The following is a 144,179-nucleotide window of genomic DNA, read 5'->3' on the forward strand; positions in this document are numbered from 1 at the left end:
ATGATGGCAACAAAGGATTGTCAGGTACTGAAACAGATACAATTGGACCAAAGCAAAATATGTAGACAGTGGAAACTGTGATAGCCGAAGATGGCCATGTATTATTTCTCATGAGGATTTGCCTCTTGATACTGTGGCTCAATGTTAAAAAGCTACATTTTGCTTTATTTTTGATAACAAAGTGCATTTTCGATTGGCCAGGGGAAAGAGTAGTCTCAGGTTTATGCATTAGGACATCAAAAGCCTTCCACTAACGCCAAGAAGGCCCCTGGAGACATGCAGTATCAGTGTAATTAATGCTTTCTCACCAGAAATACCTGTTTCTAGTGTGTGGAAGTAGCATCAGTCTCTGGTCAGCACCAGTGGATGGCAGCATAATATCAGGAAATGAAAATGCTAATTATCATTTTAAGCATATTTCTAGCGGAATCTGAATTCCTGTGTAAGTTTTACCAGAGTGATCTTGCAATTAATTAGATGATTGTCCCTTTTGCCCCAAAAGAATGAGTTCAATTTAGTTTATTGTTTTTAATTTTCCACACCCTCAAATGAACAGACCTCTACATTAATGTTACAAATAGAAGTGAACTGAAATTGAAATATTCTCTTAACCTTCAGAAGCGATAACTAAGGGCATAACCTTCAGCTTGCCAGTGCTTACTGTGAGATGTATCTCCATATACGTAACAGCCAATCACAAATTGTGATTTAGAAACCTTTCTTTCACAGTGACAGTGACTGAATAAAAGAGCAGAGAACCTAATCAGTTTTCTAACTAAGTAGTTGTTGTTACCTAGAATTACGGCTGAAAAAGACGTTCTAGCACAATCTCCTCTGGCTGGTTCAGCTTACATATACCCTTACTCGGTAATTTTGAGAGCCTTTTGGAACACTTCCATTCACAGAAACTCACAGCCCTTTTCTGACAGTTTCTTCTGTTTTGCTTTATCAATTCAAGTGACAACTGAACAGAAAGTAATGCACAAGGTCAATGACCCTGCCCCTTGTAATGGAAGCTCATGCTTTCAACATTTATATGAAAGCAAGTATCTTTAACAGGAAACATTTCCCATTTCTGGCATTACCCAAATTTGTTTAAACAGCAACGTCACTCACTGATCGTTACCAAATCTTTACCGTAGCGGCAACTGACGGGCAGGGGGTTATGGTTCTGTTCTGGTAGCTCTCTTCATGTGGTACATGACCAAATCCTCAGTTTTGTAACTGCAATGCAGCTGGGGCAAACTTGCCTCTGCAACTTTCCAGAATAAACTGTTAACAACAGATAAGATACAAAGCTACTGTAGTTGTCTTTGTCTAACCCCTCTTATCAGGTTATTCATCCATGTCAGCGGCAGCCAGGTACAAACCGGGTGTGGTGTGTTCCCCTCTGGCGACCCGCTCCTTACTATTCCCTGTCACCCTAAGTGTCCCATATCTCAACTGCATACGTGAAAACCGTCTTCTTGGGTGCTTATAGCTCACGAGAAGAAAAAAAAAAAAAAAGCATTAGAAGACACCAGCACAAAAAATGCTTTTTATTTCAGCTATCCCCAATCTGTCCCCACCTCGATTTCCCTGATGTACTTGTTACCCATCGCATTAAGGCCTCGTCCGGCTTTCAGGACGTCTAACCCCCCCCCCGCTTTCCTCTCACCCGCAGGCTGCCTCCCTAACGCCTAACCCCGGCGGACACCCCGCGGCCCGGCCCGGCCCTGCCCGCCCCCGACGCCGCCGCCGCCGCCGCCTCGGGGCGCCCCTCCCGGCCGCGGCGGGGCGGGGCGGGCCCTGCCGGAGCCCAGCCGAGCGCAGCGCAGCGGCAGGCGCAAGCCGCGGGCGGGGCTGCCGCCGCCTCCTCCCCAACCGCCGCCTGCGCCAGCGCGGCCCGCGGCGGCGCCCACCATGGGGCTCTGCCTGCCCTGCATGGGCGGCGCCGTCAAGGACGTGGTGGAGACGCCCGACCCGGTGAGTGCGGGGCCGCAGGAGCAGCGCCCTTTCCCCGCTCCCACCCGCGATCCACACGGCGCCCCGCGGTTTTCAGGCGCGCCGCTCCCCATTGGGAAAGCGGGGCGACGAGCCCCCTCCCGCGGCTCTAGCCGCCATTTCCGCCGGCGGAAGCGGCCGGGGGCGGGGGGCTGCGCTGCGCGCCCGACCAAAATGGAGGCCGGCAGCCGCCCGCCTCGGCCCAGTGCGCAGGCGCCGCCGCTGCGGTGTCGGTATCGGTGTGGGGGCGGCCTCGCCCGTCACCCTACGTTAACGGCTTCTGTGGCTCAGGGTTTGTTTGTTTTTGTGTGTTGTGCGCCCCAGAAGGAGTGCTGGAGGGATCGCCAGTAAAAGGGGAACAGGCCCGCGCAAGTGGCTGGCCTCGGCGGCAGGCAGCGGCCTCGCACCTCGCGGCCTGCCACCGCCTTCGCTCCCGAGCTGCCTCTCCTCTCGCTTGCTGTGCAGGGCCCCGGGGATTTAGTGTAAATAGGGCTCGGGCTGTAACCGAGGACGGGATGGCGCTGATCTTAACTGGAAAGGGGGGGGCGGGGGGGAAACGCACTTCAGCTCCTCGGCAGCGATGCTTGCTTCTGATTTGCTCGCGGGTAGCGACGTCTGCCCTGCACAGTCACAAACCTGGCTGTAGTTGCTCCGTAAACAAAATGGGAATAGTTACCAGTTTCCACGTATTTGAACCCCTCCCCTGAGATTTTTATCGGGTGGAAGAAGAACACAAAGCAGCTTCACCCTGAAAGCTCTGCCTTTTCTTTTCTCATACACCAGAAGTTTCATGCGTCATGCCCCCTTCTCTTTGCAGCTTGAATTTTTTGGAGTGAAGGCGTTGTACAGACAGCATAATACAGACTGCTGGTGGGGGTTGACTGCAGATAAGTCAGCAGCTACTCTTGCAGCATATTAGTCATTAAAAACATTTTGTTCTTACAGACTGGTAATGGAGGGAAAGATGATGTTTATTGACTTAAGGATGGCATTTTCTGACAGTTCACGTTACAGTTCTGAGTATTTAAGAACAGATCTGAGTCATTTAAAAATTCAGACTTCATAAAAAATGTGCAGACTATTTATTGAAGAATTTCACTGTCTTTCACTTTTTATTTAGGAAATAAAAAGAAGACAGCTAGCAGAAGCTGCCGAAAAGAGACAGATGGAGGTAATGTTTGTTAAAATGCCATTTAGTCAGAATATGCTTAGGTAACAACTAGCTTATGTGGAAAATAGTGAAGACTTGCAGGAACGCAGGTTGATAGTATGCATGGATTGTAGGCAAGAGATCATTAAATATTTTCAAAGTACTAATATTGGACCTGTATTTATGTATTTATTTGCCATAGATTTTCAAAGTGAGGTATTTGAATATCATTGCAAGACAGTTGAGCTTGTTTTGGTGGAAAAAGGTTTACAATAGTTAGAAAACAATCTAAGCATTGAAGAGTAAGTTTACCGTTCTTTTTTGATAAGACCTGAAAACAAGAGATACACAACTCTACTTTTAAATATTTCTCATACAATTGTTTTGTTGGTAATTTCAAGTGGTAATGCATTTTAATACTTTTACAAATGCAGATTGTGGGCACTTGTAAGTTCCATTTCTTAGTATAGAAACAATTGAGCAAGTTTTTTGGATCCAATCTCAGTAAAGACAAAGGAGTATACGAACTTGTTCTTTTTTTAAGGTTTCTAAGCTTTAGCTACTTCAATATCCTTAAAGTTAGAAAAGGTAGGATGCAAATGTTCTAGGAGAAAAGAAATGACAGTTAGAAGAGGGAAATTCATCACATTTGAAGCAAGTGCCTTAGCCTGTTTCTTCCTTTCCAGCCTTCTCTAAAAAAAGTTTTTAACATACAAAATCGAAAACCAGCAGAAAATAAATCTTAAAGAAATACAGCTGAACTGTGAAGAGTTATTTGTATGAGTGTTAGTGATTTTATATGTCAAATAAAAAATTCATCATTATTGATGAGGAACACATTGATCTGGTTCTAATGGCTGTAGCAACAGCTGAGTGACACCTCGGAGTCCTGTAAAAACACTTAGCTTTGTATCAGGCTACTTATTAAAAGCATTCCATATGTAATTTCCTTAAATCTCAAAGTTTTTTTTTTTAAGAATAGCTATTTAAAATACACTTCCTGAGAAGTGTGTAAAAGTGGAGTGTCCTCATCTAGATCTTAAGTTGCTAAAACCCTTTCCTGGGAGGAAGGAAATCTGAAGCAATGTATGGATGGTTTTGAAGCTCTGTGGTAGCCATTAAGCTACTAAAGAGATAAGTATTACTCTCTCTCTTACTTTTTTTTTCCTTTAAAGACAAAGAGGTAAGCATCTACCGAAACTTTTCAGGACTGTCTTTGAGAGAGTTTTGGCCTCTGAACGTTGAGTAACAGAAATAGCTTGCCAGCAGCCTAATTCGGTTTCCTCATTGGGAGGGGAAAGGTAGTATACCAGATGTCTTTCTTTGCTTAGTGTTCTCCTGTGCATGCTTCTTAACTACTCTCTGTTCAGCATGAACTTCCTTTTTGGTGTGCTGTAGAGTGTGTCTGGTTACCTTGCTCACTCAGAACGCCTAAAAACTAGAAATTATGGGGTCTAAGTAATTTACTGTTCATTGATAAGTTTTATCTTAGTAGTGTAAGGTGAATTGTGCTCATCATCAGTGCCTTGGATTTCAAGTGATGGCATTTCTGTTTTCCCATGGTAGCAGTCAGTTAATAGGTTGCTCATTTGAGCACTTCTACAGGACACAGTGCTGCTATCCACACATGCATATGGAGTTTGAAGGGTAGATCATCACTTAGGATATTTGTCACAGACCAGGATTTAACCTTGGGTTTCTCACAGCCTAGGTTAGCAATAATAATGGGACCATTTTTTTTCTCATGCATGTAAAATTCCCATTGATTTCTCTAGTAACTCTGCAGAGTTTGTGACCTTCTCTCATCCACTTATTCAATGTTAGAATAGAAAACCTCACTACAGTTTCTATCAGATGTGTCCTACCTCCAGGCAGCCGTTTGATAAGAGGATGGAGAAGTGATGAGATCACGGAACAGCTTGGGTTCTTGGAAATCCTAACTGCCTGAATCATCTTTTCCCGGTTAGCTCTGTTTTTAAGGACAAGAATGGGGAACCCCTAACACTGGAAAAAAACAGTATAAAAATTTGGGGGGCTTTTGGGATGGGAAGTTCTGGCTCAAAATCTGGACTGTGAACCAGGTGCACTTAACTGTGTTAAAGTATGTTCACCTGGATATAGTAGTAATATAAAATTAAAAACACCCTCACATAGCTACAGAACCAAGAGTTTACAGTATGAAAAAAATATCCTGAAAGGCCCAGTTTTACACAACAGTAGCTTGAGTTACTGTTTCAAATTTATCTCAAAAACAAAAATTCACAAAGTGGTGTTGCCAACAAAACTTCCAGTTTTGTTTCTGTCCAAAAAATAATTAACTGGTCTTCCTCAAATGTATTTTTTCCCAGGCTTCCTCTCGCGGTATTAAGAATGTTTATTCTGTAGAGCAAAAGAAAAAGAAGCAAGAAGAACTAGAGAAAAGAATTGCAGCTTCAGGTTCAGGAGGAGAAGGAGGAGGATTGAGAGTAAGTTTAAAAGAGAAACAAGTTAATATGATACAACTGTCTTAATAAAGTGGCATTTTCTTAGTGAATATAATGTTGATATATATCATCTGCAAAACTGGTAACCCAAGGAAGAACCAAAAGGAATGGAAATGGAAGCGTGTTTTCATCACAGTGTTTTCAGTGAGATTTCATTTCTAGGACATAAGGATGGCAGAGAGCTTCCAGTTTTTCTTTCTCTCCGATTCCTGCATCAGCAGTGCATCCAAATCTCTCCAGTTTTATCATACTGGCAGCACTGGGGATCCTCCTCATCGAGTTGACCTGTACTCAGCGCCCCTTTTTACTACTAGTTGAGATTTTCTATAAGCTTCGAGTGAGGAGAGAATGTTTGAACTAAGGAGCTGCATAGCTTTGGATTTCATGTATAAATCTCCTCACAAAAGCCCTGCAGTGTTGACATGTGTACTGATGAACCTTTCTACTACTCCTGCTACTCCTTCCCTAAAGTAAACTTTGTCTCAGAAGGCCAGGTGGCGATTTAATTGAGAAGCAGAATCTCCTCAGGACAGTGCACGCATCCAGTTTAGATACAGGCTTCATAAGGCCTTAATCATTTCCCCTCCCTGCTCTGTTTGACTCTGGGAAGGGAGTTTGTATAAGCTATGGCTCGTGGGCTGAACCTCCATCAGTTGTTGAATATGACAGCTGAACTATGATAGGCTGGGGAGTTGGTTGTCTTTACACAACCATTTGGTGTGTTTGGGGTTTTTTTTCTGCCTCTGCATAACCGTGTGGTTTTTTGTTTTGTTTTTTTCCCTTTAGTGGCAGGTTGGGTAAAGAGTATGACTTCTGAGCAGAAGAGGATTGATGTTTACTGCCAATAACTTGCCAGTTTCTGCAGCTGAGCAGCACTTTTCACATGGCTTTTGCTGTTTGTGGCTTTTGTATGAAGACTCAACAGTACTTTGCCATTGTAGCAGGGCAGACGGTGGAAGCGTTTACTAAGAAAGCTAAGGACTCAAGCCTCTGAACATGGAGTTTTGGCCAATTTTTGTTTTTCGTTTGATGTGCATGTTTTATTGCTTCCTCAGCAAGGCAGTGAGATAAGCGTTCTCATGCAGAAGTGACCTCCTTACCTGTAGTCAGTCAGTGTATGCCGTCTTGTCAGTTGATGTCTGTCTTTGACCAGCTTAGGCACAGTTCAGGTGACCGCTTGTTTTTGATGTTTATTTCAAGCTGTGCAGTTAAAACTTCTGTCTTCATACAGAAAGTTTTTCTTGACTAGGTATTCAAATATATGGATGACAGCATTTCTCTTCAGTTTCCTAATGATTTTTGAACTGCTTATGGATTTAGTGCCTTTTTTAAAAGAAAGATTAATGATGGCTGTTATAAATGGAAGCATTTTGTGACACTATTTAAAAAAGCATCCTTTGTAAACCCTGTACACTCATACTAAGAACACTGTTTTATTGAGTCTAACTATTGTTCTCCTCATTTTCTGATGTGAATTTCTTTTGAGTCTTTAAGTATTTATAGTGTATACTGGAAGTTAAACACTAAATTAAAAATGCTCTTCGTTTTTCTTCTTTGTAACACAAGGGGGCAGTGCTGCACTTTTGAGGATTTTGAAAAAACAAAAAGCAAGAGACCTATTACATCATCTCTTGGATGGTTGATTTCCTAAAGTTTCTGTACTATCTGGGTGGGTTTCTTACAGTACAGTAATATTTGCCAAATGCCAGAAGCTCTGTTGCTTTTTTCTACATCCAGGAATGTCCATAATCCCTTTCCCAAATGTGAAACTGCCTTTGATTATTTACAGCTAGCTAAACTATGGTGTTATAACTAGACTTCCAAACCAGTGGCCTCAAGCTACTGCTGTAATAGATGAGGGAAGTTTGTTGCAGCATGATCAACACTAGGAATCTAGCTCTTATCTTCCCTGAGAGGGCGTTATGTTTGGCCTTAGTATGTCACTGACCCCATTCTTGACCTAGTTTGGGCTATAACACGTGTTGTTGGTTCTTTTGTTTGTTTGTTTTTTAAAAAAGCTAAATGTTTCTTTTTTACCTCCCTAAATAGCGACTCACACTGTTAGGAGCCCAGTCCTGACACAACTAGTTTCCTGGCCTGGCATTCCTAATTCAGTTGAGAAGGGAGACTTTTCAATATTAGTATATAAGTGTTAGGGCTAAAAATAACTGTTCCCTTGGTAGCTGAATACCTTCAGTTTCACTTGATTGTTAGTACTTGTTCTCTTCACTGTATTAATTGGTCTTAGTGATTTTTTATTTTTTTTGAATCTAATGAAAATGCATTGAAATGTAATAAAATGCACTAAATATTATTTTGGGATGTGGATTTCAGTCCAACGTATGTCACAGCAGGTGTCCTACAAAGACATATCATTTAAGTTCCACCTATCTTCTGGGGTTTGTCACTTGAGATATTCCAAACTAATACTTTTTTTTTTTTTTTTTGCTCTCCCTCCTCCTCCTCCCACAAAACCAAAGGGAGAAATAACTTGGTTTGCCATCAGCTTGCATGAGATCATTAGCTGCAAAGTTGTTTTCTCCTCCAAGCTCCTTCCGTATGAAAGCTGGCCAACTGACCCAGCTGAAGTAACTGACCTAACTCTGTGCTTGGACTAATGCCATGAAGACATACCATTGATATAACCTAGTCAAATAAGTCAGAGTTACTAAGCCACCCATTGAAGTTTTGATGTTGTCAAGATGAGAGGAACTTCCACCATGAAGCAGTCATACTGTGCTGCCCATCCTCAGTAGGTAGCCCAAGGGAAGCTTGTTTTGTTCTGCTTCAAGCGCTGTCACCAGTAAAGGTGCTCTGCGCTTAGTTAAAAGATTACCACCGTATCTGAATTCACCCAGAGTGCTAGTCTTCTGGCTCTGTTAATCTCGCAAGAGGGTTGGCATGCTTGTGGCCCTCTGCTTAGCAGCTTTCCTGGAAGGTGGGAATGTGGATCTGAATCTCTTCAGATTGAGTGACCCTTGTGTTAAAAAGGTGATTCTTACAATTCAGAGTTACTGTAGAAGAAAATAATGCTTCTTTCTCCCTCATTTAAGAAAAAAAGCAGTTATGTCTGCTTCTTAAGAGTCCTAGTCCTGAATATCAAGTTTATTCCTCCAGCTGATAAAACACTCCAGAGGATTGTATAATACAAGTCACTGGTTGATAAAGCTGGTTTTAAAGAGATTCCTACATCATGTTGATATAACAGTTTGGGTGACCACACTCTAAACTGAGTTAAAATGAGGGGAATGATGAGTTAATAAAAACACCTCTTGTTCTCATAAGCTTTTTTGCTACTAAGTTTTGTAAAATTAATTTCAGTTCAGAGTGAAAGCAGAACAGACTGCAGTTCAGTAGCGTACAAATGATAGTTGCTTGAAGAGTATCATTAAATGGTAAAGCTTAAAGCTACCTGGATTAGAGCTGCACTGTATCTGTAGAAATAAACACGTCCCCTCCCTTACCACCCACATACAAATCTGTGCTGTACTAAGATATTAAACACAGTAGGAATTTTGTCCGTATTTCGTCCAAGGGAAAGCGTTTACTTCACTTTAGAGACTGTTAAGACACGTTTGAGTAGATTAGTGTAAGTGGTTGGCATTTTGTTCGCTTTACAGCGGTATGACTACACCTCTCCTGAAAGCATTTTCAGTTTCTTGCAGAACACTTGGAAAAACTCATAGAAGTTAAAGCACAGTGCTCATAAGCTGAAACGAAAGGACTGACTTGCAGTGACTAGAACAGTATAATCTTTGCTGTAGCAATAGTTGGAAAATGAAACAGATTGCTACTCCGCTGCATTAAAATAGATGGATTATGCCAGAGAGAAAGTGTTTGGGGCAGAACTTCCAGAGGTTTGGGAGGACACAGAAGTTGTGTCCTCCAGTAGCAGTAGTGTAGAAACACTGCAGCACAGTGGGCTCTGAGGAAAACAGATGACTTCAGCATGTGGAGTTGGCATAGTGACAGACTAAGTAGTTGGGACACAGCTCATCAGGAAGAAGCAGTGCCAGCAGTTTGACTGGAATGGAAGAACCTCTCTGGCCCCATAAATGCATGATCCAACATGTGTGTTTCACCTTACTTTAGATTCTCAGCATACCCACAGGCTAAGAAGTAGGAGAGACAAAGCAAAGAAGAAAATCCTGTACTTCACTATTAGCAATCACTGCATGGTAGCAGCCAACAAGACAGTACCGAATTTAAGCTCGTAAAGAACAAAACCCTTATCAGCTTCCCTAACAGATGCTTCTGTAATGCCATGGTGTGGCAAACAGCTCATCTCCTTCATCTAAAATGAAGACACATAATGAATTCAGTGTTGGATCTTAAGTTATAACAAACTTGCTATACCTTCCCACACACATATTGACACCTCTATATTTTAATCATCAGCCAACAGCCCTTGAACTAGTTTACATAGATTTTAGATACCCTCTCCAAATTGCTGTTGGAAAAAAAGGTGGAATAAATAAAGGAGTAATTTCACTGTAATAAAGATAAGAAAAAAAATTTGTTATATAGATTATCCGGCTTGGAAAAAAAAACCTCTAGCTAATGCATGAACAGACAGGTGACAGAAGATACCTGCTGTAATGAGCAATGACAAATGTCACAATTAGGTTTTCAAACTAATTCTTAGTTGCTTCCAGCGTGGTGACATTTGACATTACACAATACTAATAATTTTAAAAAGTGGTCTTACATAAGTTAACTTTAACCATCTTGAGTTTTCAGCACAGTTATTTGCAGCCAGCAAGAGCATCCCTATTGCTTTTTCTGTGATGCAACTAGAACTTCAGGAGAGATTCCTCTGCTGCTTGTAGCAGATGAATTTTGTGCAGCTTCCATCCTCCCCAATACTCACAGTCAGTTGAGTCATACAGTGTTGAAGGAGGCTAAAAATCACCTCAATGCACTCTTCCAGGTATCTTCTATGGCTAGTTCAACATTTCAACATCTCATCACCTGCCCTCCTAACAAGAAACTATTTTACAGTCTCAGCAGACACCTCTCTCATTTGGGAGCTGCAGGTCTTCCCTGTTGGTTTTCTGCCATTCAGTTCAGCCACCTAGGAGTCTACACCAGATACCTGAATATCATACATTACAGCTTAGAAACTTCAAATATCATCTGCTATCCCTAGTTGCTCATACAAGTTTTGTTTTTTTTTTTTTTCCCCTCTCCACATCCTTTCTACATGAAGGACTCCATTCTGTCCTTATCACTCCAACAAGCAGCAAGGACCACACTTCTTTAAGCAAGATTTTGCCACTCAGCTATTGTTTCAGGCTTTGTAATTCAAGTCTCAGGCTCTGAACTCCTCTGAGCAGGACTGACTCACAATAAATCCCTTAACTTTTATGTCTCTACAGGGTCTATCACACTGAAAGAACACCACCTACCTAATAATCTACACCTACCTTCCAAATAAGATATTCCAGCCCTTCCCTCCCAAGTTACAGTTTTTTGGATGCTCCTGTTTTATCTTCTTCTTTGCCATACACACCTATACCAGGTGCAGCAAATACAATCACTTCCCTTTCTAGCAACCTTATAAGCTCCACCTGCAAGCTTTTTACTCTAACTAGGTGGCAAGCGGGCATTACCTTAAGTTGTCTTTTATAGATCTCCCATTTTGGACCTGACTGAGAAACCAGGAAGTACTTCAATGTGATTTTAACAAGCACCCAAAAAAGAATTCTGAAAGCTCCTGTCCAAATGTATAAAACACAGTTCATGTTAAAGATCTTGGTTTAGGTTTACCAGGGTTATTTGTGTAATATATTTGAAGTTTAATATTAAAATAAAATCAGGAATACTTTTTTATAATTATTAGTGTCTGCTCTTGATTTATTAACATGTAAACATCTTTAAATATTTTAAAGGCGAAACCTTAATCTTTATTGATGGAAAGGTAACAACTATTTATGCTTCTATTTAAGTTTAAAAGAGTAACCGTTATTTCAAAATGAACATCTGACAGTTGCACAAGTGATTTTTTTTGTTCTCTGTTCATTTGACAACAGATCTCTTAGTGCATATATTAAGAAAACAATTTTTTCAGCTGTGCTGCATTTTTACACTAATGGTGTTTACGTTCTCTTCTACCCTCCTATAAGGGCTGCATACGTTGCTTCTAGGAGAACTGGGTCTTTCTATGGTGTTTCAAAGGATTTACTGCTAAAGTATATATTTAATCTTCCTAGAAAATTTCTCAAAATAAGAATGAAAGGCTACCATTTTTCTTTCTAAGAAATATTTTTGGAATTATATACTGCTACTTAGTACTGTGCACCAGGCAACTGTGTACTGTTTATATTTAGCAGATATTTATGGGCACTGAGGAAGGATGGTTCCACTTAAGTGAGATAAAACAAGCTGATTTTAATAAGGCCAAGGCTACATCCAGCATGAAGGATTAGTCGTGGACCTATTTTGCTATGGTCAATAGAAATTTTGCCTTTAATTTTAAAGACCACAAGAGCTGATCTTAGAGATATGTTTTAAAATTAAATTTGTAAACAAACAAACATCCTGGAAAAATACCAACTACTACTTTTAAAAATTATTTCAAGAACATTTTCAAATCTTTCCTGTTTTCCCTACAAGGGAAATTTGATTTTGAACAAATCCAGCTATTTTCTGTGCTATCCGTAGTAAATGAACACCTGCACTGTTTGCTGTTTCCCTTACTATCAAGTTAGTAAGTAGTCCTATATTGTAGGCATCCAGCCAGTAGCAGCAAAGTGCAAGAATATAGATTACAAATAATAAATAAGACTTTCAATATGTATGAGTATTTTAAAAAAATTCTGTTTATTTCATTGCTAATGAAACAACTGAGTTCTGCTCAAATTTATACAGTCAGTCAAATAATCCTATAAAATGCTTTTTCTAGGACGTTACAAAGCACATAAATTACCAAATATAGACAAAGAAAAGTAGCCACAATTATGAACCAAGCCCCAATATGCCTTTAGCTATTTTAGAGGTGTGTGAATGATTTACAAGAATGTGAATCACTCTACTGACAGGGTAATGAATATTTTACATTTGGCATGACTAACTGAATTAGAAAAAGGAGGAAGAAAAAGCTCAGATTCAAGAACAGTGTAGTGTTTTCTGATGCAGGAAGGACTAGCGTCTTCTGAAGCTCCCACCCGGTGAAAGGAAGGCTGTGCAGCTTTCACTGCTTCCGTCATGGGTTGCAGCGCCTCACCCTGCTGGGACAACTGGCCACCTCTATTGTCTGATAGAGGAAGGGGCAACCTCTCGACTTCCCTTTGGTTCTATATTGGGCAAATGTGTAAAAATCAGGAAGGCTCTACATACAGATCTGGCACTTAGCATTGTCTTTAGCTATAGAGAGTATAAAGGGGTTATTTTCTTGGGCTTTTTGTTAAGTGCTCAGTTTGGGAAATTGCTTGGCATGCAATAATAATTCTTTTCATATTTTCTTCTCTTGCTTAAGAAAATCTTGCAACCCATAAAAATAGACAATTTTGATTTCATTTGAGGAGGCATTACCAAATAATTTCCACAAATACTCATTTTCTACCTGCATAGATATTTTTCAACTAGCCTAACAGTCAAGGATTCAATGTCATAAGAGTTTCATACTAATATATTGTACTGTGTATTTTCTTCCGTTAACATGATCCACTCCTTTATGTAATTCTAAGTATACATTCACATATTAAAGAGTAATAATTTGGCTAAAAATATATGTCTGTTTCTTATCTGATTGTAGTAATTAGCCTATCAAGGGTAATTTGCTATAAAAGGTACAGTACTAGAAATAAATAGTTCTACAATTCAAAGATCTTCAAAATGGGTTGCCATTTTCAGTCTGTCTTAAATTTTCTGAAGTCCTTTTAAAGCATAAACTAAATTTACTACACTTGAGAAAATAATTTGGACCTACATACATAAAGTCCCAATCACATGAGAAGCATATTTCACTTTATCTCCTTCTTGGTTTTGTAATGGGCAGAAACAACAAGATAATTGTCTGGATTCATGTCCCTGAGGGTTGGAGACTTGCTCTGGATTGGAGAAGTTTTTCCATCTACTCGTGAGATCTGCAACATTCGGCATGGGTCGTGCTTCAGCAAGTAACCTGCAAAAGTCTCCCATCCTCCTCCAACACGAACCATCACGTGTTTGTTGTGCAGCATCTGGAATTACATATACAGAACAAAATATGAAATCTTGAAGGTGAACCATTCACTGGAAAATCACACTTCTGTTGGAAAAATTGTGCTTACTTTAATTACGAGACCACAGATACCTGTTAGCAATCTGCTTTACCACAGAAGGAAAGGAAAAAACCAGAATTATTTGTACTTCAGTTTAATAACTAAGTAAACTAATAGAAACTGTAAGAAAATGAGGTAGTACTTAAAACTAAAGATTTTCATATTTTATGTAAACATTGCTATATGTTTTCCCATAGCAGTGAGTGATGCTGTTCTTCATGTGCTTCGTATAAACATGTTAGGGAACCTGGAGATGTTTTTCAGATGAATTTCTTGAAACCTTGTTAGTAAAGACACCATTTTGTATGTCTTGAAACTGCCTTTTCCCTATAGGAAAGGGATCCATATAAAAGGACTAGTGAATGGCAAACAACCAGCACAATCTCCTCTGTCTCCTAAAATATCCAAAAGTTATTTAAGAAAATGAAGTACCATTTGTTTTAACAAATTAACATTGCTGACGTATATTGTAACTAAAGCAGTCTAATGAGGGACGTAAGAAATAAAATACCCTGAACCGTTTGGAGATACGTGAATTTACGTTGAATTGTAAATGAAAGTACAAGAAAGGTCTCCAGGTTGTTATTAGTGGGAAGTTTCACCACTGTTTATGCTTGCTGTCTTTATTCCAGAAACACTGGGGCCTGACCCATAAAGCAATCTTAAGTTATCCAGGTATGCAGCTAACCTAAAGCCAGTATGTAGGACTTAGGTACATGAACACAACTACTTAGGACATAAGGATCGAACCGCTAAATTAGGTACCTATCTCTAAAATACATATCCTCAAGATCCACACCCAATTTCTGCCTAAACTCAAATAAAATCTTTCACAAAGTAAACATGTAACTTCTCTAATGTCTGCACCTGTGATTTCAGTTGGCAATTTCTCTCATCCAGTTTTCCACTCAGAACGGTAAAATAAATACCAGCTGAGTATCATAAAATAGCATTTTCTATGAAAGCCACATTGTAATTCAGGTAGTGAAAAATGCTTTGATTAATGCATCTCATGAAATGGCAAACATCTTTTAGCCATAGCTCAAGAAATTAAAAATTTGCCTTGTAAAAGCTCCACCTCCATGCAGACATCCTCAGACAGAATGTATGAATGCCAGAATGTATTTATCATAGTCTGGATAATGACATTTGAATTTATGGCTGTGATGTATATATGGATTATTCTACACATCTGAAATTCCCCTGAAGGTTGACAGCTCTGAGACTTATGCGTCACATAAACTTTTTGTAACATAGAGCAATTTAGATTAGTACATGAAGTATAGACAATAAAACAAAAAAAAAAAAAACCAAACAAACAAAATCCTAGATAATAAAATGCAACAATTTTAGTTTTCAAAAAAAAAAAACCTGAAAAATGTATGGTTTGACTTTTGTTACATGAGGTAGACGGATTCGGTTGGAGTGAAAAAAGCATAGGAATTAATACAACTAGTATTGGTAGAACTTTCTGAAGTTTGAAAATTAGGATAAGTTTAAAATGAATCAAACTCTCCATTCAAATAAGCAGCTGCAGATGAAATCATGTTTGAAAATTTTCCCTTTAAAAGGTTTTTACGTGAAGAAAATTATTGTTTCAACATTTTGGCTTTTTATATACACTGTAGGAAGTCAATTTGGTTTTATAGATAGTGAAAAATGAAGTTAATTCTGATCCATCCTAAATAACTGAGGGCATAGTCAAATACTCTGAGTTCACTTAACATCTCTCAAATACTATGACTGTATGCTGCGTGCAGTAGGAAAGTTAGCTTCTCCGCCATACACAGTGAAGTTTTTCTCTAGATTTACATTGGTATGAAAGCAGAATCAGACTGGCATCTTCATCAATCATACCTTTTCCTCTCAAGCTCTGTTCTTTAGTTTCAGGACTTCATTTTGAACTTACAGCGGTATGATCAGACTTCAATGGTATGAGATTTGAATCAAGTCTTTAGTCTGCACAATATATCACAAAAAAAGTAAATGTTTTTTACATCAAGTTTGAAAACTGCAGTTCAAATGGTGACACAGGCTTGAGACAACAGAGTTTACAGAGTTTTATTTAGCAGCTTTCTCCTCTTTAAATGCCTAAAAAAGTATTTGAGAAATGCCCCAAAACTTTTGAAGTAAAAGCACTTTAAAGGCTACTTTTGGCCCCTTTACAACATGACATGCTGCCGTGGGAAGGAGTTCACTGTTGCTGCAGTACCGTAGCTCCTCCATATTGTCACAGAGGGGTTCGCATTCCACCAGCAGCTCGTATCTGGGCTTTTGATTAAGAGGTAGGTATGGAAAGTTTGTAAAAAGCATATTGGGTTCAACTACCCTTCGGGACTACTGCACAGACAAATAAAACCTCCTGCTGGTATGTTATTTCCTGATGCTCAGGTTAAATATACGTCTTCCGTCTTTCCTCTCTTTTTTGTATTATTATAATACAAAATTCATTGAATGCTTGCTTTTTATATAGACTGGGTTTTCCTACAGCCTAAATTTGGTCATTTGTTCATGCTGTGCTGTGGCACAAAAGCACCATTATACTCCTATAGCTGCATTTTGATTTCACTAACACCAGCACAAATCTAGAATAATTCTGCCAGCTTCAAAATTGCTTCAGATTCACGGAAGTACAAAGGAGCTCTAAAAAAAAAATTAAAAACTAATAAAATATATATGACATAGTCTACTTTCTAACTAAAAAAGCAGTTTCCACCCCAACATATTTCAGCTGAAGATCAAAATTTTGAGATTTTATAATCCACTCAATTCAGCTTTTCCATTGCAGGAAGAACTTTGTGAAAAAAAAGGTTTGGATATGACATAAACAAAGTTTATTAGTCAGTAATCAGTGGAAAATTAATTCATGACATTCATGTATTTTCACAGTGCTACGCAGCCAATCAAAACTGAGAAAACCCTTCAGGTAAAATAAAATCCAACATTTGTTTACAGCTGACATAAATCATTATTTCTGTTAACTATGAAGTAGGGCTGTCACAAGAGCTGTTTTCTCTAGAATTTGTCTTTAAATTAGAACAGTAGAATCCGTGGTTAAGTGAAAATATGAGAGAAAACAGAGTACCAGACAATAGCATCACAGAGGGAGAAATTATGGAGTGTTTTGGTATGCATTAAGGTTATATCATGAGATAACATGAAAAATGTTTCACGAAAGTTAGATGAACTTAGCTGTCATTACACAGGACTTCAGAATCAAAATGTAATGGAGTTTAAGTGGTTCTGACTTTCACATAAATGAGTTCATAGAGAGCTTTATGGCTTATTAAAGAGATATTAGGCCGTATCTTAGCTCATGTAAGTGAGCATAGTTTTACTGACTTGAAGAAATCTGTTGTTTTATAGGAACTGAAAACCTGGCTCAATATGGTTATTCTTCAGATTATATTACAACTTTCTTTAAGAATATCTGGGGAGGGGGGGAGAGGAGAGCAGGAATTACACACTTTGGATCTCAGCCAAGTCCTGTAAAAGCCAAGGGAAAGAATCCTACCGACTTTAATGGAACCTGGGCTGGGCTCTGAAAGCCAAATTCAGCAACCTAAAGCAAAGCATAGTCTGGAGTCAGTTGGTGTGATTTTAGGCCAACTTCAGAAATGATGTAGGCTACATACTGAGAGTATATCGACTATAAAATCCAAAAGCGTTTGTCAAAATAACACAGTGCATCACACCAATGGCTGTGCAAAGAAAAATTTGCACTTTAACAGTGAAAAAATAGTGATATTGTGAAAGATAATGATTGAGTACCTTCCATTTAGTTTTTACTGATTATGAGCCATTTAGAGAGGTGTTCAGAAGTACATCATAAAATGGGCTTCTAGAATACTGTATTTTCACACTGACCTCCAGAGACCTGACACAGGTTAACACTGAGGAAAGCCCTGCGTTATTCAAGAGATATCACATTACTATGTCAGCACCCTACCCATAGCAAGCTGGAACACCTCATCCGTACCTCCATGCAGGCTTGTGGGCCTGCAATAAGTACAACTGTCGCACAGCAGCACACATGTAGTGCACTTGGACACGGCTCTTCTGCTTCATGACTTTGCTGCAACTGCAGCTGATGCTAAGGATCATTCTGCTCCAGCTTGTCTGTACCATCCACTTGGGTGATCTACCCTCTTGTCTAAACAAAACAAAATCTTTCCAAAATGTCAGCATTGTTCACTAGTTATTCTCAGTAACAAGAATGTGAGAGAGGGTACAAAACCCAGACCAGGACCTGGACCCAGACCTGTGCTACCAGCCTTCCACAGGGAGTCTCTGACTCTGTATCTAGAATACAACAGTGTAGAGTAGTGAGAACTTATTCCACAGGGCACAGCTCATGGGGACATCTTGATGGAGTAGGACATCTCTCCTGTACAAGTGCCTGTGGTCTTCCTCAGCATTGTCCTAATGTGGCACCTGAAGAAGGAGTAGAGAACTTGCAACCTGGGGCTGTCTATCTGGCTGACAGAACATTACCTCTTCTTGGATTTTGGTGTGCATATCTATATGAAAGAGGAAAAGGTATAATTTCGGGACTTGAGCTACCAACAAGGCCATTGCATCAGAAAACAAGGCATGTGGTCAAGCGTTACAATTTTTATTCCTGCTCTGGGCAAAATACTGTTAATGGTAAAGCACTAAGCCATCAGGGTCAGCCCGCAAAGTCCCCTGCAATTTTAATGCTTTGCAGTCACCTGGGTCCACTTGAAGTTTGCCACTTAAAATTCTCACATTTATCACTTACTCTGGAGCCAGGCCTAGCCTCATGGGGCCCTGAGAAAGACTCTATGAAAGAGTGGCAATGTGCAGAGCAGTCCGTCTAGCTGTTTGCCTTCACAGAAGGTCCAAAAGAAACTGTGACCTTCAGCCAACAGTATTAGTTCAACATCCCTGACACCCACCACAATATACAAAAGTTAATGTTAACAGGTAATGCTAATACTCTGTTTAAACAGGTGATGACTGGTGGCTCGTCAAGAAGAGGACACTGAGGAGAGCTGAATGAGCACTGATCCGGTACTCTGATACAGGATAAATTGAGGGAAACTGTGCACAGCTGGGTAGCACGTGCTGAGAACGGCTGGCTGCTGATGAGGCTGGCTATTAGCACATTTGGGTTAGGATTCCTACTTGCGCCATGCAGTTTGAGGAGGCATGACTTGAATAGCGCAAGGATACTGGACAAAGGAAAATGAGGAGCTGCATTGCTGCCCATGGTTTAGCAACTTCCTATTTCCATTATCATGAATGTGTTATCAAAGCGAGAGTGTACTCATTTCTAGTCCAGGCCTGTACTAGGTATTTACACTGAGTTTTCTAAAGATATGGGGAAGTGAATTTTCAAAATATGTAGGTAATCATTGCTATATGGATTTTTTCACTTCCCTGAGAAGTCAGTGACCTGAAAATGCTAGCAATGCGTAATTGTCTGCTGATTAATTGCTGCAAGCCACATAGTTGCAGACATTAAAAATACCTTGTTAGCAGAGATTATGCAAATTCACCTCTACAATTCATCACAAAATGTATAGCAATACCTGCAATACCATCAGATTTAAACACCACATTTGGATAGGCTGCTATTTTTAAAAGTTTTCAGCCAGTGTAACATATATTTTATATGAGACATTACCGTTGCTACATACATAGAGTTCACCCATAGGATGTAAGACAAGTTACTAGGAATTACCAAGCAGAGGTGCAAATACACATAAGGCATAACAGCAGATGAGTGGGAAGATACAGTATTTCTCTCTCTCCCTCCCACCCATATATGTCTTGAATAGAAGCAAATGCTAACATTATATTATCCAAAGAGAACGATAGTGCTAATGTAAACTTAAGGGATGCAGAAGACCGAAAAGAAACAGGATCTTGTTAGGCTGAGATGCTAAGGAAGAGCAGTGATAGTAATATCTCAAGAACGAGGACAGTTTGAGGGAAGAGGGCACAAGGGATCATGGAAGAAATTCCCAGGAGTATATGGAAGGAAAACAACTTCCACTTGGAAAGCTAGAAAGCTTCCCTGAAAATATTTTTCCTGGCTTTCATTCTCCTTTTGTCATTGAATTGGTGTGTGTTAATGTCTTCTTGTAGAAAAGTCTGAGTTTAGCAAAACGTAAATCTCATTTTAAATGTATTAAAAAATCACTTAAGTGCATGTCTAGGAAATTCAACTTAAACCACAACTCTGCAAATCTGAAAAAGTGCAAATTCTGTAGCAAATTCCAGATATTAATTATTCATCCATGCTGAAGAAAACTACTTACAGTATACTACCATGCATTTTGGCAGACAACATTGTATTGGTCCCCTCCAACCTGAATTACCATATGACCCTATTATATTAAGAAAAAAAATATTTTCCCACCTGAAAAACAGGAAGAATGCACTCCTCATTTTTCTTTGTCATCCCTCATTACATTACATTTTGTCTAACCTTCTTGTAACATAGGATTATGCAAAACTGTTTTGCGCTATGTCTGCTGGTTTTAAAAGTTCCAAATGATGCAACTTCTATCCCTCCATATATTACATATTGGTTGTATCAAATATTTTTTAAGGACTTCCTCAGAGTTTTTGTGTTGTAGTTCCAAAACCCCAGTAAAGGAGCCTGCGCTTCCCCTCTCTGTAGACACCATGATAATGATATAGAAAATAACCAACTCGCTGGATTAACATTTCCAGCTCATCTTTAGGGATTATATGTAGTAAATCACACTAAATAAATCTCACTTAGATGGAAAATGCATTATAATGAAGCTCTGCTTGAAAAAAAGATGTCAAGAGCTCACGGTAATTGCTTGTCATAATATTTCTAGCTACCTCAGAGCTGATTTTTATAATTAACACTTCTCTAAATTACGAAGAATTTTATATTAATGTTAGATCATGGGCTGTATCAAACACACTAACAGGTATCTGTCCTGTTTATTGAAACAAAATGACTTACAGTTCTGAGCAGCTCACGCTATGTCATATAAACAAAGAAAGGGCCTGGAAAGATATATTATAAATGATTTAGGACTCAGCTTCATTGGTTTAAGTCAATATTCCCAGAACAAATAAAATGCAAACATTCTTGATTTTATAGTAAATATTTCTGGTGGAAAATAAATCAGAATGGGGGCATTCTTCAGATTTCCTAAGCCTCCATTTCTGTGCAGAATAACCTGTATTATTATATGTCAAGTGATGTTTGTCACTGAGCAAGGAGCTCAGTTTTCGTGTAGAACCTAGGAACCTAATAAGCTCCCAACTGCTTCAGCAACACCAGCACACTCATATTCTCCGTGTCTGTTGACTGACATACAAAAAAAGAAAACCTTAGAGAAATATTGATTTAAATAGGTGCTACAAAAATTGTTGCCACATAGTTCCAGCTGGCATGAGTTTCAGAGGCTGCTGATACACTGAAGCTTTATAGCTTTTCCAGGTAAGACAGCCATAGAGGCTGGCAGCAGAAGAGCCTTCTGACTATTTTATATAGAGTATATATAGATCAGGCAACTCAGAAGCCTCCTTTAATTTACTAAGTCATTTGACATTTTTTCAAAGTTTGTTTTAGGCCAAAAGAACAAACAGAATTTGTATGTGCAAATACAACAGGCACCTAAATAATCACTTGCACATGTAAATACCTACAATGCCCATCTAAACATGGGAAGTATGAAGCAGCAGACGGCAGGTAAAAATATCTGCTTTCCTCCTTTTCAATATTTGGCTATAACTTCACTTAATCAGGCTAAGAGGATTGCAGACTGTTTTGTTTCTGCAGACAGCAGTTTCATTTAGGACATCAGTCACGGTAAAGAAGAAAGTCCTGTGGTTTTAAGCTTATCCTTATCTCATCAGAAGTTAAATACAATCTATCATATGAGGCTTTCTGCAAAACTGAGCTGAGTACTAATTTCTATACCTTTTTCTAGGCAGGAAGTGTTTTTATATTATAGTGCTAAAGATAAAAGAATGATATTAGTGATAAAATACCTTGCACATAGTAACATCTTTGAGACAAATGCCATCTTTCATCACACCTATGGCAGGATTCTGATTTGTGCCTGGGGCCCAAAGACGTTATCCCACAGCGAATAAGAATTGCAGGGCACAGTGATATATTTTGATACCATTTAGCTTATTCAACTCCAAAGTGCTTCAGATACACAAACTACACTCACATTTGTAGTGCTTTATTTTCTGCATTCCTTTTCAGAAACAAGAATGAGATAATAGTATGAAACATGAAATACAGTATGAAAAATGTCTTCAAGCACAGATACTGTTATACCTTCAAAGATAACCCACAGTTCTTTAAAGAAGCCACTTACCTTCAACTAAATTAAGACATAACGAAAGATGTGTAAGGCTTAGTGGGCAATCAGCAGACTTCTGTAGCAGTCCCTGTTTTACCAAGGAAGAACGCTTGGCTTTTGAATTGTTATAACTGTATTTTCATCAAATTGGCTTTCCTCCCCAGACACTTGACAGTTTTCTATTACATAGCTAGCCTTGAATAATAATGTTGGAATTCTTTAGTATTTGTAAAGTGATAGTAGATTACCGTAAGGTATTAAATAGGTATTACCTATTGTTTCACATTAAAAAAATCTTTTAATGGATTTTACAATACAGTAGAAATGGAACTGTGTATATACACATACACACACACACACACAAAGAAAGTGAAGGTTCTCTCTCCCAATTCTGGACACCTACTGAATTCCTGTCAACAACTAAATTAGTTAATAACAGATACACTCATGTCTCCTACTCCTTTTTCAAGATTAGAAGGACTTTGTATCTGTCTCCATTCGTCATCAAAAAAGGCCAAAACAAAATGAATTCCAACAGGAATAAAAGTTTTGTAACAATGAGGTTGATGCTTCTCTCTAGTTAAGGGAAAAGGATATTCTTCTTTTATTCTTCTTCTTTAATCCTTAGAAAGAACTAAACTAGGAAAGAGTAAATTGAAAATTTGGCACAGAAAGTAATGAAGTGGGGTAGAGTTACATAGAGGGTTTTTTTTTTTTTTTCTGCTATTCAGATTTCAATTTCTACTATTCACATTTGACCTGAAACATGTAATTCTTTATCAGTTTTACAAAATGGCTAGCGGTCTCAATGCTCATAATGCTCAATGGTTTTAGACCCAGGGCCCAATTGTAAATCATCAGTCTTCTTTTTGATGACCTTTATGAAAAGATTAGAGACTTAGTTAGCTTGAACAAATGACTACATTCATTCCTCAACGTGATTTGGCCAGTTCAGGCATCTGCCAGCACGACTCGGGAATTTTTGGAAGCTAATGATGTATTTGATTTTTTTGGGAATACTGTGTAGCAAAGGTGGCCATTGCAGGTATTAAAATTATTTGGCTTTATTATTTATGTATGTCTCTTCCCTTGCTCACAGGATTTTCTGTGATAATAGAAACTGGCTTCTTAAGATTGCTCCAGATACACATGAAAATGCCAGTGTTCATTTTGAAGGGAGAGGTGGTGCAAACACGCTCGGATACAGATACACATTACTTTGCCACAAAACTAGAATGCTCATTAACAATACTTAGAGTATAATGTTTGGAAACTTCTAAATACTTAAACATTGATAATCAAATGACCATGTGAGGTAGGTGCATAAACACTATTAACTCCTGACAATCTAACATATGCACCAGGAGGTCTCAAAGGAAACATAAAGAAATCTAATAAAACTGAATGACACTTGTTATACAACATTTTCACTTGGTGACTGATCTAGCTCCTGCTGAAGTCAATGAGAATTTATCTAATTCTTGAAAATATGCTTTGAATCATAATTTTCCAAAATCTAAACCTGACCCTTTTGCTCAGATCAGAAAGTATTTTCTTCTTCTCTGAAAAAGCCCTTAAGGATAAACATGTAAAACTCTATCTACCCTGTCCTTTCTTAATTAAATCTACTTCTTACAAAGAAGCCCTCCCAATCTCCTTTTCATCTCACTAATATTTCTGTGAAAAGATGCATAATAATAGCGAATTCTTTACTTCACAAAACCACACTGCAGAATGCAAGTGTGCAGAGCGTGCAGATTTCTCGTCTTTTAGAAAACAAGCATTTCCCCAAGTGAAATTTTATTGCTTTCACCAAACTCATATTTATTATATTTAATTGATGAATAGTCTTTCTACTTTTAGGCTGCTTTCTATTTTTTTTTTTTCCCTAGAAGTGTCCTTTCAGCAACTGCTTTCACTTGCAAAAAAACTCTAAAAGTAACATCTTTACGAAAAGGAGCACAGGGAAAGCTTACCTAAAATCAGAGCACCTTTGCCTCTTAGGACTCTGTGTCTTTTCAAACCTTTTAAATTCCATTTGCAAGTTCCCTTTAGAGAATCTCTGGACCTCGTTTGAGATTTCCAGCCCACAAATTTTCAGTTTATTTTTCCAACATTTACACAACTGTTAAACTACCTTATCAGTCAGCACTGTTTCTCTACAGCGCTTATGAAACAGTGTTATGTCACATTTGCAGCACAGGGCTGTTGATGCAGCTGGGAACTGAAGACATCTGCATCCTGCTGAAGACAGAGCGGCACAAAAATAGCGCCTAGTGCTTCAAGTGAAACCAGACTTTGGGAGCTCACAAAAAAAGGCTCTGTATGTTAACATACATTGTAGGTATGACCTATATTACCTGGTCACCTAATAAAGACAGTTAAAAAGTTATAACAGTGCTTAACTGACCATATAATTCATACCCGATTATAACTTCTTAATTTTAGCTCCTTGACAGGAAGGCAAGTTGAATTGTGTAACTCATTAAAAATCTGTATCTTTGGGGACAGTACTAACAAGTTGCTCAATTCTCTGTTTGTCACCCTTATATTGAGCTAAACAGTGCTCCTATGTTACTGTTTGTGCAGGAGGCAAATCCTTCTCACAGTAACACGGAATGAAAACAAAAATTCATTTAAGTTTAGTCACCACAGTGGTCAGTAAAATAGTTTGTTATGGGATTACAAACCCAATACTAAGGGGAAAGACATTATAAAATTGCCTGTTGCTACAGCTTTCCTCTAGTGGATGTATATACACGGAAAAGTTAAGATGGCTCTTTGGTTACATCCTGGTTTATTAAAAAAAAACAGCTGCTCAGACTGGACAGTTTATAAAGGTCTGAAAGAAGCCAAGGAACATGCACTGAGCTTAGACATAGGGTGTTTGAAATTACTGAAAGGCTATTTAGCAATGCCAAGGACAAATTGAGGGTATGACTGATAACACTATGCCATAAACTATGGGATCTAGCACAGAGACCATTTTAGCTGACACACAGTTATCTGAAGAGATAGCAGATATTGAAATTATGGAGCAATGAGAGAGAGAACTGTATGTGAGACCTACATCAGGAGCTGAGGTGCGTACATGTACATAAGCGGAATATATATGCAGACAGCAAGTAGAGGCCTGGTTTGCAAAGGTCTAGATTGTAACAGAGCAGGAGCCTAGCCAGTTTCCATGTACTTGAAGACGCCAGGATTTGGCTTAGAGGGTGAAACTAAAGCCACGTTAATCCTGCACGATGCGGACAACTTTAGGTCAATGGCCAGTTCACCTCTGGAGGTTAAGGAGATGGCAAAGTTGCATAAAACACTTTTACAAAAGAAAAGTACTAGGGAAGGTCAAATTACAGTATTGTCTGTATTACAAATATTGCACTTAATGAAGGTTAAGTCTTCATTTCTCTTTTCGGAGTATAACTTACTAAAGTAATTACTCAAGGTATTCCTGAATAACTGTCTGAAACCAAGATATGTCTTTGAATGTGAACCGATTAACTCTTGATTAAATTTTCCTTTGAGCCTTGCTTCTTGTTTCTGTCTGACACAATTGTATGGAATTTGGGAATAGCATGCTTTTGGTTTCTAATTAACAGTAGACATTGGTTGCTGTTTGAAAAAAAAAGAATTCTGTGTAGGCGAGCATTTTGTATGTGAGAAATGAGTCAGATATAGAAAGAAGTAAACACACTTGTTTATTCATTAGGAAACAAGTGAATTTCTGTCAAGTGGAGGCTTTTGTTTCTTGGGTCAGGAGGAATAATGTCAAGGAAAAGTAATTAGATGTGGTAGTCACATGTTCAGAATGGCATTTTCCATTTCTTAAATACTTGACAGCATCATGTAGGTGAAGGGAATGTGCGTTTGCAAGCACTTTGGATGAGACCCTGCATCAGCATGACCCGAGGGCAATAAGGGCGGCAGAGTTTCTTGTTGCTTCCCTTCCAGATATTTACACAGGGACCAGCCACAAAGTAGACTACTTTTTATCAACTTTTTGAAATGTGGGATTTTAACAGAAACCCAGCTGCTGATCAGTTCTAGTGAGAGGGCTGACTCATAACAAATATTTTACACAAAGCTCAGCAGCAAAGATGATATGACAAATAGATTAAATAGGAAAAAAGAAATCACGCAGAGTTTGTAAGGTTAAATGGAAGAAAAAGTATAAACTGGAATATGCTATCTCTGGGTGTAGACACGGAAAACCAGATGTTCTAAAGTCAAATAAATGGAGGGAGGGGAAGATTGCATCTTTCAGAAAAAGCAGGTCAGAAACATGAGCGGGAAACTCGCAAAATGAATGTGCATAAGCATGTGCCAGCATAAGTGATTGCTTAAAAAGAAGAAAAAAGCTTTACTTTTATCTTTGAATCAAAACATTTATGAATCTTAATTGTAAATACTTAATGTTAATTAAAATTCCTATAAGCACAAAGCCTTGGAAAGTCTCTCTTAAAAACAAATAGCTAAGATGATGATTCTGTCTCACTTACTAAGCCAAGCAAGTTTTTTCTCCTCAAGGAATGCCACTGAAATTAAATATTGGAACAGTGAGATACTACTCAGAATGAGCCGGAGAGGTGATATCTAATAATAAATAAAATATATGTAGGTAGGCTAATAAACAATGCACCAATTTAAAACAAAATTCTGTTAAAACCAAAAGGAATTTATTTTACCCAGACTATTAAAATTCCCCTAATTTACTGTCCCTTCAAGATATTAAATCTTCTACAGAGTGTATGGAGTGATAATCAATTTAGATCTTGCCACTGACTTCACTGAACCTAGGATTTCACCATACAAACGTGTGGGTTGCATGTGAGCACATTTGTATTACAGAATTTCAGAAGTACATGAAAATGTTCTTTTGAACCGTGAGGTGACATCTGCTTCCTAGCTATTTTCTCAAGACTCATTCTGTCTCTCATTTCTGAATAACGGCCTCAAAACAGCCAAATAAAGGAAATCAATCTTTTCCTCAAACAAATTAAAAAAAAAAAATCCTGTTCCCTGAAATACAGAATTCTTCTCAATGCGTGCCTAAGGAAGCGATACAAACATAAATAGTGTCATAGACATGTTACAAATCTCGCACAGATTGATTTATCACATGCACTCAAGTGCAGCAACCTGTACATAACCCTAACTCCCCTTGTATTTATTTTAACATTGCAGATCGCTTGAAACAGCTTTTTTGTTGTTACTTTTCAGTGTATTTAAGATTAACACAGAAGCTAGAGTCAAAGTGCTTAGTTTGCTTCCTTCATTGTTCATCCTCAGGGATACCAGTACAGCAAAGCCAGCAATAACTTTCCTTTAGCTGTGATCTTTGTAACATTTGTCATGAAATTGACTGTAAGTTGTTTTTTGCAAACCAGTGTTTTCCCTCAACGGGCAAGAGCGGATTAAATGTCACAGAACCACTCTTACCTCTACATTTAGCAAACCTAGAATAATGTTTTCAGAACCAGTGTTACAGCAAGAGTGTACTCGAAGTAAAGAAAAACAAATGAGTGGAATGTGGTTTCCCATAAGTGCATAGGAAGACAGACAGAAGGGATATTTCATTACTAGAAGTCATTCTTTCCCTTCAAATCATTTGACAGTCAGGCACATTATACAGATCAGGAAGTCCTTGAGCAGATCCACATTTAAGTAAAGTAGTTGAGCATATTTGTTGAGATAAAGCTTTCAGGAGCTGTAATTACATTTTTCCTCCCATACTGAGATACTGATATCAAGTGTGCATGAACACAGATTGCTCAGAGCCAGGGGGCGAAATCTCCATCTAACCTCCAACAATGGGAGTTTGAACTGCATTTCACATAGAATTTAGTTTTCTAGAGGATGTTTAACATCACACACGTCTAAATGCAGTTTACCTGCTCCCCATAGCTCTGGTCCCCAAATTTCTTTTCTGCTTGCATGCCTGCGTTTTCTTCCAGTTGAAACTATGTTTTGCTGGAGAATAATATGCCCAACTATCACCTCTTATTGACTTTAAGATGGTGTCAGCTAGTAAGAAACCAATAAGAAATGTGACCCAGAAATTCTAAAATTATCTTTAAAATATTTTGATTTATCCAATATTCAAAATTAATTTCAATTGCGATAGGTATAGTAATGGCCTCAAGTTGGCTTTTAGTATTTCAGTTTACCATGCTGAACAAATATCATAATATTTTGAAAAAAAAAAAAATCAAAACCCCACACCCTGACATTAAGCAGAATCCCAGCAATGGTGCCTACAAACATGTCTTCTTCGCTGGGTTCCTGAGCTTCTACAGACTTGGCGTCAAAGTGGGTCAGTGAGACAGGATGGATCAAAAGCTGGGTATATGACTGGCCGTTATTCAGGTCTGTATGACTGACCTTCTCCATAACATTGATAAATTTATTCCGCTAACACATACTTTTCTATCTCACACCCTTCCATTTACTTTATCTAATCTCATCGTCTGAAAATCTAAACAAAATCAGCTTTTAGTATGAGTTTGTACGATGTATAGCACAAGAGAACTGATCTCAGCTAGTTTTTACAGACTTCTCTACAGAACAAAATCAGAAGGTATAATGTTAATGAGTTCTAAAACATAAATGCTCCATTTTCTTACACTGCAAATTGAATGTGCAAAAATATCATCACTCTGCCGTAATCTTTAAATAAACTGATGTATAACAGAATAATTTTTTCAGGATTTTCTAAATTTGGATCTGGTTCCAATCAGTTCATTTTCAACCTTTTTCAGCTAAGGCATGATTTCCATAGCTGTGCTTCCCATGCTACAAATACAAAAGTACTTAAAATAGAAAAAGCTGTTGCCTAGAGCTGCGAAAAGCCGTGCACAAGACGACGACAGTTTCAGTACAGCATAATATCTTACTGAGTCACAAAATTTAACACTTAGTCAGCAACGGTAAGGTATGACAGCATCAGCTATCACTTACACAAAGAAACATGATGACAACACACAGAAGCATGCTCATCTGTTCATTAATGAGCATCTCCAGTGTTTCACTCTTATAAGTGTTCCTGGAAAAAAAAATAAGAAATTGCATGTCTAGAGTCATCACAATATGACTAAACTGATTAGCATAGCCTATAAAAAAAACTCACATCAGGATCGCAATTATAACGAAAATCACAGGGAGGCAGACAAACGCTGTCACCAATTATTTACATGAGAGAAAGGAACAGAAAAGGAGGTTCAGGACAATAGAAGATCTCAGAAGAGATGGTTAGAACTTTTTCATTTGGTCATATAAACAAATTTTACTAATTTTACTATGGAAGCTAAACATTTCCAGACACCTTAACAGATTACAAGAAACTGAATGCTATGTCTGCCGTTCTGTCTTAGTGGAAAAACTAAAAGGTATTTGACACTGTGTAGCTCTTCTGCACTTCTCAGCATAACCAGATTTTCGCTTTAGACAATTTTCTGCAGCTGATGAACCCTTTTAGTACTAGCACCTCCCTCACATGGTTTGAGGCTATTAAGTAGGCTAAAGGAAAAACAATGGCCTAAGGTGGTTTAATAGACTGGAGCAAGGAAGCCAGCTACAGCAGTGTCCTGAAAAGTAAGTATGGTGGGTGGCCAGTGGCAACCTGGGGCACAGACTTGTAGCTGCGAGGTAGAAACAAAGATGACTGAATGCTCCTAGGGTGGAAAAGAGGGCATAATTTCTGTTTCATCATTGGAAATACAGGAAAACCTAGCCTCTGGGTTTAAGGCAGAACACAGACCTGTTGTTTCCAGTATGGTTATCTAAAAGGCTAGGCACGTCCCTATTTTCAGTTTCTTTTCAGGCTTACCTTTAGTTTGGAGAGATTTTGGAGGAGAAAAAAAAAAAATCATTTGTCTCTTCCTACACCCACAGACTTGATTTCCACAACCTGAATTGTGACACAAGTGGGAATTACCACTGGAGAATAGTTACACTAGAACTCTAAGCTGACAGCAACAACCGCTAGTGCATCTGTCTGGCTTAGATACCCACCATGAAAAGCCTGCTGCTGGATCAAGGGAAGTTCTCAGAACCATAATGTCCACTGCTCCATCTGACAACATCGCTATATCACCTCCAATCTGTACTTTAAGGAGATGACCTTGCCTTTAGAATTTACATATGAAGTTATTTCATCTTTTTCTAGGAAAACAACAATAACACTCAGAAAAGAAAAACTGCAAAGCACTAAATCCCTCTCCAATAAGGGCCGCAACACAAGAACGCCAGTAAGAATTGTATTTTTCTGGACATTCTCAGAATATACACTTTCAGGAGAAGAACTTGCCTAGAATCTTTTTGATGAAGAGGTCAATAGGGTCAGACCCTAACTCTTCAGAGTACTACCTTCAAGGATGGTACAGGGCTGAGGTGTCTGATCCAGCCCATGGGATTAGAAAACATATACAACAGCAATAATACATTCCATTTCATTCTACTTCCTCAAATTTATGCAAGATATCGAGTTTTAATTATATGCGCTAATATATATACACACTTCTTGCATGACATTCAGCAAGTAAGCGTACCTCAATTCTATATGTCACATAAAAAGACTTTTTTTTTTCATTCCTGTACACTGAACTGCAGGCTACTCAGACACTGGATCTTCAAATACATACAAATAAAACACCTTCATTAGAAACCAGAGTTTCTAATAACTGCTGTAAACTAGTCGTCGGTGTATCTATGGTTGAAACTAAAACAGTTTTTAAGGCCCTTCTAAGAAATACACGCATTTTCATGCCTTCTCTCTGAAGACTGTCAGATAAAATTAGACTGTGCTTACTAATCATCTAGCTACCTACATGTGTCTGAAGATGCAGAAGCACAACTGTACTGCACAATTCCAGTGCGCACTAAGCCCCCATTTCAGTGGGAAAGCAGCTTATTAAAAAACAGACAAACAAACAAAAAACACTGGAATTACAGTGATGATAGTGATAATGGTTATGAACATAAAGTGAGAAGTCTAAAACTGGGGAAGCCCCAGGCATGGGAGTACACTGGCCTGGCTGAGTTCACGTGCCAAAAAATAGAAATGATTTGAGAAGAGCTGTAATACACTCAGATTCCATTTATTCCTGGGCCAAAGAACTAGCGTTCTTTTAAAAACCTTTTAAAGGCAATACAATATACCACATAGACATAAAGCCATTTGTCCTTGGTTGCTTAGTGATCTGCAAATGGAGGCACAAAGAAATTCATTGGGCCTTTATTCTGTCTAATTCACAAGGTTATGTATTACTGTCAAGTCCCATCATTAAATATATTTAACAATTCAGTCAGTTAGAAGGAAACAATCCTTTTGCGCTATTCTCTAAGAAAAAGATTCATTAGAATGTGGATACATCGTCCATATTGCTTTCAAAACCTCTTCTAATGGCAACAGAATTTATTAAACACCACTAGGGTACATGTATCATATTTAAGAGTGGGTTACATCTCAATAATTTGACCCATCCTTTTTCTCCTTCCCCTTTCCTCTATAGCATGTTTTTTTCCTTCACTTTCCACATCTTGTGGCTATTGAGAAATCTGTTCTCTGTATTATAGGTGAGAAAAATTGAGCACTGCCTAAAACAACCAAGGCACAAAGGAAAAGTACAGAAAAGGACACAGGTGCAAGCCTTCTGTTTACAAATGCCCCACGACAACCTAATATTCCAAAAGGGCAAGGAGAAGACAAGAGGGTACCGTTCTTGCCACACTATCCTAGCACTCTGGTAATCTGAGGCCAGAATACTCCTCAAATAGGTGCAATACTTCTTTGCCATCAATGTAGTAGGGACAGTTGCTTAACGCTTATCCTAAGGTAAAAGACTGCACAGGACCAATTGTTGTGGAGTAACTGCCATCCTGCTAATGCATACCCTACTCTGTCACAAAGTAACCTGTTCATTTGCCCCAAAATCTTACTAGCATAATCTAGCTCTATGGAGAGATAAATTAATTCCCAATATACTGAAACAATTCTTCTATTCTAACTCTCCTCCAAGAAATCCTGGACTATGGAGTGATGGCCTCTGATTGCTTCCACCCACGGTGTAGTACAGCAGGAGCTGTAACTCCATCTCCTTCCATTTTCTCTGTCTCCAATAGGAACTTTTCCATCACTCCAGGCTCCATCTCATTCCCTTGATGAGTTCCAGAGGAGCACCACGCTCTGTTAAGCGCCTTTTATCCTCACGACTTATCACAAGCAGTAAGGAAGCTTTGCATAGTTACTCTGGACTCAAGACCAGTACCGTTTCTGCCTCATCTGCTGTATATCACACCTGGATTTCCAAAGGACAAAAAAAAAAAAAAAAAAAAAAAGACAGAACAGCTAGGCAAAGAAAAAGTATTTTTCCCCACAATGCGTACACTTCAATTTCTACACCATTTGGCTAGGTGTCCTTTCTCTGATGAAAAATGCCCCTCCTAAATTCATTAACCCTATAGGCAGAGTATGGTGAGGTAAAAAAAAAAAAAAAAAAAAACAAACCACACAACACGAGTTGACCATTTAAGATTAAATGGTCATATGTAGATCTCTACATTCTGCATTTCCCCTATTATTCGTCACGCACGTGGTGACTTTATAGTAGTTCAACTGACATTTAACAATACTCAATTATACTGAATAACATGATGTATCATATAGTAATTCTAACAACTAATGTTATTAGAGTAATTCCCGTTCAAATGTATATAGGCTTTTTTACATATGCAGCAGTTGTCTTTGAAACAATGCAGCATCTGTATGCTTTATTTCACTCTTTCTCACACTAAGTTTCTGATATAGCCCTAAGCTTCAGCAGGGCACTGCGCTATAATTATCATATATGCATCCTGCTCTAATGTCAACTCATAGAGATCAACCCTTATCATTTCTTTCAGTAACACAACGTTCTCACTGCTGTCAAATTTTCGCTCAATTTGTTTTCAGATTACAATATGCCTTTACTTACGTAGTACAGTCTTATATACAAAGAATCTTTAAATTTATGTAAATTGGAAGTAAACAACACAATAAGAGCATAAATATTATCTAAAATAGGGAAACTAAGATCCGAAGTGGCAAGTAACTTGTGTGGTAAGTGGTAAGCCAGCTTTACCTTGCAGTATTACTGTTTACAATGACCTACACTACAAGTGGCACAGCTATAGCTTTTATGGGAAAATTATCCTGAAGAAGAATCCTTTGATTACTAGCACATATAACTGAGAGAAAAGGCTTAAGAAAAATATCTATGATCTTATAATATTCAGAAAATATTACTGCAACTATCACTGGCAAATTTTATTCATAAGAACTGTCAGAATTCTCTTAAGATACTTGAGAAAACCAATGGAAAGCACAAATAGTCCAAGATACTGATTGGCCACGTACAAAGTGCCTCAAATTCCTTCTGTTTATTGATTTTTAATTACACTGGAAATCTTAGTCTGCATGCTTTTAGACAAGATCCAAAAGACAGAACACACAAGTCTCAACATTTCTTTTCCACAAATGTACATAAGAACACCTTAGGGCAAGAGCAAAATTATCAAAACAACTACAGATGTCCCAAAGAAAAATGCAGAGATTTCTCTGCCCTCTACCCCAGCCTATTTTTTAAATCAACAGAGCTATTTGTATAACCAAAAAAATTACATTCGGAAAGCATCTAGAGACACAGTCTCTTATCAGATCCTGCTCAGATTAAGACCAGGTATTACTCTTTTAAATAAACAAGCCTGATTTAAATTTGTTCAACTCCATGGGTTTCATTACAGTATCTTCTGATTTACACTGGTGTAAATGAGGGGAGAACTAAGGCAGCATGATTTCAAAAATGTTTATATTTAGGCCTAATTTCCTTCAAATAGTACAAAGCATCCTCTGAAAGTTTTCAGAATGATGTCAGTGCAAGTCTGTGGGGTATGATGTTACAAGGTCGGAATGAAATGATGTCAGTACAAATCTATGAAAGCAACATTGTAAGCAATAACCTAAAGTTATATTAATATATTTAAAAAAATTAAAAAAGCAACAATCTGAATGCAATAACAATTTGAATAAATCTGAATAAAATTAAGATGCTATTACAGACCAGAAATTATTTATCTGACACATAGCAATCATCAGTCTTGACTACAGATACTGAGCCAAACCCAGTCAAGCGCAATCTGTAGTAGATTAGCCAAATTCAAATACAGCAAAGCTCAAGTGATTGCAGCTTGTATGAAAATATTTAGGTCAAATTTAGTGGAACACTGGAAAGTACACACTAGGTGCAACTCAAACTAGAGAAGAGTACAAATGGTTTATTTTAACTTGCATCTTATGTGGCTAAAATTTACTCCTGATAGAAGGCGGAAGCAGGAAATACACGTGTACTGGTTTCTAAAAATAGTCTTCCAAACATAAATTAGAGATGACTGAATTGCATTGATGAGCACATGTTAACATGTAATGAAAGGGCTGCCATATCTTTCACTATTAGCTGCTTTTCTTGTTCTACCTTTCTCCTTTCTGGGACCAGATTTGCACCAACAGGCATGTTAATTCAAAATTCCAGTGCATTTGAACTTTAAATGGGTTTACTCTGAATTTACAGTTATGTAGCAGAATGAAGGATCTGCATTTCAACTTTTAAACAGTTACATAATAAAAGGATCTGCATTTCAACTTATAAACAGTTACATAATAAATTACATAATTTTACATATTGAAGCTGTCAATTTTGTATCACACAGAACTACTTTGTCACTGTCAGGACATTTATTTTCGGACCACCTTACCAGCATCCTATACTGGAAATTCAGCTGCTCAACTGCTTTGGTGTGAAATGCTGACTTTTTAAACTGGTTTTGACACAAGACAATACATTTTAAATGGATATGAAAGTGGCAAGATTAAGCCTTCTTAATTTGGGTGACAAAAGAGAAAACACTGATCGTTTTGTTCTCTTCATGTCTGCTTTGACAGCATGTATGACATTAGCTTTCTGCCTAATCCTCACTTTTCCATGAGAGGGATCCAGGAAAAATCATGGTAATACTATTTTGTTCTGCAGAATTCCAAGTTTATCTTTGGAATGAGTTTTAGGACAGCTTACTGTACTATATTTTTGTGGAACTCATGAGTGGCTGACAAGGTGCCAAGCCCTGAAATCCATTACCAAAATTAGCTACCCAAAAGCCACTTCCTTGGTGTGGAAGTTATGATAAAGAATTAATGTAGTCAAAGGGAAAAGTAATCTAACTTAAGCAGCATGCAGTACTCTTCTTACTCTTTCGGATATTTAATAACTTAAAGACTTTGATAACTCTCTCGACACAAGACTGAATTATCTGAATTTTGTATTAGTAATCTAGTTCGGTTTTGATAGCTGCCAGCTGTAACCTGATGGGACTTAGGTTTAGTCACATGGAAATCCCCTGTTGTAGATATTCTGGTATGTTGGATCTCTTTGCACTCATCAGTTTTATATCTTTTTGCAAATACCAGAAGAAAGTTCTTTTTTAGGCTCTGGCAAAGATCTTGGAATGGGAAAATGTATAAGTTGCCAAAAAGGTACTGATTACTGTAACAGAGTATCCTGGAATCTCTACCCTTTTCCTTTTAATATCAAAACTTGATTCTGATTTAGAACTGAGCCTTCTGACAGAAGGTATTTCTTCAGTGCTAATTTGTGCATAGGTTGACTACATGTGACTCTTCTGTCTCAGAGTACAAGCCAAGTTTCAGTTACTTGGAATCACAAATAAATCAATTTCAGTTTTATATCATTTACTCCTAAATTACAGGTGTCACAGTGGGTACACACAGAACACGTGGACAAAAATAGTACTTCTATTGCATGTACGCTTTTTAACCATGATTTCCATAGGAGGAACTACAGGAAACTACTTTAATTGTTTCTTTCGGAGGAAGAGAGCTACCTGTAGACAAACCCAGTATGCCACTGCTTCTCTACCTACTCAGTCTTTAGCTTTCCCTTCCTTCAGAGAATTATCTTTTGCTTACTGTCAGCATAATGGATTTTCCTTTGATAATTCTTTGATAGAGAATTTCATGAATGTTTTCTAGAAGATCTTGTACAGTGATTATGTTTATTTGTATGACTGGTTGTAGTATTGGTGAAGTGATCTTTATCCAGAAGTGCCCCAGTAAAGCCTGAAAAGGTTACGGAAACATTCTTGGCTGAAATGCCTTCTCCAGTATTCTCTCATTCACTGTTGCTACATCTGAACTGTGGGATACAAAGCACTTCCTCTATTCCAGATCTGTGTGGTGTGCCCTGACGAGATCTCAATCCATGTAAAGACAAAAACTTTTTTTTTTACGCTCATCTCATCTTTTGCATTCTGGTTTCCATAGGAAAGAAGCTACAACAAGGTCCAGCTGCATACTCAACCAGGACAGTTAAGAAACCATATGTGTTCAAAACTACATTTCAGAACCTAACTATGGTCAGAGCTGACTAGAATGAACTAGCTGTTGCATTTCTTAAAACGTTACTTCACGTTATAGATCTGTTAAATCCCTAAAGCTTTATTGCATCTTACTGTGCTCTATTAGTCCATCCACAGAGAATGAAGTAGTATAAAGAAATATATAATCTAAGCATGAAGTATGACAATTCCTGACTTCTTGGAACTGCACATGGAAATCCTACAGATGTAACTTATTATTAAAGTTGAACAATGAAAATGAAGTGCTTCTTTCAAAAGAGATACTAAAATCCAAAAATCTTCAAGCCTAGATTCCTGTAAAGAAATCGATTGCAACTGCATCACAAGGTAGATATAGATACTAAGATCATATGCAGTGTGGAATTCCAGTAAGATGTACATAAATACCAGTGAATTCAGGTCTTTCCAGCCATATGTGCATCAATATCTGCGATGCTTTCCCTTTGAAAAACAAAAAAACCAGATCCTACTTCAAGGATGCTGTTTATGAGAAGTCATTTTCGCTGCTGGTACTGGACATATTCATTTCTACTGAATTCTTGGGCACTGATCTTTGTCTTAACAACATCTCTCACCATATACTATTTTGTAATTGCTTCTTTTCACTATAATGAGTATGTTCTCTGTTTGCATAAATTTGACTAGATTAGAAAGTAGCACATAGACATAAATATTCCCAAATCAGTGCCAAAACCCACAAGATCAAATCCGCATTCACTTTCTACATTCACAGTGTTTCCTAAAGGGTGCACTTCTCCCTTTTAATTCTCCCTGGATGTCTCACTAACATAAATACCCACATAATGCATACCCCAAAATATAGATACCAGAAATGGTAAGATGAGTGTATTGAATTCAGTTGCTTGTAATTTCTATAAAGGTAGGTTGCAGCAAAGCTTCTGTGAAGTAACTGTGATTAAGTGTTTCTTAATGTCACTGTCCTTGAATAGTGTAAAATATTAACAAAAGTATACTGAAGTGAAGGAGGGAGAGAAAAAAAATCAAAACATGAAATTTCACAACTTGCTTTTCAAGGCAAGGATTTGGTGGGATCACACCATGCCAAGAGCAGGGGGACACGTTCAGGTGAGTTTATCTTTGGGCCCAGCTCCAAAGTGGCACCTGATCAGCCTATGTGTGGCAGCAGAAGCTTAGCTAGCCTGAATTTGCTTGAAGCCATGGGCCTTTTTGTGGCGCAGTTAAAGCAGTAATTACACGATTAGGGTGAGTGAAGAGCTGATTCTCAGAAGGAGTAGGCTTGGGAGGTTGGGGGCATGGCTAAAAGTCAATGGTAAACATTGGAGAAGGTTTAGTAAATCTTAACCACCAAGAAAAGGCAAGGGCATCATTCTGGATTTGCACCAACTTACCTTCTCATCCTTTATCCTATGTAGTCGACAACCGGACCTACAGACTTTGCCGCTCCCAAGGTATGGCACAGAATGGAAACATATAACCACCCATTGGACACAGGAATTATACCTGGAAGCATATGTAAGTGTGCACACACGCTAAGTGAAGCTGCAATCTGACATTCAATTCCAGCGCAGTGACTCCTCTATACTTTGATCCGAACAACAGTCATTGTTCAATAAATCAAGTGATCAGTTGATTCTACAGCTCTTTAATGTATTTGGAGCTGATATCATATAAATTTTAGTTAGGCTATGGTTTCACTGAAAGAAGACTGTGGCACGTGGGTTTATACCCCCTCCAATACAGACCTAAATAATAAATAGACAAAATTCACTGTGATTAAACATGGTTTATAAAGCAGACGAGTTCCTAAATGCAAAAATGTGTGTTTGGATGGTGGGTCAAGGGGTTCATAAGATATTTTCATAACATTTTTTCAGTTCCATATTACTGCTAAAGCCAAAGAATTGAACTCAGTTGTAAAACAAAGCTTTTTTAAGACTGGGAAATCTATAAAGCTAATTTCAGCTTTCATTCTAAAAACACTTAAAAGATTAAAAAGATTTTTTTTTTCTTTAAAAACAATTCTTCCTATTAGGATAACCTCGAAAATGGAAACCAGTTGTTAGAAAAAGACTCTGTTAGTTTTAACTTCTTTTATGGTTAAAGATAACCCCCAAACAGCAGCCTTAGATAGATACAAAGTCACAGAGATCTTCCCCTTAGATTAGCACTGATAATGTGGGAGGAAGTTCTCCATGCTTAGCATTATTTTCTGCTCAAAACATATCTTGAGCAGGTATTGTGAATTTGTAACAGTTCAGAAGCAGGAACGACTCCCTCTGTTGAAGATGACAATATACAAAAAATTAAGGATATCTATTTCATCAGCCCTGATCACCTGTATAGTCTTATTTTTCTATCGGATTCTTGAACTCTGTTTTGGCAAAACACGGATATTATGTAACAATTCTTAAACTATTAAATGTCAGTATCTTAATATTCACTAGAATCTGTAAAAAATTACTTGATGGCTCTAAGCCAAATACAGCCAGACTCTTGGCTTCACAGGAGAACGCATTGACCAAGAGTTAAAAATGTTTTATATAGGTATAGATATCTTGCCAGACCTGGATCAAATACTAGCTCTCCACGTTTCCTGCAGCAAAGATTTCATACAACAGACACCATACTACACAGTAAAAAACTCTGAGCATGAAGACATCTCATCTGGCTAAAGCTCAGGCCAGCTTTTTGGACAAAATTGGCACAGCAGAGGAAAGACAGAGGAGTTAAAGAACAATAGTCAGTATATTAAAGACATTTTGCAAATAAAATACTTTTCACTAGCTGAAACAAGGGATCTGAATACACAGCACATTTAACACAAGGTCTTTCACCTACTATTCTACACGTATTCAGACAATATGCTCCTCATTTACTGGCAGATTATTTATCCTTACTAGTTTTATTGTATGGATGGGATTTTCTGAAACACTAAGAGGTGGCAGCTTAACTCTACAGAGATTTTTACCACTGATTGCTAGAGAAACATAGTTTGATCAAGACTAAATATTTAAATTACAGTATCTGATCAAAAATTTTAAAGTTTTCTATTACCTTTTCTTCATCAGAAAATGCATTCAAAAATGAGGCCAGCGAGACAGCAACCCTAAGCAAGCTAACAGCATGATACCTGAATCCAGAAAATACCAAACAGAAGTCTCTAGGCTTGACCAGGCTTTCAATGACTCCTTCAGAATAAGGGTTTATGCTCAGAGTTGTCTTGTTGCAGGGCTTTGTTTCCTACAGCATATGTTGCAAACACTGTATTTGCTTTAAACAAAAAACTACAAAGAACAGACTAAAGAGAAGGAGGGAGACTTGAGAACAATGTACACTTTCAGCATGAAAACACCATGATATCATTCGTTGGCTTGCTAATTTATATATATATACATTTTGGGAGAGATGGGGAGGGGGGTGAGGAGCAGAAACAGGGTTCTTTGTACCCTTATGAAATGCCAAATGACTCCTCCTCCCTTTTGCCCCTCAGTAAATCACAGGAAAGCAGTTAAGTAACATGAACAAAGCAGCAAGAAATGAGCACAAGCAGCATAGTCATTTCTGAAAAACTGGTTTAACTAAAATGCCAGACTGTCATTTTACCTGATTTGTTTGACTCTAGTTAAAAGATTCTACACAGGATTCTGAAAGCCACTGCAGCTCTAGACCTTAGAATCAACAAGCGTAGTGATATGTAAAAAGGCATACGTTTTGCAAAAAAGGCTTTTCAGGCCAGCCAGGATTTTCCCTACTGTCTTCATAACAGATCTGTGTGTTTTATGTGTATACACGGAAAAGGAATAAATCATAGTATTGGCTATGTGCTGACACTATAGGCTCTTATTGTTTGTTTTTATCTCTCATTGTAAATTGGCTTGGAATACACTTCTAGGTATTAATTTTACTTCCTACTTGCTGATCTCATTTGTCTTCTACATTTTTTGTGTGTTTCAACATGGAACAGACTGGAAATACGCTTGATAAAATACAGAAAATTCACATTATTCTAATCATGCCAAGAGAGAGAAATTGACCTTATTTGTAAGTTGAAATTATGACATATTAGCATTTAACAGGCTGCTGCACTGCCAGAAATACTAAGCAGCCCAAAGTTAACATGCTTCCCCATACACATCAAAATTAAACAGCGCAATTAAATATGGTCCAATTAAGTTTTTTTTTTTTTAATTGCTGATATGATAGGAGTTTGGCAACAAGATTAGTGAATAGCTGTTTCTGTTTCCAGAATGAAAATTTTCCCTGGCAGAAAAGGAATAATTTTAAAAAGCTCGAGAAATCTGCTTGAAACTTTTATAGTAACACAAAGGGGAAAGAAATGGGGGGAGGGGGGAAGCGCAAAGGAAAATAGTGCACAGAAAAAAGCATAAAGAAAAAAAAGAAGAGCTGCTTATGCTCACCTTATGTTTACATTTATCTAATTAACATGTTCCAGAGTTGTACATCACCTCCCCTGCTTCCTTTATAAATCTCAGCTAGCTTTCAGAGTATCAGATCAGGAATACAGGTAATCCTGATGGATTTATCCTGGCTTCTACTTTTATCTGCATGTAAGTATCCCTTATAGACTCACTTATTTCATGTTTTTAATAGTGAACATAACTGACCTATGTTAAGATTATAAGACTTTTTATTGAATTCTTCCTTTCTTTTAAGTCCAACTTAACTGCCTGCTGGTCCCAAATTATAATACTGTAGGATGTCAGCATTGTCCATCTTAATTAGTTGGAAAGCATACCCTATAATGCAGAAAAACAATAAGAATAATTGTGAAGGACTTTATTGTGGACTTTACCTAACTTACTCTGCATCTGGCTTTTAGGTGTCCAGGGAATCAAATGATTCCTTTTAATTGTCCATGTAATCTTGCTAAGGGTCAGCTTCACCGAAACACCCCTCCCCATGACTCTTTCACTAAGATTCTCATTCCTGCAATTTAAAACAGGATTTAAATACACCTATACAAAGAACAAGAAACACAGAAAGGACTAGGAAAACCTGAATAATTTTGTAAGATTGTCTAAACAGCTAGTTTAGTCAGAAACATTATAAATCAGATCCTCAGTAAGTCAGTCAGAATTCCGCAGAATTATTGACTGCTTTTGTTTGCTGTTAAAAAAAAATCTTGCCCATCCAAGATGGATGAAGAAATGAAACAATACAGATCACTGCCTTGTTGAATAGATAAGAAAAATACATAAGAAGAAGTGGCAGCAGGATAAATCTAGGATTTTTTTTGAATGGGAATTTTTTTTAAGGTTAGAAATTTCTAAATACCATCATATAATTAAAAGCATTCAGTTTACTTTTCATAACAGGATTCAAATATCGTTAACTACAGTGTGTGAAACCAGCTGATCTATAAAAGTTTAATTAATTGGGAAATAGGATAGCTAATGGTAAAAGGTTTCTTGGGTCCAACATGGAAAGAGAAAACTGAGCTGTAGCAAGAATAACTACTACAGTTTTAAATGTTTTTAAATGTGTTCCCTTAAAGACAACAAATTGAGAGATGTTGGAACCTGAAGCTATACCATATACAGTATCAGCTAACTTGACTTCAAATGTCTTCCACTGAAAGCAGTTTGTTGCACCAAAACGGTATCAAAGTATTAGAAGTGTCTGCGGAGGCTTCACAAAATTTGACAACAGAAATTCTTATTTTGTGACTCAGCTGTTTATAAGATTCTCTAAGTGGTCTATTAACATGCTGCATTTAAAATAATACTTGTGTAAGGGCACTCTGAAATGGTCAGTTACTAAGAGAAAAGGCCATATTTCCAACCAACTGCTGTGGTAGTCTTTGGGCCTCAGTGTCATACCAGAATCATTGGCACCAAGCAGATCTATGTAAAAGCATTCTTGCTCTAAACAGAGAGGATTCCAAATTGTGTTTGGGATCTGAGGCTGAGATTCAGATGTGTAGAGATTAAGAACGCTGCTTGGGGTCACCTCTGATACCTCTATGTCATTCAAACAAAAAACTAAAAAATTCAGAAAAAGAAAAGGTGTCAGCCTGGGGCCTGCTGGGGTAAAACAGAAGTGAGGTAGAAAGTATATTTTTATCACACAAAGCATAAGTAGTTTAACATCTGTAGAACTTTGAGACTGAGGCACAAAATCACTTATATTTAGAAAGTCTTTGAGATCGTTGTGTCTTCCTTCAAACGACAGAGTCATTTGTTATGGTGATACATTTCCCAAATAAACAAGTATCCTTATGAATACTTAATTACTCTTAACTCACGAATGTAATTAAATTTAAGATGAACACACAATTGTGTTTAACATGATATTATGAGAAAAGCTGGACTGCTAAAGCCTTTCTGTAGTAAATCTAGTAGAGGAAGCAGCTCCTTCTAACTATTTTATAGTGATAGAATTTAAAGGAAGATCTGCCTGCAAATCAAAAACTTCCCTAATGTTATTTTAGTGTTATTTAAGAAAGAATTCACAACTTAATAATCAACGATAAATAGCTTACTTAGGACAATGGTTCTGGTACTCTTTCAGCTTTTAAAAAAGTACTAATTAGTTTGCATCTAGTTGTGTAGTCAAAAGATATTTTTAACAGTGAAACTTGAAATGACCAGACGAGCTCTGATTTCACCTTGTGTTTATCTAGATGGAGTGTTCATAAGAACTAAATAAGAATTTCAGCATTTGTGGCCATGATTGAAATGCTAACTTGATAAAATAGAATTTTAATGATCTAGTACACATCTTTTTTCTTAAGTTAAATCCATTCTGCAGGATTAAAAAATAAGGCATGACAGCATGCCATAAAACAATCTGAATCAGCTGATGCTGATTTACAACTTGGGGAACACTGTTTCTGGCCTTCAGTTTTACAGTTCCTGTTTTTGGAAAACACCTTTCAGATAAGCAGTTCAGTCTGGGATATCCCTAGCTTACTCATCTTTCCCAAAAGAAAATGTTTGTTGTATTTAATACTTCCTTGCAGCACCAGATTCTTGTTGTTTTGCTCTGGATTTCCAAAATTAATGACCAAAAAAGAGAATATGAGATGCTCCTAGATTTCCAGTAAAACATGCAATACTCATCTTTTAAAAAAAAATCTAAATCAATTTTACATAGATCAGGTCTTGATGAGATTTGCAAAACAAGCTGAATTTCACAAACTGGTCCTAGGAACTTGTGCATTTACCATTTTTGATCAAAATCTATGGGAAAATTTGTTTTCACATACATATGCCCCTCAATGAAATAGTTCTTTACTGCAAGACCATCGTGAATAATCACTTCTGGATTTAGATTAAGGAAACTGTTATTTTCAGAAGACGACAAATAATGGCACTGGGTATTGGCTATAATAAAATCTAATACCCTATTTTAATTCCAAATTCGACATTTGGAGAAGCTGGAAGTTTTATCCCTTAGCATCTGTGGGCTATCGTTGTCTTCAGTATTTGTCTACCAATTGACATTTGTCTCCTTAAGTTATAGCTTACTCTTTAGCATTCATATGATGATTAACAGGCTTCTCAAAAAGGCAAAAGGACAGTAATTATTGCTTTTTAAAGGTTGCATTACAAAAGGAATAAAACTATTTAGAAAGTAACTCTTGTGAAAATTCATTGATTGATGGACAAAGCTTGGAATCGGACTCATTAATTTCTTTTTGGCATTGAAAGTAGCATTTAAGAAAAATACAGAAAATGAAATCAGGCTCAGATGTTGATCTTGGTTGCACACTTGCAATTTCTATTGATTTGAACAGGAGACATGGACGAATAATTTTGGCCCCATGTGAGCTAGGGTAGTGAACTAGGGTAGTCACTTGCCACAACTCTTTCAATTTCTGGCATGCAGAGAGGTCATACGTCCAAGAAGTAATACAGTTCTTAATTTTTTTTTTTTTGGGGGGTGGGGGGCAGGGAGAGGAGGTTACATCTTTTAATAGCAAAAGAAGTTTACTATGGTGTGATTTCATACTTCCCTAGCCACCTCCTTCACATTTCTCCACATGTTTCAGCTAAATCTCATTTTATGTCCTTGAGATAAGAGGTCTTACTAACATACAACAAACAAATCAGGAAATGAAAGGGCTGAATAGAATTACCAGTCAAAATTATTAACTTTATCTAAGTCGAAAAGGAGTATTAAAAAAAAAAAAATTAACCATGAGACCATTTTACTTTATCAACAACAAATAACATATATCATGACATCGCAATGCACTTAAGAGTAGAACTACAGACAAAAAGAATCTTAGGACTTCAGTGTGCTTGACACTGTTTGTACATAAATTAGTCACAGTCCTTTTTCCTGAAGAACTTCAGAAGTATACAGAGAAAACAGTATTGTTATCTCTAACTTTACTTGAAATATTCCAGCAGAGTAAGTAATATCCTTATATCTTTATGAGCCTGAGAATTTTGCCACTGACTTCAGTGGGGAGGCTAAGTTTTCCCTAAATATGTAAATACTTAGCTAATAACTTACAGTTTAAAGCAGGGTTAGCTATAAGGTCAGACCAGGTTATTTAGCACTTGATCTATTTGGGTCTTGAAACCCTCCAAGGATAGAGATTGCACAGCCTCTCTGTGCAACTTAACTGTCTGCACGGGGAAGAAGCTTTTCCATACATAAGAAAAATTTTACTCTCATGCAACAGTTAACTGAAGTTAAAAGGATTTCCTGTGTGAATAGAAGTTTGCTATCAAGGGAATAACTTAAGCCAAGAACATGAATGAATGCAAAATGTAATTGGACTCAACAGGAGGGAAAAAAAAACAACACTGGTTTTGCATTGATAAGAGTATGACAAAGTAAAAGAAATAAAACAACCTTTTAAAATACAATTTAACATGTTCAAGTTATTTCAGGAATTGAAAAGGCCAAACTATGTTGTATTAAATATTCCAAAGCTAAACCACAGCCAATTCAGTTCTTTGTAGAACCACTGTTTCCCAGTCAAAATATAAAGCCCAGTTGGAAACTCCTATGTAAGCTACGTGTTCTTTAAGAACGTTACCCTACTACTAAAGAATATTGCAACAGGCAGTAAATATACATTTATGCCTAGGTCCAAATGCCTAATGATAATCTCTGATGAAGAATGTAGAAACTTTGGTTTAAAATAAATGAGGCTTATGTGGCATCAGTAATTTCTCTCGATAGCAGCATTATAATGAGTTATACTTACAGTATAAAAGTACTCTCTTGCAATATACTGTACACAGTGGAAATCTCAGCTTAAAGAATCAGATGTTTTTAAATTGACGTAGGATACTAATTATCCAGAGCTACAGTGAAGGGTATTAACTTCCATTTAGCACATAAAATATTGCGGCGTAACCCTGTAATAGATAGATGTACCACTTTCACTGTATTCAATATCGGTCACATTAATTTCATGAGACCTTTCACCTCATCAGTAGAGGTGAGGAAGGTGAAAGGAAGGTGAGGAAGACCTTTCACCTCACCAAGATGTTTAAATAAGAAAACGCAAAGCTCAGTGTTACCCTCCTTAACAAACACCAGAAATACAGCATTCCCAGGTCTAATAAATCAGGCTTAACTAATTCCAAACTGCAAACATTACCTGTTCTCTCATCCCTAATACAAAACCAATTGTTGTCTAATAAGCGTAAAATGTATTCTTACCAGATGATTAAGTTATGATGCTGCACAAGAAAACAACTGAACAAAAAGGAAACACTCTCCCTTGTTAACTCTTTCAGTATAAACTTATGGGACCCAATCTGTAGCTCTTAATAATAAGCTAAGAAAAGACTTTTCTATTTTGCAAATTATTTCTTTGTGTGTAGACTACTGGTTGAATGGATCAGCTGTCCATTAGGGCTTTTAGATATGCAAATAGTAATCCAGTACCTTTCATATAAGATGAAAGTTGAGTCCGAGGGACAGCAATCCTTCATATCATCACAAAAAAGAGAGGAAAAGGAAGAGAGAAGTTACATAATTTGGTCTATTTTGTATTCTCATCACCTCAAGGGGAAAGAAAAAAAAAGCCTGAAATAATGAAAACATCTATAATACTTCCCATATTTATCTAGCTCAGTTACCCAGCTTCGTTTAACCTTTTAAGTTTTGAGAAATTTTTTGTATGATTAGTTACCACATAGAAAGTACTGCCAACACACTGGCACACAGGCAGATTTTACTCTGCAATATTCCCACCAGCTGCTTCAGAGAGGGAATTGCAGTGCCCAGGGAGGTCTCTGTCTTCAACTCTTCCAGGTGGTGGCTGCATTTGGTATACACCAAAGGGCTCCTAAGGCCTTTAGCACAGTGCTAAGGAAGCCAGTGAAGTCTGTAGGTGCTGCTTTCAATATATCATAGAGGTATTTCAAAGACATTGCAGATGGAGCTTCAGAACACTCTACCATGGCATCCAGCTTTGAGCTACCTCCTGAGGGAGTTTTGTGTTTCCACTGAATACACAGGGAAGCTAACATGATCACAATTTAACTCTAGGAGCCTAAAATATGAATACTGGGGTAGGAAGTTACCATAAGTGTAATTTAGTCATTTCAAGAATTAGAATGCAACACTCCATGAAGATGTGTCATATTCTAGAAAAGCACAATATAATTTGCTAAAGATTTTTCAAATATCCAAATGGAGTTATCAAGAAATATTGCACAGAGGGAGTCACTGGGAATTAAAGACAACACAATATTTAACTGTATACTGAAGGAGACTAAGGCAAATGGGTCTAAACTGGCAGGAAAAAGAACTAGGTTACTGAATAGCCTGTCAATGTCACTGAATCAGAATATTGCATCAAAGAGGCATTCTACTAGAAAATTTTTAGTCAAGTCCAATGTGAACACCCTTTGAGTGAAAGTAAAAAGTAATAATTACCTCACTCTTCCATTAAAATAGCATCTACAGAATTTGACTTACATAGCTTTTTGGGAAGAAAAAGTTTACAAACAGCACTTTTACTTACAATATGCATTCTAAAACATACCTGATAAATGTTAAGTTTTAGACCTTAAATTAACATGAATGGCTACATAAATAATAAAAGTGTCAAGGGACAAACATATGAAATGAGATCAAGAGGGAGAAAAAAGAAGAATTATTTAGTTTCTAACACTTTACGTGTTTGCCTAAAACTCACGGAAACTCTGTTAGCCATTTAAATTAACTAGAAATGGCTAGTCTTCTTTATAGAACTAGTTATTTGAACTATACCTGTTTGGCCCTCAACAGAAACACAGCATCATAAAAATATAACATAAACAGAGAGATGTCTACGAACTTCTGTTCCATCAAGGTCGGCAGGCTTAAAAAAGAGGGGCCAAAGGCAGTAAACAAAACAAAAACAAAAAAAAAACACCAAAAAAAAAAAAGTAAAAGCCAGAGAAGCAGGACAGAAAGTAACTATGAGAACAAGCATGCTGTAACTTAAGCCAAGGGGGAAAAAAGTGGGTCTGCCTAATGTCACTCAGCAGATTAATGGCAAAGTAAAGAAGAAAACAGATTTCCTGACTGCTTGTTCTATAGGCAGCACTGGACTGTAGTTATCCCACTGACACATGTTCAGTCTCACTGTCTGTCTAAGACCTTTGGAGTGCTGTGGACTGAATTTTACTGCTCCTTTAAGGAATTTTTTTTTTTTTTTTTTAAAAACTACAAGACAGTTGAGAAGAATTCCATGTTCCTTCTGTGCATGAGTAAAACTGAAATGTGTCAACTATTCAGGGAGAATAAAGTAGTCAGAGGAATGGCACATAGTGAAGAAACGTCCAGCCACCTACTGCTGGAAGATCTCCAGAAAACTTTATGCAAGGGATATAAATTAAGGCTAGACTGTATACATGCATTTTACAGCACCTCTTGCAGTATAGCTAGAGTTGAGAATTAATGTATTTGCCTAAAAGTGCTAGCAGACAGAGATGCAGGAGGCCAGCGACTGCCACTACCCTTCTGTGGCCCAAGACACATTTTTAGAATTCACTTGCTAAATGGCTCTCTCTTCCCAGGTATCCTGCTATTTCTCCCATTCTGTTAAGGGGAACTAATTTTTTCCCCATTCATAAGGAGAAATGAATCAAAAACAAACAAACAAAAGTAGAGGCTTTCCCCTGATCCACTAATGTTTTTGATATTTTGAGATCTCTCTGCTAGGTGTTTGATACAGATGAATTTTCACGGAAGGAATTTCAGCAACAAAAAGGGGGGCCCGGGAAAGACAGAACTACTGCTACAGTCGTCCTTATAGTAAAGGACAGAACAAAAAACAGGTAAATAGTACTGAAGAAAAACATAAACACATACACACTGAACAAAATCCGATAATAAAACTTATGCATTTGGAACAGAAGAGCAGAACAATACATTTGAGTCATGCAAATGGTATAATCAGTCTGCTTTCTATTTTCCCTTATTTCCACTACTTAGCTGGTACATCATCCCTACCTGGATGGTTTGGACTAGCATGTACTTGTATAAGTACATGCATGTACTAGCATGTACTTAGACAACTACATTTTTCTCACCATGAAGGGGCAGTAATGTACATCAGATTGTTGTTTACAAAGCAATCATATATACACTCACACATTTGATAGCAAATCCCAAAAGAAAATTTCTACACAGTTTCTACAGAACCAAACAATGCCTTCCATTACCCAGGATTTAGAGGGAGCTAGTATTAAACAACTATTTTATTATTACTACAAGACAACAACTAAGTGGTATCAAAGTTAAAAACGGTAAGAGCAATTGCACGCTTATCATTCGGTCTGCCAGGTATAGAGCACCTGTAAGTCACAAGAAGAATCACAGGTTTTAAAGCCAAGAACCATTATGTCACCTAACTTGACTCTAGTTTCACAAAGACGACAAATTTTCACTGTGCAGAACTCAGTGATTGTATGTTATTAAGGATATGGGCCAACAGATGTTCCTTCGGGAGAGAAGCTTGCTAGTCTGCAGAAAGTGTACATCCTTATGTTCATACTGTATATTAAATGCAAGGTAGTTTGAAGTAAAGGTATTTCTATCACTGAAATTCAAAGCTTAAAAAACTACCTTTTTCTAAGCTGAACGGGCCTGACTGACTTTCTTGCAATAAAATTCTCTATTAATCTAAAAAACTTCTTTACTGCCTTCTGCAAGGAATAAGCACTTCACACTCACTGACTCCATCTTCCAAGTTACAAAACATGCCTTTTTGTGCAATGGAAGTTTTCACATCTTGTTATTCTTTTTACTTTTAAAAATAGGTTTATTACTTCAATTACTTCGAAGGATTGAGGCCTATCTGTTCCCTACCACAAAGCCACTTAATGGCATAACAGTGGGATCTAATGAATGAGTATGCAAATAATTAATTGGAGATGGCAAACACAGATCACATCTAAACTTAACGTTCTTATCAGCAGACTTGAGGTCTCTTAACGGTTGCATGACTTCCATTATTTACATTTCGCTTCTTCATGCTTTTTCAAAAGTGCACACAGAAGGATTGAGAATTTTCAACCTTTTTCCATATGAAAAAATTATTACTCTAATTTTAAAGCAACCATTCACTGGAGAAAATACTACTATATGAGAAAAGTTTTGAAGAACTATCTCCTTTGAATTTGTTACTTATTCCAAAGTTTTTTTTTCATCACATGACATAATCATAGCATCATTAAAACTATTCCTGATTTTCAGACATCATCTCTGTCAGTAGGGAGTCCTACATAGGTCACTGGAGAAAGCTGGTATCTAATACAGACAAGGATAGGTATACTCGACAAACTTCAAACAAAAAAACTTAACTTTTTCCATGTTCTGTGGAACAGGTATGCTTTAGAAGCAAAGATGCCATTTCCAAGGAGATGTGGGCATCAACAGCCATATATTTAAAAAAAATCAGCACTCCCCCTTCACCCCAAAACCATACTTACTAGGTAGGTACATGTCTCATAGAAGGGAAGAACAGACCTTTCCAACACAAATACTTAGTACCTCTTCTATTTTGTGGGCCAATTGTAACTTTTGTAAATTTTACACTGATACCTGATGCAATCAATGAAAAGCAGAATTAAGGATAAGAAGGTTGAACAAGCTGTCATTTAAGAAATCAATTCTGTAATATTAGGCGTTTGCAGTAAGATCAGTAAGGTAACTACAGCAGTGAGACTCAAAAAATCATCACCAGGTTAAAGTTTATTTCTTAGTTGTACTTTGATCTCAGCTGTTAAAACTATGGCCAACCACAAACTCACTGTGCCTGCAGATGTGACTGTTGCCTAAAAGTGCCTGATAATCACAGAATCATTTAGGTTGGAAGGGACCTCTGGAGATCATTTAGTCCAACCTCCCTGTTCAAGCAGGGTCACCTAGAGCATATTGCCCAGGATCACATCCAGACGGCTTTTGAATATCTCCAGGGAAGGAGACTCCACTACCTCTCTGGGCAACCTGTTCCAATGCTCTGTCACCCTCACAGTGAAGAAGTTTTTTCTCAGGTTCAGATGGAACTTCCTGTGGTTCAGTTTGTGCCCATTGCCTCTTGTCCTGTTGCTGGGCACCACGGAGAAGAGGCTGGCCTCATCCTCTTGACACTCCCCCTTCAGATACTTGTACACGTTGATGAGATCGCCTCTCAGTCTTCTCTTCTCCAGGCTGAACAGGCCCAGCTCTTGCAGTCTTTCTTCAGAGGAGAGATGCTCCAGCCCTCTAATCATCTTGGTAGCCCTCCGCTGGACTCTCTCCAGGAGTGCCATGTCTCTCTTGTACTGGGGAGCCCAGAGCTGGACACAGTACTCCAGGTGAGGCCTCCCCAGGGCTGAGTAGAGGGGCAGGATCACCTCCCTCGTCCTGCTGGCAACACTCTGCCTAATGCACCCCAGGATCCCATTGGCCTTCTTGGCCACAAGGGCACACTGCTGGCTCATGTTTAACTTGTTGTCCACCAGCACTCCCAGGTCCTTCTCGGCAGAGCTACTTTCCAACAGGTCAACCCCCAGCCTGTACTGGTGCATGGGATAATTCCTGCCTAGGTGCAGGACCTTGCACTTGCCTTTGTTGAACTTCATGAACTAATCAATCACACTAGAAAGGGGTACTTCCAGGTTACGAAAACGTTAAAGAAAAACCACACACTGAATGCGCCCATGAAAGGAGTAAGTCCTAGACTTTCCTCCAGGCTTTCCTGCACAGATAGAACACAGAAATCCTGAGCTCTCCAACACTGGAACAAGCCTGGGAATAAACCTCCATAGTGACTTGCTTCATCAAAATCATATCGTTTTTTAAAGAATATTGCAGTTCCAGCTGAAAGGTGTATTTGACCAGCTATACCATTCACAGGTAGCCATGTTCATCAATCAGTACAGAAATGGTCGAGTAAAGGGGGCAGGAGAGCTGCATGGATGAACAAGAAACACCTGGCAAAACTCAAACAGAAGAAGGAAGCGTACAGAAGGTGGAAGCACAGAAAGGCCACTTGGGATGAATACAAGGATGTCATTCAAGCAGGCAGGGATGGGACTAGGAAGAATGGGCTCCAAGGCCCATTTGGAGTTTGATCTGGCAAGGCGTGTCAAGGACAGCAAGAAGGCTTCTTTAAATATATCAGCCACAAAAGGAAGAAGAAAGGGAATGTGGGCCCGCTGCTGAACAGGGCAGGGGCCTTGGTGACAAAGGATACAGAGAAGGCAGAGATACTGAAGGCCCTCTTTGTCTCAGTCTTTACTGCTAAAGCCAGCCCTCAGGAATTCCCAGACCCTGAAGACCAAGGAGAAAGTCCGGAGAAAGGAAGACTTTCCCTTGGTTCAGGAGGATCCAAGGGTTAGAGATCATTTAAGCAAACCTGACACCCACAAGTCCATGGTCCCTGATGGGATGCACCAAGGAATGCTGAGGGAGCTGGCAGATGTCATTGCTAGGCCACTCTTGATCATCTTTGAAAGGTCCTGGAGATCAGGAGAGGTGCCTGAGGACTGGAGAAAAGTCCAGCCTTCAAAAAGGACAAGAAAGAGGACCCAGGGAACTACAGGACTGTCAGCCTCACCTCCATCCCTGGAAAGGTAATGAAACAGCTCATCCTGGAGGCCATCTCCATGCATGTGAAGGATACGAAGGTGATCAGGAGTAGTCAGCATGGATTCACAAAGGGAAATCATGCTTAACCAACCTGATAGCCTTCTATGATGGGGCAACTGGCTGGATACACAAGGAGAGCAGTGGATGTTGCCTACCTGGACTTCAGCAAGGCTTCTGACACTGTCTCCCATCACATCCTCACAGGCAAGCTCAGGAAGTGTGGGCTGGATGAGTGGCCAGTGAGGTGGACTGAGAACTGCCTGAATAGCAGAGCTCAGAGGATTATCAGTGGCACAAAGTCTAGCTGGAGGCCTGGAGCTAGCGGTGTCCCCCAGGAGTCAGTACTGGGTCCAGTCTTGTCCAACTTATTCATCAATGACCTGGATGAAGGGATAGAGTGCCTCCTCAGCAAGTTTGCTGATAATACAAAAATGGGAGGAGTAGATGATACCCCAGAGGGCTACACTGCCATTCAGAGGGACCTCGACAGGCTGGAGAGATAAGCAAAGAGGAACGTCATGAAGCTCAACACAGGCAAGTGCAGGGTCCTGCACCTAGGGAGGAATAACCCCAGGCACCAATACAGGCTTGAGGCTGGCCTGCTGGAAAGCAGCTCTGCAGAGAAGGACCTGGGAGTCCTGGTGGACGCCAAGTTGACCATGAGCCAGCAATACGCCCTTGTGGCCAAGAAGGCCAATGGGATCCTGGGGTGCACGAGGAAGAGCGTTGCCAGCAGGTCAAAGGAGGTAATTCTCCCCCTCTGCTCAGCCCTGGTGAGGCCTCACCTGGAGTACTATGTCCAATTCTGGGCTCCCCAATACAAAAGAGACACTGAAGCAAGTCCAGCGAAGGGCTACAAAGATGGTTAAGGTTATGGAGTATCTCTAACATAAGGAAAGGCTGAGAGAGCTGGGCCAGTTTAGCCTGGAGAAGAGAAGACTGAGGGCGGGGGGATCTGATCAATGTGTGTAAGTATCTGAAGGGAAGGGAAGGTGTAAAGAGGATGGGCACTTCTCAGCAGTGCTCAACGATAGGACGAGAGGCAACAGGCACAAACCAAAACACAGGAAGTTCTGTCTGAACGCGTGGAAAAACTTCTTTCCTGTGAGGGTGACTGAGCACTAGAACAGGTTGCCCAGAGAGGTTGTAGAGTCTCCTTCCCCGGAGATATTCAAAAGCTGTCTGGACATCCTGGGCACTGTGCTCTAGATGACCCTGCTTGAGCAGGGGGTTGGACTAGATGATCTCCAGAGGTCCCCTCCAACCTCAACCATTCTGTGCAACTCTGTGGTACAGAGCTGACCTACAGAAATTAGTAAAAACTTTCATCTCGATTCAGCTGGAACAGGTTGGATTCTAAACAAGCAGACAATATCTGCGCAGCAGTAACTTATAAGGTTATTCGAGAAATACCATCTCTAATCTGTTATTTCACAGGCAAGGCATAATTGATAAAAAAAATGTCCAGAAAAAAACCTTACTCTGCTATGTATGGAACATACAAGGTAGAGGAACTCTCTCAGTAGCATCAAACGAGGGTGCCAATTGGCCAACAAAATTAAGTGTCAGCTATGCATCCCTCTAATGCGTTTCCTCATAAGGAATTGCCCAAAAAATTTCAAAGAAAGACTCATAAATCTATTCATGTACCAAATAAAAATATGTAGAATGAAGGGTGAAAACTTACTGCAATCCAGGGGAGTGTTTCATAATGAGACTCTAACTAACCAAAACCAAGGATGTTAAAACCTAGGAATACGTGCTTGCTCCCATTGAAGTTAATAGCCAATTTCCATTGATAATAATATAGAATAACCATTAAACTACAGTGTTAGAGATCTTACAGTATTGCTGTTATATTTTTTGGCACAATTCTACTTGGAATGCAGTAGTGCGATATGAAAAGGGTGATTTGTTTGCAAACTTGGAATGAAATCTGATTTAGACTAGATTGCATAATAAAGGAGCCAGCAAAAGAGACACCATTCTGGTGGGGTGGGGGGAACACTTAGTTTATCAAAACTTGAAGATTTTAAGCACTTTGTTATTTAAAATTAAAAGTAAAAGGAAGAGAGCAGAAGTGTTAAACTGTGCCAGATTACTAAATAGCCATTTAGTACAAGAATGTTTTAAATGTGCAGCTCAAAAGCTGCACCTACATTCCATTTAGAATCTAACTTCCAGTTTTCATGAAATAAAACAAACAACAAAATTACTACAAATGATAAACAGAAACGAAGATCTGGAACCTTTAGTTAAGGAACATTAACTGCTTCTTCAAAGTGGTTCAAAGCTACTAGGTTCAATACCCTCCAAATACTTCAGAATTAAAAAGAAGTTTCACTGGCTATGAAATATAAAAACTACTAATCCTTTATATTAGCATGTAAAATCTCAAACCATGTGATTAATCCTATATTTCGTCTTCTTCCAGAGCTACTACTGAATTAACTGCAAGTTTTCAATCCCTATTCAGCACAGTACTTAAACATGTTCTCAACTTTATGCACAAAGGACTACCTAAACCCTTATCTAAATTTTACTTCAATGGAACTTAAGCATATAGGTTTATGATAGAGCAAGCACTCCAATGTTTTACTCAGCTGGGGACTTGACTTCCACAGTTGGGATGGACTCCCTTTGACTTCTGCTGTTCTCATAACAAGTGCTAAATCACATCAGCGTTTTATCACATCAGGGTTGCGTGCCTTGAGGAAAACAGGGATAACATAGTTCTTTGGAGAGTAAGAGCTATAATTTTGCCAGAATGGCATACGTGGAAAGAAAAGTGGAAAACAGAAGGAAGCATAACATGAATCAAATCCTACTATTATAAAATCAGATTATTAGAATATTTTCACATTTATCAGTGTAAGCATACATACAAAAGATCAAGAGTATGAAAATGAAGTTTGGATAATATATTTGTGCTAAATTCAGCCAAATAATAATGCTAGCAAATATTTATATTCACAGCTAACTTTGTGGTATGAGAGATTATATACTACATATGAAATCTACATATGCAACACTGGGATTTGAAGTAGTATGGACGTTACTGTTTTGCTCACCATCCTTTAGCAATATGTCTTAGTCATGACTTGGCAACTCAGTGATCATGAAGTCTTTGATCTCTTTCCTGACCCATCAAATATCAATGCAAAGTGTGAGGCTACTATGATGAAGTGGATGTTCTTTCAAATAGAACCGAGAAGAAGCCATCATCTCAGTCTCTGAAGACTTTCGGTTGTCATTGATCAAAGACAGGGCAACTGCAATGACTTAAGAGTTAGGAGGATCTAACTAACTCTTAACTCGCATGCTATTAATTCCTTGGGCCAGTTAACCCACTGCGGTTTCTTTATTCCCTAACAGTGTCATAAAACTGAGTCAGTGCTGGTCAAAAAGGGAATACTTTCTCCTACTAATCAGTGATATCATTTCCAAAGGAGAAGGAAGCAGATACTAGCAATTCTCTATAAAATAGAAAATAGAACCTTTACCCTAATAAAGAGAATCTTCTCTCCAACTCTGTATCTTCCTTGTGAAAGGCGCTCCACACAGAATTTGTTAGGGCATTTACAAGGTGGATCTTCAGAAATGTGCTTAACCTGAAAAATCAAGAAAATTGTTATAGAAACTAAGGTAACATATCCATAGCCAAACATTCAAGAAGATACTTGCCCATAATGCGATATTGCTAAATCTTCATTTTTGATACTTCCTAAAATTTGTCCTTAATTTTTCTTTCAACTTTAATAGTTTTAATAGTTTGGCACTGAATGATTTTTTTGGGCGACAGTATTCAGTATACCACTGCTTCGAAGGGAAAATTGTAGACCCTTCACTCAGGCCAAAATTCTACTGAATTTCATGAGAGTTTTACATGAACTATGAATGAAGAAAACCTGAATGAGGACTCAAGATTTGGCTCATCTTGCATAGATCTGAATGCCACGGTTATATATTAAATGGTCTTCAGAGGATAAAAAGGGTTCTTTACTTCTTTGGAAACTTTGGGGAAGGAAAAAATCTAGCAATGGTTCACTGTCTTCTCAGATTATTCACTGGCCAAGCAGATCTAGTGCAACCTCAGAACACATACACAGTCCTACAGATCACTATACAAGGGAACTTTTGCATTAGCACCCTTTACTTCTCAGCAAGGTCAGTACAAATTGCTTGAGCAAACCCTTCAAGATTTGGATCAAATTTAGCCAGACTCAACAACTGGCCATACTTGAACTATAAGCTATATAAATTCAATTAAAGAAAATGCTAACATTAAATACGCTTGTATGCTCAGTTCCTTAAGGCTAAATATATTAAAATGGAACAAGTATGCTAGTGTTTTAAACTATTTCTGCAGTGCCAGACTGGGGGGCTTCTAATGTCAAAAAGGAGTTCCCAGCTGTGAAGAGACAAAACAGAGACGAGCGTCACAGTTCAACCTGAAATTCGCCCTGTTCAACAGAGAAAAGTAGCCTGACAATAGTTTGGCAATCCGAGTTCAGTGTCAATCTTTTGTAGGTGTGTACTCAGTATTTTATGAAAAAAACAGCTGAAGTGACAGAGTTGCTATGTATGGCTGACAGACAAAATGAAAGTGTCACAACAATGTACTCTCCCTTCTAAATAAATATAGTAGATACAGAAGTAATTCTGCTTATTGGTAAAAGGCCATGTCCAGTAACTTCGCTTTACTCTTTCAAATAGTGTACTTGCACCTTAATAAAAGTAAACAAAGAATACTGTGACACGATCAGAAATCATGGCCCAAGTTAACCTCACCGTCATTCAGAAGGGTTGTAAGGAGAAAGATGCAATTAAAAATTCATGCCCATGTGCCTAGTCTCTGCCAGTCAACTCCATGCCAAGATACTCCCCAGTACTGCTGCTACCCTTTGATGATCTCCAGCTTAGGGAACTAGTGCAATCAAACATAACTTAAAGGAGGCTCAAGAGTACTCTACTCTTTCAATGACAAACCTGACTACAGCACCCCACCAATAAGGGCTCAGAAGAGACAGATGAAAGCTACTTTTTTCAGCTACATCAGGTTGACTGCAGCCTCTTGTGAAAATTCAGACTTTCTGGCACTACCAAAGGCATTAATGTTTAGTAACAGTATATTCTGAACTTTTAGGTGATCTGGAAGAAACACAGCCATCAATGCCAAAGAGCAGATCTGGTTGAGCAAATTCTTATTTGACATTCAATTTGCATTTCTGTTAAGGAACAACAATGACAAATATAATATTTTCATATACTTCACTTTACTTCAGTGGAAACTGACCTAGTATGGTGGTGACAAACAACATAAAAAGCTGAAAGAACTTCCCAAAGATTTTGTCCACCTCAGGTAATATTCCAAAGACCTTTTCAGATACCGTTTGTAAACTAAAGCCCTGTAAAAAAAATAGACTGAGGACTGAGAAAGAATATTCTCAGAACAGCTAACATGAAAGTCTTAAACTGTTTTAGGGAAGAAAAAAGAAAAACAGGGCAAAGCTATGGGATTCTGATACATATTTTGCCTATCTTGAGTGAATACTCAAGAATACAAATCAGAAGCAGGAAAGGTTTCTAAAGTACAAAGAATAAAGCTTTCCATTAACAGCAGATCTGAAAATCAATGTATTAAATAAAGTGGAAAGTTGTTAAAAAATTAACCAAAATTACTCTTTCTATACGACACATGGAGGGCAAAGATGCTTTTGAAACTAGCCTTCTTAATTGATTTGAAGGCTTTCAAATTATTTCTGAAATGATTCAGTGTTGTTATCTAAATAACTTTATTACCTTGTGGACTAACTAACCAATAATAACTAATAAGGCAGGATATCTTTGTGAAAAATATTTCATTTTAAACTAAGCCGAGGGACTGTGAAGGTTTTTGACATATAAAAATGATTCTCAAGTATCAGATGAATTTTCCTCAATTTGGATGTACTGAATAATTTTAAGATGAATTATTCCAGTAATTCCTATGAAGAAATAGGTGAGAGTTAGGCTCAGTTTCTGGAGAATCAAACTGTTTAGACAGTCATTGTACAATAGAAATAGCTTCAATGAAAGCAGCAGATGATGACTTAAATCCAGTATAGGTTGCTGAGGGTGCAAAAGGTGCATTCCTATGTTTCTTCAAATACAGTACAAAGTCCTCTAAAAGCAAACTCCACCTATCTGGCAATAGCCCTCTGAGCGTTCCCTGATAATCAGGGATTTCTGACATTATATGCTATGGTAGTTATCGCTTCTGGAGACACTCCTGAAATTTGAAGCCAAGAGATGAGCAGTGTGAAAAATGCCTTAGTAACTCTATCTACAAGGGTTCATCTAAGCGTGCAAAAACCCAGAGTAGCTGGGCCTAACTGGTTCAAGGTTGTTTTGCACTGTGTGAGCAAAATAGAGCCCTTTCAGTGCTGTGGAGGATGAAAGCCAACAGATTTATAATGGTGTAAAACAGAGGATAACGACACCTTCACTGCTGATCTGCTGTTGAGGCTTCCATTACCTTACTATCCCAAAGGACACAGAAGTATTATTGAGTGGAATTTGGAAATCAAATAAGGAAGCAGAGTGAAGAACTATATCCTATTTTATTTCGTGTCTGGACTATACGAGCACTGCTGCTATTTTATGTTGCAAGTGTCTGGGGCAGTGAGGGTCAGGAATCTAGCTGGATGAATTCCATTCTGTTTTTATTCCTACTGCTTTCTAAATTAAAAGAGGTGGTTGGAGACAACCTTCATCCTCTCTGCTCCTTTCCTGCAAGGTACACAATCATATCCCTCCTTCTACACATAGCCTTTCTCTCTCTGTTCTCCTAAAGCATAAGTGAGGCTTCTGGAAAGTTGAGGAAAAAATATAAAGTGTAAGAAAAGTTAAATGTAATTATTTGCATCAAATAATACAAAGTATTTCAATAAAATGACCAAACATTATATTCCATCTGCTCATTGTAACAAAAAGAGTGGCACATGGACTTTTCAAGAAGTGCTTTGTAACTCCCAGGTGGCACATCTACCATGTAATATAGCAGTTACTATAGTAACTGCTTCTTTTTATAGAATATATTTGTACTTTTCAAGTTTAACCTCTTCGTGGTCTCAAAATGTGTCCTTTTCCTCTGAATCCAGCTGTTTCAAATGAACTCCTCTAGGGTTTACAACAGAAATGAGCACTACAGTATAGTGCAAAGAGCTTAACGCAATTCAAAGAAAAATACTTTCTTGCTAACAATGAGAAAAAAAATGCTGTGTGATTTTTACTGTGTGAGAAACACGCAGAACTGCAGCACAGAAATTAGGCTGAGAGAACTAAGATTGTTAAGTTTGTTAACAATCTGTACAAGTCAGTATGGGCCAAATCTCATATTCCTGATTCAGTCCTTTCTCAGACATAACACCAAGTGGGAGTTGATGAATAACAACTGAACAAAAAAAGAAAATGGAGTAATAAGAAGGGAACTTGGCCCTAAGCACAAAGCTAGGCTAAACTGCAGATCTCCTACACAATGCTACATTTTTTCCAAACTTCAAGCATAAATAATTGTGGTCAAAAGTAAATTAACTCTAGCAGCCTGCAAATATCTAAATAAATAGTGAGATGTTAAACTCAGGCTTCTGGGTGCTTTGCAAGTAAGTGCATACCAGGATGGATCAGAGAAGGAGAAGCTTCCCCACACACTTACAGCGTCATCCAACAGTTTCCCTGTGCTCTTTTTCCCAGGAGACTTTGTTGGTGAGGGTGAAGGAGATGGAAGGGGGGCTGAAAGTGTTTCCTCTTGTTCAATCTCTTTTTCCAACTTTATTAATCCAGGAGGCTCCACCCCAAACCTTTTGAAAACATGCAAACAAATTACTAGTCCTTATAAAGTATTTCATATTTTAACACAAAATGGTGGATATAATTTATGCTTTCTATATTGCACTACTATGCAATAAAAAATTCCTAAGTACATTAACAAAGGAGTACAAAGTAGATCAGTTGTTGATGCCATCATTCTAAATTAATACAAAGAATGAAACTAAATGGCATCTCTCAGTCAACCAAGTTTGCACCAAATATAGTTTTTACTCAGCTTCTCTGTATCACAACCTATATATTGGTGAATAACTTACGAACAACAAAAGCCTCAAAAATTGCTATACCATGTAGATGTGATTCAAGTTCAGCACATTAGCATTTTTATTTTTGAATATCCTTTCAAATTATTTGACGTCTTATACCTTCTGCTCACAGTTTTCAAAGAAACCCATATGAAAAGGGGTTAAAGACCCAAGATTATCCTGGGCACAGGTATTGCATACAATTTACAGATAAATTGAGACGTTTAAGGCCAATATTTTTCAGGAGTGGCTAATGTTTTTTTAAACCTTATATTTGACTGCCAGTCTTCAGATCTCTGTTTACAGTGGCAAAATACTTGTAGCTCCAACTAAAACAAATGCATGCAATTTTGGCATGGAGTGTCTCAAACACAGCACTTAAGAGTGAGGTTCTTAAAAACAGTGCCTGCTTTTGAAAGCTTTATGGCAAATGCTTAAGTCAGTATCTCAGCAAGAAGCAGAGCTTGGAAAGATGTCAGGAGCCCAAAGGCCCATCCTATTTTCCTAATCACTGATAATTCCCTTCTGTTTCTTTCTTCGCCAACACTGAACAAAAACAGAAAAATCAAGAGATCTCCTTTCCCAGACAAAGGCTTCAGCTTCAAAAAGTTATCATTCTACATATACTTTTCATAGCAAACTACTTGTATAAATGAAACTATTTTCTTCTGTAGTAGGAAAGTCTATAGGGCAGATGCAGAACTATGCTGGCTTATCCTAGCTCAAGAGTTGGACACTAAAATATTGAGCAGTACTTAAAAAATTATGAAAACTTAAGCTAAATATCATAATAATGTTAAAATCATAAAGAGAAAGGGCATAAGTGTATATACTGCCTCTAGTATTTTTACAATAAATTTTAATTTAGTCACGCTAGTGCCCAGTAAATTAATATAAAGAAAACTAAGAACCAAATCTGTGCTTGTATTGGCTTCTAACTGGTGCAGTCTGCCTAATGAAAAGTCAGCCAACATTGAAGCAAGCACTTATATACAATCCATTTACTTCCTGTCTGTCTGCAGATGCCGACAGGCTGTAAATCATTAAATTCCCACTGGGCTCTAAGCCTACACCTGCATTCAGCCTTACTCATCAAATAAACCTCTTCTACTCTAAGCAATGCTGCTTCTTTGCTTCTGCTGCTTTTCATAATCTCCAGTTTTTATCATTGTGACAGACTATTAACGTTCTCTGTAATTTCAATATTCTAAATTTCTTGTGCTGAGGAACTGAATAAAATAAACAATACTGCATCAACCTGAAGCAAAGTCACTGGAAAGCTGAAATGGTAGAAACAAATCTCTGAGAGGGGTTTGTCATGCAATAAGGGTACAAATTCTGTTCTGGAAGGTATGCTGAGAATTTCCTTTGTTGCTCTTTCCTAGCCTGCCTTCCCATAACTACAAATGAAACAGCATCAGACTGTAACATGATCTCCAGTAGACTTCCAAGAGCACCACTTTCCAATTTTTCCCGAGGAAAAATTGAATACAATAACAGAAGGATCTTGAAATTGCTCAGACTAATTTTGTACAAAAATCATCTGGTGGTTGTTTAGCCTCCTAAAGTTTAATACCTACGTGAGAACTTCATTCCTTCTGCAGAAAGGGTAACTTAAGCTGTTGTCCATCATAAATCACACTCCCTATACATACACAGACAGCACATACCCATCTACTAGCAAATAATTAACTTTTCCATCAAGTGCTGATTATGAAGATTACACAGAGAAGTGACTGATTTGGCGCTTGCATCACTTCAGTGGAAATGATTCACTCAAACTTTAAAATACTGTGCAAGAATGCGGGACATGTGCAACGCACTACTGTAGTGCTGTATATTGCCAATGCACAATTTTATCCCATAAGAGTCTTCCTTCCTCCTCTCATAAACGTTCTCATTCTACCCACATGAAATCTACCGGAGCGCACAATGCCCCATGTTATGTATTCAAAGTTCATAAGATGATTTCAGAATTTTGTGTTCATAAACAACCAAAATCCAGCAGTTTATCAGGCTACTCTATTTTGATTAGCACCTATGTCTTTCAGGATCACAGAACAATTTAGGTTGGAAGGGACCTCTGGAAATCAGCTGTTCCAAACCCAAGCCGAAGGCAGGGCCAAAGTTAGAACAAGTTGTGCAAGGCCTTGTCCAGGTGAGTTCTGAACAGCTCCAAGGCTGAAAGTTCCACAGCCTCACTGGGAAAGCTGTTCCAATACTTCTCCATTCTCACTGTGAACTTTTTTTCCTTATGTGTAGTCAGAATTTCCCTTGCTGCCGTTTTTGAATGCTGCCTCTCATTCTTTCAGTGGTGCTTCTTAAACAGTCTGGAACCCCCCACTGGGTAGAGGAAGACAGCAACTTTATCTCCTTCTTCTACAGCCTTCTATCCTCCTTCTTTGCTCCTACTAATGCAGTCCAATCTTCCTAATGCAGGTCAGCCTCCACTGCAACAAGGGCACCCTGCCGCTCACATTCTACTTATTGTCCACTTCCGAGTGGCCTCTCAGATCCTTTCCTGCAAGGCTGCTGCTGAGACAGTCAGGACCTAACCTGCACTGCTGCACAAGGGCATTCCAACCTCGGTGCACAATTTTGTATTTAAGTTTCACAAGGCTTTTGTCAGCTTATTTTTTTCAAGTTATCATTGCCCTTCTGGATGACAGTCCTACCCTGTAGCACCCTGCAGATTATTCTGCCCAAAGCTTCCTGTCGTCTATGAAATTGCTGAAGGTGCACTCCATCCCATTATCTAGATCATAAATAAAAACACTGAGCAATAACTGACCACTGTATAACTCTTGTGGTAAGTGCCACTAGTAAGTGCCAGCTGTCAGTTGGGTTTTGAACAGCTACTCTTTGAGCCAAGCGGTCACACCAGTTTACCATGCACCATGTAGTCCACCCAGCAAGTGCATATCTCTCTAATTTGGCTGAGAGGATTCAATGGGAGATGACATCAAAAACATTGCTAAAGTCAAATAATAGTTGTCTTCCTTCATCCACATGGCTAGCTGGTTCATCATATAAGGCAACCAGGTTAGTCAGACACAGCCTGACCTTTGAATATCTGTGCTGACTGCTAAGGGACTGGAAATAGCTTCTAGAAGAACGTGGTCTATTGGATTGGTCCCAGGGACTGAGGTGAGGTGGAATAGCCCATGGTTTTCTGGATCCTCCTTCTTACTCTTCAAGAATGGCATGACATCTGCATTTTTCCAGTCAACGGGAACCTCAACAAATTGCAATGGCTTTTTAAAGATGGGTGGCTTCGCAGTGATATCAGCCAGCTTCCTCAGTACCCTCAAATATACCCCATCTCATCCCATTAACCTGTGTATGTCCAGTTTGCTTAAGTGGTCCCTTGTTGACCCCAAGCTAAAAATAAAAAACATATTAATATATTTTATATATTACAACATATGTGTATTTATAAAGAATATACATATATTATATATACAAATAAAATTGTTATTTGTAAAGGCAAAAGGGATAGATGTGCTTAATAAAGGGAAGTATAATATCCTTCAAGATTTGTTTCCATGCCTTGAACACGGCGAGTATCTGAGACATGGAAGCTTAAGACAAAAGACAAATATAACAGGCAAGATTCTATATTAATTCCCTTGTATACCTAACGAGAAATCAGGAAAAAAACGCTAGTGGATTAAATGCATACTTTTATGGAAGTACATCTAACTCAATCAACTTTAGCAGGATCCGACACTGCCTAACCACTGAAGCGTGCTCCCTGAGGAAGTTGGATACTGCCAAGTTCTCAGACCAAGGACAGACATGCTGAAGAGCCACACCTGTAGGGGCTAGCGCCTTTGGAAACTGGAAGCTCTACCTCCAGCCTGGGTGTCTTGGGACCCCAATACATCTGCATAGGTAAGGTAACGCTCCTGAAGATGACTTTCAGCGAGTGCCTACAGGATCAGAAGACTTTCTTGTTCATGGAAAATTAAATTTAAAAAAATCATTTTTGGTCCATGTTGGACTAAATCCAGATTTTAGAGAAAAAAAAAAGAAAATTCCCTACAAACTGAAAATATTTTTTCTCCTCCCATCCCTTCTTTGCCAATTTCATTCTCATACAAACTTCCACTGAAAACAAAGGAGTTTTTAGAAACTCTAAGAGAGAAATTTACTTAAGTAGCTTCTCAAGTGAGTTGTACCTAAAAATATCAATACTTATAATGCAATCCTAATACGAAAATATTAGACCTCTATTTGTTTCTATTTTGATTTCTTTCACCTTTATTGTAACCAGAAGGAATTCTACTGAAATTAATGAGACTACTAGAACAGAAAGGCACTCCAGTTCAACACTCAGGGATGCATACAACTGCAGTTTATATGCAGGACTGGGGAGCAGCACTGTTGTTCATACATTTTGTGACAAATCTGATCGACGGCACCGGTATATCTGTTTTTGCAAAAAGGGGTATCACATTCTAATTACCATCATTTGGGCTATCTAGCAAGAGTCACAGTTATCTTGACAGTGAAGATAACTATACAACTTACTGAGGGTCCAGCCTGGTTAGAAACCGCTGACAGGCAGCCCTGGTGAAAATCAGGCTATGTCCACTTAAATCAATGAGATAAGAGTCAGTGTTACTTGTCAGATTTAGGTCATCTGAAGATCACCTTATTATCAGTTAAGTTAATGAAGTCTCTGTTGTTTATAGACACATAAGATTGTTAGAAGGAGAAAGCTCAAAGATTTGGAAAACAAATCCCTCTTTCCTTCTAATATGAAGATAGCCAACAAATACTGTCACTGTGCTAATACAGATTTCCTTATATTGCTTAAACAACTGCCCACAACATGTTTTTGAGTAACATCTAGACAAACGTTTTCCTTGAACTTCATTGGTGTAAAATTTAGCTTGAGATGCACTGATTTAGTAAGTCTCTCAACTGTCACTGCTGTAAAAAATAAATATTTAACACTTTAAATATTTTCACCTACCTTGCTGCAATCCTTCCAAGTTCCAGTAAACAAAGGCACACTTCTCTTGGCTGCTTGTGGAGAACTGGAAAAGAAAAATAAAGATGGAAAATATTTACAGTGAAAGTTATTTTAGAGATCTTAGTGATAAACAGAACTTAATCACCAGCATCTAAACTCTTGACCCAGCTAAAGCTTGGTTTCTTTTTCCTTCTGTGGAGTTTTACCTGAATAAAAAGGATGGGATTAAAGATCAAGGTAAGGTCTCAGAGTACAAATGATTCAGTAAATTCCTACTCAATTATCCTTTAGTTCCTCTGAAAATAATTCTTCAGTGATTTAGGCTTATATTTGGGCTATTTCATAACCTGCAAGCAGTTCATAACTACTTAAAAATAAATCAAGAGCTCTGACACAACACTAGTAGAATATCAAGAATAAATTAATGACATGAAAATAATGCTTTTCTTTCTACAAAGTAAGAGTATTCTTAACCTTCAGATCACTCCTATCTACTTAAATCAGAAAATTATCAAAATCGCATTATGAAGCTATCTCTTACTATAAATTTGGTCCTAAATTCTTTATACATCTATTCTTAAAGAAAAAACAAATTTAGGACACTTTAGGAACTCAGCTCATCATAAAGAAATTACTTTTTTCTGTATATGTACACATATAGGCAAATTTTTATTCTTGGATTCAGCACAAGATGAGGGAAGAACTCCTTCAGTTTTTTAGCTTCATAAGAAGCTGCGCACCCAGCATGAATTTCTCTTTCAGAAACACCAACATAATCCATAATCAATTCTTTTTTCAAAATTCAGATAAGCAATGTTTTGTAGAGAAGTCCAATAAAATATATAACAAAACCCAAAATCAACATATGAGGAAAGGTCAGTGGCTGTTTAGATAGGCAACTCCCCCTCCAAAGTGAAAAAAATAAAAAGAATTATGGGTACATTGCCGCCTTCTCTCCAGAATACCTCTTGCAGAAAAACCCTCATGTTTTGGATAAAATTCAGGCTCTGAAAGTCTCCACAATACTGAAAGATTTGTGCCTTATACTTTCAAATTGAATTGACCCCTGAAAAATAAATGTGTCAATATTTGTGTAAATCTTAAAAAAAAAAAAAAAAGATGGAAACGGAAGCAAAATTAGCTTGTTCTTAATGAATTAAAAGTTGAGACATTTGTTGTATAAACACTCTGGTTACTTAAAGACTCACCTAACTCAAACAAATGAAGAAAAATATCATACCTGAAAAAGATATTTCAATGACTAGTTAAAGCTCTGAAAGCCATTGCTTTGTCCTATATTGTATTCACGGGACCCAGGATGGCAATCCAGAGTTAAGCATCTCAAAGTAAGTAATGTGTAGTAGGGCAGATCTTCAGCTTCTGTAACTTCAGCTTCTTATAGTTCCACTGACTTGAACAGATCTATAAGTTACATAAGCTGAATCCTCACCCCACTGTCTTTTACTACTGTGTATGTAGCGCTTTGAGACATATGCATTCTCCCCCTCTAATCCCATCCAAATATATTTCAAGAAGTAAAACTGCAGAGCATAAAAAATAAAATGGCAAGGCACTAGGAAAAGTATTTTCATCCTACAGCTATCTTATTAGGAACAAAAGAGATGCAGATCTGGAGATTCAGTTTTTCCCAGTATTCTTTCTTGCCACAAAAGAGTATTTTTATGAAATATTTAACTAGCAATCAGTATTTTTTAAGTGTTAGGTTCACGATCCATGAAATATACTCTTCTGCTTTGGTTTCAGAACAGTTGGGACTGTACCAAAATAAAAATCGATAGCAAGAAATAGATATCGCCCAAAATATAAACAACATATAACAATTTTAAGATCGTCAAAATATTTCTGAGTTCCAGTTCACATGTATACCCATTTGAAGAACTTTTGGAGGGGAGGGGAAAGAGAGGCTCAAGCAATGATGTTTTCAAAAGGATCCATACGTAGAACCAAAAGATTTGACCACGAAATGCTGAAGCTGTCAATGCTGAAGTTCTTCTACCCAAGCAAAATCCAAAGTCCTTTACTGAATCTGACTCAGCATACTCTAGACACACTCCATGCACTTCTCGATGAAGAATGTGAAAGAGTGAAATCATTGTTAGAGGATGAGAAGCTGTGCAGGCAATAACCAATCATGAAAACAAACACCTGGTCAGGTGATAACAACACAGGGACACAGTGCTAACAGGAAAATGCTAGCCTTCCTGAGGACTATACCAGCATGCGTGTTTGGGAACTTTAGGGAAAAACAAGTATTTCGAATAGTGCAACCCCCCCCGGAAATAATTTAGATTCTCAAAGAGATTTAAGAGTTTGGGTTTTTTTTATTTTGTTTTTTTGGTTTGGGGGGTTTTGTTTTGTTTTTTTGAGCACAGCTGTTTCATGGGCTACCAGCTAACAAGAGCATGTTTAGGAATTAAAGCAAAAGCTGTGGAGACAGACACAAGGCTACATTTCCATCCCTATCTTGGTCTCAAACTTTCAGTATAACCTTGAGTGAGCAAATAAGATCATAGCCTTTTGAACATGTATGCTTTCAAATGCCTTGATTTCTGAGAGCTCATTTTGAGATATTTGATGTCTTGAGCTAGTCCACAGTAAGTGAAAGAACCTGATATTAAGTCACTTTCAAAAAGCTACCTCCCATTCTGTAGGTGACAAAAGTGTAAAGTTTGGAAGAGCAACATCTCTTCCTCTTCCTTTTTTAATTTCACACAAAGAAGCTGTACTTTCATTGATATTTTTAAAGCACTTGGAGAAATCTCATAGAAGAGGTGGCAAAAGTAATTTCAGAGACACTGCAGTGTGCAATTCACTTACTTAGTTATTTGCCATAAATATAGAACTGAAAAAGAAAATTTGTGGCAGTCCTCAATTCTAGTTTAAATTCTCACTTCCTGGCTGTGCTGCAGTTCATTGATAACTGCCTGCTCACATACATGTACACTCAGTTTTATAAACATAATTGTACACATACGTACAATTCCACTGTACACAGTAACAACTAATAGTATTTGCTAATTAGAGAAAATTCATTCCAAAAGGAATGATTATAGGCTCAGGTTGAAATTTAACACCTGTACCTATGGCATTCTATTACTTCCTGTGGGAGCTGCATCCATCATTTTCTGAATTACTTACTACAGTCTATATACCTATTATTGAAAAGAAAATACGACCACCTCCACTTTTTGACCTGGCAAGTCACTCCATCCCAAGTGCATTAAAAGGCACATACATATACGTTTGCTAAGCAACACACTTTCTGCAATTGTAGCAACTTACATGCAGTTTGACAAGGCAAGTACTGGAAGCAGAAAAATAAAATTTGAGGAAACACTCACTTCTAATACAGCTTCACTTATGTGGAATCATTTTGTCTTTAGTTAGAGACAAACGATCATTTCTCATCAGTTATTCATTCAGTGTATTTTACAGAAGTTTACCTACCACTTAGAAAATGGAAGTGTCATGTTTTTAGATAGCTTTTTTTTTTTTTAAAATAACACTTGAATTCCTCCAGTAATTTGTCTATACAATCAAGTAAACATTTCCTGGGGGATTCTAATTAACATATGTGAGATACTTCAATTTTTAAAAACATCCTTTCTGGTCGTCAGTCACTTCTTCCTCACTTCATACATTGAAACTGCTTCTAACAGTAGCATGCTGCTCTTAGATACTTTCATGTGACTTTCAAGCAGACTATATTAATTAACCACTACACACACTTGCAAAAAGAAAGCCAAGTAAAACATTCAGGGAAAGGGACAGGGACCTTTGTGCACTTACATTGTAACATACGGGACTAGAACCTCATTCCCTACTCCACATAGGTAAGGCTTATTTGACAGGTAGTTAATCATCAGGTTTTTAGAAATCCTCTTCATTCTGTGTATGGCCACATACATCATTCACCGTACACTGGTTTAGGTCTACACTGAGCACAGCATGAGTCGTTTCCACAAGAGTGCCTCTGTAAGTTGTGAAGCACTCACAGAGACAGAAAACACGAAATTTATCTAACACTCCTATGAGGCAAGTTGTATTATCATCTTCATCTTACACACATGGAGTTAAGCAATAGATATTAGACACAAAAATACCCAGTAATCTATGTGCTATTTTGAAATATATACTTCCTGACCTTCAAAATACTTTGTTGAGTTTCCTACTGCTCACTTTATATGAAAGTAAAGTCTACACAACTAGTGATCCCATCATGAAATCTGATGCAGATCCTCCTGCAGCACATGGGAGCTATACAATAGAGCCATGGATAAAACTAGTTCTCCAGTGCCATTCAACAGTAACATCAAAATACAATCCTTCAACATCTTGCATCGTTCCCAAACATACAAGCATCCACGACCACATAAAGACATGCTGAACCGTAACAGTTAAATGGATTTAATTAAGGTGGTTCTCCTTTCCTATATTTCATTTCTTTCCTATCTGCAGCTCATCTCATTTCTGCATTTGTTTCATGTCTCCCTTCCTCAGTGCTTGTATGATACCAAGACAAGCACAGAGTGTGCAGGAGGAAGAGCCCCTGCTGTGAGTTATGCCCAGCCCTTGGGCGTGAAGAGACAGAGAAGGCACCTACACACGGAGTCTCGGAGAGCCATCACAAGCTGCAATGGCACCTATGCTGAACACATACAAACTAAGATTTTCCAGAGAAAGAAACTTTGGGGGGGGGGGGGGGGGGGTTGGTTGTTTGTTTAAAATTTCAGAATAGCAAAATGCACATCCATGATAGAGGAACACCACTCTTACCTCCCTGTCAAGTTTCAAGCCTTTTTCTCCTAACAATTTATAAACCATTGTTACTAGAATCAGTTATGCTACTCTTAACATAAAAATATGCTTGTTTGTTTTAATCTCAGGCCTAGCTGAATCAAAAAAATGAGTAAGATTTCGGCTTCTAAAGCATTCTTTAGTTCACTGGAAGAGAAGAGATTTTCAGGAGTTTGCTACCTACTATACTAGACTTCCAATTACCATCATAATTCATCCAGGTTTAGGAAAGTTTTTTCAAAAAATGATCTTTCTTCCTATCACCTTTCATTTTGTTCTTTAATACTTTCCTCCTATCCTACAGGAGTCATGTTTTCCAATGTTTTTACAGCAGTTATTCTGCTCAGCTTACCCCAAACCTATCCTTGCTTCTGCATCAAAAGAGTTACAGTAGGACGTAACTAAATCAAGAGATTATGTTTGTCTCCTCCCCAGACCATAGTCAACATTGTCTGTAACAGAAGTCTCAAATTAGGTAACTTTTCATATACAGTAGATACATTAATAGTAGAGAATTAATCTAGAATGAATCTACAGATCATCTAAACATTAAGAATTTACTGGAATTCAGTAATTTAAGATGCTAATCCAGTCATAACAACAGTGTCCAGGATGCTTCTATAGTCCTCAAAGCAACACAACATACTCAACGGCACTGGATTGTTTAGTAAAATGCTGTGAAAGACAGGACAAAGCCTTATTCTGATGCAACCAGACATAAAATTTAACACCCTATTATAAGCTGTAAATGTTTCACTGAGGGGTAAAGAACGTACTTCCTTCTTGTAATACGAATTTAAAATACCCAGAGCATTAATACAAAACATTTTGTCACTAAACATGAAACACAAGCAATCAGCATTTGAGGTTTTCTTCTGAGGTTTTTTTTTGTTTTTCTTTTCAATGTGAAAACATAGCATTAGAATGGAGAGCAGAAGTGTTTGCATTTGAGTCTATTATTCACCCTAAAATACTAAATGCCTTGGTTTAGGCAACCTGCTCCGTTAAACTCTGATCAATGAAGTTGCATCAAAAGAAGTCCATGTCACACAGTGTACACACATACACACAGTTACAGAATATACAAGCACAAAAGATGAATACAATATCTAACACTCCTAAAACAAGTGACACACATTAGCATGCTGGCACACTTGGTGGCAAACCCTTTTCTTGTCGGATGGATTCTTTGTCACAGACGAGACGCAGAATATTCATTGGTTCCAGATCCTATAATTATCCAAAAACACTACGTTACCAACAAAGAGTTCATAACTTTAATTAAGTTCACCTAGCTAAGGCAATCATAGAAAATCTTACCATTCCTACTATTTGGCCAAGAAGAGCTTTCTCCAAGTATTATACTCTTCAGGCTTGAGCCTCATAGCTATAAAAATCTCCATCAAAAGTGCTTCCATAAACTGAATTACCATTCACCAGCTGTGTGGATCTGCTGCCCTGAAACCTACAAAGGGGAACTTGCAAAACATACAGAATACATGGAAATAGAGGAGTTACAAACAGTATGACATTTCTTAGACTGCAGATGATTAACACATCAGGTTCCAAGTCCTCGATATGGGGCAAATCATGACCTCTGATATATCCAAGAACCCCACTCAAAGACTGTACTCCTCAAGATTTGCCCAGAAGATGAAAATTTGGGCTTCAGATCACAGTTACTGGACAAAGGTAATTCACTAAAAGTGATGATTATGAAAAACATACTAAATTGGTGAACAAGCACAGAGCACATACAAAAAGCCACTGTCTATCGGGAGGATGTACTAGAGCTTTTCAGCATTCCCTATATATTGTGTTGCCATAGTTATAAAATAAATGCTCACGATTTTTTGTGGCTTATACAACAGGCACACTATCTGCCTTTTCTTTTCAGATACATTAACTCTTGAGACTTTCCTGTCATACCTCTGCATTAAGATAAGAGCAAAGGACACTACAGGAATTTTTTTTTTTTAAAACTACATTAAATCATCACAATATTCGGTAAGACAAAATATGTCATATTGTGCATCATTAACTTAACATGTAACATTGTAAAAAAATGATACAAATATAGAAATAAAGGAGCAGGATATATTTTAGAATCTGGTTTTGAAGTAAAATTATTTTCCTGGCAGGAAATATTCCTTTTTATTTTAGGAGATTTTACAAAAGTATTGGTTTCTATTAGAAGCTTATCCCAAACAGATTTTGAAATCAAAACTGCAACATCAACCCATTTTTTCTGATTTTCCTCTGAAGCAAATCACCATCTAAAAACAAAAACAACAACAAAGCTAACAAAGATTGCTGTGTACTAAATCAGCATACCCCCACAAAACGCAAAATACTGCCAATTTATTCTTATCAGAATAAAACATTATTTTCTAGTAACTTCTCAAGTCTATGGTGTTGCTGCTCAGATGGAAGTGAAATCTGGATTAAATCTAGTTGATTATTTTCAAACTTTTGATTTTTTTCTTAAAAACAAAGCTCTTTCAAAGATCTTTAAAGGAATTCTTCTAATTAAAGATGTTTCAAGGTATAATCATATTTAGCAACATAACAAATATCATGATTTTTCATCTTCTATTTATTTTGAAGAAAGACTTTGATCCTGTCTTCTTGTTCAGCCCTAATCTAACAAAATATTTAAACTTGTGCTTAGCTTTAAGCATTTCAGTAGTCCCACTTTCTCCTTAAAACACACAAGATACCTGAAGAAGAGAGGAAGCAGTAGTAATTCATTTTCATTTCTACTTTGGAAAAAAAATCCTGAAGAGTAAATGTTTTCTTTAGTCCAATATGATCATCACTATATATTTTTGCTAATTAGAAAAATAGAGATGCTATGCACACACTTCCAATTAATAAATCAGTCCACAACACACACGGACTCAGGAACTGACAGGAGTAGGCCTACTCACCTGCTTGTTTGGATCAACCTTAGAGTCATCAACACTTGGCAGAAAAGAGCCTCTAAGAACATACAAAATTCCATTTAACAGCAAGAGTCTGCAGGCTTTTCAGATATGGACTACACCTGTCTGATTTAGTGCCCATTTGATACACTCCCATTCCACTGAGGAATAGCTCCATATAACTTCAGTCTAAATGCTAAAAAAAAAAAAAATCAGGAGTGTTGGATGCCTTGCTGTGCAGTTATACTTGCATGATTTTGAAGACTTCACACTTCATCAGGAAGAGCACGTATTTTTTTTAAAAAGTAATTAGAAATAATAGTAATTAATAATTTCTTAGATAGCATATGTTTAATTTTACTACTCTGACTAGACTTGGAACTTTTTATCAGTAATTTGTCATAAATACATTTTTCAAATGTTTCAGTGCAATAAAACTTCTCAGTAAAATTTCTCTCAATATTACAGTAGAATTTTGCCAGAAAAAGAGACCTCAGGAATACTTTAGGCAATACAATGGCATGAAGAAAACATCCCTATGTGCATCTAATTAAACAATAAAGTATTTACGTATGATAAGGTAGGTAGAACAGAGTATACAGAAGAACAACAAAAATTAGGTAAATTCAGAACATTAACACAGTGAGGTTCCTCAATAAGTAGAGAAAATATTTGCTTTATCACTGTCTCCTACTCCCTTCTTGTGTTTGTAGCTTTCCTTGTCCTAGGTAATGCTGCAGTTCTCCATCATTTCATATCTGTGGAAATGTGATCCTTCTCTGTCTTCTATATGATTTACCATGCACTAGAATAATTTCATCCTGAGGATTCAATTAACAGAATAGAGACCATACATACATCCTCAATACTGTTTGTCAGTTTTGTGATTCTAAGCTCTTCTCTGTCAAGTATTTTCTCCTGGAGAAATAAAATGACTTCATTTAATAAAAAAATAAAAATAAATTAATAAAAAACACACACTCAAAGGATAAAGTAACAGACAGGTGAAAAATACTGCTTCACAAATAACAGTGCAAACAGTGCAAGACTGTAAAAGAAGAGAATAGATCAGCTGCAACACAGAAAACTTCAGCTGAACAGTAAAAGACCTTTTGAGTAACAGAACAAAGCAGCATCTTGATACAGTACAGTGTGTTCATTTATCCTCCATGCAAACTGAATTGTCTATCATCACAACACTTTCATCTGAGTTCAGATAACAAATGGACAATTGATTCTCTTCATTTCGTGATATTCAACTGAAATACAATCTTGCGGTAAGGAAGAGTCCTAAATTTTCCTTTGAAAGGAGAAGAGTAAAAATCATGAAGTATACGCGCTATTAGAAAGATGTTTTCCTAAATAGTCCAATTCTTTTGACAGAGCATCCTAAAGCATGAACATTGGATAATTATCCCGAGCTGCACATGGGAATCAGTTAGAAAAAAAAAGGTCAGTGTAGGATGCAGAGAAAAGTTTCATATATACTCCTTTCCCAAGCAACCCAGTTAATCTGTACTGATAACTAAATGTCTACAGTCAACACTGAGTACCCAATTGTATCCTACTCTCCTGAAACAAGAGAGGATTGCCTTATTCGCTGTACTAAGGAGCAGCATTCCATGGAATTTTGCTGATCAAAAAGCGCACACAGGATGAAAAATCTTCTGGTGTGCAAGGGAACATTGCAAGATTTTTGTCCTGTTTAAATTCCTCATAAATTTGTCTTAAATGAATTTTCAAAATGTTTACTTAACCTGTTCACGTTTCAGATAAAGGTCAAAATTGACAGAGTCAAATAAAGGTCAAATGTGGAGTCAGGATCTATTAAAGGAGCCATTCTCTCCTTCAAGGAGAGAATACAAATACAAACAGATAATTATTTATAATGCCAACTGCTACACAAACAAATACATACCCAAACCTTCCGATTCAAACAGGCAGGTATCATCCACTCCTACATCTCTGCACCAGGATAAGAAATTTGCTGTGTTGTCTCGTGCAAAAAAAGACCCTGAAGGTGCATTGGCTTTGCATGGAATCTTCCGCACTGGTAAGGTCTGAAAAACAAAAGCTCTCTACTTACATACCTGCTAGCATAACATTTATGTACAAGTATTATGAAATCAGTACACAGGTTCTGTGCAGAGCCATCGACGTATTTCTTTTTTATGAAAGAATTCCAAACAAAGAAGAATGAAAAGAGAAATCAATGGCACAAAGCGGTTAACCACAAGTTTAGATCTGAGTCAGTATTAGCAGCTTTCTTCCAGATTTGGGAATTGGTGTTTGCTATATATATGCATACATATATATATATATATGTATGTATGTATGTATTATATATACGTGTGTGTGTGTATAAATAAAATGAAGAATGACTTCAGACTAGGAACTGAATTTTCCTAAAATTACCGATGACTTGAAGTCTAGTTTCAGAGCTACATTAAGAGGGAATCACACAGTTTTGAACCTTTTCCTCTAGTTTCGTAATGGGTGTCAAGCTACATGGGTCAGAATCTTAACATTTTAGAAACGCCACCGTCTCCAGTCTAACAGCACCCCAAGTCCCCTAAGGAAAACACAGAAATGTAATCCAGTAGATACAAGAGCAAGGTCTATCACAGAGCCAGATTGCCATCTCAGTTGTACCAGATTAGTTCTATTTACATAACTTTGATATCAGAGGAGCTGCTACTGATGTAACACATCTTAGAATCTGACCCAAACAGAATAATTACCACAGCAAAATTTTTGCTTGTGTTTTGCTTGTACATTTTCTAATCTGTGGTACAGACACATACAAAGAACACTCTAGGATTCAGTTCTCATTTGAGGTTTGTTTTCCTCACATGAAAAAATAGCTGTCATCTGCAACAAAAAGGCAGAATGAAACATTGTTACTCCATAACTTCAAAAATCTCCACACTGTGGAGGAATTCAGATCCCACGTTGATTTTGAGCATGCTGCTTTTCTATCATGCTGATTTATGAAATGTTTGTTTCTGCTCTGGAGTCTGTAGTTAGTCAATAGCAAGTGACCCAAGAGGCAGAAAACCGAAAATTCTGTCTCTATTCGGTCTTAGATTATGTCCAAAATTCACTTTTAGCAGTTCAAAAGTCTTGGAAATACAGGGAGGGGAGAAAAGAGAAAGTAAGCTTCCCCTTACTGCAGCTTCTGGTAGCATACTAATTTCAGTATTCAGACTGTTCAGGAAGATTTATGGTTTTATATTAGAGATAAGTAAGCAGCAATATAATTGCAAAATACATATATGCACACAAAATTCATGATCTCTATATGCCTGATAAATCAAAAAAACCTGCAAATACAGTAGCTACAGGGATAAACAGCATTCTGTTTATTTTATCAATATGTTTACGGAAGCTTGTAATTTACCCTATACAACAAATACTTAGACATATTCCTTAGATCTTCATCTAGCTCTCATTTCTCCAAGATTCTTCCTCCAAATGCACTTTGTTTTCCCATTTTATTCCCTTATTTTGCAAAAATAATGCACATTGTTCAAAATATTTACCAGAAGAGATTAATATTTCTCTATACTGTATTATGAGAAAAGATTGACCATTTATATATATTTTAAAGAAAATGAAAGTTAACCCTAAGTCACAGATATCACATCACCTCCTAGACAATCCAACTAGGGAAGGGAAGAAGGAAGGAAGAGAAAGTGGAGGAGGAAAGACGGCACTATTCACTACACCCAAAATAAGTTAAAAAATAAAAATAAAAAAGGAAACCTAAATTCTTACAGGAGGATCTAGATGCAGAAAAACCATACAGGTCGGAGCACATGAAAGTTGTTAACCATTATTTTAAACCCCTCTCCATCCTTTTATAAGTGTCTTTTTTTGAATTAACAGTGATGTCTTCTCCTTTGGATTTAGGTCCCCAAACTCCTAAGAGTTCAGTTGTAGATTATAAAAACTGTAAAATGGCTCAGTTCCTCATAGACCAGAGCTGTTTTACTCTATTGGCACTAGACATATTTCTAGAGTAACATCCTTTTCATATCATACCAAGTTCTTCAAAGACAATAAGTATCTGCATCCTGAGGCGAATTCACACAATACAGTAGTGCTTCACACTTTCAACCTTCCCTTGTGACTTACAACCTTTAGAAAGAAGCAATGAAGCACTGGTCCATCTTTGCTCCCTCCTACATCTTTTATCAGGAGGATTTAATTGGACTGTGGAGAAAGCTAATAAGCTTCTTGAAAGAATATCCACTTCTGTTAAGAGGAGTTGCTCAAAGTTCTGTGGTAGCCTGCCTGAGTGAAGTCAGCTAGTACAGTCTGCATTCAGAGAAAAGCTGTCAAAACAAGCATTTTGTTTCATGATTTTCTTCTAAAATCTTACACAAAATGCTTTATGAAAAGTATCTTCAAAACAATTTCCACAATGATGTACAGAGAGCCTAACCTGACCTTATTTCCTCCAGTGTAGAACAGCAATATCTAGCATCATCAGTGATGTTAAACTGGCTATCATCAGCATTAGCAAAATTAGGAACTGTCAGAGAGCAACAAGAGCAGGGCTGCTCCAAAAGGGAAAATGAGCCGGGAGCCAAGGACGACCACAGCACAGGCAGGGGCAGTGCCTTCACCCACTAAGACACAGTCCCACAGTACTCATGCAGAGGGCAGCACTGGTGATGGTAACAGGCTCTGGCAACTGTCCCGCGATCATCACAAAAGGTGCAGTGATGAGCCTGGTCCAGGTCCATCCAGAAAGCCCAATCAGGAAGAGCAGGAGACGAGGCTCAACATGGGTTGAGGCTGCAGCCACAAAGCTCAGCCAGCAAGTCAGGACAGCAGGAAACAGGGCCAGAGACAGGGCCACTTATGATTCAGCTCAGACAAGAAACAGGGCTGAAGTTAAATGAAGCTCCCAGGAAACGGGCAGAAGGTGTGGGTGGGGGTCCCAGGTGAGGCTGGTCAGGACTATTAATGCCTTTTGGTGCCTTCAGATCCTGACAGCAACTATTCTGTACATAATTTGAGAAGAATTAGTCCCTTCAGAAATATATTGCTAGTTTACATTAACATTTAACTAGTCAGTAGATCCAGAGAGGTGCCATTTGATAGTACTGAATCTTAAACTCACTACAAAAAACATATGCTGTATGTACAACATACTTGATTATATTCTTACAGAACCAAATTACCAGCAGCTATGAATTGGTTTAACTCCATCAAAGTCAAAAGCAACGAAGTTCTTTGGATCCCCTGTACCTCTGGACTGACTATGTTATGTCAGGTGATACACGGATATTAGACCAACCGATTTAAGGGTCAATGCAAAAAGACCAAACAGATTCTGTCTGGAAAAATCTATTCTTTGTCATTTTTAAACAACTAAGTTCAATTTAAAGCACAAATTTTAGATGACCTTAAAATGTATTAGCAGCATAGTGACAGGAATAAGGTGACAGAAGTCATCTCCAGTATTCCTGCGCTTGCAGGTTTGTGCATAAGCTACCTTAGAGAGCAAGTAAAAGAGACAAAACTACAGCTACTTCTCCTTTGAAAGTATACGTGCCCTGTCAAACCAATCTAGGCTCCCAGTTCACTCCTGCATTCTCATCTCTGTATTTTCCACAGTACATAACATGTTATTTTGCTCTCAGGCTCTCCTTCAGAGTAAACAAGCTAGTCCTCTCCAAGACAAACATGTTATAACTCAAGAAAGAGCTCCCTGGGCCTTATGGGTGAAACCAGGTTTGTTTCCTTACACTCAATTCTCCAACACCTGCCCAGCCAATTCCGTATCTTGAAACTACTCTGTCATGCCATGCCACACCCCATGATAAGCAACCTCTATCCTTTGATGTCATGCTAAGGATATTAACAGGTGTTCTGGAAATTTGAATTGAAAAAAAAAAAACACACACACAAAAAGAAATATTGTACTATAGAGCTGGTGGGTGCCAGCTGGAACTCCAAGGGCCCAGGTGGACACGGGCCTAGTGGGGGCATGACCAATCTGCTCCACTCCGTCCTGAGTACTCTTCTTATAAGGGCTGTTGGGAAGGCAGTGTGCCTGGCTGGAACACAGAATTTTCTGTAGTTTTTTTTTCTGTAGTTCTGTAATTTTCTGTAGCATGATTGCGCTCCAGTATTAATAACATTTGAATAAATCTAGTTCTAACTGTTTTGTATCTTCTGATTTAGGTATATGGTTATAACTGAAAATAAGTGTTTTCAAGAAAAGCAAATCAGAAGACATGGATAATGTGTCAGACGCACGTGCAGTTAGTATCAGTAAATAAATAAATGATGTTGTAGATGGTTTATCAGGATATCCATAAATTACACATCTACACCTTGACAACTGAGACAGACCTTTAAACACGTCAGTCCCCCTAACTCCATTTGCGAAACTTAGACACGGAGCTAGTAAAATTTCTTTTAGCATAATAAAGACTGCAGTGTCTTTTAGACACTACATTTTTCAGTAACATGTACTGCAAGCAAATAATAGCAGTCCAGGTAGAGAACTGTCATGCCTTTAAGTAGTCAGTCTGTAATACTCTCTAGTTTAACAGTGACACAGACAAGATGGCCGATTCACAGGTATTCTAAACAACTCAGAAGTGACAAACGTCTGAATGTAAAAATGAGACGTGCTGGACTGAAGAAGGGAAAAATGTACAATTATATTATAAAAAACTTGAAATCCTTTTATGGAACAGGTACTAGACAATTATTTGCAGCATCATATGATTTCACTAATATATGGCATCCTATATATCATCTAATTTCTCAGAATCTTAGGGTTTTGCTGAAAAGAGCAAAAAAATAACCCTCACTCAAAAAACCCAAACTCTCTTGATTCAACAGTATAATCTAGCAGATCATAGAAATCATAAGGAAATAGTCCTATTTTCTTATCACCTAATAAGTCTCCTCACTACCTTTTAAATATAAGTCTATTTAATATTTTCAAAACGATCACTGCAATGCTCAGCCTACAACACATGAAAGCTCTTATTTAAGAAAGATTTCATGCACAAATGTTCTTTACTGATTTGTATAAATGGCCTAAATATCTCAGAAGTGCTTTCTAACAGGTCATTCTCAAGTAATTAGGTTTCCATATGGCAAAAGTGACTTTTGTTGACATAGTATAGTATAACCACAGTTGCTTTGAAACAGCAGTGCCCGCAATTACTCCTATCAAATATCATGAAAACAGTTCCCCAGTTACACTCCTTTTACAATCTTGTCTTGTTGATGTGCATGCATGTGGTTTAATGCAGGATGTGAAAGTGTGAGTGAAACACATGACGCAATCCTGGAAAAATGCTGTCAGGTTCACTTCTAACCCAAAAGGGACTCTCTTACACTGACGCTCTGAAATCACATGGAAAAAGAAATGTATTTCTGTACTTTCCCCCCACCCCCACCGGGGGTCCACGAATACATGTTCAAAAAAATAAAAAAGTTTATACCAGACTTGCACCATATCTTGAAGACTTATGGAGTCTGTAGTACCTGACTGCAGCAGTGTGTTTCATGTAACTATTCATTGCTACATATACACAATAAATTCACACTGAAATTTAAGAATATCAGCTAGATAGAACATATATAATTTCCACAACTTTTTACAAATTTGCCACTGACCACAGAGATATTCCTTATCTTTTTAAATCCTTCCTTTGTTTTGCTCGAGTAGTCTTATAAAAATCCCCCTCCCCTGCATGACCTCTGACCTAGCTCTTCAGGGCAGGGGATACAAAATAGAAGTTTTGCCCAATCTTCTCTTGTAAATTGGATTTTTCTCCTTGTCTTTTGCTAATTTGTTAAACGTAAGTGAACTGAAGCTCCTGAAATTTAGTTCATTGCAGAGTGACAGTACACCTAGCCAACCATTGTTTAGTCAGTTGCTATTCTTAATTCCTCAAAAACTCTCCCCAAATGTTTCACTTCTTGTTCATAAACCACAGAAGCGTTGTCCCAGACACTCACTTCAGCAAAAGAAGGCTAAGTTTACTCCAGACTGCTCTGCAGTGCCTATATTCGGACACAGTGAATAGCCATGCCATCAAGCATGGGCAAATATGAACTGACAATACCTACTAGGGCAATTTACTCTTCGACAAGCTGGACCCAGTTCTCTCTTTCCCTTCCCCACTTATCATGGAACAGAGTACTTTCCAAATATAACAAAGGGATCAACAACCAAAAGAATGTACTAAACACATATGGAAAATGGATGCAGTGAACTCCGTGAATATAGAAATATATATATCAGACTAGAAAATGAGACATCTCCTACCACAAAAATAAAACTTAAGAAAAAAATCCAATGCCCCTAGCCCTCCCAAAGATGAAATAAAAATTTATAGCTAGGAAAATTTAACAAACAAAAACTCAACATGGAAATTTTTTAAGGCTTTGGAGAGATATCAATAAAATCGTCAAACTTGTCAACAAACATGGGACCAGAAACAGCTTCCAGACTAAGGAAAAATGATATTGCACTTGCAACAAAGAAAACGCATAGCAAATACAATAACTGGTCAAACATTACATGTATTTCAGTGAAAGTACTGCAAAGAGACATCATTCTGATAGAAGAGCAAGTGGATTTCAAGTTTAAAGATCATATGTTGATCAGATTTTCACCGTACACAATCACTGAAGATCTCATCAAAAGCCAAAAAAACACTCATCATCTTCCTAGATTCTAAGAAAGTATTTGTGGTCACTTCGCTGACATACCATAAATCCATTAGGTATTCCAAAAACAGTTAACATAATGAGGGCTTTATATCAAGGTACAAGGTACACCATTAAAATAAATATAGACCTAAGTTTAGTCACAATATTTGTATCAAAATAGAATGTATTCTCTCACTTCTTCCATGTGGCATTAGCTTTGACTTCTTAAGAGGAAGCGCAGATAGATAATAAGCTTAATTTTACAACAACATAGTTTTAAAAGCTAAGATTTTGTTCATAGCAGAGCTTTAAGTGACAGCTTACTGATTATACAAAAAAAGAAGAAAACATTGGCTATCATTCCAAGAGGACAAGGTTAATAATTAATTATGAAAAACCAAACCCAAGCAAGTCACAGCTCTAGCAGGGCATTAGAAAGCCAAGAAACACAAGAGATGATTCAATTTACATACTTCGGCAGCAACACACCAGTCAATAGGGATATCCAAAAGGAAGTAACGTCACAACCTGGCAAGGCAGAAGCTTCATTCACTAGCTTAAACACATATGACTATTGAAAAAAAAAAAAATCTTAACTTAGAATTGAATCAATGGACATTTCTCTTACAATGTATGGAGGCAAAAGTCAGAATGTCTGCCCAAATAAGTGACATCTAAAGTAAAGCAAAATGAAAAGCTCAGTAAAATATGACATGGAATGAATTTCTGTTTAAGATTCATCAGACATTCAGCAGTTGAATCACTTCGAAATATCTGGAAAAAGAAACAAAAGGAGGAAATGTGTAGGACATATTATGAATGAACCAAAGGACTTCCTATGATGGGCTGGCTATTGGGCAGCTGGATAACACATCAAGGAGATCAACAACTAGACACCTTCCATCAGAGAGCAGGTGAGACAAAACCAATGGAATCTGACAACAAAGGGCCCATTTAAACAGATGTCGAGGATTTGCCACTGGATCTGCATAAATGAGAATGGGATTAAGTCACCACAGTTCAGTGTTTTGGGGAGGTCCATATGTTGACTTCCAAAATTCCCAGACATCTGTATAACATATCTAAGCCTACTGACAAGTTCACTTTTCTTGATTGTCTTTCAAAGACCTTTTAGAAGTAATTCACAAATTACTTTGTATGTCCCACAGATTAAAAGCCATGACTTTTACTTACCTACATTGTGAGAATGTCAGTAGGCCAAAAGCAAAATCAAAGGGTTTTTTTTTTTAAATGTAGTAAGATAATTTCTAAAGAGAGAGACTATGATCTAAACAGACAAGAAAAAGAAAAAATTAAGATTTTAGAATCAGAGAAACTGAGATAGAGACACTAAAGCAAGTCATAGCAAAGATCTCTTTGCAGTGTTCCTGAAAACAAATGCAAGGGGCAAAGCCTGGGATCCAGTAGATCATTCCCATTCAATAAGTATTTCGACCATCGTCTTTAGATCTTTGTTTATCAGAATTTACACTTTTACTAGGATTTTTAAAAAGTGGACATTTCATGTTAAGTTTCCTAGATAATACCCAGTCAGAACAGAACGTGGCTGAGGTTTTCCCCTACCACAAAAGCCAGAGCAGAACCAGTGTACAGTTAGCTGAGGCTGAAGAATCTTAGCTTCTGAATTTCACTTTTGCATATTGTAATTTCTGGGGAAAAACAGGAGGATTGCATCTGAATAAGTCCTTTGTGGCTATATCACAACCATGCAGCAAGGCCTGCAAATGAGCATTCCAACTACGTGTACAAGCAGTAATTTTTCAATGAGATATAAACTGATCACAGCTAAATGGATTTTCATGGGATATCTTTCAAAAGGCAACTTTTTGACTCTGGATAATCTCTTACCAAATATCATGTTCTTGAAGTGGAGATGATGATTCTCTTGAAATGAAGTTAAATATGAAAAATATTAAACTTTGGCAGAAACAACTTATTTTGGTCTCAGAAATTACAAAATCACTTTTTCCCCTCTAATTATTCCAGAAAAGTCCAAGCTAAGGCAGTGACAATACTTAGAAGTTTTCAGACTGAACAGCTGAAGTCCATCAAATTATATTATAGTTTCTAATGTTTCCTTTCAAAAAAAGGTTTCCATACTTCCACTTACAGTACGGAATAATACAGTTCAATCTGTGTACAATCAAAACAATTCAATTATTCCAAGTATTTCTTTGATTTACAGAACTATAGGAGGTTAACTTTTCACTGGCAGCCTGAATAACAAATGTAAGAACCTATTCAAATTCCTAAATGTAATTATTGTTACACTGGGTATACTGCCATATTATAGCTATGTCTCTTCTCCTTCCTTGTCTTCCCATTTTTCTCTCAGTGATAAATCCCATACTTTGGGATCTTTCAAAAGATCACAATGTGGGAAGGAGGGAAGGAAGATCCCAGCACTTCCTACAAGATTAGTTCCAAACGGCGCTTTACCTAACATGAGCCAAGTGTCGCGGATGACTGAGATAAAGATCTACGCAGTCTAAAGGAAGACAGAATTTTTTTCCAGTTGCTTTATCTGTTTGCTTTTTGGTTTTCCAGATGTTTAGCGAAGACAATTTTTTATGCAGATGCTGAAAACATTCAGAGAGAATTTCACATGTAGCTCACTGCAGGGAAGTATGACTCTCCAAAACCCTTGTATGTTCATTTTTAAGAAAAATTACATCTTTGCCTTTATGATAAAGGCTCTGAATTTCTGTGAGTTTTCCAATTAGAAACCACAAGGAAACTGCTCAAGTCCTGGGAATTCTAAGCTGGCGTAAAATTTAAAAGTGTCCATGATTTGAAAAACATGTTGGAATGTTAATCTATACAGCCAAATTTCCAAACCAGTCTTAAATCAGTCTCTAAAGTTATGAACAAAGCTTTATGACATATGTAAATTCACCCAAAATGGTTCAAGTATACAAGCCCAACTACATGTTTATTCAAATAAATTCATCAGACACTATTATACTATATACAAATTAGTGTCTACGCTTGAAAGTCTGACTAATGTACTCTCCTGCGTTGGAGTCATCACTTACGGCAGTATATTTGCTACTCCTGTCTTTTCAGAAATTTCCATCCCGTTTTCAGCTCCAGCATCGCTATTAGTAAAAGGCCCAAACTCTGTACTTCTTGCTCGTTCATTATTTACTTCAAACTACTAACACTAAGCCTGAACTACCCGAGAACTGAAAAATTAAGCCAAAAGCAAGGTGCTACTGTAAATTATATTTTCCTCAAGAATTTAAAATGTGTGCTAATTTGCATTTAAATTTCTAATCTTATATTCCTGTTCCAGACTATTTCATAATAATCTGAATAAAAAGGCCTGCAGTAAGAACTGTTACAAAGTTATAAATATATTTACACGGTGCTTTAAAAACTTAACAAAACCCATAACAGTAATGTTACAATGTATTTCGTATAAGAAGTAAAACATAATTTCTAGCAACAAATTAAAAAATGGCTGTATATGTATCCCTCTGAGAAAATATATCATGTATATCTGTAACAGCTAGACTGGAATAATAGTAGAATTTTATGAAGATTTCCAGGTTCAGTAGAAATTTTATGAAGAGTCCCAGCATTAGCGTTCCATATAAGAACAATACTAATTAAGTACCTATGAGGAAACATAACTTCAGATATACCTTCTAGTTAAATGATATTATTAGAAGTCAAGTTTTGGTGTTCTTTTTCTTGACCTAACCTGCAGTCTGAATCATTAGGCTATTCTCAAAAGTAGGAGTTAACTGCTTACATGACTACTGCTTTTTCAATGATTATGCTGAGATGTAGATTCTGAGTTTTTCTGCAAGGTCAAATAGGGGTGGAAAGGTATGCAGGAAAATCCCTACCACAGGTTTGCTGACATTAGCACAGTCAGTTCACCTGGAGAATAAAGTTGCCACAATCAACGGAGGGAGCAAATCATGCTTTTCCAGGGACAAAAAGTAACAACAGAGAATGATCTCAGAGAGACGTGATGTCTCAGTGCTCTTTTCAAAGTTGTGTAGCTCTGCACCTAACAGAGTACATGGTTTAAATGCACTGACTACAACTAGAAGTTTATAAGTACTTCAACATATTCAGCTGGAAGGTGCCAAGCAGGCAATCACAGAATATCCTAAATTTGTCCAAAAATCTCCTGTCATGGTCTGGTAGGAAGAACAACTCTTTACTACTATGCAGTCCTCTTGCAGATAGAGGGGGGGGGAAGGAAAAAAAAAAAAAAAAAAAAAAAAAAACCTCACACACGTACCACTTCCTAAGAATTATTTGCTGACACTTACAGGGTTTGTCCATACCACCTTTTGCAGGCAAATCTTACAGTGCCTGCCAGAAACCTGGTAGTAATCCAGTCTGTACGAACATGAGCTCAGCAAGCTATTGACAGGACTGGAGAAGGTATAAGGAATTCTCTAACAAACAGCTTTACAGTCTTGTGGGAATGATTCCTTCCAGATGGATTAGCACTTGCGAGTCACTTCTCAAGATTACTCTTTTCCTCTTGTATCCATGTCAGTGTGTCATTATAACGATTAATATACAAAAAGACAATGTCCCTCCAGTAACTGAGGACAATACCTATACTCTTGTGATTAGAAATTGGCTCCATGAGCACTAACTGCAGAACAAAAATCTTCAGAAAGTCTAAGTGCAGAGACACCCAAGGTGCTGTCACAAACCAGAGAGAATCTGATCACAGCACAAGCGCTTTCATACAATTTCTCATTGGAGAGTAAAGTTTACTAGCTAACATAGCTAAGGGCAGACCGGACCTGCTAAGGCCACCACGTGATTTCCTGTGTCATGCAGATTTTTCTAGCTGGATCAGTGGCAGCTGAGGAATCTTTATACTGGGCATGTGGGCTTCAAGACATCAAGCCTACAGGATACTGTATTTAACCTGAACACATCCTGCCTACAGGACATATATGATCTTGAGAAACTGAAGCTTACAGTAAAAACAAAAAACGAACAAACAAAAAACCACACACACAACAACCCACACCCTGCTATGTTGATCAGGTCAGAGGTCTAGCATCCAGGGCTTAAGGGGAGCCAGATCCATGTGCTTCAAAGGAAGACACAGGACAAATATATGAGATGAAGAGGACAAAGATAAAAGAAACTGCTGAATGAGAAAAGTTATTCTTAGCACTTTCCATTCTGAGGTGAATTATACCTTGAGGCATGAAAATGTATATCCTTTCCAAATTAAAAAAACAAGAACAGAGATTCTGTCTGTTACATTTACGGATGTTCTCATAATAAGCATACATATGTGATTCTATTTAGAAAACTGTCAGCCTCTTATTCTCAACTGAGAATAGTTCATGGCAGTAAGTTTGAAAAGTATTACTATATTTCAGAAAGACCTAATGAAAGGAAATTATAAATTTACTGGTTTTCATTGCATAGCACCTCAGCCATTCATTGAGAAGAATGATTTCATTGGGGCTGGACTTCTTTTTTTCTTCTTTGGAGGGAAAAAAAAAAAAAAAAGAGTTATCTGTTTTGGCTCAACTTTTACATTCTAATAACCTGAAAAATTTTATTGCCCACCCACACTTTCACAACTCTAGTAAGGGAAGTCTGAATGGCTTCACTCTAGATTTTAGAAACCATACCTCTTGCCTGAAGATTTTTTTTTTAAACTGTTCTCCTCATTTTTAAGAGCCTTTCAAAAATATTGTGGTCTTTACTACTTATCTCAGGTTTTGTTAGGCCTTTAACCAGCTACTGAGTCTTAGAACGAGACCGAGCACAGTCTGCCTTCTTGTACACTAGCTAAGCTAGTTTCCTTAGGAAATTTGCATTTTCCTAGCTCTTCCTAATTTGATATTTGATCAGTTCAGGTTCAGCTATTAAACCCTTTTCCTCTACAATTTGTCAGATTTGTGCACCGTCTTCTATAAACAAAAAAAGCAATTTAGCAGTATCTGTACACATTTTTCCCTTTTCAACAACTTAAACTGATATTTCTAGATTACTTACAGATGTAGGTTACAGTAACATATTAATTTTTGTCATTTAACTTAGCGTTTGAAAAGATAGAACAAGAATGAACACATCTTTTGTTCTCATAAATTGTTAGAACAACCCCAGCGCTGTTACTCACTCCCGACTCCCACTAGTTTGGGAAATAAGTTAAATCTTGAACCAGTAGTCCAGATCCTCTAACACAGGAATACTAGATTTACTATATTTGCCTGTGGTCCTGTTGGGAAGCAGACACAAAGCTCTTTGAAGGAAGAGAGACACAAGCAAAGGTAGGTTTGAATACATGAACAAAGAAGCTGCCTCCTGCTTGTATTTAGAGAAACATAATCTCCAAGTTTCTCCTAAACGAGCAGGGTCAAATATCAATTTCTTTTAATAATGGAAGCTACCTAATGCTTGTAACAGCTCAGCAAATAGGATAACAATACAGTCTGGCACCTACGATGAGATGATCTCAAAGCACTATACAATGTCCACAAATTAAGCCTCAAAGCAATAGTGTACAGTGAACAGTATTCCCAGGTTACAGATGTGGGAAATGAAAGCGCAGAGACATATTTTCCCAAGATCAAACACTAAGGTTACAGCTGAAACAGGTAATGAACTTAGGTCTCCAGATCTATGATCTTTTTCTTTAGTCACTACCCCCTTCTTTCAACATTGAGAGAATTTAAGTCAAACCCTTGGATACATGAGTGTTTTAGTTTCCAAGGTTCTGCTCCTACTTACCTAGATACATAATTCCCTTTAGAATCAAAAACATTTTGAAAATTTAGAACAAACTACATATTTTCAGCTATAGACGTGACAAAATGCTTCACATTTGAGATCCAACTTCAATACTAGAGCTTAATTAAGGGCAAAAAATCCCTCCAAACCAAAGTTCAGTTTAGATCTCTTAAGTGTAACTCTTAAAGTGCATACAGTGCACTCACTAGGCCAAAACCTCATCTTATGCAAATCTGCACGACTCCATGGAAACCAACGCTGTAACAGTGATCTGCACCTACCAAGCACCATCTTATTCATTACGCATATTTTGAAGGGGCACGTGAAAGCTTCCGATATGAAGCAACTACAAAGTACGCTTCAGATACTAGGACTATGGGTAAGAGGTGGACAGAATCTCTTAACATCTGCAAATATATTCACTTACCTATGCATTAGCGACTGTTTTCATAGACAATTTCAATGAAAGTGCACATGCACATCCAAGGGCAAAATTTACTCAGTGTTATACATAATAGTTTTATTTCAGTACATGCTCAGTTTAATCTTCTTAAGTCATCTTAATCTCAGCTACCACTGGAAAAATAAAATTAAATGCATATTTGAATTAAACATGCTAGGACTTAAAAATATTTGCACCCGGATTTATTTGTACTTACCTCTACTTCTTTTATAGGCCAAACCAAATCTAGATCCTGGCTTCCTGAAAATGGGATTTAATTTTAGATTCAGTTTCATTATTCAAGAGTATTTCTAAAAGAGATTTGAGCTGAGATTAATCTGATTAACCTCTGAGAGTCTGGAGAAAAAGAATGGTTCAGTTTCAGTCTGTTTTCCTTCATTTTCTACGAAAACATTGTTTTCAGTGGAATATTCAAAAATATATTTTCAGCTTCAAGTGTGGTGGGCAGTCTATTATGCCCCGTCTATTAAATGGTGATAACTATTAACATACTTTGTTTATTTTAAAATCTTAATTAGTGGGCTTACTAAACTAAGTCCAAGCAAATGTGGACTCTGTACATACCATACCTGCCTTGATGCTTTAAATTTGTTTGTACAGCTGTGAAATTCTCAAATTAACTATCTGTCAGGAAAAGTAAAATACTGCCAGGAGAGCATGGAGATGAAATCCAAGCCAATGGGAGAAAATTACAAAACGGCATCCTGTGACATGAATCACTTATGAAATAACTTCTGCTATAATAAGAAGTCTGTAGTTTCTAGACAGTAGATCATTAGCAGCAGCACTGGTAGTTCCAGCAGCTTACTACCATACAAATTTCAGCATTTGTTAAGATTGCTATCAGTCAGCTCCTGAACGTTTTATAGATGCATATGATTATGATTCATTTAATATTGTAAATATCTCCAAGAAGGGGAAGGAGATGCTTCTTTTAAAGAACGTACACCACCGTCACAATAGCCTAATACTGCACTCCCTACTCAAAATTCTCACAAACACCACGAAGCTTCATCTGTTTGAAGCAAAGGATCAGATATACCACCAACCACATTTTCAGAACCATCAACTTTTGAGAGATGGTTTAGCTGCTTCACAATAAAAAATTGTGTTCTGGGATTTGAAAAAGTACTCAGCACCTAACATCCTTTGAAACGAACAACTGAAATTCTTCATCTTTAGAAACTCAAATGCTTTTAACAATCTATTCCTGAGTGATTAACAAATATAATCCCACTGGGCTAGGGAACTAGTGTCACAAAAAGTACATTCAGAGTATCCAATATGACATCTAAAAGTACCTACTACGGCATTAAGCTCAGAAAGGCAATGAGCAGAGACTGCATTTTAAATGGAATCAAAGGCTGCCAAACCCTAGTGCTCCCAATCACGCACCACTCCCCTGGATACAGATACCAAAGTAGAGTCTGACTCAGGTGCTATTTTTAGCTGTTTGGATTCAGCTCTGAATGGGCATCTGTAAGCAAAACAAAAATCACGCACTTCAAAGAAATTATTTTAAATTAAGTTTGACCGTTGTGATGATAGATTTGTCCATCTGCACAAACAGCAAGGTATTCAGCCCCAAGAAGCAATAACCTACATAACACAAGAATGACCCTTCCCGATCAGCCCATCCAGCCCAGACTGGCCATAAGTAGGTAACCAGGGAAGACTAAGACCATAGCTAACGTATGTTACACCCCTCAATACTCTCCCAGGCCCTAACCATTTTCAGCTATAGGGATGTCTTAGGCCAAATGGAGTTTCTGTGCATTTAAACTTCTCAGGGATTTCTCTCCGTTATCTTATTCAGGTAAACTTTAAGAATCAGTAACATTCATTGTCAAGGAGATTCCAACCACTGTGAAAACAAATATCCCCTTTGCTCGGCTACTTCATTTGATGCACTCTAGCTTTTGTATAGAAGATTTTGTCAGCGTCTACAATGCCATTCACAATTTCATAGACTTCTATCATATGCTTCCACGTTGTCTCTTTCCACGCTAAAGAACCCTAACCTACTCGGTCATTCCCCATAAAAAGTTACTCCATTGATCTCCTTTGCTGCCTTCCTCCAGATCTTAAGTAAGACTTTTTGCTTTTGCATCATATACCTTTTTATTTCCTTTTCAGTACCTTAAAGCTTTCCTCCCAAGCTATATCACCAGTAGCTTCCCAAATCTTTTGGAAATGCCTCTAGTATCCAAAAATGTCCCCTCAAGATACATAAGGAAGGGTTTCTATTAATACAACCATCTTTCCAAAGCAGGATAACCTTATATTCCAAGAAGCACGATCTTTTTAGTTTATGCTTTTCTGATTTACTCCACGCTCAAAAAGGCTGATGCCAACCTACACGGTGTCCCAGGAAGCCAAAGAAAGTTCACTGCTCCCTAAGACGACAGGGGATGATGTAGTTCTGTTAAGAACCAAACTACAACACTGATGTTGAACAGAAGCTTGCTGCACAAGCAATTCATTTAAACTCAATGAGATTTTATCTTTGTCATACTGCAGAGTACTGCAATATGACCTTAAGCAATTACAGTGTACAACTGATGAGTCAATGTACGCAATGTTAGTTTTCAAATGTGTTATTGAATGTGTTGCTATAGCTGGTAAACAAGACAGACAGGCCCAAAGAGGTTTAAAAGTGGTTCATGATCAGCAGTACATATCAAACAGAACAGGATATATAGTCTTCCCTTAATTGAGACAAAACTAAAACCAAAGTATTTTATGAAGACTTGCCATCTAGGAAGTAGCACATTTATGAGGAAAACCTCCTCTTATGAACGCGAAGCAAATCTTCAAGGCTTGTGGAGGGACTTGGTAAGATCTCCCTTCACCATTAGCTCTGTCCTCAACCTTACCCCGTCTCCCTCACTCAGCTGCAGCCTGGTGCTGCCTACAAGCTGAGCCTTCTGACAGTCATTCACTTTATATCAGTCTGTGTCTATCTTAAAAAAAAAAAAAAAAAAAAAAAAAAGATATATATGGATAAAAGAGCATGCTATCAATTCTAATAGAGGGTAGACTCTACTGAACTTTCAGCTGCCAATAAAGTCATCTGCAGCAGGGCACCTGTGTGGAAGACCATGTTTTCCTGTGAAGGGAGAAATGGCTCCAGAATTCCACGTGCATTATTAACACAGTCCATAATAATGATTCAAGGGAGGACTGTGGAATGCTTACTATGCTAAATTTCATACAATATAATCTTCTTATAAATTTCCTTGGCACTACAAGACAGATTTGCCAATGCACAGACTAGTTCTATTGCCTAGGACTGCTACACAGGGAATTACAATCTGAAAGGATAAATAGTTCACTAATAGTCTGCAACAACACACAGCTATTACTCCGCCATTTCTTTGAATTCTTACTAAGTATGAAATAATATACATTGAGAAAAGAGCAGTGGGGCAGAATTTTTCCATTTAATTGCATTGCCTGCTGTACCAGTTTGACAAATAAAAGACTAACAAATCTAAGTAATTACAACATATGGGATTACAAATGTCTAACTGGCTTCTAATATAACTTAGGTTCAGAAAAAGGGGGGGATTAGCTAACTGAAGTTAGAAAGCCCGCATTCTCAGCTGAGTAAGTTAATACAAGAAAGAAATTCTGCTTCTTTTCAGCAGCAGAATACAGAAGTACCAAATATTGGAACATTTCTCGTTTACCTCTCCAAATGGCTGCTCTCTCAAAACAAGCCACCAGACAAGTCTGTGATGATACAAAACAAAAAAACCCAAAAGACAGTAGTTAGATATCTAATAAAAGTGTTGTTTGAATTTCCGAATGAATATTCACTAGAATTTTGTAGATGTTGATAAATCCTTCTTCATTAGGTATTACCAAGAAAAAAATCCTGAGAATTCTGTTAAACGCACATGGTTTTCCGAGATGTCAATCTTTAAAAATATTTTGCACTTTCTCATTTGATTGACTGCATTTCTTATCTTTCTTCCCAGCTCTTTCTTCCCTCTTTTCTCCTCTTTAAAAAGGACAGAAGGTGCAAGAAAAAAAACTGTCAGTCCAAACAATTTCTTCAGCAGAAACAGTACTATTGCTTCTGCAGAAAACAGTATTACGAGGCTGGAACCAAGAAAAACAACTTACACAGCTGCTGCTGACACAAGGTGGTCAGTTCTCTAATTTGTCCCATAGACAAGTTATGACAACACCAAAAATAGAAGATGCAGTTTGTGTTTTCTGTTCTTAGGTTCTTTTTCCCCTTGTGTATTTGTCTGTTTTAGCTTTACAGGTAGATGTATCTGAATTTAACAAGACTAATAAAGAAGTTTCAGAGCAACCGAATTAATGTAAATGTTGACCATTTCAATTAACTTCCCCCCAAAAGGGGACTTGCTGTGTTCTTTAATCTCTTCTAGTATGATTGTCCTATGAAAATTATTTAAGCTAAAGGGAAAATATATAGTTCATAGGAAAAAAGATTTGCTGAATAATTCCCATTTTATATTCTTTAATTCTTTTTATTTTCTGTCTCTACAAGAACAAACATATGTTAGTGCTGTATTTGCCATGAGAGAAGCGGAATGTGATTTCTAGCTCTGAAAACCTGAAGCTTGTTTTAATCATTCAATGCGGCGCATTAACAAGGATATGAACCCAGCAGTTGCTGGTTGAGCTAGACATCCAATACTTTTTCTGAACCGCAAAACACATAAGTGATGAAGAATCAACCACATTACTAATTAAGTTGCTCTAATAATTATTCTTCCACTACCATTTTTGCTTGCCTTTTTTGTAGCCTCAACTTGTCTTGTTTCAGTTTTCATCTAGTTTCAGTTCTCATTTCTAAGGACTGTTTCTAGTACCTATTTCTAATGACTTGCCTAAGTGGTAAAGGACAGTGCACAACAGGATCTTTTCTCTCCACATACTTGCAGGCTGCAATCAAGCAAAATCTTAACCTGGTCTCTGCAAAATCTTCCATATCTCTTGGAAGATCACATTTTCCACATCTCACATCCTCCCTGCAGCTCTTCTCTGAATGCTTTCCAAAATATCAACAGGATCTTTAAATTCTAGACATCATAACTAACTATAGAATTTTATTATTGGCCTCACTAAAGCTGTTTATGGAAGAAGTGGCAACTCCCACAGCTACTCAATAGTCCCCCTGCATATGAATACAAGGATCACATTTTCTCCATTTGCTACCACATCACACCGCTAGATCTTATTCAGTGTCTTATCTTCCACACTACAAGTCATTTTTGAGTAAACTCCTTACAAAACACAATGCATCCCTCTGTAAACAACATTACATATAATTGGTTCTTAGCCATATAGCATGCATTTAGCTTTATTAAACTATGGTGATGAAAATGGGGGGGGAGGGGAAGGAGGAAGAGAGGGAACCACTTAATTTTCATATTTCAGATTTGCAGAACAGAAGGTTTCAAGGGATGGAGGAGATTGTTTAATGATGTTTTAACTTATGAACTGAATAAGCAAATATTGGGAGTCAGAGGCACAAAGAACATCTAGGAATACTACATAAATATCAGCTATTCTCAGGCCCAGGATACAGGCAAAACATTTGATCCTGCCTCTAATTTTTTCTTGTAACATAGCATATTGGTTCCTTTTGATCTTTTATTATTTTTACAAGAGTGTAGGATACGGGGAAGCTTTCTGTGGTCTGAGACGGGTAATGGAATCAGGGAGGTCAAATTCTATGACCCAAATTATCTTTTCTCTTTTAATAACCCTAAAATTTGCTGCTTTTATAAGGGCACTTTTCAGAGTAGAATCATACTTTAGCAGGTAACTAAAACTCACTGAAATGACTGGAAGGGCTTCCACTATCTACAACAGACCAGGAAGAAACCAGTCATGTTTCTAAAAACAACGTGCTGTTATGCTGCCACGCCTGAGCTGCTGTTACATACCTTCTTTACAGTGGATGCAATATATTCTCCAGGACATTAGAACTACTTCCTTAACGGAATGGTTTTGTATAAAATAAGTAAATGATAGTTTCTGAAAAAATTTATTACTCTGATTTTAAATTGTCTTTTTTCTATGTAGAGCAATTACCTCCCTGCCTATTTGCAGAGCCTCCACAAATGAAGCCTCTTAACTGCTCAAAGAAATTCAGCACCAGAACAGTCAAACACCTCAGATACTGATAACACATGCTAGAACATTTACCAACACTTACTTTGCCAGGCTTGTTTGCATCAAAGCTGTTTTCTTTAAACTTCTCCTGCAGGGTCTCAGCTAACCGACAAAGCAAGGCACCATTATCCAATTTCTCCATAAATGTTTCTGCTGTTATTTCTCTACCTGAACAGCAAACAGAAAATTAGCATGGCAAGAAGTGTCGAACAGTGTAGGTTGCATTTGTAAAGAAAAAGAACATGAATCAAATGCACTGAAATCAACAGAAATCTTTATAACGATTTGAAACATGCCTTAGTTGAAAAACTTATACTACTTAGTTTAGTGAATGATCTTACTACTATTTTACTGGCACAGGTACAACAAACTGTCCAAAGAAATAGGCTTTCTCTGGGAGGGTATGTGTTATGCGAAAAACAATTCGAACATATCAGAATCTGCACATCTCATTTTACTTGTGTAATTCCAGTGTTTTTATCGTACCATTTTAAAGGACAGAGTGCACCAGGCAAATGGTGCCACACACTAGTGTGGGGGGGGGTATTATAGCTAAATATCACTAACACTTTCACTGAAGCTTATTTCCTAACAGAAGTAGCCAACCATGTCTAGAAAGAAAAGAGATATTTCTTTAGCATTACTTTAAGACTTGATCCTACAAGAAGTTGACAAAATACTGAAGTGACTGCTACGCTCCTACAAAAGAGCTTTTCAGAAGAAAAAGTTAGATTCTTTAAAAAAAACAAACAAACCAACCAACCCACCCACCCACCCACACACGGTAAGTGTCTACTTGCCATACAAATTAAAACTTTCACCCAAAGAACAAAATCAAAATATTCTGATTTGGCAATATATCATTGTGCCTCAATACTGCAGTTCAGCTGCTGCGTACGCTCTTCTTTTGCTACTGCTGGCCTCCCCGACCAAACTGTCCACCATGACACTGTAATTACATTTTCCTAGAGGAGAGATCACAAAAGGCCTGTTATGAGATATGCAGTCTGACCAGGCTAAATGAGAAGGGAATCATCTACCACCAAACTAAACCTGGAGCATTATGACAGCATTTCCAAATTAAAGAAAAAAAAAAATCTATTTCGTGAAGCTTTTCTGTTTTCACATGCCTACTGGAAAATTTATCTTCTCTTTAGGCACTTTTTTGAGCAGCAGCTGTATTTTTCCAACGTTCTTAATGTCTACCAACGTCAAGAGAGCATCAAGGACTAATTCTTGCTCTTCTTATTAAGACAGGACCTTTTACCCCCTCCAGAATATTTACATATGTCATTTGGGAACTGGAATAACAATATGAGCTCAGTTTTCATAGGCTGTTGGACAGCAATCATAAGGTAACAGTTTTCTATACTGCCAAAAAAAAAAAAAAAAACTTCAACGAGAATGATTCCCTCTCCCATTCCTACACCCATTCCTCCCAAAACTGAGTTCTTTACAAGAACTAGAACAATAGGTTGAAGTTTGTCCACTGCTGGTTGATCTTTTTTTTTTTTTTTTTTTTTTTTGCGCCACAGACAGCAGCTATCTGAGTAAAGCAACCTTCCAGAAAGATTTTAGGAGCTTATGTTCAATAAGAGATCTGGAAACAGAGAACACTAATCTTGTTAGAAGAGGCTCACAATATTTTTGTCAAAAAAAACAGACAAAACAGGAAAACTATGGCTCTCGTATACTTTTCCATTCAAAAAGAAAAAAAAAAAATACAAAAAACAAGAAAAATGAAGAAGATAGTAAAAAGTGAACATTAAACCTCTGTAATATATTATTTGGTACCTTGTAATCTGATGATCAATGTCACTTGTAACACTGAAAACAGCAGTGTTTTCCAAAAGCAATATAATAAAAAAAAAGCTAAAGGAAAGTTGTCTAGGCCCTTGTTTGAAAATTGCTAGATATCAACATCAATGTAAAATCCTTTGGGCAAAAATTTGCCAGTCATTTTAGTCTAGTCAGTTAAGCACAACAATTAAGGTAATAACATCTTTGCAGCAAATCATCTTCAGATGCAATAGCAGACTTACATTTCTGGTTGAAGTTAAACCTGATTTTTCTAATACATTTCACATCAAACAGATGTTTCTGAAGTAGAAGTTATTTTTTCCCCTTTTTTCCCTCCCAGTTTCTTCTTTTTTGCCTCTCTTCTCTCTGCCATACAGCCCACGCTGTAGTCCCCAGATACATAATGACTTGTGCAGGCAGCAGCAGAACAGTAGCAGCACTGCAAACATTCATCACAATGGTAGCATATGCATAACCGGCATTATTTTTGCAGTGCCTCCAATTCAGCTAAGGCCAGGATTGAAACTATAATAGCTCCCAGATACAAAAATGCAACATCTCGGCACCTCAAATGCTTTTATCACCATTCTAGCCTGCCTATTTCTCATTATTAATAATAAAATATTTTCTGTTTTGCCTCATCAGCATTTTTGGCAAAAGGTATAAAGCCAGAAAGCTAAATATGTAAAATGACTATATTCTAGAGACTGCTCTATTTTTAATACAATGTTGTATTTTATTAGAGATGCATTTTCTTTTTAAAAAATAAATGTATTTCAGATATTTTTACCCTACAGGGTAGGGCTGTTGTTGTTTTGGAAAGCAGAAGGATACACACAAAGTTCCCCGCTGGCAAAAGAATCACACTCTACATATCTACTCTGCCCTATGACTTATAGATCTGTTATTTTCCTGGTCAAGTCTTAAAAAACCCAAAAACCTATTTAAAGGTATTTACTCTTTAAACAGACAGGAAAAAATATTCTCTCTCTGCTGCTATTTAACAATACATTTACATTATTTTTAATGCTGAATTGCATTAGTGGTTTGGTCACTACATAATGTACATTAAGCTAGAGTATTTCAGTTCTGCTCTCCTTTTATGAAAGCTGAAAAAATGAGTTTCGCATCGAACATCTGTATCCAATGAAAAATATATTAGGTGTCAGCTTTCAATTCACTGTATTTTATGGCTCCAAAAGGTGGCATTTCTTTGCTAAAACAGACACTGACATATTTAACAGTTGAAATGTATTGATTCAAATGAGAGTAATGCTCATAGCCTGAGGAAAAAAAAAGGCTCTGTATATTTGTATGGAAAAAACATTAAACGCCATTAAAAATGTATAACTCCCCCTGTAATTACAAGAAAACAGTTGCAATGTTTTTATAGAATGGTAATAACATACATAATAAAAAGCAACACTAAATGTATGAAAAAACAGGAATATAAAGGCTTTCCCCAACCTTGCAAACATTGCTTACCCTTTCTTTTAATACAACAATCAGATGCCCCTTAAAAAGAGGCATCTTTATGCCTAGATGCCTATTATTTTGCAGCTGTGGGCAGCTGTCTATAAGGCCACCTAGTCCTGGGGGCCCTATTGCAGGCAGACTGGGAGGTCTGAAGGAATGACAAAATGAATGTGGAGGGATCCAAAAGCTAAAATAAAGTACCAAAATCTAGCTGATTCTTTTATTACTGCAGTGTTTAGCCATTACAATACAAGACCCCGACTCCAGCCTCATAACTAGCTGATCAACTCTAATAATTGTATTTTTCCATGAGAGCATAAAACTAACAGTTTACAATTGGAAACATTTCACTCAGGCAAAACTGAAACACATCAGGAGGAGGATGGGCTTCTACTATACTGAGTCATCAGTGGAAGTATTCCTCCCCACCCTCCAAAAAAAGCATGGCATTTAAACCCCAGATAACACATAACAAAAATAAAGAAAACAAAGGGCATTGATTTTACACACACACAAAACTGGATCTGTTTTGACAAAAAGGCTATTGTGTATGCTAGACTAGCTAACAGCAAGAGAAATGATTTTGGTCTTATTGAAACAACATCATTCACTTGAAACGGAACAAAAAAGCAATCCCAAAGGCATATTGATACTAAAGAAAATTATACAGCCTCTTAACTAAATGAGAAGCTGCACCAAAATCAGCAGAATCACTAGAAGTTTCATCAATGTCGTGATATTCAGAAATATTTAAAGTGTTTATTTCCCACTGGCTTGAGCTGAACATAGTAATGCTGAAAATTAAAGTCCCATTACAGAATCCTCTGAGGCAGCAATATCAGCAAGATTACTGAGCTGAAGCAGGTTTTGCTTTTATTCAAAATGTAAGAAACAGTTTTCTTTCAGAAGACTTCCCATCCTTCATCCCCCAAACTTTACACCTTTCCTAACATTCTCACCTCTCTGTTCCTTTTCTTCAAGCATATTTCACTTCTGCACCCAAGTAGTTAATCTTTACATGCCTCAAAGGTCTACAGCATCCTGCAGTCTCCAACTTGTTTCACACGACACCCCAGCAGCTCTGTCAGAAAGAGGCTGCAGTACTGAAATCTTGGGAGCCCAGACATGTTCCCACAGCTAGGACACATCTCAGACAGGTCTATTCCACGGTCCCATGTGTTAAATGAAGCTGGATGGAGTAGGCTGCAATGAGATAACCTGCATCTGGTACAGTCTCTAGAGTGGCAAAAATTCAGAGCTATATACAACAGCCAATGGGGAAACAATGCCTCTTTTTACTCTTGAAATCACACATCCTAAGTGACAAACTGGTGATAAGGCCCACTCCTCCTGATATCAACCCTTTCCAATCTCCAGACAGAAAATGAGCGCGTACTGGAGAGTGCAGCAAACAGCAAAGCCCACTTGCTCTCAAATTGCCATTTTGCCTTCTCTAGAAGTACAGCCAACAGTGATAATTCCCATGTGAAGTTTGCTCATAGTGGAACAGAAGTTTTCATGACCATAAAGAGGATTCTACTAAACTGAGTATATACATAATTTACGAAGTAAGCTGTTTTCACTGCTGACGCACTCCAGTGCTTCATTAGCTTTACACATACTAAAAACAAGGCTAGACAAACCATCATGTTCTGCAACACCTTTAGTCAAGACATTTCCTTAACCTTGGCATTGCAAGGATCTTTAGGCAGAGCTGGACAGAGCTTTGCAGAAGGAAAGGAGGGTGAGAGAGTAACAACACCCATACCTCCAATCTCCCTCTCCAGTGTGTAACCCCCCCACCACCACGCTCTCTCCCCCACCGCTGAGGTGCCCCACTTTTAGAATGCTATAATGATATAATACGGTATGAGTCAATCCCATCTGACGCATCGGTTTGATTTGCAATGCCCCTTTTCCAGCCACCCAGAACACAGGCAGCTAAAAATCTATTCAGCAATGTAGCTGTAATGACAAACTGTCCTCTCAGCAGCTCTGAACTTCTTTGACGTGTTTCCAAGGATAATTAGCAGAATGTGTAAAAGTTACCAGCAATTACTAGAAAACAATGTCCATGCTGAATTAAAGTGTCTTTAATTTTCATGTTTACAAATTCTTAGAGAGGATTGTGCTTTTTTTTTTTTTTTTTTTTTTAAAGATATGCTACAACATCATGCATCTCAGACTTCCAAACTGCACCTCAAATAAGGTCAAATTCTAGTTGCAGTGCCTAGCTTCTATCTAATATCAAAGACCTTTATTCATACCATAAAGTGCAGTATTATGTTTTCCAGTTTGCAATTCTGAACTGAAATCAGGATTTTCTGGTACGAAATTGTCATCATTTTAACTTCTTTAACTAGACACATTTGCCTCCCCATATAGAATTCCAAAACACCATCAGTTGATCAAACTGCCTCATAAAGAGGTTCAGCCCACATTCTTGCCTGAAATGTATTTTATTATATTAAAAAACGACATTGATTTGAAAAGTAGGTCAGATTCTGAGTGCCTGTCATTTGCCTTCATTAGTTCATACAAACAAATGAACAAAATATAGATGAAACAAAACATAAACCAGTGTGATAAAAAATAAAATATATACTAATTTTCTTTACAAAAAAAATTGAGTAGGTTTTTTTTTGTTCAAACTGATATAAGGGTACTTAGAACGAGGCCATACAAGTTACAGCACACAGCAGACTAGGGTATGGATGTACAGAATATTATCTGTTTTGTGACATCTGCACACCCACGCACTTGAAAAATCTACTGGCCATTAAGGCAAAGTAGGTTATCCCTCAATGAAAGAAGAATAAAATGCCTTGAATGTTCCTTTGGATACTGAGAAGTGAGAGAATACAAATACGTATCTACAGCTAGCTAGCAGCATGCTATAAAATCATACCTATTTATCCAACAGCAGCACGTTCATGAAAGTTTCGGTTATTATTGTTATAGTAATTTAATTCCTCTATAGCAATTAAACCAAATTTTTAGTTCTGAGTAAATATATTTATATGTATACTAATTTAGTTTAATTCAGTTCCACTTATTTGGAATGAAAATTTTAGGTTAATTGACTTATTAATTTGAATAACAATGTCTACACAGGGATTCGATGCCGTTTAACTTTAAGAAATGAAATTATAGTGATTTATTAAGTCTTCTGAAAGCCTGCATAGACAAATTCTTAGAAGAGAAGAGCTTGGATATGAAAAGGTGTGGGGGAATGCATTAAACAAGTGAACTGTGTATACTGCTTAATTAAAAGAAGGCTCTGCCCATTTCGTTCTGCTGTACAGAGCTTGGTGTCCACATAAAAATCAGATTTTTAATTATAGCTGGCATTTCAGAACCTCCTGCTGGTTGCTACTTTCTTGCTAAAAAAATGACCTCATTCCTAATCTTGTCACTGTGAGAACTCTGTTATGAGCTACAAACAAGCTTCTATTTGTTTTAGAAAGGCTAACTAGAACTCCATTGTTTAAAACATTTAAACAATATATTAAATCCTTAATAGAACCTGTTCCTGATTCAAAAACAACCTTCTGGATTGCTGTCTTGAGCTTAAGTGGAATGAAAAAGTCAGAATTCCTAGATTTTGTTCTGGCATTCCCTAGAGGATTTTGTATTTGAAATTCTCATCAATTTAAATGGAAGTACCACAGAAAGATGTGCTATAAGGCAAGTCCCACTTTTGCAGTTACGAGGACTCAGCTCTTCCAGCCTGAAACGATACCAGCTAAATGTTCTGGTTCTGTGTCCTTGAACGCATTCTACTGGCACTGTCTGTATCAACTACACCTCTCATAACACAGTGGAAATACAAAATACAACAACACGGAACACACAGATGAAGGGCAAAGGATATAAACTATTATTATGTGATATCATTGAGAAAGTTCAAATACAGCTTTTGCCAAAAAAGTTTCTGTATCTCACCAGAATGAACTTCCACAAAAAATCCCACTTTTAAAAACGTTCATCCAAATTCTCCTCCAAAATGACAACAGAAAAAGCTCCCTGTAAACATCTACGGGCTGAATTTTTTAATTATTTTTAGTTTGGTAAAACTAATTATCTCCTATCACTAAAAGCAAAACCTAGTAGTAATTACTGCTCCAAAAGCCAAAGGTTATTTTGTTGTTCTTGTTTTGTTGTTGTTTGTGTTTATTTTTTAAACAGTACTCTTTAATGAGATTCTGTGCAAACTGGAATAAAAACTATTCAGAAAAGTTTCTTATTATCACTTCCCCTCATATAGTTTCTCCTTTTTCTTTACTGAGAAGAACTACTGAGTTGTTTCCACTAGGATGAGGACTTTATTATTTAAATCTTGCATTTCTTTGGCAGAACCCTGTTATCCTATATCCCAAAGGACCGTCCCTCACCTTTCTACCATGGACATACTCTCACTTGCTTCTCTTCACTTCCGCTTGTTTTTTTTCTTGGCTTCTGGGTTGCATCCTCTTCCATCAAACCTGTTTCTGCTTCACACACCAAGACATACGCTGCAACCAGTTGGTCAGAGCCCTCCCCGCACAAGCTTCCATAAGGCTTATCATGCACTGCCTTGCCTTCAGCAGCTACTATCTATCACTGGGCTGCTGGGCCACCAAGGAACTTTCCAATTGCTCCTTCCAGTCAAGACAGAGAGCATATATATATATAGCCTTTAGGAGGTCTATCAGTAAAGATGAAAGATGCGCTTGATAGCAGAAATTAGTGTCCTCCAGTATTAACACAGAAAATACACAGAAAATAACATTTTAAAGGAAATATGAAGAACAATAAACATCAGGTGAATAAAGTTCAGTTATACATGGAAGCACATTACTTACGAGCCTTTCTGACATTGCTGACAGCTGCATGGGGTGGAAGTAGCTATCTAATTGTAACTACTTTAATTTTTGAAAAACAAAAAGCAAAAAAGTCTGAAGAACTGCAGTCCCAGTTGACAGTGCATGGAGTTCTTTTACTGCCCAGCGTGACTTGTCAATAACTGCATTCTACCTTATTTTTAATCTTACCCAGTAGGTTTGTGAGCCACAGGGCCAAATCCTCTTTCATCGGCAACAAGTTGGCCTCATGTCTACTGGCAAGCCACTGGCTATATTGATGCATATCAGAGAGGCCAGGCCCACGTGCCTTTGGACTCAGAGCCGTGCACATTTTTTATCCACTTGTTGTACCTGTTTTATTATCAAAAGAAAAAATATAGTTAACATACCAAACACAATTTTGCGGGTTCTCTTTTTAGAATTGTAATAGACAACGTTAATTATGATTTCAAGAAATCAGATGTCAGACAAACAGATGTGGATCTAGCACATAGATATAACATGGATGATTGAAATCTTGTTTTGTTAATGGATCATACTGCAAGTGATTAAATCATATAGATAAATGTCTGCTTCGTTTGTACTCACCAAGCTACACGTTGCCAACACACAACCAAATATTCTGCAAGGAATGATTAAAATCAAATCAAAATAAACATTTTACACATAGCTAGCAACTCACCACAGTGCCTTATCCAATATCCCTTCAAAATAAATGGATAGCTTCAGAGATTTTTGGATCAGGTCCAATAAAAACACATTAACAACTGAGTTATGCTACTGCAGCAAACTTGCTAATCATTAGCAAATACAGTCACCAAATGGAATCAGCCTATTCTACATCTTTAAAATAGGTAAAATAATTTAAAAAAAAACCCTAAAATACATTTACTGAGTAACATTAGTCCATAAGAAAACAGCACAAAGGCAAGGGCTGATTGCGCTGAAGTGCTGATTACCCACACTTCCCACTTTGACCTTTTTACAAATACTCCTCTGCTTCCACGATGACTGAGGGAAACGATAGTTTCAAGTAAGAAAATATGTCAATATGTCATGTATTAAATATTGGTTAAGGTGTTCTCACTTGTGCCACAGCCAGAGAAGTTGGGCCCACTGGGCCTATATCTCTGTTCCTGAAAGACTAATTCTGCCACCTGTGGCACAAGCATGCTGATAAAGAATGTTCTTTTTCTCTCTAAAAAGAGGTATCAGATCTGGACCCTAAGGTTTGTAGCAATGAGCTGAGATACTTTCTTATCTGGTAGGTTGCATCCTACTGGGAGCCCAGTCAGACCAACTAGCAATCACAAAGCCTTATGCAGGTGGCGTTAGAGAGGTATTATGATTGGGGGGTGGGGGGGGAGGAGGAGGAGGTGATTTTAAAAGTCACTAAGGAATACTGCTTTGCCTATCATCCCCAGCTGATTGGCACTAACTGTGGTTACATGCATCAGCAGACTTCAGCTTAGGACACAAGGCAAACACTCTCGTTTCTTTCTGCCCCTCGCCTACCTTTCAAATTAGGTAATAGTGACTTTAAAAAACAAACATAAACAAAAAGAACAACTTGTTATAGTATGTCACTGTGGCCTGGTATAGCAAGAATACTACAAACAAAGTTGTTTGTCAAAAAATGTAAATGTTTATTGAATGTAAAAAGCAACTGCTTTCCCATAAAACTGTGCTGCAACCTGTATCTCCAAAATCGTGAAATGCTATTTGAAATATTTTAATGTTTACATTAAAATACTCAAGCATTTTGTAACCATACTCTGGGTAACTAAACTCCTTGTTAGAAAAAACATCTGCTTAAGCTGTTACTTAACCTCCATTGATGAATATAGTGTAGCACCTCCCTCCTTATTCTAAATCCTGAAGTTTTAATTGTCCTTGACATATTTAGACTCAGCTTTCACCTTGAATATATTTCTCACTGAAATCACACCACTTTTTCAGCTTAAAAAAAGAAAAAGGCAACAAGAAAAGACTTTATTCCCTTGTATAAAGATCCATTTCTGAATTATCTTTAGATTTTACATTTTTCTCACCAAAACAAAAAAAAAAAAGGCATCAAAATTCATTTGGAAGCAAAGGAGTTTAAGATAGACCAAAATATGGGATGGAAATATAGCTCTGTTCTGGAAACAGACTTTGTAAAAACATCAGCATGGATTTATGGTTTCCTGGTTGATTACATCCAAGTCATACCTGCTCATTTTATTCAAGGCCAAAAAAAAAAAAAAAAAAAGGCCCTTAGCTCTGCAAGTTCAAACTGGAACATCACTCAAAACGGGTTCCTTCTGACTCAGATGATACTAATAGTCAAGGAGTTATAATAACAGTATATTTAGAGTTGCCGTAAGTCATCCCAAATCATGCAATTTGGTTCTTCAAATCATTGACAGATTTTAGGTAAATGGAAATAGAGATGGATAATTGACTCATCACCTTGTCTTTGAAGAGTATATGGAAAAAAATCAGGTATAAATACCTCTGCCATACACCTTTTTTCCAAGAAAGAGCCTTAAAATAATGTTTTTGACCAATTTCAGCTCAGCTGATAGTGTGAGAGCCAGAGTTGAAAGTCATTTATTCTCCTGTATCACCTCTGAAATGTTATTGGTAAAAAGTAGTTAAAAAATTATCTCGTTCCTAAATGTTCACTTGTTTTACAACAGACAAGTAAAGCAAAGTAAAAATATAGCATTTTTTCACAGTGATTTTTCAATATATGAACAACTATGCAACTGAATCTTTAGGAAAGAAAATCCTACAGTTCATTTCTTTTGATACACACATTGGAAAAATATACCTAAAAAAAAACCTTTGTTCCAAAATAAACCATTAGATATGTCACTTTTTCTTTGGAATACATTTGTTTTTGAGGTCCATACCTGCTCTGAGCAAGGGGTTGGACTAGGTGACCCCTAGAGGTCCCTTTCAACTTAAATTGTTGTATAATTCTATACTTCAAGGACGCACACCACCATATCCTAAATGAGGCCCTAAGCAGGCTCTGTCCTCCAAGGATCACATCACATAACACACACTGAGTTGTGTTACCAGGAAAATTATGCCCCTTCCCTCTCCTCACCTGTCTCTTGACATCCAAGACCACGTATATGATGAAGTGCTCTATGAAAGACAGGAGCTAATTAATAGTAAACAATAACAGGGTTGATAGACAGCCAGATATGATATAATGTACTGCTACTGGGAACTAGTGATGGGGCTGGAGTGGTTCTAAGGTTTGAAAGTTGCATTCTTTACTACTAGAGAAAAGAGGGGGAAGGCTTCTGGAGCAGCTAAAGGAAGGCCCTTTTGGGTTGCTCCACTACTCTCCGAAACGAGCACTGCAGTCTGTTCATGCTTCAGGCTGACCTCCGTGGAAACACAGAGCAGCGAATTCAGTTATTTGTGATGTTACTTCAATTCAGCTCAAGCTCAGGGCTGTCTTTACATTTACTTCATATTGACCTACCACTTGTTTTTTGAAATTAAGCAACCAGGCTGTGGAAGGTCTCAAGGAACTTCTGAGCCTTGTAGTTGCAGAAAGAAAGGTGGGAAAATAAAGAGCTCTGATTTTCGAGGATGTGTGGGTACTTCAGTTTGGTAGTAACTTTAGTAAGAAGAGAGAAGAGTCAGAGATAAGGAAGATATTCTGAGTTTAAGGTAGTTTTAACAGGACATAGGCTCTCAGACTGGGAGAAGTAGGAAAGATAAGGTGAGGCAAAGAGAATTCTGAGGTAACAGAATTGCTAGAAGCTGAGAAGGATTCATCTCTATACTGGGACTGGGTCTGCTTGAAATGGTAGCCCTGAATTAACCCATACTATTTCAGTAATTATTGTTAAATTGTGGAGCACGCATGCAAAAATGAGGATTGCAGAAGTTAATAGTGATGAAGAGTTTCCACTGAGAACACTGAAGAATCACAGATGAATAACAAGATCCAACCTTAATTTCACTTCTGAAAGAAGGAGAGTTTCATCTTTTTCCTCTCTCACTTCTCTGACAACCTGCCCTGCACTTTAGCAGAATACTTTGTTAGACCCAAAGCAACAACATTCTTCCCTTGGATTTAAACAACAACCACCAGCCTTCAAGGAATGGAGCACAATTTGTTACGGCTAGCTCCCTTTACCAATTCTACAAGCGATAGGGTGGGCCAGCTATCAAATTCTATCAAAGCGATCAAACTCTTCATTTGCACTCTTTGTGCAAACACTGACCGATAGTAAACTTCTAAGCTTGACTTAAGGCTCCATAATACTTGAATGATGAAGTACCCAAGCTTCATTAAAATGTTCATCTACTTCATCAGTCAAGTTCTACTAGCCCATACATTAACTATTAAAACATCATCAAATACCAGCTGGGATCTTCAAAGAAGCTTAACAGAAGGAATTAAGCAAAGGTAGCTGCAGTTGGATCGCCGTCTCCTCCAAGGCCTCTTTGAGGATCCCATCTGTAATCAAGGCCACATTTTTGATTCCTCACTCAAACACCACCATCTCACCTTTTTGACATCTCACCCTTTAACATATTTCTGAGCTAGAGAAAAGTTTATTGACAATTTGACAACGAGGAACGTGATTAAAGAAACCAGCTAGCTTGCCACAGAGGTAGCACTCCAGGATTCTACATGGATGAGGCTCCAACAACTCTTTCATCCTTTCTTTTTGGCAGAAATAAAGTATGCAAAGTATGAACAAAGTAGCCTAAAAATACTGGTTTTCCTAATCTCACTGCTTTCTAATAGTAACATCACATCATTATATATACACATCTCTTTAAACCTAGCCAGCACAAACATGTCAAATATCCCATGCTACAGAATGTCACACTTTTCTGTAAACTATTGAGGCTGACATCAGATATGCATACATGTTTTTAAAACTTACCTCTAAATACTTTTCTCCTCAAGAAGCAATTTCTTTCCCTACTATTCTGAAGGCAGACAAGGAAAGATCTTTAATTACTTTACATTCTGTTTTGTTACAGGTCATATTTATGCAGTACAGTCTCTTATTCCACCTCTGTCAATGAGAGGAAGACATCTCAAATTCTTAGACTTATTGTCTAGCCGAAGAATTCAATGTGGGATAGTTTACAGTACACCCAGTGACATGCAACAGATTCAACAAACTAAAAGGTTATATTTCTCCCTGCTTGCTTCCTCCAAACAGTGAGGTTTTTATTTTGCTTTACAGTAGTACATTTAGTTTTCTGTGTATTGCAGCTCACTGCTTGTATTTTGCCAGCAGCGTAACTTACACCATCTGCTGATCATTGTCCATGATCATCAGGTAAAAGTAATGAGAATCAAATAAATCATTTTCTGTAATTCCATTGGCTTTTGTTGGGGTTACCTAGTAAGACAAAAGGATTCAAGAACGATACACTCTGTATAGAAAATACACAGGAGGCAAAGACTGTTCAGTCCACAAAGTAAGATCGGCCACGCAACTAGGCACTCACTCGCAGCTGTAGACCCCTAGATTCAATTCCATTTCCTACTCCAACTGCCTTCCTTACCTATGAAATGGTAATATTAGTCCTCTTCAACCCAGATGGAATATTATGAGAATGAAAAGATTAAATTTACTATATATTGTAAAATGTACATATATGCACGTGCAAACACTTCATATTTGCATACACATATATACAGAAAATACATATGCTCTAGCCTGTGAATTAATCAAGTAAAATAAAAAGTTCTCCAAGTTAACCATCCAGTTCCAGCATATATACATAACAGCTTATACCAAGCAGCTGCTGGCTGTACAGTACTCTGTGTAACATGAGCTTCATTACTGCTTCAGCCCTGTTCCTAATCACACGTGCATTTACGTCTCAATAAACAAAAGAACTGACTGAACTGTTTTTTTCTAGCTTGTTCCTAAATACAAACCGTCCAGGTGAGGGATGAAGAAGCCTTGCCAAGTCATTTCTTCTTTTTGACTTGTTTGAAGAACTAGCACAAGAATTAAATAACCAGATAAAGCAACATTTTTCTTTGTATTAGAAAAGAATAAAGAGATGTTAAAAATGGCGAGGGAGCAAATACAGGACCATGTTTAGTGCTATCAGTCACACCATCTCTGACATAAAGGATGATGATGTCCCTTTATATCATACCAGCTTGATGTAAGTTGTACGATGCACTTGCTGTGTGCCCTTGCAACCGAGATATGTTTTAGCTTGCTTGGGTACTATCGCTTAGCAGGCAAGCTAATAGATTGGATCCAATCAATTGGCAGCCAAACCAGAGTTATCCAGGACTGAAGATTTTCATGTATGTCAATTCAGCAGCCTACTTGCTCTACAAAGCTGGTACGGAAGATGGCATAACTGTGCCTTGGACTTGGATTCAGAGACTCTATTTCCCAAAATCTTCATAGAACTAAAACATTCAGGCTTTGTGCTTCTGAATTGAGGTCTCCTCTAAAACAGTTTGAGGAGGCATGCTAGCTATCAGCTTGCAAAAGAAACAAAACTAGATGAAGAGGTCCATATCTTGCATAGAACTGTGCAATAGCTTTACTGTCAGTGGTAGAGATAGCAGACAGCAACTTAGACAAGAGGAGCAATAGTTTTCTCTAAAGGAACTGGAACTTGAACACTCGACTGCACATTAGCTTTGACGGAGGGGTATCGGCTATAACTGCAGACAATCTCCTGCTGTCTTAGAGAGAAGGTAATGCTATTGGAAAGCAGCCATTCTGGAAAGAGAGGAGACAGACGATCAAAAGCCAGAACAGAGCTCATGAGTATCTGGCAAGGGTCTCTGCTGGATCTCCCTGCTAGTTCTAATCATCTCATGCAGATGGAAAAGAACAAACTTTCCGAAACTTTACTAGAGTCTGACTGGGCTGTGTGAAGCATTCACTTACTGTAACTGTAAGCTGGGTGTAAAAGTTTGTTTTGTTTTCTTTTTTTAAAGATTCAGTGTTCATAAACAGATTAAGAGGCATCAAAGTGCACATTTATGCAAGCAGAAATGAGGCTGCCCACAAAGGGGGGCTCACCCTTATAATCACCACTTTCACATAAGCAAGTGCCAGTTGCCACCATGGCATGTCCAAGCATAAGTATGTTCACATTCAAAAATTGATTTCAGTTTTCCTACCTCAATGTGGACATATTTTTCAGATTTGGAGAGTGCAAGATAAGTCCACAGACTAGAGACAACTCCTCAATTAGCTTTTGTTTCTCCATCCTCTCCATATATACACACATACACACACTCACACACATACACACATTCAGACATGAGGAAAGGGCGGGGGGGGGGGGGGGGGGGGAAGATATATGAATACCTTCCTTTGAGAGCCACAGAGGTAACTAACAACTTCTGTAATTGATATTTTTAATGTCAGGAAACGGTTCCCAATGGTGAGATCTGCTAGATGGTGGAATAATTTCCCCAGATGAAATGGTAAAACCTGCCCTACTTGAATACTCAAAATGGACTAAAAGAATCAGTAGAAAAAAAAATAGACCTGTCACTCACCGGTAGATGTGACACAGTCAATCTTTATCACCTGTAACTTCCAGTTTACTATAGAACAGTAATCACTGTCATTTTACCCTTTTATTTATGTAACAACAAACATAATCACTTTTGAAGTTATGATTCTGCTACCACATCTCCTCCTCAAGAGCTGTTACAGCTGTTTCCCTTCCACAAGGAACAACAGGTCATTCTTGCCTGCATCATCTTAAACACACCTATCTGCAATCTGAGTTTTCTCACTTCGGTAAACAGGAAGAAAAAACACAAGCTCATGGATGCAGCAAGCATATTTTTGTAAGGAAATTCAATTTTTCTAGTTATTTTATTATCCCTATAAACTATACCACAACCAATTTAGCCCAAGGTTTCTGGAGCCTTCCCAGACTAACTTGGAGCGCACTGTACATGTCAGGAGAAGGGGGAGGGGCACTGCAGGGGAACCACCATCTGAAACTCATTAATCAATTAGAATTTTTAAGAGCTTACATCAAAATGTGATCTACACTGATAAAGTAAACTTTAATCACAAGAAGCCTTTGTCCTTCACGTTATGAATATACTTGCTACAAATACATGCAGTACTTAAAGCGGAGTATACAGCACCCGGCAAAAACAGCATACTGATCCTTTGGACCTGTAAGGCCCCTGGTCTGAGGCCAGACTAAAATGAAATTAGCCACACAGAAAAGTCTGAGCTAATCACTGAAAGCCTAGACGTTTTCAGGACTATGCCTACCAGAAGTAACTTTTTTGTCTCAATAATGCCTACTCTACCAAAGGGAAAGCAAGAAGACTTTCTCACATAGACCAAAACTTTAGGAATGTTCAATATCTATTTCCTCTTACAGCTTCTGGAATCTGAGCCCAATTCCTAACACAGTCCAAAACTTTTAAGTCGACTTCTCTTTGCCTGGCTATTGCTATATGTTTTTCTGCTTGCCTGAGCAAAATGGCCATTAAAAATCAGTATGAAAAAAAACTTAATCTCCACCAAACAGGAAAGTATACATGCACATTTATAACCAGCATCACATCTTAAGAAGCGTGTATGCACCTCTCTTACTGCCAGCATATTTTGTAAACAGTATTAGAGGCTAACTCACGATCACCAGCTTCGCACTTAATCGTTAGGAAGTTCCATTTCCTAATCCTCTCCTAATGAAATCAAACTTAACTGAGAGGTTTAAAGTGGAGCAGTGCAGGACTTCAAATAGTAAGTCTGCCACTTGAAATATGACTGTGGGTAAAAAAAGATATCAGAATGACTAAATGAGTTAGTAGCCTAAAGCAAATAAGAACTAGAAGCTCAGGAAAGTACTGAGCCTTCCTCACCTCACCTCCTTCATCAAGGTTTGGTTTGGTTTGGTTGTGGTTCCACAAGGGTACCACAGCATAATGCTGATCAGATGGCCTTCTGGGCCATATGAGATGAATTTAGAAACGTCAGCTAATTTCCTATTAAATCACAATCCACATCACAAAACCATCATAAAACCATCACTCTTGGCACAGTGTCTACTCCACAGTAAAGAAACCATTCAAGATTTAATATGAATGGAAACTGAGGAGTACTTTTTTTTTTCCTTTTTAATTTCAAAGGAGCATCAGAAGTATGCCAGAACTGCACCGGGGAGCCTGCAACACATCCTTCCCCATGCCCCGCGAGCCCTTCTCCTCTAGGAGCGCACCAGGCCAGTAGAGCAAGCGGGCTCAGCCGATACACCGCAGCAGGACGCTGAGAGCAGTCCTTGAGAAGGAAGGCAGCATCCATCATTTCTTATAGATGAAGCAGTAGTGAAGAACCAGAGCCCTCTTAAAAGTCAAATCTTGCCCTTCTTGAGCAGCCCAAAACCTGAAGGGCTGCCCTCGCCCTCTGGGGCGGTGGAGGGGAGGCCGGGCACCCGGCCTCCTCTCCCACTCCTCGCACCACCACCACCGCGGGCTACTCGCCAGGGCACCTCGGGAGCCGGGCTGGAAACCCGCGGGACACCTTCGCGAGGGGAACCAGCCCCGGCTGCCCGGCCCGGTGCGCTCACCCGCTGCGCTGGCCGCGGATGCGGTTGTCCTCCTCAGGGCCCCTCCGCAGCGAGGCTCAACTAATGGCTTTGCCATGAAGGCTCGAAACGCGGCTCCCGGCTCTGCCCCTCGGGGGCAGGACCAAGCAAAGCCGCAGCGGCCCCCAAGCCGCCGGCCCCCCGGCAGGGATGCCGGGGCTCTGCAGCTCGCCCCGCGGCCGGCCGCAGAGAGCCTCAGGCAAGCCGCGGGCGAGGTCTCCTCCACCGTGCCCCTGTCTCCCTCCCTCTCTCTCCCGCACCCACCCACGCACTCATTCCGCCTCCCTGGAGCTTTCAAGCTCTGGACAGGCGAAGTGGAGGGAAAAAAAAGAAAAGGAAAAAAAAAAGAGAGAGAGAGAGAGAGAGAGAGAAAATCCCCCCTGCCCCAGCGCGCAGGCGGAAGGCAGCCACCGCCGCCGCGGAGCGCGGTGCCCGCGGCCGAGCCCAGCCTCTCCAGCCGGCCGGCCCCCGGCGGGCCGCCCCGCGCTGCCCCACGGCGAGGCGCCTCGCCGGAAACAAAAGCACCTACTCTAGACTGAAAGGCTGCAGGGGGAATCACTTCCCTGCTAGGATCCCCGGGCCTTTTCTCTTTAGAAACTCAAAGGCAGCCGGGGAAACACACGAAACGCCCTCAATTTAAAGGAGCCCGGGCTGCGGGCTCCGCTGCGGGGCCGGGAGCGAGCTCTGCACCGCCCGCCGCCGGCCGGGCTCCCGCTGGAAGCAGGGCTCCGGCTCCCGCCGCCCCCGGGGGCCGCGGCCCCCCGCGCCGCCCGCCGGCCCGCCCGGAGCCGCACTCACTGGCCGCCCGCAGCGCCGCTGAGCCTTCCGCCTCCGGCAGCCCCCGACGTGCCCCCAACCTGCGCAGACCGGCAGCAGCCGCGCTGCCGCTCTTCATACTTCTGTCCGCTCCACTTGGTGCTCTCTTTGGGAAACCCTTTCTTTTTTTTTTTTTTTTTTTTCCTTCCCCCCTCCTTTCCCAGAAACCGATTTCCTATATTTCAGCAGTCTACATAGACTGAACGGAAGTTAAATGCTTACTTTTTTTCAGAGGGACGGCAAATGCAGTTGACACCGATTTACCCTTGAAATGCTGCGATATTGAATTACAGCCCTTGGCAGCAAGTTGGTGCTTGGGTCCATTTCGCTTTTATTATCATTACTCCCTTTCCAAGGCTCTTGTTGGGGGGGGGGGGCGGGGAGCAGAAGGGAAAATTCCATATCTAAGTTAAAACTTTTTCTTTCATTTCAATAGGACTGTTCTTTAGTGCTTAGAAGCACCTCTTTGGATTGTCACATTTTGATTTTTCTGGCTGAAGCAACATAATTTCAGCTGTGTATCTTGGGTATTCTTTTGGGGGAACAGCTTTAATTATATGTTTTTCTAAAATGATTTCATGCCACCTTGCAGTATATTTTAAACAAAATGTATATACTATTCATAAGTTAGTCATTCTTACATTATGCTTTTAAAAAGATTTATGAGGGATAGGTAGAGGTTTTTCTCGATTTTGTACATTTGTGCTTTATTAACTAAGCTGAATTCCAGCTAAGTCCTAGCACACCTTCATTTCAGTCATTATTTCATTCTCACTATTTCATTTTCATGACATTTCATCATTTTGTTAAATGCCAGAGATAACCTTCTCCAACTGTTGTTTATTCACTTATTCCCCCCACAGAGAAACCCCTTTTGTGAATTCAATAGCTGGAAACAGATGTTCAGACTTCTGCTTCTCTTAATGCATGGATGTAGATTATTGTCTTGTTGAGTTTCCTAATGGTATCATGTTATCGCTTTCCATAAGAGTGCTCCAGTCAAACAGTGCACTTTTTCTTTCTTTCACAATGTATATATGCTTAATTAAATTGTTCTAGCTAAAGCACATTCAGTATAATTATCCTGAAAGAATTGTCTTAACCTGATTGCAGAACAGCACATCAAGCTGATCCTTATTTTTTATTTACATTCATTTCTCTGTACTCTGGTCTGCTGGGAAAATTTGATTTGCACAATTAATGCTGGGCTATTTCTCAATAATTGCACTGTAAGCAAATTCCTATTCTCCAAGTAGCAGATGTGCATTTCTAACCAATCAGAATACAAATGTCTTTGGTTATTTACTGTATTCATATACTCATATTATGCTGTTCTGATGGACTATGAACTGCTGTGTTGAGTGCTACTTAAATGAGTGTTTCACCAGCACACTGACATACTTAACTATGATGAGCTCTAGCCATGACTCCGTGAGAAAAAAAAAAAAAAATACAACAGTAAATGAACTCCTAGTTTCACCTTGCTTTGCAAAAAGTTTGGATGGCCCTGAGGGTGATGTTTTTCCTGGATGATATTCCAGGTCACAAAAAATAGAAAGGTAGCCCTCAAATTTCCCCAAAATATGTTGAGGGGAGATAAAGAAAAATGAACTGATGAGCAGACAGATTTCTGTATGCACTTAAATACCTTCCAGAGGTTTTATCTGACCTTCGAGAAATAAATATTTAAAAGAAGAGCAACAATTTAAATCCAATGACACCCCAATATGAAAACCAACTTGAGATGAGAAGACTAATTCTCTCAGGCTGTTCTGTATACTTAAAAGCCCTACCACTCAGTAGAAAGCTAGAAAAAAAAAATCCTACTAACAAACAGTTATGTCTCTAGCAAAAACTTCAAGATTCACACATACTCTTGAAGTTACAAGCCTCCTACTAAATATGGGAGCAATTCTACATGAAGAATTCAGCTGAGGCTTTTCCAGACCTTACACAATAAAACTTGTATTTGCAATATGTAACAGTGGGAAGGACTGAAAAGGTATTCATAAGATTTAAGCCCAAGTTGGCTGTGCACTTTTTGATATGGTCAATTTGTACAGAAGAATAATCTAACATCAGCTGATAGTAAGAGATCATGCATTCACAGATACATTATCTATATGAATCATTTTTGTATTATTTTGGTTGTTACAGTTTCTCACACAGTTGGCTTCTACTCCAGAAGGACAAGTCATTAAAATAAGGTGCTATCTAAGGTCAAATAGAAGCATCAAAATGTAACTACCAACAGCACAAGAAAAGCAACAAGAAAGAGAGAGGATGCCCACAGCCACCACTGCAATACTGTCCTCTTACATCAGAGGTGTTTGGGATTCATTGGATCAGCTTTCTGTTTGTACAGTGGCTGACTTAAAATACACAACAAACTAACCCTCATAGGAATTAACTGATAGATGCTGTGCTTTGGGAGACAATTTACAAACAAAGTGCAAATAGTTCAAATGTCGATCAGTTTTTTGAAAGTGAACAAGTTTTCCAGACCAAAAATACTGCAAGTCCAATTCATTATTCAAGAAGAATGCTTTTTTTTTTTTAAAAAAAAAAAAAAAACAAGAAATGTTTTAGCACACTAGTTTGCCTGACCACCTGCTCCCCTTTAATTGGTCATAATCCCACCTTCCTGCCTTTTCACTTAACCTTTAATTTAAACATCTTCCCCCTCCAAGTGCATATCTAGGTTTCTCTTAAAACAATTAATATTCTTGGCTTCAATGTCCCTTCCCAGTAACTTTTTTCATATGTTTATTGGAGTTTGTGTGAAGTCATTTTGTCGAGTTTCTACTTACAGTAGTAAGCTAGGGCCCAACTCTCTCTCCAGTGTCACTGATAGTAAAACTGCTTTTAACTGTTAAAAAAAAAAAAAAAGCCTAATCTGATTTCTAAATATATAATTATATCTTGCTTATAACCCTTCCTCAAACATGACCATTTGGAACTAAATTATCAGCAGCTATCCCAAATCTGAAAGAACTGTAAGTTAGTACAGATACAGCTCTGTATTTAAATAGGCTAGCTAGCAGTGCTAAATTCAGCAGTGCTAAATGCTAAATTCAATCCAGAAGCAAATACTCCTTACGTATTCATGATTACTGAATGTGTGGCATATTTGAGATAGATATGAGCCCATGTGAGACAAATCTGGGACTCCACCTTCCCCACTAGCTGCAGAATACGTATATGACCATTTCATGGAGCTACTCTAGCCTGATGGCTGGAGTAACTTCTGTAGTCCCATTCAGGCTCCTATTTCCATATGAAAACCCATAAAGCAGCAGATTCTTTGGCTGTCTCCCAAGTTCAGTTCTACTTTTCTCACATTGCTCTATGCAATGAAGTCAAAAGCAGCACACAATTCTACCTCATTTGAAGTGATGCATGCTCACAAAATGTGTAACTTTGTAATAAACCTGCCATTGTAACAGCAAAATTGAAGAGCTTCATTGCCTGGCCAACCATAGAGAGGAAAGAGAGGCAGACCTGTCCTTATAGCAGAAAATTAGGTGTTCACTTATGTTTTCTGCAAATGCAATTTTCTTTCCATACTACCTTCATAGTTCTTCCAGTCTTTGCCCTGGTGTTTCTGACACCACTCTTGAGCATTTTTTTTTCAACCTTACACTTTCACCATCAACGCTTCAATTTTTTCCTAAATTGCTAAAGCTATTGTTGTTGTTCTCCTTTGTGAGATATTACTTCAATTCTATTCTTCTCCAGCTTTTTTCATCCAACTGCTTATTCAAATAGTCAATCTTAAACCATAGGGAATGCTTTCATTCCAGCATTCCTTTTCATTCTTCTACTAAAGGGGCATCGTCAAAGCATTCCTAATGGAAAGAACATCATTCCCTGTGCACTGTGTTACATTGCCAAATGAAACAGGGTGAATGCCAGCTCATATAATGAGTGTAAGTTATTCCTATCCTGGTGGGGTTGGGAGACTTGGTTTCTTTTCCCAGCCCTGCAACTTATCTGTTGTATGATTTTCATCAAATCACTTTAGTTGTCTTTATTTCAGTTTTCCCCATCTGTAAAATGGGAATATTTTTTGCATATGCCTTTGTAAAGTAGTTTGACATTAGGAAACAACAAGAATTATGTAAAGATGCTTGATTTCTTCATTCAATTCACAGAAGAGTCCTGCACGTATTTCCTTTTTCTATCTTCCCTTCTTCCTTATTCTGAAATCCATGTATCTGGTAATACGCTGTTAAAGAAGGGAAATTAGGAGGTCTGGGAATAATCTCGGCTCTGATAGTCACTTGCTGTCCTAACAAAACAAGAAATCTGTATGTGATCTTGAGAAAGTTATTTCATCTTCCAGATGCTTCAGATTTCCAGTCTATAAAATGTTTACTACATATACCTCGAGAGTTGTGAGGTAAGAAACACTTATTAGACATTCTGATGTCACAGACTGAAGATTCTACAGAAATGATGAATATTACTTTTCTATTACCTTTTTTTTTTTGCAAGCCTTCTTCTTGCTGTGAAGAACTTGCCAAATTCTAGAACCTGCTCTTTAACATTTGTCTTCCAGAGTACAAGGATATGTTGTTGAATGGCTGTTTCCTTGAGAAGAATCTTCCCACTTCACAGCATTACTATCTGAAATGTGGTAAGTGAATATATAATTGCTCACAGAAGACTTCCATTTAGATTTTTAGGTTTTTAGTAGGCTTGTTCCAAGCACAAATATACTCTTGCAGGCCTGCAAATTTTTAATTCTGGAGGTTATTACTTTGCATAAACATTACTTCAGCACCTACAGTCTGCAGAGCGCCCTTTTCTAGCTTAGCTTTTTCTTCATTGGGAATGATTCTTTATCCTTGCTGTTAGCCATACCAATGTTAACATAAGGGGTTTGTTTCTTTTCAGCAAGTTTCTCGTTCAGTATAAAAGCAAAGCATCATTGCTAAGTGTACGCTTTTGGTTTTCTTCTAGGGAGGGACTTGACAAATCTCTGTTTATACTATAGCCTATGCCTTGGGCATGTTTTCCTAATTGGAGCTAGCTGAACCTTTTCTGTTTCCCTGGTGCCTGTCATAGGCTGAATTACAAACAACGGTGAGAGTGGTTACCCAACTCACTTCATTAATGACATATGTTGCTGAAACACACAGAGAATTTGAGAAAGATCAAATTTCAGACCAACCTTGAAACCAGATGCCCAAAACCAATAATGAGGAGAGAAAGCCACAGACAGAAAGCTAGTGCTTTACCTTGGGAACGTTATAAGCATGCTTGCAAACAAGACTAGCATCCAAACTCGGCTATTAGAAAACATTGTGCACAATCTTTTAATTTAGTATGCTGCTTGCTCTTAATCTGTCACAAGTCCAGGCAAAGAGCCCATAAAAATAATCAAATCAAGAAATAATTCAACAATTGGGGGAAAAGCTTGTGCAAAAATATCACAGGCCTGATAAGCAAAAATTATTAGGAATAAAATAGACCAGATAACTAAGACTGAACATTCAGATCAGATATCTGAATGATAGCATAAGGTACATGGATGCTAGTAATTGCGTCTGGAATTAGTTATCAAATACCGTGCTCTATGGCCCTGGGAAAACCGAGGCTTTGCTCAACAAAAGACAAGATGGGAAAGACAGCAAACTTTGAAATATTTCAGACTTAGTATATGCAAGTGCTAGGGACTAAATGCTTCATAAGGACCATTTGATTTCCATGCCAACTGTTATGTTTGTGAAATTATGATCCACAGAAAAAAAATGTAAGGTAAATCAAAACATGATGATCTGCTGAGGCATAACTGGTGATCCATGTCTTCTGCTGTAACATACACTAAGTCTTAGTAGACATAGATAAGACCATAATTTCCTTAGGGTAACTTTTACTTTTATTAACCTAATAATATAATAAACCAGAGTAGATAATCATATCTAATAACCTACCAATAAACCCTGAGTTCATGGGCTGCTTCCTGCTTCATTAAATGCCATAAAAGACAGAAATCAGGAGAAGTGTTGCTGAAGCCACAAGATTTATGCTACTGTAAAAATGGAGCAAGTATAAAGAGTTCCAGACCTGCAATACATAGATTTCAAAAAAGACCACCTGTAAACTCTCTGCTGGGAAAGACAGCAAAAAACAAAATCTAACAAAGACTTCTAATTTTGCAAAGTTCAGCAAAACTCTCCTCAGGGTCTCAGAACAATTCATTGGATTTTGCAGTAATTTGCATACAGATCAGTTACAATCAACTGAGTATGTTCAGTAAGTCATTAATAACTCACAAACTGAATCACTTTGGGGTCAAATTTAATGGAAAAATCTATGACCAAATCTGATGAGATAAACTTCTGTTTATGTTAGTTCATGTTGTAACTGGAGGAATCTTCAGAGCTGGACTGAAATGATTGTTTTCAATTTACTAATTGAAACAACAAATAACAAAATTGAAATAACATCCATATAGTTATTTTTGACCAATATCTCTGTGAGTACTTCCCAGCAGCCTAGTTAACTCAAGTGATCTGAGACAGTGCTTCATTAGCCAAAGTGGCAAGTTAGGCAGACAAAGGACAATCTGCACACTGTGTAGCTGCAGGAAAAATTACTTAGAACCAAACGTGCTGCGCATCACTTGAGCATTACATTTTTAGTATTAAGCTTAAAACCATATGCCAAAATCATTACCAGGTGAAAATTTTGTAAAAACTGTAAAAGAAAAGGACTTAGAAACCAAGAAGAACAAAATGCTAATAAGAACAGTTATGTCTTCAATCAGAGATGCAAACAAATAAGCAGTATAACATAAGCAAAAAGAGAAACAAACATCTTCAGTTTGGCTATCCACCCATTCTCAAGACTGTCTGAGGCATCCTACCAGGCAGTCTCTACATTTCTGACTCTTCCTCTTCTGCAGTTCTTCCCCTACCAGGGCGAGGGCCATTTTGAACCAAGCCATGCTCCTCTATGCTGACAACAGCCCGCTTTTCAAACCGACAAGACCCTTTCTTTTCCTCCAAGCCCTTTGAACAGATCAAGTCAATGAACAGCAGTTCCAAGCTAGTCAACATCCGTTAAAACTATCGAGAGTAGGTTGAAAATATTCTGACAGAACGTTGGAAAGTGCCTTGTGCAAAGCTGAACCTTCCAAAGGGATGCTTTGTTTGGAGAAAAATTTGTTGGGGTAAAAAATAACTCCCCTTCCTCACCATCACTATAGAATTGCAGCACTCTCTGAATTTTTTCTGAACAAATCTTTAGAAATCTTTGAAACAAATTTTAATTTAAAAATGTTTATTTAAAAAAGTCAAAAATTAAACAAAAGATTATGATTTTTATCTAAACTAACATTTCAACTAATCCTAAGTCACTTTATTTGATAACTTCATTCTGTAGAAAATTCCAGCAACTCATTCACAGTGAAATCACCTCTTGATAGCAAATGCTAACCAAGAAAACATAAATATTTAATTGGGAGATTAAAACACTACTCATCAGAGATTACTCCTGTGGCAATGCTCAGGACTACTCTCTCAGATGAGCACTCTCTATACTATAGTTTGCAGCATCTATTTGCTAAGCCTGGCGTATCAAATAGGAGTTACATCCAGATTATAGGCCATTAAGATTCACATGTAAAGCTTCAATCATGACTGCCTGCTGGATATCCAGGATGCTCTTGCTAAATGAATGAGGTTCCCTAACCTGGACACAAACATCTCTACTATATACAAATTTTCAAGAGATCTTAAGACTGTTAGGTACCTGGTTCCCACTGACTTGCTGTTGTGTCAAGATGCCTAACTCCCTTAAGTGTTTTTGAACAACCAGTCATATGCAGGTTACGTCTGGAAGACTTACTCCTTATTGTCCTTTGTCTTAAAGCCATTAGATTCAACTTTTCCTACAAAAACCAAGGGAACCAATTCCAGCCCTCAAAGGGTTTAAGTCATCAGTTACTAGAACTTCATAGTCTCTCAAAATAGCATCAGCATTTCACAGAAAAACAAAAGGAGAGACACAAGCAATAGTTTTTCATTATTTCAAGAGTGTTAATTTCTTTCTTTATGTTGAGTGTAAAACTCCAACAGATTAATACAGAATAATTCTTCCTTGGTATAGTTATAAACGCGTTTTGCTCAGACCAGGGAAACTCTTTTAATATCAAGAAACAGAAGGACAGTTCTAGCAGTGGCTTCAACTGGGCACACTGTTTTCCCTGTTTTCATCAGAATAATTTGTATTAACATGAATTTGATTAATCACAGATTTAATACTGGGTAATTGTTATCTTTTTCTTACCAAAACCTGGTACCTTGAAGAAAGCAGACCTTCCTATTTTTTTTTTATTTAATTTTTTTTTGTATTCTGGGAATTCAACCTCTCTCATGGCCTTCAACATACCCACAGGTATGAATTATACAGATTTTTCTTCTGCTGGATTTTAGGGTTATGCAAACATCCTATGTGCTATGATCTTAGTTCTGTTTCCTCCGCCCTTCCCCCATTCAGCAAGTGCAATTAATTATTTAGCACTGATAATTCCCTATCTTGTTCAGAAAGCTAGTGCAATGTCTCAGGTTCAGCTGTAGACTAGGATATGGTTAACAACCTGTCACCTGTATTGTTATAGTTTTGGGGTATCCAGAAAGGCTCCACCTTTCACCATTATAGGAACTCCTAACTATAGTTCATCACTGGATCAGAAACCAAGTCAGATAACCAAAAGTAACATGGAATTAGTATAAAACATACAAATCATTACTACTGTAGTGTTACACTGTCAAACCAGATGAAAATATTTTGGTTTCTGGGCATTTTTAATGAAAAAATGAAACAAAACAGTATTTTTTGCCTCCACATTTTTCATAAAAAAAAAAAAAGAGACTTTAAAAAACACCATTAAACTGAAAACTCTAGCGGTAGGAAAATGGTTCTAGTCCTTGTTTATTTGACCTGCCCTTTCTGCAGAAAATATCAGTATCAGGGGAATATGACAGTTATGGTAGCAGTTTCCATGATTTGAGACCCTTACTATCAGGAAGGTCCAGACAAAACCTGTTAGAGACATCTCACAGAGACAGGTACACTACACATTATATTATTAACAAGGGGATCTCAGTAGAAACTAGAGTTTTACTGTATTATTGATCCTATGAGCAGCTGTATCAGTTTCAATAAGATTTGCTTTCAGAAGATGCTATACATATAGATAAAAGAAAATAGTAAATACTCTATTTGCTAAGCTACACAAAGTCCTTTAAACTTTTATTAGTTAGGGAAATAAAGACACTTCTATATTAGCATTTGCTTAATTCAGCCATTTCTGTGACTTTTCAGAGTATGTTCTTCTTGATATGCTGGAATGGAGGAAAGCAAAACCTTTTAATCATTAATGAGATTAACATATAAGCCCCCAACCCACAATATTCACTTAAGTAATGATTTCTACCATCCCAATCTCCCATATTTGCTTCACAGTGAAAAGGATGTTAATATGGAAAATTGAATTCCTTTTTAAATATGAACCAATGAGCTTCTTAGCAAAGACTGAAAAAAAAATTTATGTATATATTCTGTGGTTTCCATTTCCTTGGCTTTATTGTTTTTATGTAAATTCTCCTAGGACATTTCAGGTTATGTGTCTGGAAACCCCAGCCATCCAGCAGAGGAAAGGTTGAGAGAATAATGAGAAACGTGCTGGAAGAATTCACATAAAAGCTTTGGAGACATGAAAATGGAAACAACAGATACTTAAAAACTTATTGCTCAAAAAAGAAATGTCTACCCAGTGTGCATGTGTGTGTGTACGTTTATGTGTCTATCCGTATATACACAGATGCAGGTATTATTTCTAAGGATACTGGAGAGAGCTATAAAGAAGAGATACTAGAGCATCCAAATATTTAAGTTGTTCTCAGAGTTTTGGGCAAGGAAAGGAAAATCAAAATGACTTATGTTATTAGAACCCAGACATACATATAAATAGCTTTACAAATAGTTGTCTCGCAGTGAATTTTATATGCATTTTATATACATGAAAAATATAAGCAATTTGACAGGATTCCAACATGAAAGTGTGTTTATAAGGTCTCCCTGTGCTCTTGTGAATGACAGCAATCTAACTGTCATGGAAACACGCAGGATCTGCATAGGAAAAAGAATTTTAGCTGTCATTCTTAAGTGCACATGTTTTTCTTCAAAGACCATTAAAAGCAATTCATTGTTACGTATCAAACCTGTGATGCTAGATTTAGCTTAGTCCTGGGATGCTTGACTTTACTTAAGTACCAAAGCATTATTAACCAAAATTACAAATCTTTGGTCACAGCCAGTGTTTCAGGCCTTAAGCTTTAGAGAACCCATTATTTTCAGAGTATTCTGATTACACGTTCTGTGAAACGGATACCTCTTCAACATACTTCTCATTGGGCACCTTAAAAAAAAAAAAATGTGGTTCACAATACCACTACAGGCTGAATTTTTGCACCTGATCCTGTAATAAAAGCACTTAAAATAAGTAACTATGAATTTTTTTTGGTTTCAAGGGAAAGAAGCCTGGACAAATACATGCAGGGAAATACTCCAATCAGTACATGCCATGATCTTTCAAACCAGTGGCCATGATACAGATAGCAGATGAAACCTCTGTAGAAGGTGTAACAGGCAAGCAAGAGATCAAGGAGCACAGCTTAATACCTGGCTACTCATCAGCCAAGCAGCATTAACTGACTGCACGCATGCTCTTCTTCCACTGCACGTCAGGTAAAACGCATTAGCTGAAACAACCTTAAGGCAGAACTAATTGTAGCTAGTGCAGACTTAACAACTGCAATTGGTTAGGAGGCTACATATGATCATTTAACGTGGCTCACCTGGTGAGAGGAGGCTTTAAGTCTGTAGGAACTTCACCACTTCTACTTTGTCTGTTCACAATCAGAAAAAGCTGGTAAAATTTGCCATTCAGAATTTTACTTATTTTTATTTCCAGAATACTTAAGAGCTAAACTCTAGCTCAAACAGCTTTGCTAATACAATTCTGACTCATAGCATCAAAATTCAAAATGGGACCAAGCAGCAAAGTCTGCCTGCTGATCTGAATTAAAAAAAAAAAAAGTATAATACCTAATCAAAGTGCTTTTTTAAGGTTATCTCAGTATGACATATTTTACATATATGTCTCTTCCAACACACATATAATGAACTGGAGTGGATAAAGAAAATCCAAGTGCTGCTTGGTCATTGGCATCAGTTCCACAAATCATAAGTTTAACCCATCACAGCTGGGGCGTTGCTATTAATACATTGATGCAATGCAATCAGCATATGTAGGACTTACCATGCTATCCCAGCTAGGGTATAGTGCAAAGAGATTTCAAGAGGAAATTCCCCTGATGTCAGATGTGTTTCTTGTATGGTCTTCTAAGACTCCCACTGATATGCAAGTTAGCAAGTTCAATACCTTTTCATACCTTTATTAGGCAGTTTGATCTTCTCATTCCAAAGGCCCACCACAGGCTTACTAGCTATCTAGATAAGAGATGCCATTGACACCACATTTCCAAAGAATTCTGGAAGGGGTGATATACTCTGCAAAGTACTGGGTTGACTAATAGCCTCAGTTTTCCAAAAGGTTTGTTGCAGAAATAGCAAACTGTTCCACCGGTTCAGAGTCATGAATGCACTCAAGCTGCTATATAATGAGTTTGACAACATGCAATTTGAGGAGGCTAAACAATCCACCTTACTGGGAAAAAAGAAAAAAACAAACAAACAAACAAACCCTTAATACCACAAGTATAAGATGATCATATGCTCCTGTCAATTTATTCATTTATTTATTGTTATAAGTTGAATTAAATGCTTCATATCTAAGGAAAGACCATTTTGCAGTTTTGTAATGCTAGGTATTCTGAGTAAACAGAGTGTATTTCCCTTTTATTTTTAGGAGAAATAGTACACCCATGTTACAGCAAACATCACTTCTGAGAGGAAGGTAAATATAACAACAGATTCCTCTGGCAAGTTGGACCAGTTTAGCCTCAGAACTGATCTCCCCTGCCAGAGTGAATTTTATTGGCTCCATAACTAGAGTGAAGAACCTCACTAGTTTAATAAACTGTCATATGAATCTTTCACTTGAGTTCTCAGCTTAGATAAAACAGTACAGTAATTCAAACAAAATACAGGGCCTGTGAAACCATTCTGCCATACTTCACTGAAAAGTGGGTTTGTTTTCAGAGAGCTGTGGAAATGATTTCCCTGATTCTTTAACTAAACAGATACTTGGATTTTTTGCTTGCTCAACAGCTTTCTTTGCCATGTATCCTATCAATCAAAGGCTGTAACAGAGAAACATTTAATGCAACCTAACACAATGGTAGATAATTATCTACAAATAATCTTTTCTTACTTTAACACTCATTCCAAACACTAAAATAAAGGATGAACTTTTTTTAAAAAGACACTTGCTATCCCCTGTTCACATTCATCATCATAGCTACTTTCGAGGAGCATCTGCCAGAACGCTTTAAACAGTCAATTCTGATGCAAGTATTAATTACACATTTATACACTGGCATATTATGCAAAACATGCCTTTTTTTCCCATTTTCTCTTTTGTTCATTTTCTTGCTTATTTTTAAATCAGGCAAAAGAAGGTGGTTTATTTTCAGACTAGGTAATGAAATGATAAATTTTCAGGATACTTGACAAATGCTACTGTTACACATTTTCCCAGTCCCCTCAGAAGAGAAAAAACATTCATATCCAACATGTACTATGTATGATTTTTCTTTAAGATACCTTTGTGGCTTCCATTTCTTGTTAAACAAAATAAAGAGACTATATAATTTCTCCAGCATGAAATACACAGCCAAGTACAGTACTGGTCATTAATGGAGGAAGCAGACTGACCTTAAACAAGAGAAGTCCTATGTGAGGTCCAGATAGGAACCTTTAATTTTTTTCTTAAAAAGTAAACATCTTAAGCAAGAAATTACCCTTCCCAGCTATTTGAAAATCCATTATTTTACCTCCACGCTTTTGTACTCCTACCATATCTCCCGATATCCAAACCCCTCACTGACCCAACCTTTCCCAGCTACACCTCTCCACCTCAGACCTCTGCTCCTCAGTCTTGCAGTACTTACCATCCCATGCGTGTCTCCCAAGGGCTTTCCTTACTTAGGAAACAAACTCGGTGCTGCAAAGGCACCTCTGAACAATATCTGCAATGTGGCTCAGGTGTGTTATTGGGTAGGAACAGGCTCAGCATAAGTCACCTGCAGAACACAAGCTTTAATACTCAGTAGTCCTTCTATTGGTAAGGAGAGTGACACAGATGCTCAAACTATTGCCTGGCCTAACTAGAGCTAAGACTAGTTACAGAAGAGAGAAAAGTAGCACCTATAGATTACAGAAAAAGAGTTCACTTGTGAAAAAGAAACCAAGTTTGTTCAATTTAATTTGATTACTAGATTGCACCAGCATACTAAACAGATCAAGAGGCTCCAGTCTTGCAGTGGAAGAACCCAAAGCACGTTCTGAAGGCTCACAAGATAAGAGCATAAAATTTGGAGCAGAAAGGCAACTCCTTCAGTGGGGGTGTGGAAAGAGTTACTATTTTTAGGGAGCTGTTGTAGTGTAACAGTGTATTACATGATTCATAACTGTCTCAGTGTTACCTTGTTTCTTTCATATGTTCCTTGAATTCATCTTCTAACGCTGTCTTAAAGAGAACTCTGCTGTTTCTTCAGGTTAGGCTGTATTTTTCATTCTAACCATCAGCTGTGCCCCATCATGCCTGGGGATTCCAGATGCAGCTGCAATGCCTAGAAATGCAAAAATATCTTATTTCAGGAACCATTTTATTTCAGAGATGTCAAACTGTATCCCCTTGATGAAAAATGCTGATATTTAAATTTTTCATCCTATTTTGAGACAAAAACAAGTGTTGAAATATCAGAGTTTTTCATAAAACGGAAATTCCATTTTTCAGTCAGCTCTACAGAGACCCATTAGAATACACAGGCCATCTCCCTTCAAATGCAAGAGTATTCCAGATACTATATTACTTAGTGCTTTTTCCAGTCTGATTAGATTTTCACTGCCTGTTTTTTTTCTTACATTTCCTGATGCTGCAGATGTGATTATTTGATTTCTTTCAAGTGAAATATACAGGCACGTTTATGGGATATAAACTTATAAATTTTATCCAATAAAGAAAAAAAACTTTTCTTTTGAAAAGTTTCCTGATGTGAAGGGAAATCTCTCTTCTCTTATTTTTGACGTGGAGCGTATACACCCCCAAAAATACCCCTCACTGAAACAAAACGTGGGTCTGAAATTCACTGTAACTGTCTTCTCTCGCTATGCCAGAGTGCTTAATTCAAGAGATGCTATGTTAAACCTAATCGAGATGCCAAATTACTTATTATTTAATTGTATTGCAACCACCTTAGGTTTCCGTTGCTGTTCTGTTTGCATAAAACTCTCTATACTGAATGCATCTCATTGTTGCATTCATTTCTTACCGCACGGAACTGAAAAGTTTGCATGTTCCATCTCTACCTTTAATGTATATTAGTTTACAGTATGCTTTGGAACCTAAGGGGAATGACAAATAATATGTAAGTATGCATTTCTAAAAACTAAAGCAATAATTCCATTGTTAACGATGCAACAAGTCTGTAGCCATCTATGAATTTGATGTTTACTACTCCAGTTAAAGAGTTAATGAGAAGCCCAAAAGAGACTGTTCAGGAGAAAAACATCTATTTTAGAATGAGATAAAAATGCTTTAAAATATATTTTAATGGAATTTCAGATTTTAAGGGATTGTTATGGCCTCCCGCAATCAAAAGGGCCATAGAATTTCACTCAGTAATTCCTGTATTAGGCTCTTAAACTAGAGGTGATCTAAACCACCAAGACCGTAACCTCAATGTTTTACAAACAGATGACTGAACTAAGAAAAGCACATAAAAGCTCAGTTGGCTCTATTTTCCTGAGAGTGCTTAAGAAAGAACATACTTAAACAGCCATCCACGGCAGTTCAGGAGAGAGACAAAACAGGAAAAACCATTCCTTTTCCCTCTCTTTTGCTCTATTGTTATTACAACAGTACGATGCAAACTAGAGGAGCCATCACATCACCAGCAGCTAACAGGTGCCTTTAGGGCAGGGGCCAGTGACAAGCTCTGAGCACACTTCAAGTGTGGTGTGGGAGTGTATTAGGTTCAGTAGCGCCGTGCACTGCTTTGGTTTTTCTTAACGGAGAAGAAAGCAGCAGAAGCAAGCCTGGGGCCTCTCTCTTGTCTTCCAGCTGTTTTGGTTTTCAGTCTGGTGTGGCTCAGAGACCACAAGAGTTGAGTCCCTTATTATCCAAGCTAAAGGAGAACTGCCATCAAGAGTTTATAGGCACCCAGTCCATCACCCATATAATGCAAATAACATATGCGCCAATAATTCAGATAACAACCCCAGGAGAAACCGTTTCTAGCACTAAGACGCAGGGAAGCCAACGCGAGCCAGGCATAAGAGGAAGGCACTACAGCTGGCCCTACAACGTTATAGCCCGCCGTCTGCAACAAACTCCAGGCGGATCTTTCAGCGAGACCTGACCAAGGCAGTCGCTGAGGTGATGGTGCGGCGGCCTTCGCGCCCGGCCCGGCTGCCCGCGCCCTCCTGGACTCGTTCCCCTGCACTTGCCGCCCGGGGCAGGGCGGCAAGCGGCCGGAGGGCATTCCCCCACAGAGCAGCGCAGGCCTGACCCCCAGACGGCCGCATGGCCTCAGCCACCGCAGCCCGCTGCGCCCCTCAGCCCAGCCCCGGGCGAGCGGAGCCGGCGGCCCCTCGGCCGCCCCTCGGCCCGTACCTGCTGGCAGCCGGGGCTCGCGAGCTGCCGGGGGGCAGCTCCTGCAGCCGCCTCTCCGGCGTCGTCCGCGGAAGGTGCCGGAAGCGGGCTGCCGCCCCGCTGCCCCTGTCCGCCCCCGCTCCCTGTCTGCCGCCGGGATGGGGAAGGAGCTGAAATACCCGTTTTCCACCCGGGCGGGAGCTGCTGAGGAGGAAGTGTTGCTCCAGCAGGTAGGCCGCAGACTGAGCCTGACGGCTAATACCCCTTGTACGTGGTGTAAAACAAGCCTTTAACTCAAAATGGTGGAGGAGGGAAAGAACGAAGGGATGGCGCTGCTTTGCTAGCAGCAGGAGGAGCGCGGGCACGTTGAGGCAGTGCTCTCGGTGAAGCTCCCACGCGGTGCCGCGCGGGGCAGCCTGCCGCGGGCTCGGGGGGAACCCGGCCGGGGGGACCGAGGGCCTGGCGCCTGGGGGCCGCGCTGCTGAGGAAGCCGCAGAGCCAGCCTGCGCTGCCGTGCCTGCCCGGCCCCCAGGGACGAGGGGCCCGGCCGCCGGGAGCGCACCCCCGAGACACAGGATAGCAGCTTTTAAGAGGTTTCTTCCCCCCCCCCCCACTTTTTTCCTTTCTTTTTAAGTGGCACTTAGGTGTCACGCAGCTCTTAGCTTAGTGGTGGGTGTGTGGTGTTGTGCGCTTTTTTTTTTTTTTGTTGGTCTTGTTTTGTCTTCTAATTCCGCTCAACCGCCCTCCCGCGCCCTCCCCCAAGAGACGCGAAAAACGACCGCCTGAAGCGCGAGCCCGGTCAATTCCCCTTTAACGGAAATCAATCCGCAGCGGATGGACGTCAGCGCCAGCCAATAGGACGACGAATCCCCTCCCCTCGCCGCCCTGGATTGGCCCGTTTCCGGGCGGGGGCGGGCGCGGGGCTCAAACCGGCGGCGCCAAGGGGAGCGGGGCGGCTGAGGCGGGGGCCGGGCGCGGCGCCATGGAGGCGCTGCTGGAGCAGGTGGCGCAGCTGCCGGGGCTCCTGGCCGTGTCCCGCTCCGCGCTGGTGCGCGCCTGGGACGCGCCGACCCTCGCCAGGGCCCTGGAGTGGGCCCGCTACTTCCAGCACCTCCACGGCCGGTTCCGCACCCGGCCGCGGCTGCGGGCCGCTCTAGGGCGGCGGCTGCGGCAGGGCCAGCCGCGGCCTCTGCTCGGCTTCCGCCACCTGGGTGGCTGCCCGGCGCTGCTGGGCCTGGCGCTGCTGGAGAACCGCGCTCTGCCGCCCGCCGCCTGCCGCCGCCTCCTCCAGAGCCTGCTGCACCCCGAGGCCGCCGCCGAGCCCCCCGGCCTCGCGCTGCTCGCCCGGCGGAAGGCGGCCTCCCGCCTGCTGGCGCTGCCGCCGCCCCCGGCCGGGCCCCCGGCGGCGCTGGGGCCGCAGGTGCGGGCCGAGGCGCAAATGCTGCTGGCGCGGCTGCAGCAGGAGGAGGAGGAGGAGGCCGAGGCGGCGGGCGGGCGGGCAGGCGAGGCCCGGGAGCGCCTGCGCTGGGTGGCCGGGCTCCTGGAGCAGCTCCCCCAGCCCAGGGCCCTGCAGGTGGTGGCGGCGGCGCTGCTGCAGCGGCAGGGCGGCTGCGAGGACTGGGGCGGGAGTAGCCCTGAGGAAGGCCCGAGGGGCAGAGCGGGCGACGGGCACGTGGTTGGACTGCTGCTTTCCTGGCTGCTGGCGAGCCCGGAGCGATTTTCTGCCTTCTGCCTCCTGCTCCCAGGCTCTCTTCTTGCCTCACTGACTGCTCACTATTCCCAGTTAAGCACCCCTTACTTGGACCTCTTAACTGGCTGGGGAAGCCGTTTGCTCTATGACCCCTTGCAGGGACGGTGGGATAACAGTTGTCTGGACAAGGCTGAGTTGTCCTGGGAGGAGCTGAGGGAGCGTTTTTGCTGCCTCTGCCGGGGACCTGCGCCACTCAGGGAACAGACCCAAGCTGCTCTGGAGCTCCTGAAGGCACAGGATGGAGACTTTCAAGTCTGTGGCCTAAGTGTGTGGACTGACTTGCTGATGGAAGTAGAGAAATCCCTGAGGAAGGAAGTAGAGCACTAATGTGTGAACACAAGAGCAACCTTAAAACTTCTTAAACACAAGAAACCTACTTACCTCTTCTATACTTAGTGTGAAAGGCAAGGAAGAGAACGGCACTTCAGTTGGGACTGAAGACTAAACACTGATGTGACTGAGCCTGTTATTTCTAATGTCATGCAACATCCATTAAGGAGGCCTAGTGCTTTTTTGTAACTATTGTTAACTGTCTGGTCACTAGCAGGAATTGTCTTCCTTTGTAGTGCTTGCTGTTCATATAATAAAACAAAATGCCTTTTGTTTCAAAAGCAGAAAAAGTAGTTTTGTGATAGAAAATACTGCAGTTCAAATACATTACAGTAATAACAGTGGCCTGTATCTTTCTAATTGTTGTGGGCTGACCAAATGTTCAGAGAGGAAGGTGGGCTTTCAGATTTGAAAACTACAAGTTCAGGATTATTTTAGTAATGTTGTACTTGTTTGGTCATGTCTTTTGGTGGGTGTTTCCATGCTTTTGTCTACCTTGTTGTGTGACTTTGCACCTGGATTTAAGTGAAGATGAGAGAGCCAATTGGCGAGCTGTCCTTTAAAATGAGTATTGTAATACAGAAGTAACAAGTTCGTGTATATTCAGCTCTGTGGATTAGTCTTACCAAAGGGAACTGTGTGACAGGAGAAAGAATAGCCAATGGAGAGAGGGAAATGTATGCGAAGGCCACAAAAAGAGGTCTCCGTTATTCTTATGTGCGGAGTACCTGACGAAGAGTTCCTATAGCCTATATTCTTACTGGCTCGGGATCAGCTGAGATGTTTTTTTCATCTACGCTGTTGAAATCTCTTTAGAAAGGTTTAGAAGGTGCTCAGATGCTGCTTTGTATCTTCCTTGCTTTTTTTAAGCTCATAAGTATAAATAAAAGGACTGAAACTGAATAAAGTAATATACAATGTTACAGTAGAGTAATATACAGTGTATATGTGATGATGTGCACAGCTATAGCAGATATTTCTGTACCACAAAGCAGAACTAAAGGGGTAAGGATCTCATGATTTTAGAAGTGTAAATGATTGATACAAGGAGGCAAACATTACCTGGGAAGAGAAATAAAGCATATGTTAACTTATGTGGAAGTAATTAAAGACACCTCCCCCTTCCGTAGCAAAAGAGATATTCAAAGGTAGCACACTTTAAATAGTTGAAAAGGTATGCCATTATTCTCTGATCAAAAATGTGACTTGTTTAGGGGTTTGGTGGGGGCTTTGGGGGGGGGAATTCCCTGCTATGGTGTGTCAGCGCAGCAATAAGCTTAGAGATCTGCAGATTAACATATTTTAAAATCTACAAATGCAATAGTCTGTCTTGCACTTTCTAAAATGGGATTGTTTTACTTTCTGCAACTTGTCATGGTGGTGGTCAGGCTCTAAAGAGAGCACCATGTCAGTGAACCTCTGGACTGAGTCAGTATTTCTGTGGTATTGAATACAAATATTGTCTACAAACATTTAAAACTGCGTAGAAGTATAAAGTATGAACTTATGTTGTCTAGCCACAGGTCCCTGTGTTATGTAGTTTTGGCATTTGATGTGGAAATTCTGCACTTGAGCTTACTCTTAACGCTTTTAGCAGGCATGGTCTCTCTCACTTTCTCTCTCTCTCTCTCTCTTTTTTTTTTTTGTCTGCTAGAATACTTCTTGCTATCAGAGGTGCTTGATGAATGGTATACGCAAAAATACTAGTCAGTCATTCCCTTCTCACGTGATACATGAAATAGGAATCTTAAATGTTGCAGTAATATTAAATATGTTACAGTAATAAAAGAAACTTATCAGTGTACCTTTTTCTGCATCAAACAGGAAAAGGTCAGCAGAAGCTACTGATGTTCCCACTCTTACTGAGGGTATTCCAACTTTTTAAAAAATACATTGCTCCCAGATACCTGAATTTCTGCAACAGATTTCAGTGGTAGTTAAGTCTTATTTTTGCTAGTCAAGGCAAATATGTTTCTTCATATAATCAGCATGTTGCCAATGAGTTAAGAGCCTTAGCAGCTTTTAAGTATTTCTAGGATAAATCTGATGCTTTTAAGGAGTTTGTACTTGCACTGTTTTTTTCAGTTCTTCTTTTTGAAAAACTCAGGCTTTCACTTAATACAATTTGATTTGTAAAGACAGTTGTCTTCATTCCAAGTAACTGAGGGTTATACCTTTTAATAGCTAAATGCAACTATCGAATCCTCTGCTGTAGTACTTAAGAAGTAATATGCAATACTTTAGCATGACACCAAAAAAAAAAAAAGTGTATGGAGAGAGAACTTGCCACTGTAGATAATGTTATCCCATTCTGCCCTCCTCATGAGGAAACCTGAATAGTAAAAGGTAGTCTTGCCTCAGTGAGGCAGAAGCACCTGGTTATAGCAGTTTTGCAAAAATGTTCCATTCTATCCAAAATATACACACATCCATTATAGAGAGATGCCAGATCTGTGATTGCCAAATTCCAAAATACATATGGCATTTATTGAAATAAATGCACCAGTTCACATCCCCTATTATTTCAGGATACTGGTGGAGTTTGCCAGGTAGCTGTGCAAAAAATGACAATTAAATTTTTTGGAGTTCCTTTTTTAACAAAAGTGTAACAGGGAAAAAAGTGTGATGTTTGTAACCTCCTCCGTGTATGTACTTGCAGCTCATACTTGGGTGCTGAGGTTTGTAGCCCAAAATTTGCAAACTCTTGACCTAAACAATTTCAACAGTCATGGGAAGTAAGATATTAGAAATGACAGATACAACTCCTTTATTTCCCCCCCTCCTCTCCCTCACCCCCTTTATTATTACTAATAAAAGGAAACAGATCTTGACTATTTTCAGTATTAAAAATGATGGCTGAAGAATGTGTGTTATCGAGAGAAATGAGCTAGGTCCCCTTTTTATCTGTTACAGAAGATTTATAAGGATTAAGATTTCTTTCTTTACGTAGTGACTTCGGAGGAATTTACTTGCCCAATAAATAGTCAAGGCCTATACATTTTACTGCTACTATTTTTTTTTAATGTGACCTGCTGAGCAAATTTAGAGGAAAACAAATTACATATTTTCTCTAATAACTTGCAGTGTATGACTAGAAACTGGAAAAAGGCTTAATGAGGTAGAATAAATTGTTTAGGAAAATATATAAGCAGGTTAGCACCATTCAGATGAATATATGAACCTGATTGTGACTGAAGGACGCATTACATCGAAAATCTCCAGTCTTTATGTAAGCTTTATTCATGCAATGAAGTTAATTTTTGTTTTGTGTGCAACTTTTTTTGTTCCCTACGAGGAGAAAAAAGATCTGATATTCTTTAGCGACAATGAAAAGTCATTTTTTTTTGTGTGCAAGAAGATACTTTTTAGGTCAAGATGCAGTAAAATGACCATAGTATTTTGATTATATGGCAGTAGTATTTTCAGATGGATAGTGTTTAAATACCAAGCGAAGTTAAAGTTGTATGGCTGATTTCTAGCTTTGCTGTTTCTCAAAAATGGAGAATTTAAGACTAAGCTCTATCTTTCATGAACAGTTTGAATGAATGACCACCTGTAGAATGGGAGCGAAGGCCCCAACCATCCTCATGCTGGGTAAAGCTAAGAGGCAGCACTAGCGTGGGAACCATACACTTCAGAGCTTGTTTAGTTCAGTAGGTAGAGCTACAGAAAAAACAATAACGCAAGTGGAAATTGGGATGGGGAGGAGGGAGGACAGGTGGAAAACTCCTCCCTTGTGAACTTCACCTTGGAGAAGGGGTAGCTTTCCCCTCCACCAAAATTGTGCAGCTTTGCTACCACTGGGGACAAGACTTTTTTCTGTGAATATCATGAGAAAAATGAAAGAACTTTTGGTTTGATGTTGGCTGCTCTGCTAAAGCACTCAGTCTCTGCCTTCCTTTGGACGTTAATTACCATTATGCGGGTCAGTGGCTTAGCAGGCAAGAATATTTTGGTAGTGAGTAGGGGGGATGGTGGAGAGTTGTGTATGCAAGGTAGAAAATAGGGTTTATTTACCTAGGTTTCTCAGCAGAGGTGGGGGCAAAAAATATCTACCATGGTATAAAAGGGACTTGAATAATCCCAAGTATGGTCAGGAAAAAATAGCTTTTATCAGTAAATCATTATTATAAATCTGCACAGGCTGTTCACTGTAGGTATTCTACCTGTCTCTTGAGGGATTCAACGTTATTTTAACCAAGCTCATCTTTCTCTATTAAGTAGTTGCATGCCTGTGCTGAATTTCAGATTAAGAGATTGTAGGTGATGTGGAGACAGTTGTGTTTGTTCTCCTTTACCTATATTTTTTAAAAGCTCTCAGAGGAGGGAAAAAGAAATATCTCTAGCAATGAGCTAGACCAGAGCTAAAGAAACAGTTAAGATGTATGCTCTTCTATCATTTTGAAATGTGAAAAGGGGTTACACTAGTTAATCTAAATCCTGCTTTACAATACTGAAGTCATTTGTGTACCTGCACCATTTGCATTCCTTGTGTGCCAAAACCTTTGAGTTACTGAGATTGTGTTCCACATTTCATTATATCCTAATAGTTTTGGTTTGGGATTTTTTTTTCTTCCACAGCTAAAGATCTTTGTCCATAACTCTTTAATTAGAGTAGATGGCATTTCATTCAGTTACAGTGTTTTCAATCATCTAGGGCACCAAAGAGGGGGGGAGGCAGAGCCTCTCTGTGCAGATGGGCTTGGACCTCTGATTTGGAAGGAGAAGCAGAGCTTGTGGGCTGCTTCCAGAGGTAGAGGGTATGCAGGGATTAAATAGCCACTCTTGCACTATCCAGTCAGAAGTTTCCAACTGAAAAATCCCACTGAGATTCTATTTTGTCCTTGGTGTGCTGGTTTTACCAGCCCTTTATTTTAACCTAGGATCAGGTAATAATATAAACTGTGTCCCTCTAGCTGTCTCTCTTCACAGACCTGTTTTATTAATAATATTAGGTATTCAGCTCTTAAATTCCTTTTCTATTACATGATAAATTCCTGTAGTATTATGTGATCAATTTACTGTAACCTCTAACTAGAACATTTTACCAGAAATGATAGTAGTATGCATTGAACAGAGAATATAGCAATCACATTCTGAACTGAGTCTTGAAATGTACCTTCCTATTATATTTCTCCCTTTGGGAAGAAAGTCCGGAATGAATGCTCAGACATGCACTATTCATAGTGTGTAGCTCACAAAGAAGCTAATCTCAGCATCTGATAAAGCATTATTTAAGTTTCTGGCAGGCATCGTGAGTTTTAAATCCCACCACAAAGACTCCGTTTGAATGTTTTCCTAAGGTTTGTTTCCAGGAATGAAATAATATGAACTGCTTTTACCTGCACATTTGTATCACCATTTGCCTTATGGCCTATTATATTTTATGACTATTTGAACAGGAAATCATATAATTTGTGATTTTGAGTGTCTGTACATAGCGCTTCTAAACATAAATTTAGCAATTGAAGAAAATGACTATGTGCCTTCTCTAGTGTATGATTTTAAAATATCCACTCATAAAAGTAAGTAATCCACAATTAATTGCTGCATGATCTAATTGTCAGTAAAACGCACAGAAATACTTGATTTTTAATGCTGAATAACAGGAAAAATTGGATGGTTTTATTTGTTTTGCTCTCATAGAAAGAGTTAATGGATCTTTTTGAAATACTATCAGGCTGAAATGTAAATGCAGCCTCCACTTCCAATACTTAGAGGCAGCAAAGTCATTAATATTTTCTTATTAATGTAAATCATCTGTGTAAGAACGATTGATTTCTCCTAGGAATTAACTGGACATGATCAATCCCTGAAACAAGTGTGACAACAAGGTCATTCATCAGCTGCTTAATGTTGCAATAGGCTAACCTTGTCCTTTCAGCTAAGGAAAGATGCCATGCCCTGGGGAAAAGGCTTTTAAATCATTATACTATTGACAATTAATTGTGGACTGTTGTCTCTAACAGCCTCATTGCTCTTAATATCGAAGTGAAAGTTGCTGAGTTCGGAAGGGTTTGATGGCTTACAATTTGCCTTGCAAATGGTTATCTCATGTAATTAAGTTTAAATTTCTATCATGTAGTAAAGTATAAGGTAGAGGGAAAACAATTTAGTGATCTATCAAGAGTGATAATCAGCTGCTGCCAGGTCTGAGCAAAACATTCGTAAGAACACACAAAGTTCACTTAAGCAAAGTAACACTTACAAATACCGTGCCGGATTGTGCTGTTTAACCTAACAAAACAAAGGTAAGATCCATCAGCAGGAAGTTAAAGCTTGAAACAGGTAAAAGCAAGATTCTGTTTCCTGAAACAGTGAGAACAGCAGCTACTGGGATCCTTTATCACCAGCTGTGGTTTTCATTGCTTACTTAGATAGTTTATAGAGACTCGGTTTCTTCAGAAAATATACTTTCTTTATTTCAAATCACAGAATCACAGAATGGTTGAGGTTGGAAGGGACCTCTGGAGATCATCTAGTCCAACCGCCCTGCTCAAGCAGAGTCACCTAGAGCATATTGCCCAGGATCACATCCAGACGGGTTTTGAATATCTCCAGGGAAGGAGACTCCACCACCTCTCTGGGCAACCTGTTCCAGTGCTCTGTCACCCTCACAGTGAAGAAGTTTTTTCTCAGGTTCAGATGGAACTTCCTGTGGTTCAGTTTGTGCCCACTGCCTCTTGTCCTGTTGCTGGGCACCACGGAGAAGAGGCTGGCCCCATCCTCTTGACACTCCCCCTTCAGATACTTGTACACGTTGATGAGATCCCCTCTCAGTCTTCTCTTCTCCAGGCTGAACAGGCCCAGCTCTTGCAGTCTTTCTTCCTAGGAGAGATGCTCCAGCCCTCTAATTATCTTGGTAGCCCTCCGCTGGACTCTCTCCAGGAGTGCCATGTCTCTCTTGTACTGGGGAGCCCAGAACTGGACACAGTACTCCAGGTGAGGCCTCCCCAGGGCTGAGTAGAGGGGCAGGATCACCTCCCTCGACCTGCTGGCAACACTCTGCCTAGTGCACCCCAGGAGACCGTTGGCCTTCTTGGCCACAAGGGCACATAAATAGAAGTTTCTAGACTAGAAGTAGGAACAAGTAAGTGGAATCCTATAGCCTGTGTTAGGAGAAAAAAAGGATTAAAAAATAGATTAAAAATAGGCAAAAAAGCAACCATTTATTACACTGGTTATGGGTGTGAATCTGGATGCCCTGGCTCTTCCTATTGTAAGGAAGATCCTCAAAGATATGCAGTTGTTTCCAACGCAACAGGTTATAAAGTGATGCATCTGGATACATCCAGGATGATGCACCCTGGATACAGTATGAGATCATTAGGGGTTTAATCCTGCTGTCAGTACCAGTGCTGAAGTACAGGATTGCATATGTGAGGTAAAGAGCATTAGCATTCGTCAACTCTGTTATAGGCCCATTGGGCCTATGAGACTTAGCTACCTCCAGCAGTGACACAGGTTTAAACTGAGTATATGTCCTTATTCATAGCTGAAAACCTCATAGATCATATTTACTGTAAATACATGGATTTCCTTCAAGGGCCAAGGAGATGGATATAGCCAGAGAGATGGTTTATATAGCCAGAAGATTTCTGCCACCGTTACTAGATCTGGCAAATCCTTGTTTGTGCGAGTCAGCTGAAACTCTGAAGTGTGCCATAGTACGGATCCAGGAGAAGGTGATTCTGGCTTGTGACGCATTAAGTTGCTGTGTGAGTTTTGCATCGAGTTTGTTGTGATATGGCAACACCGTTCAGCACATGGTACCATCCTCTCGGCTCCTCCCACTGTTACTCCACTTATGTTTCTTTGTCATTTGACAAAGAAACTGATTTATCTTCACAGCAAAAGGTCGGCTGCAAATATTGGCAGGGCATTGTGCCAGTGCATGCCTTTTCCCATTTTAACACGCTGCACCTTAATATTTATCACACCGTGTGACACTGATCTCCTGTAAGTGGTGAGTGTAGCACAGAGCACGTGGCTCATAATGACTAAAACTGAAGTTGTAATACCTGTGAACAGAACATTGTTTAAGACTATTGGAATCCATCCAGTAAAAGTGAGAAAATAAGTTTTGTCTGGATCAGACTTAATACTGCTTCCCTTTGAAGGTATTTGGATTTTTGTCCCTGACTAGTTGAGTGAGATAGAGCCCATATTAACACGTATCACCATCAGTGCAGAAAGAAATGTTGCACTCGTTCATGAATGACTGTACAAACACATGTTTAGGCAGGAGTTCCTATGTAAGTAATTTACAATGTGAAAAAATAATTATTTCTGCTCAGTAACTGAGGAAAGATTCTGGAGTTGCAACTCTGATAGCATGAAATTTTTATCTTTGCACGTTCCACCTAAATCAGATTTTCTAAAACTTTCTATGTATGACATACACTTTGTACCTGTGCAATCTGAGGAGGGGAAAAATGGCCCAGAACTTCGTCTGCATTCTTCGTAATGTCAAAAACACGTGTCGCTGACCCTGCCAGTTCAAGACTGTTGTTGGAAACATGAAATAAATTGCAAAAGACTAACAGGAACAATTTACAGACAGTGCATTATCCAAACATACGCATGCACACATGCTTTGCCAGTCAGCAGACATATGACTGAATCTGGAATTACTACAGTAACTAAGCTAATAGTGAGCGTGCACTATCCACTAATTACAACAGGAAAACACTGGACCCTGTGCACTGCACTGACAAATTGCTCCCAGCGGTATCAAAGCTATTTCACTGTTGTCATTATAGCCTCTAGCAAAGTCAGGATATTTGAAAAGAGTATGGTTTCTGCAACCTATTAAATATATTATATCCCTATTTATAGTCCAGTTCCATGAATAGAAAATTCCAGCAGAAGAACATTTGCTATAGAAAGTTTAGAGTATGGAGCTTTTAAAGGCAGTTGTGTTTGGTTTATGGACCAGATATTTAGAAAAAAAGCAATTAAAGCTGTCTGTCTCATTAACCTTTCAGCTCCTCATATAGCAGTTTAAGCACAAGAAAGTGATTGCATTTTGATTTGTAATATTGTCTGTGTAATATTGTCTGTGTATGTTGTATTATAGCACAGTCTCTAAACACTTGCATGTACTTTTGTTAAGCGACGTGGTAATTTTCTGAACTCTTCTTTAAGGTCATGTAAACCAAACTCTTTTAGCCTTGTGCTAGCCTTGTGCTTTGTTCAGTGCTTTATACCTTTGCAAAGCAAATGCAAAATAACAGAAATATATAGCACAACAGTAGTACCGTGGCTATTGTTATTTTGCAGTGACTGAGAAGACTCAAGAAATTATAAGCAGCAGAAAATCAAAACTATGACTCCTGTAATGACCATTTTAATCTTGCATTATAAGTTAGCAGAAATGACAACATGGATATTCTCCACCATTGCTTGGGTGGAATGACCATAAGTCAAAAAATTATTACTCCATTTAAAAGATATGTAAAATCAGGAGGGAGGTGGTGGTCTGGGGGGGAACTGTGTTCTATACAGTCGGCTCAGTAAATGAGTTAGCTGAACAATAAATCATTATTTTTAAATAGTGGATGAGAGAAAAGGTAGCTTTAAAAGTATTCTGGGTTCTCAGAAACTAGTTAAATTAGTGTGTATTGATGGGGATATTGTCCTTATTTTAATCTTTTCATTTTAGTCTAATGGCAATTAAAAGTAATAGATAACATAAAAGAAAAAAATTTTTCTTTGGCTGTCATCTAGTTACAGAATAGTAACCCAGACCCTGGATGAAGTTTTTACTTTCTGTCTTCAACAAGGTGTATCCAAATTACATAATGCAAAGCCTCTTAAAGTGCAAAGGTTTCTCACCTTCTGGCAGCTGCGACACATAATCACAACATATCTGATGCAGCTTTGTCACTGCAAAAGCCTCAGGCACAGAGGCATTTTTGCTCTTTATCCTGAAGATCATGACTTCAGTGTTTGGTGGACATCACAGATATTCTCAAGGTTAAAATTCAGCTGCTGGTTAAGGGCTGGAAGGAGCTTTCTTCCAACACGATTAGAAGAGGCTTTTGATTTTAATTTTTCTTTGCATTTAGCCTCATCAAGATATGATTCGTGCAGTGAATTTGTCACTGCGAAGGCTAGAAATGTAGGTCCTTTTAGTTACCTGTCTTTTTTGCTTGTAGAATGCAGTAGTATTAGCTTTCTCGGGACTGAAGTGCTTTGGTCCAGCTAAGGTTAGTGGGCTCAAGAGGGGACATCTTGAAATGTAATGGCAAAAATTGATATTCCTATGAGAGTTGCCATGCTGTTTGATACATTTATTTCGGATATCTTTCTACAAAATCTCAATGCACAGCCTGCCTGTGCTTTTGAACACATCTACTTTTTAGGAGAAGTAACAATAAAACATTTTTGATATATGCTGCTAAATCACGAACTGAAAATTTATGTAATAAATGTAAAAATATGCTTATTTTAAAACTATCAAAGTTATGTCCTATTTTCTTTGTTAATGGAAATAATTTCTAAAGAAGTAAACATCAGCACTGTAAGTCTGCAGCTAATAAGGCAGAAGTGAAATGACTTGTTCAGAGTGATATAGGGAGTTTGTGGCAATTGGACACTTGATGCAGCTATTTAGAGTTTGATTCCTGTGTCTCATCACAAATCTGTCCTTTAATTGTGAGACTAAGATGTTTTTGAATGTTTCACAGCAGTCCTGATATAAGGCAGTCTTTCAGAAAATGCAAATAATGTTCCCAATAAAATTGTCATCATATGCACTGTTGTGAACTTTATCTAGGCCAATTTCGTATTACTTTTATCATAATTGTGCCAAATAAATGAACTTTGGATGAAGCAAATGGACAATAGTAGCTTTTCAACCACAGCAAAATGGTTAAATCTGAAAAATGAAGACACTTTGAGAATTAGTGGCACATTACTGTGGTGAACTGAAGGAGTGACCTGCCCTGAAGGAATAGGGAAAAGCAATAACGTTCATGTCCCATCTGTCAGAAAGGTGTAGGAGACATTTCTTGTTACATAATGGCTGTCCCATTGCTTGAAATATTGTGGGGATTAGAAAATAACTTGCATAATTTATGTACACCATCTTTATTCCAGAATCATGCATTACAGTTCCCACAGACAGATTACACTAACATTCTGAACCATATGTATGCTTTATACAGGTAACATAATACTTTCAAATTATATGTGCTATGAGCCAATAAAATTAATATGGGGTACTTATGCAATAGTCTCATAACAGCTAAACTAACAAAGGTTTATAAAATACATCTCTCCTAATTTTTCATGGGCCAGGCATACTGGAGTTTTTTTCCCCCTGGTTTTACTAATGAAACACAGCATTAGAGGCTAACTCTATTACGAGCAAAAATGCCGATGTTCTCAGGCTTATATAGAACTCCATTCTTGTGTGGCTCATTCTCAGATGTGGATTTCTAGTATTCAAGGACCAAACTTTGAGCTGATGTAGTTTAAAACTGCTGCAGAGCTAAGACAAGTTATACCTGCTTGGAATCGGGCTTCTCAGAAAGAGGAAAGACAACCATTTTGGATATACTTACTGAGTTGGCAATTTACCGTTCCTTTAGTTTTTATTTCTGTATGCGCAGTCTGGATTAGTTTTCCAAATACCTTCACTGGCTCACTTCCAAAATGATCACTGGATCATTTCATTCCATTAATGCCTTATGTCTTTGTTGTTGTTTTTTTCTTTTTTGAGAGTGCCCTACTGATATGAAATCACTGGCACTATTTGACTTCTGGGAAGTTTGTTACTAAGATCTATAAGTCTATCCAGGGGGCTGCGAAAGAGGACAAGCGGATTGCTTGTTTGTGTGGTGTTGGGATCGTCTGCTTCGAACCTAGAGAGCTGGAGCTAAGATGGTGGTAGTGAGGTTGCTCCTCCACCTGGGAATTGGATCTGGGTGCTAGTTTGCTGGGGTTCGGTCGCAGCTTCCTTACTGCTGTACCTTCTTGGTGCTGCTGCTCCAAGAGGTGGCCTTGCCTTCCCGTGCACAGGGAAGCCAAGTGCTTGTGTGGCCACATGAAATGGCTCGGGGGCCCTGCTAGCCCAGCACGCATTAGGTTTAACTTGAATTT

At 38.4% G+C, this 144,179-nt stretch overlaps 3 protein-coding genes across 11 annotated transcripts; 2 read left to right on the forward strand and 1 right to left on the reverse strand.

The window, feature by feature from the left end:
* The first annotated feature begins 1,774 nt into the window (after nt 1–1,774).
* SVIP (small VCP interacting protein) lies at nt 1,775–14,405 on the forward strand. 2 transcript variants are annotated; one of them, XM_068945341.1, is made up of 4 exons: nt 1,775–1,965; nt 3,104–3,154; nt 5,482–5,598; nt 6,403–7,930. In XM_068945341.1, the coding sequence occupies exons 1-4, from the start codon at nt 1,903–1,905 to the stop codon at nt 6,415–6,417; spliced, it is 246 nt and encodes an 81-aa protein (XP_068801442.1). In that variant the 5' UTR covers nt 1,775–1,902; the 3' UTR covers nt 6,418–7,930. The 2 variants fall into 2 exon arrangements, with proteins under 2 accessions (XP_068801442.1, XP_068801441.1); XM_068945340.1 differs by lacking the exon at nt 6,403–7,930 and adding an exon at nt 13,616–14,405 and having other exon boundaries at nt 1,782–1,965.
* On the reverse strand, nt 11,442–114,438 carry GAS2 (growth arrest specific 2). 8 transcript variants are annotated; one of them, XM_068945337.1, is made up of 11 exons: nt 113,305–113,781; nt 108,651–108,696; nt 106,841–106,881; nt 104,332–104,365; nt 103,933–104,094; nt 95,667–95,791; nt 75,473–75,614; nt 65,813–65,876; nt 60,414–60,558; nt 56,221–56,328; nt 11,442–13,799 (listed from the first exon to the last, which is right to left on the reverse strand). In XM_068945337.1, the coding sequence occupies exons 5-11, from the start codon at nt 104,072–104,074 to the stop codon at nt 13,581–13,583; spliced, it is 945 nt and encodes a 314-aa protein (XP_068801438.1). In that variant the 5' UTR covers nt 104,075–104,094; nt 104,332–104,365; nt 106,841–106,881; nt 108,651–108,696; nt 113,305–113,781; the 3' UTR covers nt 11,442–13,580. The 8 variants fall into 8 exon arrangements, with proteins under 8 accessions (XP_068801438.1, XP_068801435.1, XP_068801440.1 ...); XM_068945334.1 differs by lacking the exons at nt 108,651–108,696; nt 113,305–113,781 and adding an exon at nt 114,121–114,272; XM_068945339.1 differs by lacking the exon at nt 106,841–106,881 and having other exon boundaries at nt 113,305–113,408.
* A 16,495-nt stretch (nt 114,439–130,933) lies between these two features.
* Nucleotides 130,934–133,933, forward strand: FANCF (FA complementation group F). Its single transcript, XM_068945330.1, has one exon. It carries the CDS (start codon nt 130,974–130,976, stop codon nt 132,066–132,068), a length of 1,095 nt encoding a protein of 364 aa, XP_068801431.1. The 5' UTR covers nt 130,934–130,973; the 3' UTR covers nt 132,069–133,933.
* The last annotated feature ends 10,246 nt before the right edge of the window (nt 133,934–144,179 follow it).

Source organism: Struthio camelus, chromosome 5 (genome assembly GCF_040807025.1).
Source record: "Struthio camelus isolate bStrCam1 chromosome 5, bStrCam1.hap1, whole genome shotgun sequence".
In the NCBI taxonomy this organism is placed as follows: domain Eukaryota; kingdom Metazoa; phylum Chordata; class Aves; order Struthioniformes; family Struthionidae; genus Struthio; species Struthio camelus.

Bases quoted from the DNA above. Each gene is read 5' to 3' on its own strand.
- SVIP (XM_068945340.1), top strand. From the start codon at position 1,903: ATGGGGCTCTGCCTGCCCTGCATGGGCGGCGCCGTCAAGGACGTGGTG. The intron at 1,966-3,103 runs GTGAGTGCGGGG...CTTTTTATTTAG, and splicing joins TGGTGGAGACGCCCGACCCG to GAAATAAAAAGAAGACAGCT. The intron at 5,599-13,615 runs GTAAGTTTAAAA...TGTAATGGGCAG, and splicing joins GAGAAGGAGGAGGATTGAGA to AAACAACAAGATAATTGTCT.
- GAS2 (XM_068945338.1), bottom strand. From the start codon at position 104,074: ATGTGCACGGCTCTGAGTCCAAAGGCACGTGGGCCTGGCCTCTCTGAT. The intron at 95,792-103,932 runs GTAAGATTAAAA...TTTGCTGTTCAG, and splicing joins GTGGCTCACAAACCTACTGG to GTAGAGAAATAACAGCAGAA. The intron at 65,877-75,472 runs GTATGTATTTGT...TTTCTTTTCCAG, and splicing joins GTTTGAATCGGAAGGTTTGG to TTCTCCACAAGCAGCCAAGA.
- FANCF (XM_068945330.1), top strand. From the start codon at position 130,974: ATGGAGGCGCTGCTGGAGCAGGTGGCGCAGCTGCCGGGGCTCCTGGCC.